The sequence below is a fragment of the Macaca nemestrina genome, chromosome 6 (assembly GCF_043159975.1).
Source record: "Macaca nemestrina isolate mMacNem1 chromosome 6, mMacNem.hap1, whole genome shotgun sequence".
NCBI lineage: Eukaryota > Metazoa > Chordata > Mammalia > Primates > Cercopithecidae > Macaca > Macaca nemestrina.
This window is the reverse complement of record NC_092130.1, coordinates 142169652-142278745: the sequence shown is the minus strand read 5'-3', so window position 1 is coordinate 142278745 and position 109094 is coordinate 142169652. Positions and strand designations below refer to the sequence as shown.

The 109094-nt window shown below is 40.5% G+C and overlaps 1 protein-coding gene and 1 pseudogene across 3 annotated transcripts; one reads left to right on the top strand and one right to left on the bottom strand.

Moving 5' to 3' along the window:
* The first annotated feature begins 12795 nt into the window (after positions 1–12795).
* LOC105473105 (oncostatin M receptor) lies at positions 12796–107555 on the top strand. Of its 3 annotated transcripts, none has more exons than XM_011726736.3 (19): positions 12796–12989; positions 32166–32265; positions 33490–33575; positions 42048–42220; positions 47446–47617; positions 49747–50031; positions 51576–51711; positions 52257–52408; positions 75262–75404; positions 75733–75886; positions 89283–89359; positions 90579–90801; positions 93367–93537; positions 94918–95022; positions 96196–96369; positions 96975–97142; positions 103712–103793; positions 104296–104368; positions 104705–107555. In XM_011726736.3, the coding sequence occupies exons 3-19, from the start codon at positions 33503–33505 to the stop codon at positions 105278–105280; spliced, it is 2937 nt and encodes a 978-aa protein (XP_011725038.2). In that variant the 5' UTR covers positions 12796–12989; positions 32166–32265; positions 33490–33502; the 3' UTR covers positions 105281–107555. The 3 variants fall into 3 exon arrangements, with proteins under 3 accessions (XP_011725038.2, XP_011725040.2, XP_011725039.2); XM_011726738.3 differs by having other exon boundaries at positions 12801–12989; positions 75736–75886; XM_011726737.3 differs by lacking the exon at positions 12796–12989 and adding an exon at positions 13107–13251.
* On the bottom strand, positions 67071–68075 carry LOC105473104 (acidic leucine-rich nuclear phosphoprotein 32 family member E pseudogene; annotated as a pseudogene).
* Positions 107556–109094: the final 1539 nt, after the last annotated feature.

Below are 109094 nucleotides of genomic sequence, written 5' to 3'. Positions count from 1 at the left end.
TTTTTTTTAATGTGATCAATTAAGAAAACTTAGCAATTTCTTTGAAGGTGTAAAAAATAAAGTAACTTATAACTCTACTATTTAGAGATAACACAAATAACATATTTTCTATACCTCTCAGTCTATAAGTACGTATATACATGTATGATTTTTTTTTCCCAAATTAGAATCCTGAGTCTACATTCTTTTCACTTACCATTGGCATTTTCCTGTCATTAAATACTCTTCACAATCTGATTTTTAAAGGCTAAATGATATTCCACTATAAAGATATATCATAATTTATTAACAAAGTTCCTCCTGTGCCCAGTGTGCTCGCTCATTCTGCCCACTGCTTTCTCTCCTTGGGCACATAGGATGCTCACATTTCCCTGCCTCACCTGCAGTTCTGCTGGGGCCATGTGACTGGGTTCCAGCTGATAGAGTGTGGGTGAAAATGACTGGCCCGGGGCTGAAAAATTCATGTCTCCCTCTGGCTCTCTTGTCTGATGCTGCAGTAACTTTGGAGGTGCTAGTTGACATGACTGTAATACTGAAGCAGCCTGGATTGCTGAGTTATCACTTGGCAGAGAAAAGACCATCTAATTGGCATCAGACTGTACGATCTGAGTGAGAAACAAGCCTCTGTGAGTTACTGCACTTACTGAAATAGGCCTTAAGTAAACCGACCTAAGGGAAGACCTGCAAGTGGCTTCCAACTTTCCATTATTGTAAGTAAATAGCAATATTTTGGTTATTTCCAATTATGTTGTTGTCATAAATGAGAAATATTTGGGTTATTTTTTCCTATTTTAAGTAAGTGGATAGTTACTATTTTCTTCTTTATATTTTTGTATAATTTTGTAGTTTTATACAGAAAGCTATTTTTTTTTTTTTTTTTTTAAGATGGAGTTTCACTCTTGTTGCCCCGGCTAGCGTGCAGTGGTGTGATGGTGTGATCTTGGCTCACTGCAACTTCCACCTCCTCTGTTCAAGTGATTCTCATGCCTCAGCCTCCCGAGTAGCTGGGATTACAGGCATGCACCACCACGCCCAGCTAATTTTTTTGTATTTTTAGTAGAGACAGGATTTCACTGTGTTGGTCAGGTTGGTCTCGAACTCCTGACCTCAGGTGATCCACCCACTTTGGCCTCCCAAAGTGCTGGGATTACAGGGGTGAGCCACCATGCCCAGCCCACAAAGCTATTCTTTAAACAAACAAATACTAAAAGAGTGTGGGCCGGTGCACGGGCTCATGCCTGTAATCCTAACACTTTGGGAGGCTGAGGCAGGAGGACTGCTCGGGCCCACAAGTTCAAGACCAGCCTGGGCAACATGGCAAAACCCTGTCTCTACAAAAAACACAAAAATTAGCTGGGCATGGTGGCACATGCCTGTAGTGCCAGCTACTCTGGGGGCCTGGGGCAGGGGGAATTGTTTGGGCTGGGGGTTTAAGGTTGCAGTGAGCCCAGATCGCACGACTCCACTTCAGCCTGGGCAACAATGTTAGGCTCTGTCTCAAAAAAAAAAAAAAAGGAGAGAGAGTGTGTGGAGAGAGACAAGTTGAATTGTCTGCTGAATGACCCTGAAGTTGCCATCTGGTGATGGGCTGACCTAGAACAAGGGTTACCTCTTCCCCATGGGAAGGTCTGTGCCCCAACCCGGTGCTGTATGGGTTGAGGCATCTCCAGCTCTACGAATCTAATTTCTAAAACTGTTGTCAGGTGCTAGGAGCCAGTATTCTCAGACAATTGCTGCACAGCTTACATCTAATCACAGGCTATTTGGCACCGAAGGTCTGCCTAGCTTACATAAAGCCCATTTGTTAATAATCTCCGCTCATACATACAACACTTTAATTTAGTCTCTCTTTCTCTGTTAATCATCATTTTATTAATTTTAATTTTTAAATAATATATTTATGTAAGTAAAAATTCAAAAGATAGAAAAAGGGAGAGTTAAGACACTCCTCTCTGTCCCTTAGCCACCTGGAGACTTTCCTAGAGGAAACTAATTTTTTTTTTTTTTTTCCTGAGATGGAGTTTCACTCTTGTTGCCCAGGCCGGAGTGCAATGCCGCAATCTCGGCTCACTGCAAACTCCGCCTCTCGGGTTCAAGTGATCCTCCTGCCTCAGCCTACCAAGTAACTGGGATTACAGGCACGTGTCACCACACCCAGCTAATTTTTGTATTTTTAGTAGAGATGGGGTTTCACCACATTGGCCAGGCTGGTCTCGAACTCCTGACCTCGTTATTCGCCCGCCTCGTCCTCCCAAAGAGCTGGGATTACGGGCGTGAGCCACCGTGCCCGGGCTGTTTTTTGTTTTTTAAAATATATCTTAAGACATATTTAATTCTTTTCTATCCTCTTTTTCTTTTTAAAAAAATGCATGCTTTATGAACTGTCAAACTTTTAATCATTGCCTATTTCAATGCAAAAATTATCATGTGACATTCAACATCTTTCTTTATATCTGGCTCCAAACCTTCCTTATGAAGAATGTTTTACTTCCTTCCAATAGACACCTCTCTTTCCATTCAGCAGGCCTGGGAATTGCCTCTTCAATAAAGCCTGTTTCCTTTGTTCAGATCTTTGTCCCAGCCTGGAATGTCTGCCTCACTACCTGACAGTCAGTCAGAAATCTCTGGGTCTTCTTTGGTTCCAGCAAGCAATTTAGTTTCCTCTTCTCTTTAAACTGGGAAGTACCACCTTCCTTTCAGCTCTGACAAGGCTATACTGTAGAAAATGGGTCTCCCCTCCCTCCAGTTTCCCTGCAACTCAGAAACCCATTCAGAGCTTAATCAGGCCAGCACTGTCCCTGGAGACATGCAGAGCTGGATAGTACTAATGAAATAGTTGGTAAAAGGATGCCTTCACCAACAAAGTATGCTAGCAAACAATCTTGCTGTTCCCATGAGAAAAATCAGCCCCCCTTGTCAGGAAGAAGATCCCCTTTCAGACACACCCTCTTGCTAAGTTCCTATAAATCTGTTGTTATCTCTATTATCTCTCCTAGGCTTGTACTTTTTCTTTTTCATTCTTAACCCCATCTCCTCTACAGTCAAAAGTCATCACTCCTCTGGACTCCTGAAAGGCTACTGCCTGTGCTTCTCAATCGGTGCTTATCACAAATAGCGTTTATTGTCATAGTTCACAACTGGACAGTAAAATTCTTGAGGACAGGGACCAAAGCACAAGTTGTTCTCTGGATTATCCAAAGAACCTAGTGCAATACCCTGTATATAAGCATTTCTAAATATTTATTGATTATAAATTGAATATAACATTCAAAAAATAACAAATGACGCTTCTTCTCCAGCAAGGCATTCTTTGATTTCAAAAATTATTTTTAAGAAATAAAAATACCAATGATAAAAAGTTGATCTGCACAGACAGCTCTGAAATGAAAAGCACAAGCTTCTCTTACCCCTCATCCTTCATCTTTAGAGCTTCTCCATAAGAATAACCTGCTACCAATTTCTTGTAATCCTATCCAGAACATTCTTATGTATCTACTCCATAAATATTAAGAAATTAAATAGATGAATTGGATATACTATATACATATTTCTGACTTCTGCTTTTTCACTGAGTTGTGCATGATGGATATATGTCCATAGGCACATACATGTATAATCTTCCTTCTTTTGAAGGGATGAATCATAGTTTTCAGTCTTCTATTGGCAGATTTTTAGGTTGTTACAAGTCGTTTGTTACTACAATGTTCTTCTAATGAGCATTTGTGTGTTTGTGTGTGTATGTATTATAATTTTGCAAGTATGGATGTTTGTAAGCATAAATATCCAGTCAAGTAGAATATTCTTTAATTTTTTTTTTCTTTTTAAAAACAGGGAAGATTTTCAGAAGAAATTTCCTATTGTCTTCTTTTTGTGGGGGATGAAGTCTCACTCTGTCGCCCAGGCTGGAGTGCACTGGCACCATCTCAGCTCACTGCAACCTCCAGCTCCCGGGTTCCAGCAATTCTCCTGCCTCAGCCCCCAGAGTAGCTGGGACTACAGGCATGCACCACCACGCCTGCTAATTATTGTATTTTTAGTCGAGATGGGGTTTCACCATGTTGACCAGGCTGGTCTTGAACTCCTGACCTCAGGTGATCTGCCCGCCTCGGCCTCCCAAAGTACTGGGATTACAGGGGTGAGCCACCGTGCCCGGCCTGTCTTCTTTTTCAAAACATTTACAATTTTATCTTTAGGCATCATGTTCCATGATCTTATGATAGGAAGATAAGTTCTTAAGATTATTTGCGGTTCGAGAGCTAAGAAAGTTGATATAATAACATTTCTTTCTTTCTTGGGTGTGCCATCTTTTTCTCTCTTAGCTTGATTGCTTCGTATTAAATTTAATAAACATGTTTCCCTAGTCTGTTCCCCACATACTTCCCGTGGGAGTATGAAAACTATCTGAGCATTATTCCAAAGTGACTAAACATCATAAGCCACAGTTTTATAATGGATAAAATAATTGTCATTGCATTATAATTGGACAAAAGGAGCTACATTTAAGTAGCTGATAAAACTGGGTATAAAAGTGAGTGTCTTTAGGAAGTTTTTGTTTCAGTGTACATGGAGTTAAGCACAAATAAGATAACAAAGATAAAGGTATAGCTTACTGTAACTCACTCAAATGAATTTTGTGTCTAGCATTTGAACAAAGTTCAGAGGAAATCCAAGAATACATTTAACTATTCTCCTTTTTTGATTAAAATTCTTTCCTTTGTATTATTGTGGTTTGAATATTTATTTAAGCCTTCATTCTAAACTGATATTCAGCCATAATAGATTAACCATACATGATTTCAGAAGGTTTTTACTCAATTTCCAGATTTAGGTCTATGGCAAATGTATTTCAATCTTTTGAAAAACTGCGTTGCATCCAAAAGAATGTTCTATTGGAGAGAAATCTAATTTAGCAGAGAAAACAGTTCATACTAGCTCCTCCCAATAACCTAGTCACTTAGCAGATATAGCTACAATTGCAGGGAGTGCTACTTCTAACCGCTGCTGAATAGCTCCATTGAATTGACTGCCCCTCCCCCACATATAACAATATAAAACACTAGAAAAAATATTGTTAAAAATTAAAAACAATTATCGACAGTGGAGAGTGACCAACACCAGGCAGATCATGGAGGAAAGTCAACACTTGGCAGAGGAAAGGCACGGAGCAACTTTCCCAAATTTTATGACCCTCAGCCCAAGACTAGTGCATGTCTGTGCAATATGAGGTAGCTAAAACTCTGTTAGAAAATATGCAATATTCCTGGTTTGAAGAACCAGGGGTCAGAGTTCACAGCAACAACATTCTTTGGAAAGTGTGTGTGGGGCGGGGGGACATAAAGGAGGGAGCAAGAGAGGAAGAAGCCCAAATTCTGTATTTAAAGTAAATACCAATTATTGGATAATCTCTGAACCATGCTTGTGCAAGGCAAACTCAAAACAGTCTGGTTAACATTAAAAAATGAATTCAGATTTGAGCTTCTACTTACTGTAAGCAATATCAGGTTTGCAGTTTGAGCTTAACCACACTGCTTGCCATTTTAAAAGATAATCAGTGTCATTGGAGGAATACAACAGAATCTTCATCACATAATATTTATAATGCACAGGTTGCACTCCAAAATTACTTGACAATCCAAAAATAGGTAAATTTAAAAACCAGGAAAATGTAATCCATTCTTAGAAAAAAAATCAGTGGAGATTGACTCCAAGATGATGTAAATATTGGAATAATCAAGCAATGTTTTAAAAGCAGCATTTATAATAACTATGCTCAATAAAGCAAAGGAAAATATGCTCATAATAATAAAAAGAATAGGGACAACCAGTGTAGAAATAGACAATATATTTTAAAAGAACAGATTGAAATTCTAGAACTGAAATATACCATATATATGACACAAAATTTACTAGATGGATTTAATAGCCCAATGGAAATAACACAAAAGGAATTTGTAAGCTTAAAGATAGTTCAATAGAAATTATTGAATCTGAAGAGCACAGAAAAAAAAGTTGAAAAACAATAGAGGCTCATGGGCATTTAGGACTATATTAAGGGGTCTAACATACTTGTAACTGGATTTTCAAAAAGATAAGAAAGATAATGGTGCAGAAAAGATATTATAAAGATACACAGGCTGAAAAATTCTCCAATTTGGTAAAAGACATAAATTTATAAATTCAAGAAGCTTAGCAAATGCCAGCCAGGGTAAATAATAATTTTAAAACTTTTAAGCACCTAATTGATAAACTATTGACAATCAAAGATAATGAGAAAATACTTAAACCAGAGAAAAAATGACACATATTAACAGGGGAAAGAAGAATCAAATAATGCCTAACTTCTCATCAGAAGCAATGAAAGGCAGTAAAATGTAGAACAGTATCTTTAAATAGTTGAAAGAAAACAGAATTCCATATCCAACAAAAATATTCCTTGAGGATGAAGTGAAATAAGGATATTGTCAAATAAAATAAGACTAATACTATGTTTCTCCAATAGACTTGCAATAAAAAATATACTAAAGTAAGTTTATTAGGCATACAGAAATACTACCAGAGAGGAGTTTAGATCTTTGGGAAGGATTTGAGAACATTAAAGGTAAATATATGTATAAATATAAAAGAGTAGTTTTCCTCTTAATTTCTTTAAAATACATATTACATTGTGGGTTTTATCTTGTCTGTAGATGTAATACACTTTACAATTATAGTGTAAAGGATGGGGTGTGTGGTTAAATGGACCTATTAAGTGAAAAGGTACAATACTATTTCAAGTACGCAGTGAAAATTAAGAATGTATACTGTAATCCATAGAGAAAAGGTTAAGACATCATGCAAAGAGGAATAACAAAAAAACAAAGGCAAATACAAATGGAATTTAAAATGTGTTCAAAGCCAGATATGGTGGCTCATGTAATATCAGCTACTTGGGAGGCTGAGGTGGAACAATCGCTTAAGGTCAGGAGTTTGAGACCCGCCTGGGCAACACAGTGAGATTCCAACTCTAAAAAAATTAAAATGGAAATATAAAAAGGTAAAAAGTATTTATATAGTCCAGAAAAAAAAAAAGAAGAAAAGGAGGAATAGAAAAACAAAACCAGAGAGAACAAAACAGAAAACCTATAGTAAAATGGTAGGCGAAACACAAGCATATCGATAACTGCCTTAACTATAAGTCTACTAAACACTCTCTATCAAATGAAAATGCAGAGATTATCAGCCAACTTTAAAAAAAAAAGTCTCAACTATGTGTTTTCTGTAAGTGATTCAGTTTAAATATAAATACAACTATAGACTTATTTAGGATCAACCTTAAGCCAATAGTTTTCAAAAATCCCGAAAGTTCCCATCTAATTCTCTCCAAAGTATTTCTCTCTCACTGTATTAATGTTCTAACCTTTAGCATTAACAACTGCACTCAAATTTAGTAAGTGCCATAACCATAGGCCAAGAGAATAAAAGTAGCTATCTAAACAAACACATATTCAATATTTTCCCTAAAGTCCCTGAGGGAAAAAAATTAAAAGATCCAGGAAGGTTCTCCTCATTGTCTGGTTTCTGATGACTTCTGGAAGAAGGTGTGAGCACAATTACAACATCCAGAAGAGGGTGGAATGTGCAAAATCAATCAATCAATTTTCAGATAATATGTAGTCTAATTAAGGAATTCCTGCAGAATTATTGTGGATGATATTATTCATCATTTAAATTAACTTAAGAGATTTTGAAAGAAAAACAATTCATCATTAAGTAATTATAGGGAATTCCTAAAATGACAAAATGAGAAAGTCCCACGTAGTCTTCTTACACTCAACATCTTGCTTTGCCATTGCAGAGTCACTTTTAAGGATATTCAGAAGTGTTAGATGTGTAACTGCACCAGACCAGTCTGGTTTAACTTTTTTTTTTTTTTCAAATTTTTATTTTAGGTTCAGGGGGTACATGTGCAGTTTGTTATGTGGGTACATTGTGTGTTGTGGGGGGTTTGGTGTACAGATTATTTCATCACCCAGGTAATAAGCATAGTACCTGATAGGCAGTTTTTCAATCCTTACCCTCCTCCTCCCTCCAGTAGGCTCTGGTGTCTATTGTTCCATCTTTGTGTCCATATGTATTCAATGTTTAGCTTCCACTAATAAGAATATGCAGTGTTTGGTTTTCTGCTCCTGTGTTAATTTGCTGGTTCAACTTTGTGGTTCAACATTTATGTAGCGAAGCTGTGAGTTGTTTTTTAGTTGCCATGGACCCCCAGGTTGAAGGTCATGTAACTTGCAGAGGCCCAGATGAACTAAGAATGCAACCATGGGCAGAACCTAAATGCTTGGACCACTAAATTAAGAAGTGGACAGCACATGGCAGGATCCAGGATTCAATGAGATTGCGCCCTTGTGTCACCTCATGGCAGGATCCAGTCAGATTATGCCTCCCAGCCTCACCTTACTGCAAGATCTAATCAGGTCACGGCCTCATTACCCTCTGACTATAGAACCTGAGACAAGCGCCGGGTGAGGACACAGATTTGAGCCAGACCCCTGTCTCCTTGCTCGGCAGCCTTGCAATAAATTTTTCTTGCTACAAAAACCGAGTGTTTCGGTGTTTGGCTTTCCACTGCACAGTGGGCAGAAGGACCCAGTTCCATTCAGTAACAGATGTCCTTTAATTAATCAAGCTTTATGGTAAATTTCAGATTAAATTTTTTTTGGAAGACCTGTTTAGCTTTCCACAAAATAATTATTTCCACAAAATAATTTTAGCTTCCAATAAGCTTTTTTTTTTTTTTTTTTTTAGAAATAAGGCCAATATCACCACCAATAATAATCACAGAGGCATGCATTAAGGCCTAAAAGTGAATCTTTAAGATGTCAATGTCAGCTGGGCACCGTGGCTCACATCTATAATCCCAGAAATTTGGGAGTCTGAGGCGGGTAAATCACTTGAGCCTAGGAGTTCGAGACCAACCTGGACAACATGGCAAAACCCTGTCTCTATAAAACATACAAAAATTAGCCAGGCATGGTGGTGCATGCCTGTAGTCCCAGCTGCTTGGGAGACTGAGGTGGGAGGATCACTTGAGCCCAGGAGGCGGAGGTTGCAGTGAGCCAAGTTTGCACCACTGCATTCCAGTCTGGGTGACAGAGACCCTGTCTCATTTTTAAAAAGTCAAATGTGATAATATGCTAACAAAATACGGAATTCTACAGAACTACAGAACTTGTCAATGAGGGTAATTGTAAACCATCGTCCACTGCTTAGGTGATGAAGCCACTTTCTTCACAAAATCCCCAATACCTTCAAATTCCATCAGTTGGTAACAAAATGCTGTCAAACTTGTAATTATAGCTATTTATAGTAGTGGAATAAATAGAATCACAATTATATTTCACAATTTACATAGCTGATTTCATAGATGTACGTATATATAGAGATATAGATAAATATAATGTTCCTGACAGTTATAGAACTATTTTTCCTCTGAGAAGTTAGATAGGGTAGCAATACATTCCACTAATCCCTCCTCCGTAATAGTTACACATATGAGACTTTCTGATGGAAGACGGATGAAAGAGGATGGATCGAGAATCATTCTCAGGGTTTTGACTTCACTGTCCAGAGGACACTAAATGAAGGCTGGCCCATTAACTTAGTAAAGATAAAAGGCTGAACCATTCACTTAGTATAATAAAATCAAGTGAGCACAACTGAATTTTGAATTTGGGCATACTAATTTCGAAGTACAAAGAAATTGGTCTGGAGTGCAGATGAAATCATTGCAATGGAAAGGAAGAGCTGAGAGCCATCAAGGCACAAGTGATCATTGAAATCCTGGATGTGAATGTGATCATTCAGGAGGCCCTGAGGCCCTGGGAAACACCAACATGTAGGGGGCAAGTGGAGGACAAGAAGCCCAAAAATATGAGGGAGGAGGAAGTCAGGTAAATGAAGGAAGAATGGAGAGAGTATTGCTTTTGAAATCAAAAGGAAGACAGAACGTCCAGAAAGAGTGTTTAGTGGGCCGGGTGCGGTGGCTCATGCCTGTAATCCCTTGGGAGGCCGAGGAGGGTGGGTCACAAGGTCAGGAGATCGAGACCATCCTGGCTAACATGGTGAAACCCCGTCTCTACTAAAAATACAAAAAAATTAGCCGGGCGTCGTGGTGGGCACCTGTAGTTCCAGCTACTCAGGAGGCTGAGGCAGGAGAATGGCATGAATCCGGGAGGCAGAGCTTGCAGTGAGCCGGGATCGCACCACTGTACTCCAGCCTGGGCAACAGAGCGAGACTCTGTCTCAAAATAAATAAATAAATAAATAAATAAAAACAGACAGACACACACATTAAAAAAATAAAAAGTGTTTAATGAAGCAGAGTAATATGTGCCTTGGCCACACACTCTTATCAAAACTAAGCGAGGATGGATATTTTAGCTCTTAGCTTAATAAGCTATTGGTATTTTTCATCCGTTTCCTATTAGCTGTTTTCAGGATAATTGTTTAAAACTAACTTATGGAACATAACCTATGTATCAGTTTCCTAAGACTGCCATAACACATTACCACAAACTTGGTGGTTTAAAACAACAGAAACATATTCTCTTAGTCTGGAGGCCAGAATTATGAAATTAAGATGTTGGCAGGGTTGGCTGCTTCTTAGGGGTTCAAAGGGAGCCTGTTCCATTCCTCTCTCCTAGCTTCTGGCGGTGTCCGGCAACCTTGCCATTCCTTGGCTTGAGTCAGCATAAGCAGGATCTCTGTCTCAGTGGTCACACAGTGTTCTTTCTGGGTGTCTGTGTCCAAATTCCCCTCTTTTTAGAAGCACAGCAGACACCGGATTAATCTCATATGACCTCAGGTTAACTTGATTAAATCTGCAAAAAACGTGATTTCCAAATAAAGTGATATTTGGAGGCTTTGGGTATATCTGACTTTATGGACCCAGTGCACTCACTGTTAAGGGTATGATCGCGAATTTATAGGTCCTACTGCAACTAGATTCTAAACTTAAGTATAAATTTAAGAAATTAGAATGGTGCAAAAACAGATAAATTATATGTGGGCACCAAATTTTTACACTTCAGTCTCCTTCAATTGCAATAGGAGCCCAAAATAAGACTCACTTTTTAGAAATTCATACTGGGCTGAATATTTTTATTTGACGTCTCATTTGGTAGAAGAGAGATCCCTTTCAACTGTTTCTATAAACCAGAATTTTTTTTCTCAGTAAAATATAAAATCATAAAGCCTTTCCAACTCTTGGGCTTGGCAGTTTCCATAACCATGCAGATGGCTAAACTAATGGACTCTTTAAAACTCTTCAAGTAATAAGAGGTGCGGCAAAGGACCATACATTTATTGAGACAAAACTACCTTTTATTATCATCAAATATTTACTATGCATCATGGTCTTTGTGGCACCATTAGGTATTAAGTGTATTAGGGCCTTTAGGCCTTTGTTTTAGGAAAAATAAAAAAACAAAAAGATTCCCAGCTTTCCTTGGGATGACATTGGGGAAGAGCCAGATATGTGAACAAACATAAAAGTAACATTTTAAAATAATCCTGACATTATTTTGAGTCATCCAGTCAATTCAATATAGGATTCTAAGATATGTTTATGGTCGATACTTGCTGATAACTCTTGGTTCCCTCCCCCACCCTCCTCCTACAACCTTCCTTTTGTGACACTTTCCAGGGTCCCCAAACTCAAACCAAACTGGGCTCAGCTGATCTGGAGCAAGTCCCCTTGCCTGCTGATCTGTCAGGCATCCAGACAGGTGAGGCTATGGGATCCCCCAGTCCGAGGCTGCCTCGGAAGGCTCCTGTTATCCTCTAAGAGAGGTCAAATGCACCTTTCAAAGGCCCAGACACGGTAAAGATTGAATGGCATTTTTGGCCAGGTGCGGTGGCTCAGGCCTGTAATCCCAGCACTTTGGGAGGCTGAGGCGGGCGGATCACGAGGTCAGGAGATGGAGACCATCCTGGCTAACACGGTGAAACCCCGTCTCGACTAAAAATGCAAAAATTAGCCGGTTGTGGTGGCGGGCGCCTGTAGTCTCAGCTACTAGGGAGGCTGAGGCAGGAGAGTGGCGTGAACCCGGGAGGCGGAGCTTGCAGTTAGCCGAGATTGCGCCACTGCACTTCAGCCTGGGCGACAGAGTGAGGCTCCCTCTCAAAAAAAAAAAAAAAAAAAAAAAAAAGTTTGGATGACATTTTTAAGGGGAAAAGTAAATCATGTGTAGCATGTCGTTGCAATGGGAAATAAAGGCTTCGGGACTGTTGCAGCCGAAGAAACTTTGTCGGACAGGGCCTTTCTAGATAGGACGCAAGTAGGGAAAATATGGGGACCCTATGATTCGGTTCAAACACGTTTTCATTGCTCTGGACGCGAAATGGAAACACGGTCAGAAGTTTGGTTAAAGGACTTCTCTTGCCTGAAGATTTTCAGCCGGGGATCTCACGGGTTTGGCCTCTGGGTTGGGATGACAAGTGTCCCTGTGGGATACACAGCCCCAGGCCTCATCGGTCACTCGGCTTCCCTCTGGTTCCGCCGGCTGGCCCGGGCGTCCTCGGCCCGGGCAGCAGCAGCGCTGCGCGCAGGGCGCGGAGCCTCGGCCGCGGAGTTTTGGGTTTCCATGTTTCCTTCCCAGGCCTCTCCCACTTCCTCTTCTTACCCGTGCCCGCCCGCCCGCGAAGTCCGGGTTGTGAGGCCGCGCCTCCCGCAGGATCGCGGCCGCCTACCCCCGGGACCGAAGGGAGGGAATTCCTGTGGGTCCCAGGAGTGCCAAGAGTGCGCAGCAAGACGGGAAATTGCAAAAGACCTCACCCCTCTGCCCTCCCCCGCGGTTTTCCCGTAACTCCCGCCCCTCGGCGCTTGCCCCGCAGCTGATTCATAGCCCCGGCCCGGGCCGCCTCTGCACGTCCGCCCCGGCGCCCGCACCCGCGCCCCACGCGCCGCCGAGGACTCGGCCCGGCTGGTGGAGCCCTTCGCCCGCGGCGTGAGTACCCCCGACACCCCGGCCCCACTCGGCTCGCGCCCTGCCGCAGCGCCGCCCTCGGTGGCTTTTCCGACGGGCGAGCCCGGTGCTGCGCGGGAAAGAATCCGACAACTTCGCAGCCCGTGCCGGCTGGACGCGACCGGGAGTGCAGCAGCCCGTTCCCCTCGGTGCCGCTTCTGCCCAGCGTTTGCTTTGGCTGGGCTTCCACCTGCGCGGGGACGGCGCTCGGAGGGTCCTCGCCCTTGGCCCGCCTACCTGATGGGTAAACACTAAACGATTCATTCCTTACAGGCCGCACACTGCCGAGTCGCCCATTTCCCAGCCTGTTTGAAATTCACCATCCCAGCGCCTCTTTCTCAAATGATGGGGGAATGTTTGTTGAGTGAAAATTACCACTTGAACCCCTCTTGCCTCTCTCCCAACACATCGTGTGGGGGAGTTCATTGCTTCCCCTCTCTCTCCTCTCGTAACCCTTAACTCCCACCCGACAGAGCCGTTTCTCTGGGAATCCGTGTCTCTCTTCAACCTGGTCCCTAGAGAAGCGGGAGGAGCTCACGCACAGGTGGAGAGAGGAACCCCCGGGCGACGCTGCAGTAGTGTCCGTCCGAGGCGCTTACTTTCTTCTCCAGCTACGTGAGTGGAAGTGGTCCTCTACATTCTGGAAACCTAGGCACAGAGGGGTTCAGGAACTTGTCCAAGGCCATATAGCTAGCTGTGAGGGCACTGAAATCCGAGCCCGGCTTTCGCAGGCCAGGGCTTTACCCCTGACACTGCGATTCCTTTCTCGATAGTTCTTCATCTGCCCGTCATCCACCCACCCATGCATGCCTGCATCCGTCCATCCATCCTGCCTGCCCTGCTGCGGGAGGCACAGTGCTAGGTGCTGCTGATGGAGTGGCTTGGTAACAGACCTGCCTTGAAAACACTTTGGGAACAAGATATTCAAGAGAAGTAAATGGAAGGGTCTATGTAGGCAGAGAAGATAGAATTGAATGTGGGATACTTAGTTTGAGCTAGAAGGAATTCTGATGGAGGAGAAAGAAATTTTTGGGTCTTATTCCCAAGATTGAAACTGACTTTGGAACACGGGTCAAACTACTTATCACCTCTTAGATTCCTTGTCTGCAAATAATAATGGTTCATACTTACTGTGGACCAGCCCCTATTCTAAGCACTTGACATATGCTAGCTCATTTAAGCTTCATGAGTGAGGCGGGTACTAGTTTTTTATTCTTATTTTATTGAGGAAACTGAGGCCCAAAGAGGTTTGTAACTTGGCTAGGGTCACACAGCTAGCAGGTGACAGTATCGGGATTTGGGTTTGGAGTCTGCTCATGATCCCTGTGCTGCAGCTGAAACTCTAAGACTGGGTAGTGTGTTTCATTATGATTCCTGCTTTGTCTCTCTCCTGGACTGCTATAAAATGCACTCAGAGCCCTCGATGTTCCCAAACTCTGCCGTGTCTGCGAATTATTTCTGGAGCTTTCAAAGCATCAAACTCCAACCACAGCCTCCTATTCAAAATCTTCAGGAAATCATCAGTTGCATGATTCCCACATAGCATTTGTTCAGTGCCTTCAGTGGCAGGAAGCTCACCACCTCACATTTTATTGTGGGAAGAGCTAGTTCTCTGCTGTAAATTGCCTCCATGTGACTTATATCTTGGTCTCAGTTCCCGTTTGTCCCAGCAGGTGTGGCTAAGCCTTTTGTATGAAAGGTTGCTTTGAGAGAAAAGGCTGGTTTTGGGTGTTTCTTCCGCAGGGACTCGAGCCACATTGGGGAGAACACATAAACACTGGATATTTCCCCCTCTACCCTTTTCTTTAACCTGAACAGACCAGGAACACATGCAGAGGTGTTCCTGGATCTCTCATATTTTTGTAACCCTTTTGTCCTGAGGACAAAACCGAATCAGAACTATTACGGTTTTGAAAGAGGAATCAGTGGTACTGTATTTGACAAGAAGAAGGAGTATGTTTTCCTTGTGGAAAAGGTCTGGGGCGTTCGTTGGCTGCAATAGAAGGGAATCTTAGTGAGTGTGGTCTCGCTCACTTATAGGAACGGTGAGCCTTGGCCCTCCTTTCCCTGGGAGAGGAAATCCTTAAAAATCCTTAACTTTCTTAAAAAATGTGCCACATGGGGGGAAAAAACCCAAACCAAAACAAATAGAATATCACGGCCTTGCTGGAGAAACCCCCTCCTCCAAGCAGGATTCTTTGTAGCTACATGAAGGGAGAATTTTTTTCCAACAGCTGTGTCGGTGGCTTCATAGCCTTCCTTCCCTCCTCATTTTAGTTCTTCTGGTCGCTCTGCATTTGTGCACTCCATGTTGTATTCTATTTTTATGTTTTAAAAATAATACAAATAATAACTCATTCTCAAACAATATAGAAGTGAAGTGAAATGTAGACGTGCCATCACCATCCTCCCTACTGCCACTCAGAAGAGGGAAGGTTAAGTTTGATAATACCATTCTAAGGTTTGTTTCTCTTTTCTATAGATTTACATAATACTACATATACATATGTTTTAAATATGCAAATGATCTTATTATACTTATTGTGCAGCTTACTTTTTCACTTTCCAAGTCTTAGACACCTTTCCCTTGTCTCTCTTTTGTTAATGGCTATGTGTTGTTCTTCTTTTGTGTGTGTGAGATGGTCTAACTCTGTCACACAGGCAGAAGTGCAGTGTCATGATCATGGTTCACTGCAACCTCGACCTTCTGGGCTCAAGTGATCCACCTCAGCCTCCTGAGAAGCTAGGACTACAGGCACATGCCACCACACCTGACTTTTTTTCTTTTTTCTTTTTTTTTTGTACTTTTTGTAAAGATTGGGTCTCTCCATGATGCCCAGACTGGTCTTGAACTTCTGGGCCCAAGCAGTCCATCTGCCTTGGCCTCCCAAAGTGCTGGGACTATAGGCGTGAGCCACTGTGCCTGGCCAGCTACATGTTATTCTAAAGTAGAAACAGAATGTAATTTATCCATCCTTTCCTGTATTGATGGACACTCAGCATTAGCAACATTGCTTCAGGGCAGATCACATATTCATCTTCCTGCTCAAGTGTGAATATTTCTGTGGAAGAGAATCCGAGGAGAGGTATTCTTGTTGTTTCAAAGGGTTTGCCCATTTTTCCACTTGATAGATACAAAGTGAAAGGTAAAGATGTAACTTAATTTTTTTGTAAAGTTTAAGACAGTTGATCCAATAGCATTTATTTAATAATTCGTCTTTTTTTCCAACTCATTTGAAATTCTGTTTTTATCATTAAATAAATTCCTGTTTGTAAAAGGGTCTGTGTCAGGACTCTATTCTGTTTCATTGATCTTTTTTTTTTTTTTTTTTTTTGGTCTTTTCCTATACCAGTATCACTCTAAGTTAACTACCGTAGCTTTATAGTGTTTTTAAAACTCTTGTAGCATATATTTGTACTTTGAAAAATAACTTTTTTACAAATCACATACATTTTCTATTTACAAATAGCCTGTCAAGTTTAATACAATCCTATTTTTCATTAAGATTTTATTGAGTGTATAATTGTTAGCAATTTTTAATGCTTTAATGTCAACTTTAGTATGAGCTCCAAGCTTTAAGGAAGCTGTGTCATGTGAACTTTGGTTAATGACTTATCTGATTTCAAATACTGGCTTCACATCAGATTAACTGGGTCGCTTTGGATAAGTTACTTTTAAACTTTCTTATCCTTAATTTCCTCCTTTGTGAATGGGAATAATAATATAATCCTTTTCTTAGCACTGTTGCGAGGATTCAATTAATAAATGCATGTAAGTCACTTAGCAAAGCACCTTGTAGAGAGTTAGTATCTAATACATGCTAGCTGGGATCTTTTTCATATTTATATCTTACTCATAGTTTTGCAGAGTGCCCTACTGGTAATAGGAACCAGTAAATAATTTCCTTTATTTATTGATAGTATCCTAAGAGACAAAAATATATCATATATTTTAAATATAGTAGTGTTTCTCAAACTTCACTGTGCATATGAATCACCTGAGGAGACTGTCTAAATGCAGATTCAAGAGGTCTAAGGTCTGGCCTGAGATTTTGCATTTCTAACAAGCTACCAGGTAGTCTTTATACTGCTGGTCTTTTGTCCACACTTTGGGTATACAGTCTTGCACTACTATTTAAAGTTATGCTGCTAGTGATAGTACTTCTTATTTGTAATGAATGTGATTGACAGGGTTTGTAAATTTATTCTTTTAAAATTACATGCTAAAGAACTAAATTACAGTTGTTTTCTTTTCTTCCTTCTTCCCTCCCTCCCTTCATTTTTGTTGAAAGAAAGAGGGTTGGTGAGATCGCTAAATAGAATACCTGGCTGTGTTCTTAGATCTGGAATCATTGAGGCAATTAACCATCTGAATTATTTTAAACTGTTGACTTAAGATGAAGACAGTCACATAAAATATATGCAGCCTGAATATGACATTTAATGTCAACTAAAGAAAAGCACAATTGTAAGTGGTTCTGCAAATAGAAAATGTAAGACATGAAGAACACTTGGGAAAATGTAAGACAAAATAATTCTCAGAAAACAGTGATTGAGGTTCCATTGTTCATGTGTATGCCAGCTTTTGAGAAGATGTGTATCGACAGAAGTTATGCTTTCTCGTGAGTAAATTTTTCATACACCATGTTATTTCTTGGTCACCTCTTTCTACTTTCAGCCTCCCTAATGGGGGATTTTGAGCAAGTTTACTTCATATATATACTTCAGGGTGTCCGTCTGTCAGCAGGGGATGGTAGTATGATTTTTCTACTCAGGACATTGGCTACTTTTTGCATTTGGAAATGGATCATTAAAGTATCTACACTCTCTCAGAACCTAAGAGGTTACATTTTCTGTACAGAAACACACGGCATCCTCCCAGGTTGATCTAGTATGTAAAAACTGTCAGCCTTTTTCAAGTCTGTTCAATACCATGGGTTGGATTGGAAACATAAACACTGTCAACTAGTTTATTCGTGTTGCGGTATATGGTTTCAAGTGTGGAAATAAGGAAATTGTCACTTGCACAAGACTGAGCTTAATACGTTTAAAACATGCACACACACACGTTTTAAGGAATGCTTAATGTTGCAGAATTGTATAACTTGAAATGAGTTGTCTATAATTTCTCTTATTCTGGCCACCTCCCTCCCTCCATCTCAGCTCTAAATTTATAACTTAGTAAGTAGGTGTGTCTTTTGGGGCCAGTGTGGATCCCTCAAGTAGAAGACAGCAAGACAGAAACACATGTGCAGGAGATTTACTGGGGGAAGGACTTGTAAGGGGAAGGGGAGTAATGGTAGGCACAGAGCCTTCAGACCCAGTGCAGATGTGATGCCTGTGGAGGGAGAGGGAGAGGAAGGAAGGTGGGAAGGAGTTGCTTCCAGCAGCAGCTATTGACTGGGAGCAGCCTGGGGTGTGTGAATGTTCAGCAGATCTGAAGGGGCAGTGTCTGAAGGCTGGCAGTCATCTGTGCTCTCTTGAAGGGAGCACTGAGGGGCACAGCTGCATACTGCCACACTTCTCTTTCAGAGATGTTATTAGGTGTATACTGTTTTGAAACTGACTTATTCACTGATGTGGTTTGGCTGTGTCCCCACCCAAATCTCATCTTGAATTGTAGCTCCCATAATTCCCTCATGTTGTGGGAGGAACCCAGTATGAAATAACTTAATCATGGGGCAGTTTCCCCCATACTGTTCTCATGGTAGTGAATAAGCCTCACAAGATCTGATGGTTTTTAAGGGGAAACCACTTTCACTTGGCTCTCATTCTTCTCTTGTCTGCCGCCATGTGAAATGTGCCTTTCCCCTTCCACCATGACTGTGAGGCCTCCCCAACCACGTGGAACTGTGAGTCCGTTAAACCTCTTTCTTTTGTAAATTGCCCAGTCTCTGGTATGTCTTTATCAGCAGTGTGAAAATGAACTAATACATTCACTCAGTATTTTAGAATATTTTTCCATGTCAGCATATGGATCTAGTTCATTCTTTTTAACAGTTGCAGATTGTTCCTTTGTAGAAATGCACCATAATTATTTTTCAGTTCCTTTTTAAAGGCTCTTGAATTTTCATTTTTTCCCTCATGTACACAGTGCTATAAGAGTCTTTAAATACATGTGCATACAATATATAAGGTGACTCTATCTGTCTTATCTATCATCTGTAGGGCAAAATTTCAGCAATACAATTATAGAATTATTTCTGGATCAACAGAAATACACATAGAATTTTAGTAGATGTGGTCAAATGGACCTCTGTAAAGTTGTATGCTTTGATCATTAGTGAGTCACAATGCTTACTTCTGTAAACTCTTACCAGTGTGAGGCATTAAGACTTTTTTAAACATTACCAATTGGATACTACATAGACATCCACAGACATATACACACACAATTGTCTTTAATTCTTAGTGATCTTGCCAAGTTTTTTGTGGGGGAGGGTGATATTGTATTTCCCTTTTTTCATGAATTATGTATTCATGTTTTTCTAGAGTTGTTTACCTGTTTTTACTTATTTCTAAGAACTCTTTGTATATGAGGGATAACTCTTTGTGATACACATTGAAACTATTGTTTTCATTTAAAGCACTAAAATGTTTCAGTGTTTATTAATCAGTATAGCTATCTTTATCTTTCTTCACCCTCCCCCTACAATCCTTATCTTTTTTGCTTATGGGTTTCATATCATGCCTAACAGATTATAAAACTGTTTACCTAGGATTTATTCAAGTAATTTTAACGGCTTTATTTCTTGCATAAAGAATTTATTTTGCTGAAGGAAATGAGGCAATAGCCATAATAATAAAATTAACATTAACTGGATTTGCTATATGTAGGTTCTCATAAGCCTGTTTAATCCTCATGCCAATGCTATAAGGTAAGTTATTTTATTTTTCTCTTCTGTAGAAAAGGAAATTGAAACCTAGAAGGGTTAAATGACTTGTCGTTGGCCATATCATTTTTAAGTACCGAAACAGGAATTTGACCCTAAGCATTTTATGTCAGAGTCCATGGTACTTAATTATTAATATTCCAGCTTCCTTTTCCCACAAGTCTCCAGGCTATTGTTCTAGTACCATTTTGGGGAATGATTTATGTTTTCTCAAAAGTGATTTAAAATATCACCTTTAGCATATGTACATATATTTTGGATTCAGAATACCCTTGGATTCATGTTTTTCATTTTTTTATTTGGCTTCATTTACCTCTTAGAGACACAGCTTTCATCCTAGCTGATGTCACAAATTCCAGAAATCTTGAACTGAACATTGCTTTTTAAAAAAATCAGTTTTTCATGAGCTAATTCAATTTTATAAATCAGGATTTGCCTTATAACTCTGGTGGAAACACTTAACCATTCTCCAGTGGACAGATTCAAGAGGTGGGGTGTGGGGGATGGATGTGAAAGGAGAAATGCTCAAAGCTTCCCGTGACTGTAGCGTCTGACTGTGGAGCTTTGAGGAGGAAGGGAGTTGGAGTGAACACTTGTAAGTAATCAACCCTATGCTGTAAGCTAGAGGCCTCTTCAAAGCGGCTCTCAAATATAACTGGCAGTACTCTAAAAAAAAAAAAAAAACAAAGATAACTGAGCTTGAGAATCATAGAGAACCTGCAAGAAGTAGCATTCAACTCTTTGTGCTGCTGCACAGGACTCTTTCATAAATGCATACACCCAGGCACAAGACTTCCAAGAACAGCTTCTTCCTTTAAAATGGCGTTTGCATAAGACATCATCAGGTCACCCAGCCAGTTTTGAAGAGTTTGGCAATACACCCCTGTTCTTCGGAAGTGAATAACTCGGAAGTGAATAACTCTTATCACGCTGCTTCTCATGGGCGTTATTTGTGGTGAGGAAACTTCGCAGGAATATTTGACAGAACAAGAAGTGTGGTGAGGAAGGGCAGACTAAAATCCATTTAAAAAGTTGTGTTTCATTAGGCGTGTGATATTTTTCTGAGGGATTTTCATAAGCATCTTTATTGAGAATGAGATTTTGCAAAAGACAAGATTTGAATAAGAAGTTTTACAAAATCAATGGGTAATTTTTCTTCCCTTCTTTTGCCCTGCAGAGAAGGAAAGTCAATGCAAGATTTATAAATTAGGCAATATTTGACAATAGTAAAAGTAGAAAGGCCTGAACAGGAATCTGTTTTCATTAAAACAAGATTTAAAGCAAAGAAGAGAGAACGTGAGAAAATTAGTACCTATTTTTATTCATTTACCAAATACTTACTGAATAGCAACTGTGTTCTGGGACTGATAGACAATGGGGAATAAGATCCAGGCCTGCCTGCAAGTGGCTCATAGTCTGGTTGGGAATGATGGAGACCTGAAAAGGAGAGAGAAATGAAGAACAGATTTGGGGAAAGGACCAAGTAGTGGGGATGAAGCAGGAAGTATTTTTTCCCTTTCTAAATTCTGCTGCTGCACACTTCCCTGACTTCCTTTTCTCACTGGAAGTTGGAAGGAGCAATGCTCCTCACTGACAGTTGTGGAGAAAGCCGACCGGGTGGCTGAGAGGGCCGACTGCCTTTCCTGTGCCAGAAGCAGAGCTGCAGAGGAGACACCACCAAGGTGGTGTCCCGGCCAGAGCAGCAGTGAGACTGTGCCGGGGCTGCAGGGCTGTGCAGATTGCTCACCCCCACCATACAGCCCTCATCCTTGAGGCGAACTAGGAAAGCCTGGCCCCATCTTGGATTTTCACTTGATCTGCAGGAGAGGCCACAGTAGAGGGTGTGGAGCAGCCCAGAGCTTCGTGCGCAGACCTCCTCTCTTTTCTGTCTGTACTTCCGGTTTGGTGATGGTCTAGTCCCATGGGTTTAAGTACTATGTGTAAGGACGGAGGATGCGCCTGAATGTATATGCCTAGCCAGGACCACTCCCAGACCTCCAAACTGTGTATCCAGCTAGCTGCCTGACATCTTTTCCTGGAGATGAAATAAGCATCTTGAACTTAACATGTGACAAATTGAACTCTTGATACAGACCACGAGGTCTGTTCCTCCCACACTCCTTTGCTTCTCCATAAACGGTAATTACATTCTTCAAGGGGCTCTGGTCAAAACTCCTGTAGCCATCCATGATGTGTCACCACCCCTGTCCTGTCAGCTCTATCTTTAAAATCACTCCCAAATTCCACCCACTGCTCACTGCTTCCATGACTGTCACCTGCTCTGAGACCCTCATCATTCTTGTCTGGACCATTGCACTAACCTCCCTAACCTCCACTGCCAGCACCACACACCCCACCCCCACCCCCCACCTGTTGTCTGTCACTTCACTGTCGTCTTTTCAGTCTCTCATCCTTGCTGGCTTCTGTTCAATGTAAGCCAGACCACGTTACTCCTCTGCTTAAAATCTACGGTGGCTCCCATCTGGCTCAGAGCAGAAGCCCAGGTTCTTCCCACGTTTGCCTGCTCTGTTCTGCCTGTCTGCATGCCCTCTGTTGTCTTCTTTGGCTCTCACCAGCTTGCTTGCTCACTCCTCTCTAGCCACACCTGGCTCCCCCTTGTTCCCTGAATCCTCCAAGCAGCCCCTCCACCTCAGGATCTTTGCAGCGTTTTCTCCCTCACTTGTGGGCTTTTTGTTGTGTTAGTCAGGGTCCCATCAGGAAACATTTGGCACACTTGGAACAGGATAACTTGAGGAGGATTTATTTACAAGGTATGGAGTTGGGGACTTCTTGGGTCTTGGAAGCAGTGTTTTTTCACACAGCGTCAGCCATGAGGAAGACTGTTCCTCTGGCATTTACTAAAGAAGCTCCACAGTGTCTCTGCAATGTTCTTCCTGGTGTTGACTCCTGTTCTGCACTTTTTGATAAACTTTATTGATTTTAGCAGAAAGTTTTTGGATAGTAGGTAGGACTCATCTTCCTTCTGTCTGTGGTCCTCAGGTGGCCTGGGGCCTGAAACACGGGGGGTGGCCTTGTCCAGTCCCACTACTGGAAATAATAATCACTTTGCTCCTGCATAGGCAGTGACTACTGTGTCCTGCTCGCCCCTGCCCAACATGTGTCAACTGATGACAGAAAAAACAGGGAATCTGAGCGATGAAGCTAAGCTTCTAGGAGTCATAGCCCGACATATGTGAGAAACAGTACAAAGGGCAGGAATTCCAGACAAGACTATCCTGTGATCTTTTATTTTTGGTTTTAGAGATAGGCTTGGACACCCAGGCTGGAATGTAGTGGTGTGATCATGGCTCACTGCACCCTTGAACTCCCAGATACAAGGGATGCACCTGACTCAGCCTCCCTTGAAACTGGGACTGTGGGCACATGCCACCATGCCCAGGTAATCTTAATTTTTATTTGTAGAGATGGATCTTGCTATGTTGCCCAGTCTGGTCTGGAACTCCTGGCCTGAAGCAATCCTCCAGCCTCAGCCTCCCAAAATGCTGGGATTACAGGCATAAGCCATCATGCCTGGCTCAGAAAAGACTATCTTGATGGTTCTCAAAGGCTCTTCTGTGGTACCCAAACCATAGAAATACATCTTTTGTAAATACTCATGTCTTTCCATTGTGTTGCTTGACAGCTTTTATTCTCTAATTTCTGCTTACCCTTAAATGGCAAGTGGCTTCTAATTTTTAGTCTTAAGTTTTTCTGCCCCATAACCTGAATTTTTTGTGACATGTAAAATACTCGATATTCTAGGAAAATGTCAAAATTTTAGAAACATTTTAAATAGTCCTTTTCAAAAACATTTGGCAACATGCACATCACTCTCTGAATCATCTGCCTTTAAATTTATGAGGGATATTTTAAATTGCAAAGTGAGTGTCAGACATTTTGGTGGATTTTGCTTTGACTTCCCCTTGGTTATGATTAGAAATTATTTCCTCTAGAATTAGTTTTCCTCCTGGCTTTAATATTCAGTTGTAATACAAACTCATTTGAAGTTTTATTTAAAATTGACATAATAATTATACATATTTATGGAGTACAGTTGTGATGTTTCAGTGTATGTATACATTGTATAATCAAAGTAATTAGCATATTGAAAGTTTAAACATTTATCATTTCTTTCTGATAACATTTAAAATTCTCTCTTCTAGCTATCTTATTTTTATTTTTATTCTTTTCTTGAGATGGAGTCTCGCTCTGTCACCCAGGCTGGAGTGCAATGGCGCCATCTTGGCTTACTGCAACTGCTGCCTCCTAGATTCAAGCAATTCTCCTGCTTCAGCCTCCTGAGTAGCTGGGACTATGGATGCGTGCCACCATGCCTGGCTAATTTTTGTGTTTTTAGTAGAGATGGGGTTTTACCATGTTGCCCAGGCTGGTCTCGAACTCCTGACCTCAGGTGATCCACCCACCTCAGCCTCCCAAAGTGCTGGGATTACAGGCATGAGCCACCATGCCCAGCATCTTCTAGTTATCTTTTTAAAAATTGTATATATAATAATTGTACATATTTAGGAGGTCTATGTGATATTTTGATACATACATAAAATGCATAGTAATTAAATCAGGGTCTTTAGGGTATCTATCACCTGAAACATTTATCATTTCTTTGTGTTGGGGAAATTTTTTCCTTTAGCAATTTTGAAATACACAATATGTTGTCGTTAGCTATAATCACTCTGTGGTGCTATGGAACACTAGCCCTTGTTCCTCCAGTCTAACTGCATGTTTGTGCCTGTTGACTGCCCCCTTCCTAACCCTTTTCAGCCTCAGGTAACCATCATTCTAACTTCTATTTCCATGAGATCCACCTTTTTTTTTTTTTTTTTTTTAAACTCCCACATAGGAGTGAGAACATGTGATATTTTGCTTTCTGTGCCTGGCTTATTTCACTTAACATAATGACCTTGAGTTCTTTCCATGTTGCTGCAAATGACAGGATTATATTCCTTTTTATGGCTGAATTTTATTCCACTGTGTATATATACCACATTTTCTTTATCACTCGTCCATTGAACGACACATGTTAATTCCATCTTTCCTATTGTGAATAGTGCTGCAATAAACATGGGGGTGCAGGTATCCCTTTGATATACTTATTTCTTTTTCTTTGAATAAATACCTAGTAGTGGGATTGCTAGATTGTATAGTAGTTCTATTTTTAGTTTTTTGAGAGACCTCCATACTGTTTTCTATAATGACTATTCTAATTTACATTCCCAGCAACAGTGTATGAGTTCCCTTTTCTCTGCATCATTGCCAGCATTTGTTATTTTTGCCTTTTTGATACTAGCCATTCTAACGAGTAAGATGACATCTCACTGTGGTTTTGATTTGCATTTCCTTGATGATTATTGATGTTGGGCATTTTTGCCATATACATGTAGGCCATTTGTATGCCTTCTTTTGATAAAAGTCTGTTTGGAACATTTGTCCACTTTTTAATGGGATTTTTGTTGTTATTGTTGAGCTGTTTGAGTTCCTTGCATATTCTGGATATTAGTTCCTAGTCAGATGAATAGTTTGCAAATATTTGCTCTCATTCTGCAGGTTTTCTCTTCACTCTGTTGATTGTTTCCTTTGCTAGGGAGAAACATTTTAGTTTGATATAGTTCTATTTATCTGTGTTTGTTTTTGTTTCCTGTGCTTTTGAAGTCTTAGTGATAAAACTGTTGCCTTGACCAATGTTCTGAAGTGTTTCTGCTATGTTTTTTTCTAGTATTTTTATAGTTTAGGTATTATGTTTAAGTGTATAATCCATTTGGAGTTTTTGTCTATGATGAGAAATAGGGATCTAGTTTCACTCTACTGCATTGCTATCCAGTTTTCCCAGCACCATTTATCGAAGAGTGTGTCCTTTCCCCAATGTATGTTCTTGTAACCTTGGTTGAAAATCATTTGGCTGTAAAAATGTGAATTTATTTCTGGGTTCTCTGTTCTCATAAATTGGTCTATGTGTCTGTTTTTATACCAATATCATGCTGTTTGGGTTACTGTAGTTTTGTAGTGTATTTTGAAGGCAGGTGTTGTGAGGTCTCAGTGTTGTTCTTTTTGCTCAGGATTGCTTTGTCTATTTGAGATCTTTTGTGGTTTCATATGAATTTTAGAATGGTTTTTCCTATGTCTATGAAAAATGTCATTGAGGTTTTGATAGGGATTGCATTGAATCTGTAGATTGCTTTGGGTGATATGGTCATTTTAACAATACTATTTCTTCCAATTTATGAGAATGGATTTGTTTGTGTTTTCTCCAGTTTCTTTGATTAGTGTTTTGTAGCTTTCCTTCAGCGTCTTTCACCTCCATGGTTAAATTTATTTTTAGGTTTTTTGGTGTATCTATTGTAAATGGAATTGCTTTCTTGATTTCTTTTTTGATCAGTTTGTTCTTAGTGTAGAGAAACACTGCTAGTTTTTCTATGTTGATTTTGTATTCTGCAACTTTACTGAATTCATTTATCAGTTCTAATAATTTTTTGTGGAGTCTTTAGGTTTTTTATATACAAGATCATGACGTCTGCGAATGGGGACATTTTTTCTTTCTCAATTCGGCTGCCTCTTATTTTTCTCTTGCCTGATTGCTTTAGCTAAGACTTCCAGTACTATGTTGAATAAGAGTTGTAAAATTGGGCATCCTTTTCTCATTCCAATTCTGAGAGAAAATATTTTGCTTTTCGCCATTCAGTATGATGTTAGCTGTGGGTTTGTCATATGTGGCCTTTATTATGTTGAGGGTCGTTTCTTCTATGCCTAGTTTGTTGAGAGTTTTTATCATGAAGGAATGTTGAATTTTATCAAATGCCTTTTCTGCATCTATTGAGATGATCATATGGTTTTTGTCCTTCATTTTTTTTTTTTTTTGATGTAATGTACCACATTTTTTGATTTGCATAGGTTGAACCATTCCTGCATCCCTGGGATAAATCCGACTTGATCATGGTGTATTATCTTTTTGATGTGTTGTTGGATACTATTTGCCTAGTATTTTATTGAGGATTTTTGCATCTATGTTCGTCAGGGATATTGGCCTATATTTTTCTTTTTTTGTGTGTCCTTGTCTGGCTTTGGTGTCAGGGTAATGTGAGCCTTGTAGAATTAGAGAGAATTCCCTCTTCTTTAATTTTTTTTAATACTTTGTGGAGAATTGGTGTTACTTCTTCTCAGTAAGTTTGGTAGAATTAAGCAGTACAGCCATCTGGTCCTGGACTTTCTTTATTGGGAGACTTTTATTACTGATCCTATCTCACTACTTCTCATTGGTCTGTTCAGATTTTCTATTTATTTCTGGTTCAATCTTGGTAGATTGTGTGTGTCCAGGAATTTGTCCATTTCCTCTATGTTTTCTAATTTTTTAGCATACGGTTGTTCATAATAGTCTCTGATGATTCTTTGTATTTTTGTGTTATCAGTTGTTATGTCTGCTTTCCCTTTTCTGATTTTGTTTATTTGGATCTTCTTTTTTTCTTGGCTAGTCTAGCTAGAGGTTTACCAATTTCGTTTACCTTTTAAAAAAAAACAGCTTTTGTTTCATTGATCTTTTATGTTATGTTTTTAGTCTCTATTTCATTTAGTTCTTCTCTTTATTTTGTTCTACTAATATTGGGTTTGCTTTTTTTTTTGCCTTTCAGGTTCCTTGAGATGCATCATTTGGTTATTTATTTGAATTTTTTCACTTTTTTGATATAGATATTTAATGCCGTAAACCCCTCATAACACTTTTTGCATTATCTTGTAGGTTTTGACATGATGTGTTTCCATTTTCATTTGTTTCAGGATTTTTTTTTTTTTTTTTTTTTTTTTTTTTTGAGATGGAGTCTCGCTCTTGTCCCCCAGGCTGGAGTGCAATGTTGCGATCTCGGCTCACTGCAACCTCCGCCTTCTGGGATCAAGTGATTCTCCTGCCTCAGCCTCCTGAGTAGCCTCCGGAGTAGTCGCCCACCACCACGCTTGGCTACTTTTTGTATTTTTAGTAGAGATGGGGTTTCACCATGTTGGCCAGGCTAGTCTCGAACTCCTGACTTTGGGTGATCTGCCCACCTCAGCCTCCCAGAGTACTGGGATTACAGGCGTGATCAGGAATTTTTTATGTCCTTAACTAATTCATTGACCCATTGGTCCTTCAGGAGCCATTTTTCCAAAGAAAATTTCCAAAGTTTATCCTGTTACTGAATTCTAGTTTTATTCTGTTGTGGTTTGAGGAAACACTTGATATGATTTTGGTTTTTAAAAAGTTGAGATGGCCAGACCTGGTGGCTCATGCCTGTAATCCCAGCAGTTTGGGAGGCCGAGGTGGGCAGATCATGGGGTGAAGAAATTGAAACCATCTTGAGAACATGGTGACACTCCGTCTCTACTAAAAATACAAAAATTAGCTTTACATGGTGGCATGTGACTGTAGTCCCAGCTACTTGGGAGGCTGAGGCAAGAGAATCGTGTGAATCCAGGAGGCAGAGGTTGCAGTGAGCTGAGATCGCGCCACTGCACTCCAGCCTGGTGGCAGAGCGAGACTGTCTCAAAAAAAAAAAAAAAAAAAAATTAGTTGAGACTTGTTTTGTGGTCTAAAATATGGTCTATTTTTGACAATATTCCATGTGCTGATGAGAAGAATGTGTATTTTGCAGCTGTTGGATAAAATGATCTGTAAATGTCTGTTAGGTCCATTAGGTCTAAAGTACAGTTTAAAATCAGTGTTTCTTTGTTAATTTTCTATCTAGATGATCTGTCCAATGCTGAGAGAGGGACATTGAAATCCCCAAATATGGCCGGGTGCGGTGGCTCACTCCTGTAATCCCAGCACTTTGGGAGGCCGAGGCGGGCGGATCACGAGGTCAGGAGATTGAGACCATCCTGGCTAACAAGGTGAAACCCCGCCTCTACTAAAAATACAAAAAATTAGCAGGGCGTGGTGGCAGGCGCCTGTGGTCCCAGCTACTCCAGAGGCTAAGGCAGGAGAATGGCGTGACCCCATTAACGCAGGGGAGGCGGGGCTTGCAGTGAACCGAGATCCCGCCACTGCACTCCAGTCTGGGCGACAGAGGGAGACTCCATCCCCCCTAAAAAAAAAAAAAAAAAAGAAATCCCCAGATATTATTGTATTAGAGTCTATCTTTCCCTTTAGATTTAGTAATGTTTGCTTTATTATAAATCTGGATACTCTGGTGTTGGGTTCACATATAGTTGGTATTTTTTATATCTTCTTGCTGAATTGAGCCCTTTATTATTATTATAACAACTTTCTTTTTGTCTTTCTCTGGTTCTTAACATCTATTTTATCTAAATATAGATACTCTCACTTGCTTTTGATTTCAATTTGCATAGAATATCTTTTCCTATCCCTTCACTTTCAGTCTATATGTGTCTGTACTGGTAAAGTTTGTTTGTTGTAAGCAGCCTGTAGTTGGGTCATTTTTTAAATCCTTTCAGCCTGCATCTTTCGAATGGGGAATGTAATCCATTTACATTACATTCGAGGTTATTACTGATTCGTGAAAACTTATTCCTGTATTTTGTTAACTGTTTTTTGGTTGTTTTTTATATCCTTTGTTCTTTTCTTTCTCTCTTATTGTTCATCATTGCAGTTTGGTGGTTTTCTGCAGTGGATATGTCTGAGTCATTGCTCTTTCTCATTTGCATGTCTGTTCTGCCAATTAGTTTTATATTTTCATGTGTTTTCATGATGGTAGATATCCTTTCACTTCCAGATATACGATTCCCTTAAGCATTTCTTGTAGGGCTAGTGTAGAGGTGATAAATTCCTTTAGTTTTTGCTTATCTTGGAAAGACTATTTCTCCTTCATTTTTGAAGGGTAGCTTTGCTGAATACAGTATTCTTGCCTGAAGTTTTTTTTTTCTTTCAGCATTTAGAATATATCAGCCTATTCTCTCCTGACCTTTAAGTTTTCTGCTAAGAAACCTATTGTTAGTTTGATGGAGGTTTCCTTATATATATGACTTGATGGTTTTCTCTTTCTTTTTAAAAAATTATCTCCCTGTCTTTGACTTTTGACTGACTTTTTTGGGGCTGAATATCTTTCGGGATCTCTGAGCTTTGTGTATCAGATGTCTATATCTCTTGCAAGACTTGGGAAGTTTTCAGTTATTATTTTGTTAAATCGATTTTCAATGCCATTGCCCATGTCTTTTCCTCATGGAACACCAGAAATTTGAGTATTTGGTCACCTTGTGATGTTCCATATCTCATGTAGGCATTCTTCCTTCATTTAAGTTCTCTCTGTCTGTCTGTATCTCTCTCTTTCTCTCTCTCTCTCTGTCTCTTTTATGACTGAGTTATTTCAAAAGACTTGTATACAAGTTCAGAAATTCTAGTCTGCTGATGAAGCTCTTGATTGTATTTTTTTATTTTAATTATTGAATTATTCAAGTACAGGGCTTCTGTTTGGTTCCTTTTAATGATATCTCTTTTCTTGATTTTCTCATTCAGATATTAATTGTCCTGATTTCTTTGAATTGTTTATGTTATATTGTATCTCTCTGAGTTTCCTTAATATCATTACTTTGAATTCTTTTTCAGACATTTCATAGATTTCTGTTTCATTGGAATCTGTTGCTGGAGAATTATTATGTTCCTTTGGAGGTATCACGTTTCCTTGCTTTTTCATGTTTCTTGCGTCCTTACATTACTATCTGAGCATCTGGTGAAAGAGTTGCTGTTTGTAATTTTATGGATTTGCTTTCATAGGGAAAAATTTTTTTCCTATAGCTGTATCAATAGTGTTGGTTGGGTAGAGAGAGTGCTTAGGTTTTGATTCTGGCTGGACACAGTAGTGTAGTCTCTGTATGACATATTTTGCTGTAATCAGCATTAGTAGTGTCTGTGAGTTCCTTGGTGGCTTAGTCTGCTGTTGTTAGTGGAAGCTGTGGTGAGACAGGCTGGTTGTTGAGCCCCACTGGTGGTGGTGGCACCGGGCCTAGTGTGTCAGTCCTTGGGCCCCCACATGCCCACCTGATGTACACAAGCACCAGTGGTAGTGGGGTTGGATGGGCCAGTCCTTGGGCCTCCATGTGGCTTTCTTGGGTGCCAGCAGTGGCAGTGGTAGGCCAGGCAGGCAGACAGATCTTCTGGCCCTTGGGCAGTATGTGTGGTGTTGGTAATGGTAGTTGTGGCAGGTCAGCCCTCAGGGCCCCAGTCAGCACATGAGTGCTGGTGGTGGCTGTGATGGGCTGTGGCAGGCCGGTTCCCAGACTCCAGGTAGTGTATGCAGGTGGGTTCTGGTGGCAGTGATGATGGCAGGCTCATGCTCAGGCTTCCAGGAGGCAGGTGCAGATGCTGGTGGTGTTAGACTGGGCATGTTAATCCCCAGGCTCCTGGATGATGTATGTGGGCACCGCAGGCTGGGTGGGGTGCGGGGGAGCTGTCATCAGGACTCCAGAAAGTGTGAGTGGCTGCCACAGGTGGTGGGCAAGGCAGATCAATTCCCAGGCCCCCGCTTCATGTGTGCAGGCACTAGTGAGGGTGGTGCTGGGCGTGGCAAACCTGTCCTCAGACCTCCGGATGTTGTGCATGAATGCTAGCTGTGGTAGATGGGGCAAGTTGATCCCCAGGGCCCCGGACAATGCACTCAGGCAGTGCTGGTGACAGTGGTTGGTGGGGTGGACTGGTCCCCAGACCCCCTAAAAGTACATGCAGGTGGGTGGCAGCCCTGATGCTGGAGGTGGGGGACGGGTTAGAGTTGCTGTCAGTGACAGTGATCCCAAGTAACAGACTCTCAGGCTTTTGGGAGCACATACTTTGGCTTCTTTTGTTCTGAGGGTAGCTTCCCCAGTGTGCTGTACCAGTTGTTCCCCAGGGTGTAGACTCAGTGAGGTAGAGTTCTGGGGACACAGCCACACTGCTGGGTTCAGTCAGCATTACAACACCACAGCCCTCTGAATGGATATTGGATGATGTCAGCAGGGCTGCAGGAATGTGGAGAGCAGGGTCTGTTGGCCCCAGCACAGGATCTAATGGGGGCTGGGCTCTCAACATGGTCCTGTGCTGTTGAGAGGAAGGGGGCGGGGACCCCACATGTACTCCCTCTCTGGAGCAATGCCATCACACAGACTCCAGACAGCTCCCTATGCTAGTCTCAGGGCTGGCAAGGGTGGAGGGACTATCTTGTGGCTAGGATTACAGGAGTGCACAGTACTGATATAAACCACTGGGGATCTCTCACTTAACTTTTCCTGGCGCGGGGGAGTTTCTTCTGGCTCTGAGCCAATCCTGTTTGGGTCATCTGCTTTACCTCTCTCTCCTCAGGGGTTCTCCGTCACTTCCCTGCTGAATTCCAGTGGTCTCTCTTCGATGCTCTATTCAACATGTGATTATCTACTCACTGTACTGGTCCTTTTAAGAGGAGGTAAGTGCCATGTGCCTCTAGCCAGCCATCTTGAAGCCCCTCCCTCAGTGTATTGTATTTGAAGTTTTAAGTAGAGATTTTGGAGAAGTATGAATGATATGTTTGCCAAAAATAGAAAGTAGTGGAAAGAGGTGCTTAAAAGAATATAAACAAAACGTGTTCTTTGCAGATTTTTTCCTCTGTTTGCAATTGGGCTTACCTATAGACCGGTCTGACCACCCTAGAATACTTTGTTGATGTGGTTTCACCCTCTTCTAGTTTTCACGGTTATTCCCACTTACCTGTAAAATATTATTTTTAAAATAGAGGACATAGGCAGTAAGAGTTGATTATCTGGTTTACTGAATTGCTGGCTTTTGATAAAATCCAGGTGGCTGGACAGAGGCAAAAATTGTTTTCAAATTAATTGTTTCATTGTTGACCTCTGCTGAGTCAGAGTTTGAAGGAGAAAAGTGAAATTCAGTGCTTCCCCTGACTAACACATTTGTTATTAAATTAAGAACGTATTAACCTTTTTGAGGTCATCCAGCCTTATTCTTGATGTCCACAGATTTTCCCGTGGTCAAAGTACCTGATGAATCACTGAAGCTCTTTGGGTCTTTACAATTCTTTTCTAAGGAAAGGAAAACCGGAAATTATTTGGAATAATGAAAAACTGACTGTCTCTTGGGAGAATATGCTAACCTAGGTTAAATTTTAATGAGGGAGATAGGGAAGAATGGAGATGCTCTCAGCTCCAAGTAATTAATTTAAATTTAGCTCTCTTGAGACTATTGTATTTGGAGATAGGGAAGAATGGAGATGCCCTCACCTCCAAGTAATTAATTTAAATTTAGCTGTCTTGAGACTATTGTAGTTGTTCTCTTTCTAATCAGAGTTTGTTGTCCATATTTAACTCTTGTTTCTCTGCTTGACCTTTCTTTACCAATCTCTGCTTGGTCTGAATGAATTGGTTGATCAGTTATCCATTGCCACCAAGCATCAGTGGCACACGGCAATAAGCATTTATTGCTCTTTATGGACCTAAGAAGGTCCCATGGGGCAGGGAAATACGCTCTTCCTGTTTTGGGGGGGACTCTAATGTAACATGACAAGAGACATGGATACAGGGAAGGGAGAAATATGGGAGCCTTTAATGCCTCATCTACCACAGTTGGCTCAAAGAAACTTACCAGGATTGAAAATTAAATAAAATTTTCCTTCTTTATAATTTATATTTTTCAGAAAACCAGAACTGATGGCTCTATTTGTAGTCTTTCAGACAACATTCTTCTTAACATTGCTGTCCTTGAGGACTTACCAGAGTGAAGGTAAGAAGTGGAAGGAACAGTAAAGACAAAAATCATGTCGGGAACAATTGAAGTCATTGGTGCTTTGAGAAAAAGTTAAACAGTTCTTTTTTCTTTGAGAATTACTTAAAATTGATGAGTATCTCCCATGAGAAGATTTGTCAATCTCTTTAAGCAGTGGTTGCTTTAGTCTTGGCCTCTCTCATCTTGATGGCTCTCTTAATAAGCCACCCCTTGACCCTGACTTCCTGGTCGATGCACTGGTCCTTAGGGCAGTTGTAAATAGACTTAATCCCTTACAAATTCATGATGGATATATTTTATCAGACCATCATCAAAGCAGTTCTTTCTGTACCTTGCTGAGAAAAGACACTGGATATACCACATCAGTGCTGACCACTAGGTTAGTACAAGTTTCTATGTCTCTCAACTGTGTTCACTGAGAAGCTGTTAGCTTAGTAAAATATGAGTAAAAGCAATGAAATACGAACCAATAGAAACTCTTTCAAGTCTCTGCAAGACAATATGCTAAATGCTGAAATGTTGTTTATAGATAAATAATATTTGTCACTTAGCTACTCCCCAAGGGAAGGTATTTTGAGATAAATTAACTTTATAAATAAAGTCAATAAGAATTTAATACCTCTAAAATATTTATTGATACCCTATTACTTTGAACTCGTTTAGAAGTAGATCTTAGACTTGAGAGAGTTTCTATTGGTTCATACTTTTTTGTACCTTTCATCTGTATTTTACAAAGCTTTACATTTTCCTCTTCCTGTATTTATTCTTTGCTGTGCTCTTCTTTTATTTTATTTATTTATTTTTTTTGTCTTTTTTTTTTTCTTCCTTTTGGTGGAGAACAGGGTCTCGCTATATTACCCAGGCAGGTCTCGAACTCCTGGGCTCAAGCTATCCTCCCGCCTCTGCCTCCCTGAGAGCTGGGATTACAGGCGTGAGCCACCGCACCCGGCTTTTTTTTTTTTTTTTTTTTGAAATGGTCTCGCTCCGTCGCCCAGGCTGGAGTGCAGTGGCCGGATCTCAGCTCACTGGAAGCTCCGCCTCCCGGGTTCGCTTCTACCTCAGCCTCCCAAGTAGCTGGGACTACAGGCGCCCGCCACCGCGCCCGGCTAGTTTTTTGTATTTTTTTAGTAGAGACGGGGTTTCACCGTGCTAGCCAGGATGGTCTCGATCTCCTGACCTGGTGATCCGCCCGTCTCGGCTTCCCAAAGTGCTGGGATTACAGGCTTGAGCCACTGCGCCCGGCCTGCTGGACTTCTCTTTTAAAGGAGAGTACAGGTGTTTGCTCCTAGTAATTACTCATGCAGTCCTGTCCATGGATTCATGAAAATGATCTTTGCAGGGAATATGCATAGAATTTCTCATCTTCCTTGAAACTCCATGAAAGATATTTGAAAAAGAAAAGGAAACATTGTTCTGATAATTGCTCAATTCTCTGTCTGGCATTCCTTTCATCTGGATTTATTTATATTAGGTCCAGGGTACATGGTCAAACCATATAATAAGAATAATTTTCAAACAGACCCACTGCCCCACCTCCAGGTGTAACCGAAATGCAGGTTCAGTTGCTTGCAGCTTGCAGAGTCCAGTTAAAATGAGCGAGGTCTGGTATAAAAAAAGAAAAACGACTTTTTATTCCAAAGCTAACTTAGGGTATTAAGTACATGCTTTCCTCCTTAAGGGGACTGCTTTGTTTTTGGAGTAGAGAGTGGGCACTTTTCAAGCAGGGGGCCTATGCAGTGGCAGAAGTGAGCAGATAGGGATCTGCATACTCACTTTAGTACCTTATCTATTGGTTAGTTGAGTTGGCATCCTTTTTTTTTTTATGTTTTTATTTTTTTGATTTTTATTATTATACTTTAAGTTCTAGGGTACATGTGCATAATGTGCAGGTTTGTTACATATGTATACTTGTGCCATGTTGGTGTGCTGCACCCATCAACCCATCAGCACCCATCAACTCGTCATTTACATCAGGTATAACTCCCAATGCAATCCCTCCCCCTCCCTCCCCATAATAGGCCCCGGTGTGTGATGTTCCCCTTCCCGAGTCCAAGTGATCTCGTTGTTCAGTTCCCACCTATGAGTGAGAACATGCGGTGTTTGGTTTTCTGTTCTTGCGATAGTTTGCTGAGAATGATGGTTTCCAGCTACATCCATGTCCCTACAAAGGACACAAACTCATCCTTTTTTATGGCTGCATAATATTTCATGGTGTATATGTGCCACATTTTCTTAATCCAGTCTGTCACTGATGGACATTTGGGTTGATTCCAAGTCTTTGCTATTGTAAATAGTGCCACAATGAACATACGTGTGCATGTGTCTTTATAGCAGCATGATTTATAATCCTTTGGGTATATACCCAGTAATGGGATGGCTGGGTCATATGGTACTTCTAGTTCTAGATCCTTGAGGAATCACCACACTGTTTTCCATAATGGTTGAACTAGTTTACAGTCCCACCAACAGTGTAAAAGTGTTCCTATTTCTCCACATCCTCTCCAGCACCTATTGTTTCCTGACTTTTTAATGATTGCCATTCTAACTGGTGTGAGATGGTATCTCATTGTGGTTTTGATTTGTATTTCTCTGATGGCCAGTGATGACGAGCATTTTTTCATGTGTCTGTTGGCTGTATGCATGTCTTCTTTTGAGAAATGTCTGTTCATATCCCTTGCCCACTTTTCGATGGGGTTGTTTGTTTTTTTCTTGTAAATTTGTTTGAGTTCTTTGTAGGTTCTGGATATTAGCCCTTTGTCAGATAAGTAGATTGCAAAAATTTTCTCCCATTCTGTAGGTTGCCTGTTCACTCTGATGGTAGTTTCTTTTGCTGTGCAGAAGCTCTTTAGTTTAATTAGATCCCATTTGTCAATTTTAGCTTTTGTTGCCATTGCTTTTGGTGTTTTAGACATGAAGTCTTTGCCCATGCCTATGTCCTAAATGGCATTACCTAGGTTTTCTTCTAGGGTTTTTATGGCATTAGGCCTAACATTTAAGTCTCTAATCCATCTTGAATTAATTTTCGTATAAGGAGTAAGGAAAGGATCCAGTTTCAGCTTTCTACTCATGGCTAGCCAATTTTCCCAGCACCATTTATTAAATAGGGAATCTTTTCCCCATTTCCTGTTTTTGTCAAGTTTGTCAAAGATCAGATGGCTGTAGTAGATGTGTGGTATTATTTCTGAGTTGGCATCCTTATGGGCAGAAATAGACTGTAAGGTGGCTGAAAATTCTCCAGGTGGGGGAGAGTTTCACAGTGGGCATACTTTGGTTTGTAAATCAACTGTTATCTCTCAAGGCAGTCTCCTGGTGGGTGAGAGTTCCTCTCTGGAGCTTCTAAGCATGTCATTATTAATAGATGAACTTGCCCTGTAGGGAGTGTCTGGTGAAGGGGAGATAAAAGGTTATAATTGCATTTCCAAAGGGCTAAGTAGGAAGTGGGGAACAGAGGGAAATGGGGAAAAGAGAAAATAATAAAACAATAATAACTCCTTCTCTTTTTTTCCTGAAAAATGGGTTACTCGGTTATACAGGGTCTCCAGGAAATCCCAGGCATCTAACTCTAAGCTTTCAGCCCAGCTCATTTCTCTAGTAAAGTTTCATTTTCTGATCCAGCACTATTTACTATGTGCCTTTTATGTACAAGCCACTCTGCTCTCAGAGTAAGCTCTGCTGCTCATGCTTTCAGCTTCTTTTATTTAGATCAGATAGGCATTTCCCTGTTTTTCTATCAACCAATCTTCACTTCTGCTTCCAGCTTTCTCTGACAAGCATGCTTTCTTTGGTAATTAATCCTGTCTTTGCTCTGACCTGTACTGTTCGGATTTCTAGTCTCAATTTCTGCTGAGGATTTATTCCAAATAACCTGGCTTTATTTCTCCAATCAACAAGGCAGAGCCAAGACTTTCTTCAGTTAACCCTCGGTACATGTTTCCATCAGCCAGAGATTATGACTGCAGCAATATATTCCTCTGTTGTGTATATGTACATACAGACAGAGATAGGGAGATAAACACATAGTGTGTTTTAAAATAAAAGTTAAATTATAGTATATATATACTCAGGATTTTTTTATTACTTAAAACAATTACTACAACATATGATGAGTTTTTTTCTTTGATATTAAATGTTCTTCTAGAAACAACATTATTTTTAATTGCTGCATGATAAACCTTCTTATGAATGGACAATGGTTTATTTCCTTGAGTAGTGTTATGGATGGTCAGAGAAACAGGGTGGGGAAAGTGGGAGGAGAGTATGTGGTTAAGTCCTGGTCTGATTCCCAAACCTGGCCTTCTTGGCCACACTCCAGCATTATAAAAAGAGAACTGGACAGAGACCCAGGAGCCCTAGCTTCTGGTCTGATTGTGCAGCTGTGGCAAAGTCACTTCCCTTTTTTTAACCTCAGTTTCCTTGTCTGAAAAATAATGGGATTGGATTTAATAATCTTTATGATTATTTGATCTCTCTAACTTAACCTTGGCATTTTCCACTATTTCCCAAGGAAGTCCTAGGTCGCTTTTAACCAGATTATTTTTGACTGACGTCACTCGAGCACCTGAGTCATTCAGCACTCACTGATAGCGTGTGTTAATATAAAGAGTTCTTCTTTTGTCTAGAGCTTCCAGAAGTAAAGTTTAGACTGATAGTTGACTCATTCATTCAGCAACCAATCACTGAATGTCTTTCCCATAACTGGTATGTTCTTAGTCTTGGTTTCTCTAAGCTGAGTAAGGCTGAGTCCCAACCTTGTTTCACTCACAGTCTACAGGGAGACAGACATAGAAACAAACTCTTACAGCATGTTGCAATCAGTGCTCCAAACAAGGACTTAGGAAATCTAAGGAGGGATTCTGAGGTATGATTACAGTGGAGTGAATCGGATAGCTTAACGAAGTATTTCTTTTAAAATATAACTTATTATTTGATTCTCAAACTAATATGTGTTTCTGAAGAACGTTTACAAAATACCAAAAAGTATAAAGAAGAAAATTAAAATCACTCAACCTCATCAACCAGAAATAATTGCTGTTATAATGACTGTTAACATTTTATTTGTACTTTCCTTTATTGGTTTAAAAAAAAAAACCATGTCCTTTAAAAATCGTAAAATGGAGTACATATTCTAATACATTTTTTAAAAGTGTATGGGAAAATCCAATGAAAATACATATGATTTAAATTTGGCAATAGAATAAAAGAGTAGGATTATGGGAACTAAATTTCTGTATTATGCAAGCATTTTTATCATGAGTAATTAGTGACATTGATTCATGATACTCATTTGGTGCGTAAATTAGCAATTAGTACATTCGCAATGTTACGCAACCATCACCCGATTCAGTTGCAAAACATTTTCATCACACGGAAAGGAAACCACTGCTTAAGCAGTTAGTCTTGATTCCCCTCTCTCTCAGCCCCTGGCAGCTACCAGTCTACTTTCTGTCTCTATGGTACTTACTATTCTGGCAATTTCATACAAATGGAATCACAGTATAAAACCTTTTGTATCTGGCTTCTTTCACTTGGCATGATGTTTGTGAGGTTAATCCAATTGTAGCATGTATCAGTATTCAATTTCTTATGGCTGAGTAATAGTCCTTCGTATGTATATGGCACAGTTTGTTCATCTGGTCATCCACTGATGAAAGTCTCAGTTGTTTCCACCTCTTGGCTGTTGTGAATAATGCTGCTACAAATTTGTGGACAATTATTTGTTTCAATTCCTGCTTTCAATTCTTTGGGATATCTACCTACAAATGGAATTGCTGGGTTATATGGTGATTCTATTTTAACTTGTTTGTCTTGGAGACAGGGTCTTACTCTGTCACTCAGGCTGGAGTTAACTTTTTGAAGAACTGTCAAAATGTTTTCAACAAGGCGGAGCCATTTTACATTCCTACAGGGGCTGTAATTTCTCCACATCCTCACCAACACTTATTATTTCCATTTTAAAAATTATTATAGCAATTTTCATGGATGTGACTTGATTATTTTGACTTGAATTTCCTTAGTGACTAATGATATTGAACATCTTTTCATGTGCTTTTTAGCCATTTGTATATCTTCCTTGGATAAATGTTCATTCAAGTCTTTTGACTTATTTTATTTTATTTTATTTTGTTGTGACAGGGTCTCACTCTGTTGCCCACGTGGAGTGTGGTGGCATGATCACGGTTCACTGCAACCTCTGTCTTCCCGGCTCAAGCCATCCTCTTATGTCAGATTCTTGAGTAGCTGAGACTACATGTGCCATGACACCCAGCTAATTTTTATATTTTTTTGGTAGAGACAGGGTTTTTCCATGTTGCCCAGACTCTTTTGCCTATTTTTAAAGTGTGTTCTTTGTCTTTTTGTTGCTGGTTTGTAAGAGTTCTTTATATAGTATGGATACTGGAACCTTATCAGATATATGATTTGCAAATATTTTCTCACATTCTATAGGTTGTCTTTTCACTTTTTTGATATTGTCATTTGGTGCACAAAATTGTTTATTTTATTGGCTATTTGTTGTTGTTGTTGTTGTTGCTCATACTCTGGATTCAGATCTAAGGACCCACTGCCAAAGTCATGGTCGTGGAATTCCCACTGAGATTATAGTTATCACCCTAACCCTTCCCAGCATCACATTTACAAAATATCACAAGGTAACTTTCTGGGAAGGTAACCATTGTGGCTCCCTTTCCTTTTATGGGCATTCTTGTTCATCTCGCTTTCATAGAATGAGTTGTCTGAGGTGTTCTTCCAAATTCTGTGGTTATGTCCCATTTGAATCTGAAGCTTTCTACTGTGTGGACCAATCACATGAAAAACATCATGTTTGTCTTGTATCCACCAGGGATGCTCGTCAGTTTATCTGGCTCCATACAGAGCCCCATCCTGTCACCTGTGTCCTGACCATGGCAGGACTTTGCTGTTGGCGCCATGCAAAATACTTCTCAGACATTCCATTCCATGCAAACTTCGATTGGGCCAATGCTCCTGTCTTAACAGTTGGAGGACAATAAAGGGGGACACAGGTGTTGGTATTAGAGAGATTCCTATTTAATTTCACATCGCTTTGTATATGTTATTTACCCTAATTGAGCTTGAGTTTCCTTATCTAAAAAATTGCTGTTTAACAGTTTTATAGCAGGCATTGCATGAGACAATGTAAGTAAAGGCCCTAGCACTGTGCCTGGTCAATAACATGTGCTCAATTTCGTTGTTATTTTTACTTCCCTATGAGAAAAATAGCATGTGCAGAATGGCAGTTTGGGGACATTTTTTCAGTATTGAAGATTGTTTCCATTTTTTGTTGTCAAAATGAGATAGTCTCTTACCATTTAAACTTAATGTTAGAGGGATTCAAATGAGGAGGGGAAATCCCCCTGAAACTAGAAAACTGAATGCTTAAAAGATGATATCTGTTATGCCATGGGTCATCAGATAACAGCTGATTTTATCGATGCAGGCTTTATCTGTTCAATACCTTTGTACCACTCCCAGTTTACTTCTGATACCCTCACAGTTGAAATAGTTGAATCAGCAATACACAATTATTTTCCAATCTATATGGTGTTTTTCTCCTCTTAAGTGGAAAGTCATGATTTGTTTTTCTCTAAGAATTAGCAGTGACTTAACTCACTCAGTCAGGACACATTCTGTCTCTAGTGGCAGATATATCTGCTTAAACCTCTGTGTGCAACCATTTGCAGTGGCGCCATTGGTGGTTTATGCAGTCAGCCTAAGAGATAGGCTGCTGCTTCCCAGGGCCACCAACTTCAGCAAACCTGTTTCATGTTTGAATTCCTATTCTTTTACAGACTGTGTCATACCACTAACTGGTCTAAAATTCCAATCTCTTGGACTATTTTGTGAGTTCATCATGTCTCTCCAACTAACTTCCTTCTTTGAGCTAGGAACCTTGTCACAATTGTTTCACATCAAATGTCTGGTATCTTGCTGGTCTCATCGAAAGAGTTCAGTTAATTCTTGCTGATCTTTATCTTTTAAGTTAAATACATTGAGACATAAATGACCATGTCTACAGATAAGACATGCTCCCACATTGTAGTCTTTTACCAAACTATAAAATATTGACTTTCAAAAAGGAAACTTTCATTTCTGATTTTCAGAAATACATTTCCATCAAAAAGTCCTCTTTCTTTTTTTCAGACTTGTTATAAATTTCCAAACCAGTTAGATTGTCCAATAAAGAATTCTTCTCTTTCGTTTACCTGTTTATCAGTGTATGAACTTGCTGTATACTATTGAGCAAGTTACTTCATTCATCTAGATCTTAATTTCTGTGTCTGCTAAGTGATTTCCAAATTCTCTTCCACATTTCCAAAGTGTCTGATTCCAGGATGCACATATGAGCAATATTTTCCAGAGCTAAATAATGATGATATTAAAGTTTAATTATTTCTGACTCTTCAATCATGCTCCTATTAAATATTATTTCATGCTTCATTTTGATCTTTTCAGTCTTGGCTGAACGTTTACCATTGACTCCTGTGTCACTTAAAGTTTCCACCAATTCTATACATCAGAGTTTGCATTTACAATGGACTGTCCACAACCTTCCTTATCATCAGGAATTGAAAATGGTATTTCAGATCCAGATCAGTAGGATTGAAACATCCAATGTCGTCTGGGTGGTAAGTAATTTTTTTTGGCTCAATATTTTAAAAAGTCATCTTTAAAAAAAAGACACCATGGCTTTCTTTCATAACATCTGAAAAATTCTCGTTTTGGAAACATTAGCAGCTCAAAACAGTTTGTCTAAACAATTACATTTCTGTGTTTTCAGTTAAGGATAGGTAGGTAGGATGGAATGCACTAAGAAAATAGGTTTTCTCAGTTTTGGTCTGTTTTCTAAGAAGACTGTTGAGTCTGCCCTCATGAATACTGGATTCCAGAGAGCCAGGAAGATTAACCATTTCATTCCTCCTACCTCTTTCTTCTCTGTCCCCCAGAGATTTTCCTAAATAAGATGTAATCATTTGGCAACATTTTTCTTTTGAATGTAGCGTCCTGACAGTTTCTTGGCCTGTACCCAGTTGAAATGCAAGGAAGAGTAAGTTCTAGCACTTAATGTTCCATCCAACAAGGAGCCATGTTGTTGAGTAATTTCCTGTGTCCTTTGTTGCCTCACATGTGGCTTTTTCCACAACAAATGAAATTAAGAAAATACTGAATTTCACACTCTTTTTGTCTTTGAATTCTTTGGGGTGGATTTTTCACTTAGTTCAAACAATTATTAGGTCAGTTTTGCCTGAGGTGTCCCCATCTAGGGCACTGGGACACATTAGTGGTTAATGATTTCCGTTTCTCATCTGGGAACTATAGTAATCTATATGCACATAATGTTCAGTCATTTTCATGGGATATTTAAGGACAGTGGAATGTTTTCACATTGAAAGGAACTGAGAATTTTCCTGCAGATAAGAGAAGCCTAAGACTGTACTTGGGCCCTCTGTCAGCTCAACCAGGCTCCACGCTTCACCCAGGCAGTGGAGGCTTTGGGTACACAGACACAGCATGGATAGTTCCTTTGGTAAAGCACACAAGTCACTAATTTTAACATTTTCAGTTTCTTTCCATATTCATTATTGAAATTTGAGATCTGAGCAAGTTTAATAAAATTTTGACTCTGTCCATTTAGGATTCATATCAAGTCTATACTTCTACCTCTCAAAGGACAGTTTCCCACAATGAGACTTGGTATGGTGATTTTCAACAACAGCGATGCTTGTGTGTAGCTGTTTACTCCCTTCTATCAACACATCTTTCCACTATCCCACCTTACATTAGTGAGTCTGATTTTTGTATTTTTAATGGGTACACTCGTTGGTAATTTGGGACGAGTAAAACATAGAAGCAAAGGTCATATTGAGACTAAGGATTATCCACAAAAAGAAAAATTGAGGTGGATGTGCTCGAGGAATTGTGGAAGACTAGCACTTAGCACCATTAGCAAAAATAACATTAACTGTAGACTACATGGATCCCATTCTTTATTTTTCCAAAAGGTAACTCATATCTATTGTTTTGTTAGAAAAAGTAATATTAGCCATAGACCAAGTGGATCTTTTTCTTTATTTTCCTAAAAAGCGATTGTTCATACCTGTTTTCATATTTGATTCCCGTAAGAGTCCTCTTTTCAAGGGAAAGCAGCTAGTATAGACTATTTCTGTAACCTTCTAGGGCTCAAGACCCTTCAGGGTAGAGTTTTGCCTTGTCTATCGTGTTGTCCTCACAATACTCAACCCAACCTGACTACAACAGTGGAGAAACCACAGCACAGAGAGGTTTGTTGTGTTGCTCCAGGTGACAGAGGCAGGGTGGCAATCATCCTTCACCCCTGTGCCCAGAAAGGGATGACAGTCACATGCAGCCCCAGGCCATCTGTGGGCACATGTCCTGTGGAATAGAGGATGCCTTGAGAAACGCTGTCTGAATCACTCATACCTGAAGTTGAGGAGAAATGTAAGATCCTCCTCCAGTTAAGGAGGAGGATGCTGCTTCTATTTAGACCAAAATCTCCCTTATACAGGGAAGCTCCCTGTAGTGCAAGTCTGAGAGGGTACCCTCATTCGTGCTGGGGGATGGGGTGAAGCTTCTGGACTCAATGTCTCAGACACCTCTGTTCCCAAAAAAGCCAAAGGAAGAGCGCCTTGACTTAGTTACTTGTAGCTGGACCAGAGGCACTGAGCTGTCTCCTGGATGGCACTGGCCATTTGGAACCCTGAACTGCATGGTCCTGCCCTCCTGGGTCATGGTCCTCCCCTTCCCTTTGCTTTATGATTTTGTCAATGGCATAGGAAGACAAAGTAGAGTAAGAGCTCAAGCTTGGAAGGAAGCCAGGTGTGGGAGTCAAACGTCTCAGTAACAAATCAGTGACCTCTGTTAGACTTTTGCGTAAATGTGTATGCCAATTTCTTGTGACTTGCTGATGTCTGCAAGGGTCAAATTAAACTTACCGCTTCAATGAATGAAATGACCCAAAGACAATTCATCATATTTAAAGGAAAAAAAAAATCACTGAATTGGGGAAAAGTTTTATCTCCTCCATTAACAGGACTGTAAAGACCACAAAGCAGAAGTTGAGGTTAAACAGGTTCCACACATAAATAGTGTCTGGGGGAAATACAACTCATTGCCTAGTAATGAAATGATTAAATCATTCAGTCCAGAGTTTTAGACTGTGCCCCCAGATCAGGCATTGTGCGCAGTGTGGGAATGTCAGCGCTGAGCCCGCTGGAAAGAATGAGGAGGTGAACACACAAATAGGCTATTCTACACATGGGCTGTGTGTGCAGATCACTGATGAGATGCTATGAGGTTGGGGTTAGGCCTCATCTTCTCCCACAATTTGGACAAAGGGCTGTTTGAGACAATATCCAAGAGGATTGAAGTTAATTTCGCAAGTAGAATAGAAAAGAGTGCTCTGAGCAGACCCAACAGGCATGAGCAGAGGCCCTGAGAGAAGGGGCTGGGGAATTTCCAGGCCTGTAAGCCGGCTGTGGTGCTGGATCCCTGAGCACATGGGGATGGGGGTGCAGGCCTTGATGCACAGGACCATGAGGTGCATGCTCAGGTTTTGTTTTTTTATCCCAAGGGCAATAAGAACAAAGGAAGTGGCAAGCTCTGATTTGAATAGCTGCACAGCAGAGTGTGGTGGGGAACTGGGGAAAGGGATGTGTGGCCACTAGGAAGCGAGCTGTGGGTCCAGCCAAAGCAGAGATGCAGGTAAGAGAAGCGACTGTGGGGTCCAGCCAAAGCAGAGATGCAGGTGAGAGAAGCAGCTGCGTTTGAGGGAGAGAAGGGAGGTAAAATTCAGTCTGTGACCTGTTGGCATTAGAGTGAGGTTGCCATTATTGATGTATTTCCTTCTGACAGGGGTCGGGGGAAGAGAGGAAATATTTGCTCTTTTTTTTGAGATGGAGTCTCACTCTGTTGCCTAGGCTGGAGTGCAGTGGCGCAATCCCAGCTCACTGCAATCTCCGCCTCCCAGGTTCAAGCGATTCTCCTGCCTCAGCATCCTGAGTTGCTGGGATTCTAGATGCGCACTACCACACCTGGCTAATTTTTGTATTTTTAGTAGAGATGGGGTTTCACCATGTTGGTCAGACCGGTCTCAAACTCCTGACCTCATGATCTGCCTGCCTTGGCCTCCCAAAGTCCTGGGATATTTGCTCTTGAACTTTAAAAGTATTTAAGCAAAATGTACTTGACATTGCTCATGTTAAATAGTGAGAGTTTCATGGATCAGGACCTCAGAACTTGTTAAAGGAACATATTTTGTGATCTAGGAATAAAGTAATGCAATAAATGGAAATCAAATATAAACATTTATAAAACCACAGTCTGCAGAGAGTGAAAAAGGAAGCCCACAATTAAATGCCCCCTGGGTGGGATGTTCTCAGCCCAGGGCTGGGTTTAATTCCGTCAGGGGCACTGGTTCAAGTTTGTGACCTGAACAGGGGGCAGACATAAATAGAAGAAGGCCTCCGAGTTGCTAACTCCAAGCAGTGTGTGACATGTGACTTGTCCCATCCCCTTCACTGAGGACTTATTATTCTCCCTTAGAAACATGGATGCAGACTCGAACTCAGGTTCCCCCAGGAAGTGTCAAGTGTGTGTCGCCTCCACCTTGCAGCTGTGGGGCAGGAAACAGGGGTCTTGGAGGAGGCACACTGAGGAGAAAGCATGCCTGGAGCTATGGGGCACATGAAGAAGACAGCGTGGTTCCTGCTCCCTCAGGACCATGCTGGAGTCACAGCTGATATACCAACAGCTAGCCACAGTATATAGGAGGACCTCAGAAGGGGTGGAGACAAGAGGAATGCAGAGGAAAGAGCAAGAAAGGCTTCATGAAGGAGAAGGGGCATAACCTGGGCTTGAAGAACGGGGCAGATCCCCATACAGCAGGGAGTGGAAGATACCAAACCAAAGACACTGCCTGAGCAAAGACAGGTCTGAAATCATAAGGCATATCCAGAATTGTAGAGGAAGCACTATGTTTGGAGAGATGATTCCTGCAAGGGACTGCTGGGTTGGAGCCAGATTATAGAAGGCTTTGCATGACAGGGCAAGGTGTAAAGGAACCATTGAAGCCTGTGGAATTAGAGAATGGAAACACCAGCATCGCAGAAAGATGAAGGCTAAAGGCTGTGTCAGAAGCCCAAATTACAGTTCAACTTAGACAAACTTCCTAGAGAACCGTGTAAAACATTTTGTGTCATTGACATCTTTAGGACCTAAGAGTCTGACAGATGGAGCCCAAGAGATGGAGTGTGGTCCATGTGGCCACCATATCTGAAAGGACAAGAGACAGAAAACCAAGGGAGACTCAGAGAGCCATCTGTCAACTTCCGAGAGAAAATGGAACTTCTGCTGTGCCATGAAAGACTGCTTTCTTGACTGAGATCTGACCATCCTAATCCAAACCTTACCAAAGACGAATATTTTTAAAAAACAATCAGTTTTTTTTAAAAAGGATGACTGTGTTAGTTCTCTACTTTTCAAGAACTTTCTTAGCAGATTCTCTGGGACCGGCATAGTGAACACCTTCTGTCTCTGATCTGTTCCCCCAAGACCTGAGTAGCCTCTGTCTTCTCTCCCAGTTGTTCCACATGAGTCCCCTGGAACTGGAAGACCATAGGGATTAGAAGCTGAGTTTTCAAAAGGCAGGAGGTCATAGCTGGCTCCCATGTGAGGCATCAGAGCATGGGGAATTGACTAGCAGAAATGGACTTCACTGGTACATATTGTAGACCTGCATTGGGGTCTTAGGTTTGTGCTTTGGGATAAGTCAAGTCAAGCTATTTTATAGGATAAGATGGCTATGTGTTTCCAATTTTTTCCTCTTTGCTTTTAGGGGAATTACAGCACCACTGTGAAGTGGAACCAGGTTCTGCATTGGAGCTGGGAATCGGAACTCCCTTTGGAATGTGCCACACACTTTGTAAGAATCAAGAGTGTGATAGACGATGCCAGTTTCCCTGAGCCAAATTTCTGGAGCAACTGGAGTTCCTGGGAGGAAGTCAGTGGTAAGAAGTGAGGTGGTTACAAGAGCGAAAAGGGTTAATATATTTTTTAATGAGGAGCAATAGTCAAATAGTGGAAATCTCCTTTGAGGAACCCTGGGTAGACGCTGACATTATTTTCCTTTGGCTCCTATGGGAACTAAAAAACACAGGTGTGAAACTTGGCACTGGAAGATATAGTCTGAAGTCTTACTTCTGAGCTTACTCATTGACGTAGTTGTGCAGATTGAGGCAATTTTGTATTTGTTTTCAAAACATGTAAAGTGTGTGTATTATAAATGTTAAGTGAACAAAGCAAGACATAAATTGTAAATATGTATTTATTTGAACAACACAAAATGTGTATGCATCTAGAGTAGAGTTTGGGAACCTTTTTCTGTGAAGGGACAGGTAAGAGATACTGTAGGCTTTTCAGAGCATACAGTCTCCGTTTTGACTATTCAACTCTGCTACTGCAGTGTGAAAGCAGCCGTAGACAGTGTGTAAACCAACGAGAGGGCTTTGTTGATAGAACTTTATTTTGCAAAAACAGGGCTGGGCATGGTGGCTCATGCCTGTAATCCCAGCACTTTGGGAGGCCAAGGCGGGCGGATCACTTGAGGTCAGAATTTCAAGACCAGCCTGGGAAACATGGTGAAATCCTGTCTCTACTAAAAATACAAAAATTAGCTGGGCATGGTGATGGGCACCTGTAGTCCCAGCTATTCTGGAGACGGAGGCAGGAGAATTGCTTGAACTCATGAGGCAGAGGTTGCAGTGAGCCTAGGTCACACCACTACACTCCAGCCTGGGCCACAGAGCCAGATTCTGTCTCTCACACACACACACCAAAAAACAACAGATGGTGGACTCAAATTGTAGTCCCCACCAATCTAGTCGGGACTTGAAGGGCGGAGAGGTGGAATATGGATAAATGAAAGTGGTGAAGATGAGATTATGGATAAATATATTTTAAATATTCTTTAATACTGATAATTTTGTTGTAATTAAAATTTAGAGTGGGTTTTGTCAGTTTCTTTTGCTCCCATTAAACTAATAATAATGACATAATAATAATTGAATTAAATCTATGACCTAGTCACTTTTTAAAATACTATATGTATTTAGTTCTCATATCAGTCCTATAAAAGGACTTCTTATCCTCGCTTCACAGAAAAGGAAACTGAGGCACTGAGAGGTTAAAGAAGCCATGTAAAGTCACCATGCCACTAAGTGTTGGAGCTGGAATTCCAACCCAGACAGTCTGACTCCAGAGGTCATGTGCTTAACCATTGTATCCTACTACGGAAAGGAGTACACATCCACAGGGAAAGATATTAAAAAGATAGTAAGAGGTTGGGTGCCATGGCTCACATCTGTAATCCTAGTACTTTGGGAGGCCGAGGCGGGCAGATTGCCTGAGCTCAGGAGTTCGAGACCAGCCTGCACAACATGACGAAGCCCCAGCTCTACTAAAAATACACAAAATCAACCGGGTGTGGTGGCACATGCCTGTAGTCCCAGCTACTCAGGAGGCTGAGGCACGAGAATCGCTTGAACGTTGGATTTTTAAAAAGCTTTAAAAAAACGAACTTTTAAAAGACCCCTTACACTTGAGGGACTGGCATTTCAGAGAAGGTAGGAAGAGATATGATCTCCAGTATAATGAAGAGATTATGAGGGATTTGGGAGCCGTATAGACCTTGCCATTCTGAATGTGGCTTCGCCACTTTCTAACTGAGCAAACTCTGGCTAAGTCCTACCTGACCCCTTGTTGTAAGGTACTAAGAACGACATGAGATACTGTACATAAACACTTAACATGGCCTCGGGCAGGGCTGGGACTTGCTAGAAAGCAGTTACAATAACCCAGCAATAGCAATCATGCAATCTTCAGGTGGTAATAGTAATGTGCTGTCTGTGGCGGTAAGAGCAACAGCAGTGGTATCAGTGTAACAATAGGAGCAATGGTGGAAAGGATCGTCTTGCATTCACCAAAGGGTAGAGGTTTGGCAGAGAAATTTAGGTTGCTATTTTCTCCAGAAGGAAGAAAAAGCTAAAGTTATCTGCTGAAGGCAAATGGATAACTTGTTTTAAGAGGCTTGAATTTTGAGTGCGATTCTAACTTGGCTATTTTTTTTTTTTTCTTGCAGTACAAGATTCTCTTGGACGGGGCACATTGTTCGTTTTCCCTAAAGATAAGCTGGTGGAAGAAGGCTCCAATGTTACCATTTGTTATGTTTCTAGGAACATTCAAAATAATGTATCCTGTTATTTGGAAGGGAAACAGATTCACGGAGAACAACTTGATCCACATGTAACTGCATTCAACTTGAATAGTGTGCCTTTCATTAGGAATAGAGGGACAAATATCTATTGTGAGGCGAGTCAAGGAAATGTCAGTAAAGGCATAGAAGGCATCGTTCTCTTTGTCTCAAGTAAGTATGCAAATTCTCTGTGGCCCTTTCTTCTCATTTCCTGGGGAATAGATTAAATCTCCTTTACTAGAAGACAAACACTTCCACCCACGATCTTAATTTTCTTTTGTTTCCCAAGTTTTCTAGGAGAGGCTCTGAAGTTGATGACCTTTAGTAATGTTTCCAGGATGTCCTGTTGTTTTCTTGTCCTTACTGAGAGTTGTATTCCTAGAGATCAATAGTATTAAATAGAGACAGTTCAGGTCATGACCTGGACCACTGGGAAAATACCTTTTTTTGCCCCACCCATGCTGGAATTACTTTGGGATCACAGAGGGAGGGTAGGGGCTGTAGATTGGACAACCACGGAGTCAGCCAGGGTTGTAGCCCAGGAGATCTGGGTTTTAATCTTCTTTCCCTGGCTGAGTGTGTCATGTTGGCCAAGTTTCCTAGCCTCTCTGAGCCAGTTTCCTCCTTTGTAAAATGGGGACAGTGATGGTGATTGTGAGGATTAATGAATGTGGGTAGCGCCTGGCCACAGTAATAGCTGTGTGCAGTAGGAGATCAGCAAATGGAGGCCATTACTGTTCTTAACTGTGCAGTAAATTGGTTCCATTGGATATATTAGTGGAGTGGGAACATTGTGATTTTTTTTTTTTTTTTTTTTTTTTTTTTGAGAAGGAGTGTCGCTCTGCTGCCCAGGCTGGAGTGCAGTGGCCAGATCTCAGCTCACTGCAAGCTCTGCCTCCCGGGTTTACGCCATTCTCCTGCCTCAGCCTCCCAAGTAGCATGTGCCACCTTGCCCGGCTAGTTTTTTGTACTTTTTAGTAGAGACGGGGTTTCACCGTGTTAGCCAGGATGGTCTCGATCTCCTGACCTCGTGATCCGCCCGCCTCGGCCTCCCAAAGTGCTGGGATTACAGGCTTGAGCCACCGCGCCTGGCCTTGATTTTTATATAGATCTGTGTGTGCACAACTAGTGACCTCCTGTATTTTGTTTTGAGCATCTCCTTCCCCGGCACAGTAGGGAACATCTCCCTCCCTGCCTCCCTTGCCAAAGGAAGTCTCCAGTCTCCTGGATGCCTGGTTCATCTATGTCCCCTTAGCATGGCCACAAGAGGCAGCAGTAACTCTGGGGATTCGGAGGTGCTTCGCCATTCCCCAAACACGCAGCTCCCGCCTGTTGAATTTAGCAGGTTCACAAATCTGACTGATTCTCTCGCATCCCCAAAGCATTCTGTGAGCCACGGCAACCAAAATGAAACACTGGCAGGCACTGGGGATACAACCCTTGTCAAATGGATACAGCATCAGCCACTTGCATGACATGGACCATCCATGCCCTTGACATCTCAGAAAATCACAAGGGCAGGAAGGGGAAGGGGCCAATTTGAGGTGACCCCTGAAAAGTGACTTTTGGAGGCTGTTGATAGGTAGCCTTCCTCTTCAGTCACCCCTTCATTGTTCAGAGTAACTCTGTGGCTTCAGACTCTAAACAGAGCTTTCCATTTGGCTTATCTTCCAATAAAAAGATTTAACTAGGTATGTTTTCCTTTGTATGGACAGAAGTACTTGAGGAGCCCAAGGACTTTTCTTGTGAATCCCAGGACTTCAAGACTTTGCACTGTACTTGGGATCCTGGGACGGACACTGCCTTGGGGTGGTCTAAACAACCTTCCCAAAGCTACACTTTATTTGAATCGTAAGTTGGCTCTGGTTCCATTATTGAAAAGTTCTTCCTTGTTTGAGGTGCTTGTGACAACATGGCAAAATCTACACTTAGATGTTGCAGGAAATTTGAACAGGTATTTCAGAACCACCTGCCAAGGTCAAGAGGAAACCTTTAAGTGGTGACAAGTGTCTAATACTTTCTACCTGAGGTTTTTTAAAAAGGACCATTTAGCATAGCATGGTAAGAAAGACAGTTAATGTGTACCTTGACGTGAAAATAGTCATATCTGATAATCTGGGTCTACCCAATTTCTGACTTTTTAGGAATATTCCAAGTAAATTAAGGGATGTTCTCGCCACCCATGGGAAGTCAGTGATTCATGTTAAGACATTTCAGCACATATATCAAATTTGTAGAAACAATATTTTCATTATTGGTATTTGTTGGTGATGGATCAATGCCGTTATGGGGAACATAGTTTGACAGTCACTGAGTATGCCCTGGGGGATAAGGGATACATTTGCTTTGATGGAAGTAAAAACCTTGTAATGTATTATTTTGTTTTGTTTTTTAAGATTTTCTGGGGAAAAGAAACTTTGTACGCACAAAAACTGGTGTAATTGGCAAATAACTCAAGACTCACAAGAAATGTATAACTTCACACTCATAGCTGAAAATTACTTAAGGAAGAGAAGTGTCAATATCCTTTTTAACCTGACTCATCGAGGTGAGACTAGAGTTGTCACAGCCCACCGTGGCTACTAACATGTCTTTGTTTGACAGACTGTGTCATCAAGTAAATGTGCTGTAGATCTTTGCCTCATTCACAGCCGATGTGAGAGTTAGAATTTATACCTGTTGTTGTTGCCACGTTTCTCCTCATGGATGCACGCATCCGCTATTATTTGTTTGTTTTAATAATGTCACGAGCACCAATGAGCTTACTACCCGACTTCAAAACTAGCACTCTAACAATAACTTCTATCATATCTCATCCTATCATGCCCTCACCCCCGCTCCTTCCACCAAGATAATTATCACTTTAAATTGTGTGCATGTGTATTCTCATTTCTTATGTAATGGTAAAAATGCCTTTATTTTGTTTGGTTTTAATGCATAGAAAGAATATCAAGCTGTGTGTAATAATTCAGTAATTATGTTTATATAATATTAAATTGCTAATATTTGCCCATATTGTTTAGTGTTGCTATAGTCCATTCACTTTTACTGCTGTGTAGTATTTCATTGTGTAAATATTAAATATTTTATATGTGCATCTCCTTTGATGGATTTGCAGGTTGTATCAAGGTTTTTGCTCTTGGGTACATGTTAATATGAACATTTTTACACATGTGTCCAGTACACATTTACAATTGATTTTCTTGCATATATGCTTAAGCATTGGATCAGATGTAGAATATGTTCAACTTATAGGATAAGGTCAAATTATTTTTCAAGGGAGTAGTACCAGTTATACTCCCACCCTATAGATTCACATATTCTTACCAAGTTGGTATTGGCACATTTTTTTTTATTTTTGCCAATTAAATGGCTATAAAATGGTATTTCATGATAGTCTTGAGATTGAATCTCATGAGTGTTTTGGCCACATCTGTTTTCTCTTTTATGAAAAGCTTACGCATGCAATTTACACATTTTTTGTTGGTAAGAGTATTCATATATTCCTGATACTGATTTGTTGTTCATTTCTATACTGCTAATATCTTATCCCAATTTGTAACTCACTTTCTTTTATATGTCTGTTGATGAACAAAAGTTTATCATTTTTAAAGCAGATAATTTTATAAAAATATTTTAAAGAGATCATTTCCTACCCCAAGATCAGAAGGGCAGTCACCTATAAGTTTTTAGTAAGAAGTTTAAAGGTTTTTAAGAAGACAAATTCCAAATCCATCTGGGATTGATTTTTTTTTATATTAAGTGAGATAGGGTTATGACACTGAATTTTTCTGTTTGGTAACCATTTTTCCATAACTGTTTATCAAATAACTCTTCCTTCGCTAATGATCTGACATGCTACCTCTTTCACTGTTAGGAAAGCATAAGAGAGTTCTGGATTCTTAATTCCACTGGTTGGTCTGTTTATTCCTGCACTAGTATTACACTAACTTACTTAAAGTTTCAGATGAGTCTTGACATCAGGTAGGATAAGTCTCTCACCCTGTTCTTTTTCAGAAATATCCTCACTATTCTTGGTGCCATACTCTTTTATGTAAAATTGATAACTAATTTACCAAATTCTATGAAAAGCCCTACTGGGCTTTTCATTGGAATTGCACTTAATCTATAAATACAATTTGGAGAGATCAATATCTCTATGTTACTAAATCTTCCTGTGCCTGGACACAGTATATTTTTATATTTCTTTAGGCCTCTGTTAAAATCATTTCATAAAGTTTTAAATGTTTCCCTTGTATACTTTTTTTCCTTGTATATTTTTTGTACTACTAATATGGCTCCAATGACTGGAGGAACATCCCAGTTCTTCATTTCGAGCCGGTTTGCATAAAACCACACAGACACATGTGGAGTGGTTTTACGGAGAGAAAAGTTTAATAGGCAAGAAAGAAGGAAGAAGGAAACAACTCCCCCATACAGAGACAGAGGGAGGAGGGATTTGAACAAAGAGAAAACCCCCTGTGCAGCAAAGTGGCTGTTTATGTGAGGAGGCTGGAGGAGTTGGTTTCTGATTTGCATAGGGCTGAGGGGATTGGCTTGACCAGGCATGTCATTCACCTACCCTGGGAAAAAAAATGGCCCTCCCACCCTACCCTTTTAATATGCAAATGCAGGGCACCTTGATGTTCTACGCACAGCACATAGATATTACCTGTTATATCATCTCCCTTTTAAATCTTGCTGCATCTTGTAAGTCCACAAGTAACTATATATGTTTAATGTTCACCATTAGAGCTTATGCAAATATTTCTCTGGTCATTTTGATAATCTGAAATTTATTCCCTAGTACTTTCTTCAGAAAGTGCTTATGGAAACAACAGTTCCCTGAATTTTTGAATGTCTATAAAAGTTTTACTCTGGTCTTTGTATTTAATGGTCAGTTTGAATAGATATAAAATTTTTAGCTTACATTTTCTTCCTTGAGTATCATAAATTTTATTGTTGCATTTTTTTTTTCTGGCATACAGCAAGGCTCATGAAAAGCCTAGTAGTAATGGTAATCTATTTTTTCCCCATTAGAAGTCACTTGGTTTTTTTGCCTAGATGCCCAAAAGATTTTTTTCTTTTTCTTTAAAACCTTTGTCTTGGTGTTGGCTATGCTAGGTTGATGTGTTCAGTAATATGGTACATTCTTTCAATATGTATTATCACATATTTTTTTAATTCAGGAAATTTTTTGAATTATCATTTTTGGTATTTGGCCACCTTCCTTTGGTTTTCTTTTTCAGGAATTCTTGCTAACTCTATATTGAACCTTTTTTTCCGATCTTTAATATTTGTTACTTTCTCTTGCATTACTTTTATCCCTTCATTTATTTTATTTAAAAATTTTTTTTCTCCTTTTACCTCCTATTTGCTTAAGAAATTATCTGTTGTGTTTTTTTTCCTGTGGTAACTACTTCCAGTTTAGTCTTCAATTTTGAATTTATTTTTTGTTTTATATCTATTTCTTTCCTGAGTTCTGTTACCTCATCCATGACATTTGCTAAATCTGATTTATATTGTTCGCTAATATCTTTTATCACTTTTACAATGTCTTTTAGTCTATTTTGAAGTAGTTGTCTTATCATCATATTCATTTCTGCTGTATCTGTGGTTGTGTCTTTTTCATTCACAATATTATCTATATGTACCTTTGCTCTTATTATTTGGTAATCTTGCTGGAAGTTTACTTTGATTTCTTTTTTAAAAGAAACCAATTTTGCTTTGAAAATTGTTCTTTTTATTGTGTTTTGTTGTTGTTGAATTTCCACCGTAATTTTTATTACCCATTTTCTTCTACTTTCTTGGATTTTTTTCTGTTGTTCCTTTTACTTTTCTAAGTTGAGTATTAGTTCACAAATAAAATATTTAAAGCTATATATTTCCATTGAAATACCAGTTTTATGGCATCCACAACAGTCCAGTAAGTTTTAACTTAACATTGCAGTGCTTTCATTATAATGAACTATATATGATACCATTTCTAATCCATGAATTAATTTGTTTCAAATTTTCTAATATGAAATTTTTATTTTTTTGTTATTAATTTTTAACAGAAATTCACTGTGGTCATAGGAAGTGTCTATGTGATACGTATTCATTGAAATTGTCGAGGTTTGTTTTATGGGCTTGTACCTTGCTGAAAGTGTGGTCTATGGACCAGAAGCATCAGTATCACCTAGGAGCTTTGTAGAAGTGCAGAATCTCAGGCCTCAGTCCTACTGAACCTGAATCTGTATTTTAACAAGATCATCAGGTGATTTCCTATCTGTATCAAAGTTCGAGAAGCATTGATCTAGTCTCTGATGAAGTAGGTTAAATTTGTTCATTGTTTTGTTCAGATCTTCTATATCTTTCTTGGTTTTGCTGACCGGCCTATCAGTAATTGAGAAGGGTATGTTAAAATTACTCACTATTTTGGTACAATTGTTTATTTCTCCCTGAAGTTCTATAAATTTTTACTTTACATATTTTGAGGGTATTTTATCAGATTCATCGTTTAGAGTCACTGTATCTTCTTTATGCTAATCCATAGATTTCTTGCATGTCTTTTTAAATGTTTCTTTTGTTAATTTTAAACTCATCATTTGTTTATTCTCATACCACTGCTACACTGCAGTCTGTAAATCACTTTGTCATGTTTCTCGTCATAGTCATGCTGCTCAGATGTCTCACTGTCATGGTTTCTGAGCTTGAATTCCCCCGTAAGTGTCTTCTGTGCTGTTAGCCGGTAAATATCAGAGAAAGGCTAAGCAGAGCATGGCCTAGGGATGAGCTGAGGATAGAGAGATATAGGCCCCCCCAAAACCATAATTAATCACTCTTCATTGTACCCAACAACCCTTCAGGTCAGGGTTTCACCTTCAGCCGTGCCCCTCACTTTCATCCCTCAAGAAGCAGCATTAAGAGGTTAGATTGGAATCTACCAGACCTGTGTGTCTGGAGGAGAGAGAGGAAGAAAAAGAGGATTTCCTCATTTTCCTCAGCTCCTTGCCTTGCAGGACTTCTGTTCTTTCCTGTTGTTACTCCTGGGAACCCCTGCTCCCGTGGTCTGAGTTTGAGTTTGATTACTTAAGCTTTTTTTTTTTTTTTTTTTTTTTTTTTTTTTTGAGATACAGACAGCATTGCTTCATGTGACCTCCATGTTCTGGCACAGGTTGGTTGCTACCTTCTGCAATCTTCTGTCCAAGATTGGCATTTGTATTGGCCAGATGCGACCTATATTTTGTATCATACCTGAAAGCTTTCCACTATAGCAGAATCATTACAGAATCTTGTATACGTTTGGTTACTTAGGAATCATTCTTGGTGGTACTTTTCACCCTTTTATCTTTCAGATTCACTCCATCTGCAACTACTATTTGATTTTTTATTTCTAAACATTTTAAAAACATACTCACTTCTTTCCGTCTCCACAATTACTCCCTTAGCCCAATTTACTTCCCTTCTGACTTGGGCCACAAATATAGCTTCCCACCAGATTTACAAGTATCTTCATATTCTCTATACCCCAGCATAGGTGATCATCTCAAAAGCAAATTTGATCATATTACCACTGCTTCAAAATTAGTAAAGCATTTTTAAAGATATAGACAATATCACTTGATATAACCCTCATGGTCAAGCACAGGTTGGCTGCCACCTTCTTCTTTGTCTGCCCCTTGTTTTTTCAGTGTGAGGCCAGGTGCCTTCTCTGTCTCCTACAGGTTTGTTGCAATCTCTTTTGATGCAGGATCTTTGTACATGTTGTTCACTTTTACTGGGATGCCCCCCTCTTCTCCTTTTACCTGCTTAATTACTATATATCTTTAGATTTCAGCTTAATCCTCACTTCACCCTCCAACAGAGCAGGCACTGGGGACCCAGCAATGAACAAAATTGAGTGACTGCCTCTAGTGAACTCATATGCTAGTGTGTGTTGAGAGGGCTGGATTGGGGGCAGGATTGAGGACTGCAGACATAACAACGTGTTAACATGTAAAGAAGTCAGTACAATAACTTCAAGTGCAGGTAAATCCTACAAAGAAGGTAAAATTCAAGTAATAGGGTAGAGAACGCCCAGGATGTTGCTGCCATTAGGATAGTTATGGAAAGCCTCTAAGAGAGCAGTCTTAAAGGATGAGAGGGAGGCCTCCAGCCCCGCCCAGCTCAGTGTTTCCCAGCATGCACTGCAGTGACATGTTTTCCTTGTGCTGGAAAGCAGCGTTTAGTGTCCACACTGTCCTAGTCAGATGAGAGTACTACCCCACCAGTAGGCTGTCTTGATGTCCTTTCTTCAGTTGCTGTGTGAGTTGGCTGTTCTTTAGTATCATTCAATGGCTCCCTTGGCTTGCAAAGGACAGGGTTCATGGAAAGCCCACCATATTCTATGAGAATGCATTCATTATTGTGTTGCTTGGGCTGTGAAGGATGTTACTTGCTCAGTTTAAAGTCTCATGGGATACTCAAAATGATGACAACTTTCTCATAAGGGCTGCTGTAGTAGTCTGAGCATTCACATGAGTGACACATATTTCACCTTTTTAGCTAGCTGTCATTACATAATGAAGAGAGAGGGAGATTCTCTGAAAGAGAATGTTCGGGAATAGACATTGCAATGGGAATACGTGTGCCATAGTAAACTGTGTATATTCAGGAATGTAAAGGAATACAAAGGTTTTTAAAGGAAAAAATGAGGAGGATTATATCATTGTTTTGAGATAGTTATTCTTAGCTACAAGGATCAATAACAAGGGCGGTATCAGTCCAAGTTTGGACAAGCAGTTGCTGGGCAGATGTCCTTGCAGACATTTTTTGTGTGTGTGAGATTGTGATGGCCTTTATGCAAGATTATGGTTTTTGCAGTCTTTTGTGAGAATTTTTTATTCAGATATTCATGCATGAGAACCCTCCTTCCCTTCATGGCCTTCCCTGGCTTCATTATTCAGGGTTTTAAAAAATCATGTGACTCCATTTTTATTCTGACAACTTTCACATTTCCCCCTTTGGATCAAGATCTCTCTCTGAAATCATTGCTGATCATCCTTTAACCAGGATGGACCTGTCCTGGGTTACTGATCTGGTCCCACATTGGAGGGAGTGATTGGCAACTAGGGGTCAGTGTCAAAACCCTTGTAGCCATATTTGAACAACAAAGGGAGGTCTGGAGGGAGTTACTCTCAGGATAAACCTTCCTGGAGTCCATTGTTAAGTTTAATTTTATCTGTTCTGTAGTCTTTTGGCCATCCTCTCAAAGTGCTGGGCCAGCATTGTTCTGTTAGGAATAGTACTTCAGCAGAAATTTGACAAGGAAGAAGTACAAAAGTTTAAAAGGAAAATGGAAAATAAAGTTAATAGTAATATGATAATCCCAGTTTGCATAATAGTTTTGAGCTTTGAGCCTCACCTTAAGGGCAGACAATTGAATAAATCAAATGACATGGGACTTAGGTGAGACCTGTTGTAATTATGTGACCTGTTTTTTTAAAAAATTGTATGTATACAGGCCTCAACTTCCCCAGAGGAATTTATCTGTATACAACATGTAGTATTAGCAGTAGCACAGATATTTCCTTATTTCATGACTTAAGGGAGCTCTGGAGTCAGGTTCTATCAAGTTATCAACAGAAACTACTGATTGTGAAATTTCGATTACACTATTATCCTGTAAAGAAAAAGATACGCATAAGAAAGGAAAAAGTAAGAGGGGCAAGAGTCTCATTATGATGGGGAATCTTGTCCCATCATCTTGGAAAAAGTTGTTCACTACATAAAGCCATCAACCTCGTGTCCTCGTTTGCAGCTTGAAGGTCACTGCGTGTGGAATCAGTAGGTTCCATGACCTTTCTGTGCAGCTCGTACATCAGGCATGAGACTTGTCCCTTGAAAGTTAAGTTGTCCAGCTTCAGTTTAAGGGCTTTAGGAACAGAGCAGGTTTTAGAGAGTTATAGCCAAATATTGGAGGAAATTAAGAGAATACAGGATCTAGTCCAACCTACAGGCAGATAGCAAGAATTCAAAATCAGTGCACTGGTTTATGGAAGGAGAGTTGGGTTCAAATGATATGTCTGACAAAATGGGACCTGTTCATGTGGCTATGTTATATTTGCCCTGATGGGTAATTTTATGAAGGCTGGGTACCAAATTTTGGGTAAAGCAATTTCTGCGGCAGATTTTTTTAAAAACATCCTCCCTTTTTGTGTTTCAACTGAATTTAGGGGTTAAACATTCAAATATTTGCATTTTAGCTAGGACTAGCTAAATTGTATCACAAGACCAAAATCTACAAGTGGCCTTCAATTTTAGCAATAATTTATCTTTTTGTTTGCCGGTCTCATTGGCTCAATTAGTCAACCTAAGTGGGGAAATGTTTTAGAGAAAGGTACTTACAGTCTCCGACTCCCTTGGCTTTTTCTGGCTTATGCATGAAAGACAAAGCAAAATTTTTATGCCAGGCAGAGATAACTTATATTATTGCTCTGAACTCAAGATTTTGACTTGTTTAATCTGAGAGCCTAACTTTTTATAAACATTTATCTAGTCCTTTTCTTTTTAGATTATCAGTCTTTTAATTAGGTATGATATCACCCTAAGCAACTGCTAGCAAGGCAAACCTAATTTTACATTTCCGAAAGGATGACTCTTAGGTGTACAAGGCTAGGTTATTGGTTGCCACAGACCTGTTGTAGTTTGAAAGCCCTCTTTTTGTTTTTCTTATCTTGGCTGAAATGCTTTGAGGAAAACTTCTACTTGGCTTTTGAAATTAGTAACAGTAGAATATCCTAATTCAAGTGAAAAAGTCAATAGATTCAGAGTAAGCAGAGAGGAAGAAGAGAAAAAAAAAACAGATAAAGAAGTTGGGAGCCTCTATATACCAGCATTTAAAAAAAATCTATAGTTGTAGTTTCTTAATTTGGTACTGAGAAAAACAAGTCTGGGGACATTGAATGATGCTTAAGATGACCATTGACTGAAAAGTGTTCATGAGGAAAAGTCACGTAGCCAACCAGAATACTTGGCATGCCTGAATACTGGGGAATCCCATTCTATTTGCTATTAATCTCTCCAGACCAAATAAATCCTATAAATCCTGTCAGGGAATGTCAGGAGTTTAGACCAGTATTTTAGAAGGTGAGTAGCCACCTTAGTGGATTTTAATTGGCCATTGCCTGGCCACCATTTACAATATTTTTGTTCTCAGAAGACATTGAAAATCAAGCAAGAGAAAAAGAGCCAACTTGTTTACAGATACACATAACCAAATCAAAATGAAACCAAGATCAGAGTACTTGCGAAAATTGTAACTCAGATGTGCAGAGCAAACAGAATATTAAATCAGGTGTACAGACCAAACAGCACTCTGATTTTGTAGAAATCAGGAAGGATGCAAGGTCCTCCCAGGAAGGATGCAAGGTCCTTTCTTAAGATGGCCTTGTTTCTAGTTGAAGAGGACTGACTAGAAGCAGCTAGTGTGCACTGCTCTCACAGAGAGGAAACAAAGTGGTCTGTAAATACTAGCTCTTCAAGTAGATTGTCTAAGACGTCACATCAGGATTCACAAAGGAGGCAGCAGGCCCCATGGAGAACAGAGATGAGCAAAGCCAGGCAGCTCCTACGGGGACTGGTGTGGAGCCAGGGGAGGCTCCTTAACGTGGGGAAAGGGTGAACAAGTGAGAGTTTTTGGGAAATCCACACTTACACCATGGACCTTTGTAATCCTGGGCACATGAGAACCCACATGCCCCTGCCCCAGGCCTCTGGACTAACAGAGAGCTGCCTGGAGTCTTTAGAGAGGTACTACTCAAGCGCACATGGAGCTCCACAGGCCTTGGATCCCTGAGCAGCCTGGTACAAGCTGCTGTAACCCCAATAGAGGCCATTGCCTGGGTGCTGAGGAGTGGCCAGACTGCCCCACTGCTCCTCACTGAGGCTCATTGGTTTGGGCTTCTAGTGCAGCAACTGCACCCCTGCCTGAACACTGTGGGTAGTGTGGCTCTGTGTTCCTCCAGGAAGCACCCAGACTGCAGATCACACGATCCACCACCCCTGCCTCCCTTCTCCAGGCGAGGCTCATGGCTTGGGCTCCAGCACAATAGCCACACCCCCACCTGAACACTGTGGACAGTCACGGCTCTGAGTTCCTCTGGGGCAAAACTCCCAGAGGTAGTAAACAAGGTGTGGCACCCTTGTGAGCCCCCAAAAGTGAAGTCCAGCATCGGTTGGGTGGGAGGAAGTAGGAGCATGTCACGCACCCCAGAGCCATGTGTCTTCATTGCTTCAGCTGAGAAATGCTGCCCTCCCCAGTGAAGGACCCACAGCCTAGCTTCCCTGCCACTACCTGAACATTTCAGCTGTGGCCCAGAGCCCTTCTGAAAACCCAGCCCCCACTGGCCTGGGATATTCCCTTTGGCTAGCGGCCTGGAACTGTGGAAATACCTACCTCACTCCAACCACTTTCCCTGGGGCCTGAGATTGGGCTGATTCAACTAGCCAATACCGCTGCAACCAACATCCACTCGCGTGGGCCCAAGAGTGGAGTCCCCCCATACAAGAAGCAGTAGTACTGCCACATCCGAGAACGGACAAGCCATAAAGCTATCTGTATTGGGTTGAGTAACGAGATTATGCTGTGAAATCACTCCCACAGAGTCACAAAACAGACATTTCCCATGGCTTTCAACCACATTGTGGACTGCAGATAGACTACAAGGTACACCTGAACTAGGAGTCACAAGTCCTGCAACAGGGGAGTGACAGGGAAACAGCTCAAGTTCCTGCCTATCTAGGATGGGGAGCTGGTGAAGCCATTTATCCCCCATCCCTGCAGAGACCTAAGTGCGTTTACAGGAGCTTATCCTAGTCACCCTTGCCAGGGCTAGTGCCTGTGCTCACCGTTGGGGTATTTGTGGGCAAGCCAGGGAGCTCCAGCTCTGCCCACATTTGTCACCCTACCTCTGTAGAACAGGAACCCCAGGGAACTGGGCACTCCACTGTCCTGGCCTTCACCTGCAAAAACAGAACACTTCACAGTAAACATAGACAGGATACTTACCCACCTGCTTGTGTAGCAGCTGACACTTACCCACAAGTGCCATCTGCTGGCCTGTAGTCCAAGCCACGCAGCCCACAATGAAACCTGCTGACAGAAGTACGTAGGGCTGTAGGGCTATAGGTGCAAAGCCAAAAGACCTTACCCTCTCCAGATGAGAAGGAAAAAGCATTCTGGCATCATGAAAATCGAAATGCTGAACAACATCAAAGGATCTCTCTGGCTCCTGAACCAAAATGGAAACTCAGAAATGACAGATAATGAATTTAAGGCATCAATTGTAAGGAAGCTCAAAGAGATCCAAGACAAAGTTGAAAATCAACATGAAGAAACGTCTAAATCAGTCCAGGAAATGAAGAAAGAGATAAACATCTTAAAAAGAAATCAATTAGAACTACTGGAACTGAAAAACTCACTTAAGGAATTTCAAAATACAATTTAAAGCTTTGTTAATAGACTGAACAAAGCAGAAGAAAGAATTTCAGAGCTTGAAGAATGTGTTTTCAAACTAACCTAGTCAGACAAAAATGAAGAAAAGATAATTTTAAAAAATGAACGAAGTCTTTAAGAAATATGGCATTATGTAAAGCCACTAAACATACAAATTATTGGCATTCTTGAGAGAGTAGGAGAAAAAGTAATCGATCTGGGAAACAAATTTGAGGGAATAATAGAATAAAATCTCTGTAATCTTGCTAGAGAGGTAGACACCCAGATACAAGAAATCCAGAGAACACCTGCTAGGTTCTACACAAAATGAACATCAATATGGCATATAGTCACCAGATTGTTTAAGGCCAGCACTAAAGAAAAAATCTTAAATACAGCTAGAGGAAAAGGTCAGATCATCTACAAAGAAACCCCCATCAGGCTAACAGTAGACTTCTCAGTAGAAACCTTCAAGCCAGAAGAGATTGGGGGTCTATTTTCAGCATTCTCGAAGAAAAGACATTCCAACCAACAATTTCATGTCCAAATTGAGCTTTATACGTGAAGGTAAAATAAAATAAGGTAAAGTAAAATCTTTTTTCAGATAGGCATTGCTAAGGGAATTTGTTACCATTAGATCAACCTTACAAGAAATCTTTAAGGAAGTTCTAAATGTGGAAACAAAAGAACAATACCTGTTACCACAAAATCACACTTAAGTATCTATCCCACAGACCCTATAAAGGAACCACAGAATAGAAACTACAAGTCAACCAGCTAACAGCTTCACAATAGGATCAAAACCTCCTATATATATATTAATCTGGAATGTAAACAGTCTTAACACCCCCACTTAAAAGGCACAGTGGCAAGTTGAATTAAAAAGAAAAAAACAAAAACAAAAACAAGACCCATCTGTCTGCTATGTTCAAGAGATCCATCTTACATGTAATGACATCCATAGGCTTAAAGTAAAGGGTTGGAGAAAGATCTGTCATAAAAATGGAAAACCATAAAGAGTAAGGGTCACTGTTGTTATATCAGGTAAAACAGACTTTAAACCAAAAACAGTTAAAAGAGACAAAAACAAAAACAAAAAAAACAGACACTACATAATGATAAAGGGCTCAATTCAGTAAGAAAACTGTTGACTCTAAATGTATATGTACCCAAATGGAAGCACCCAGATTCATAAAACAAGTACTTCCTATTTTATGACTTACAAAGAAACTTAGATAATAACCACACAACCACACAAAAATAGTGGGGGGATTTCAACACCACACTGACAGCGTTAGATCATCGAGGGATAAAACTAACAAATTCTGGACTTATATTCAACACTGTACTAATTGGGCTTAATAGACATCTACAGAACACCCATCAACCACAGAATATACATTCTTCTCATCTGCACACAGAACATACTCCAAGATTAGCCAGATGCTTGGCCATAAATCAAGTCTCAATAAATGCAAAAAAATCAAAACTTTTGGGTAAACAACAAAACGAAGGAAGAAATAAAAAAAATTTTTGGAAATAAACAAAAACAGAGACATAACATACCAAAATCTCTGTGATGCAGCAAAAGCACTAAAGAATAAAGAATAAAGAATATAATGCAGTAAAGAATAAAGTTTATAATGCTAAATGCCTGCATCAAGAAGTTAGAAAGATCTCAAATTAACGATCTCATATAACACCTAGAGAAACTAGAAAAACAAGAACAAACTGACCCCAAAGCTAGAGAAGAAAATGAATAACTAAAATTGAGCAGAACTGAATGAAACTGAGACCCCAAAACCCATACAAAGGCTCAGTGAAACCAAACACTGGTTTTTTGAAAGGATAAACAGGATTGATAGACCTAGCTAGATTGTAGTTTTGATTTGTGTTTCTCTGATGATCCGTGATGTTGAGCACTTTTTCATATGCCTGTTTGCAAATTGTATTTCTCCTTTTGAGAAATGTCTATTCAGATCTTTTGACTATTTTAAAATCAGATTATTAGTTTTTTTTTCCTATAGAGTTGTTTGAGCTTCTTATGTATTCTAGTTACTTAATCCCTTATCAGATGGAGAGTTTGGAAAAAATTTATTTCCATTCTGTGGTTTGTCTCTTCACTTGGTTGATTGTTTCCTTTGTTGTGCAGAAGCTTTTTAACTTGATGAGATTCTATTTGTCCATTTTTGCTTTGGTTGCCTGTGGTTGTTGGGTATTACTCAATGGATTTTACTTGCATAAATTATTCCAGTGTCTTAGAGAGTTTCCCCAATGTTTTCTTGTAGTAGTTTCATAGTTTAAGGTCTTAAATTTAGGTCTTTAACCCATTTTGATTTGATTTTTGTATGTGGTTAGAAATAGATGTCTAGTTTGATTTTTCTGCATATGGATATCCAGTTTTCCCAGCACTATTTGTTGAAGAGACTGTCCTCTCCCCAATGTATGTGTTTTGCCACCTTTGTAAAAAATGAGTTTACTATAGATGTATGGATTTATTTGGGGTTCTCTAGTCTGTTCTACTGGTCTATGTATCTGTTTTTATGCCATTACCATACTGTTTTGGTTACTATAGCTCTATAGTATAATTTGTAGTCAGCTAATGTGATTCCTGCAGTTTAGTTCTTTTTATTTAGGATAGCTTTGGCAATTCTAGGTCTTTATTGGTTCCATATAAATTTTCAGATTGTTTTTTCTATTTTTGTAAGGAATATCTTTGGTATTTTGATATGGATTGCAATAACTATGCAGATTGCTTTGAGTAGAATGGATATTTTAACAATATTGATTCTTCCAATCCATGAACATAGAATATGTTTCCTTTTTTGAGTCTTCTTCAATTTCTTTCATCAATATTTTGTAGTTTTCATTGTAGAGATACTTCACTGCTTTGGTTAAGTTAATTCCTAGGTATTTAGTTTTATTTGTAGCTATTGTAAATGGGATTACTTTCTTGATTTCTTTTTCAGATTTTTTGCTGTTGGCATATAGGAATGCTACTGATATTTGTATATTGATTCTGTATCCTGCAACTTTACTGAATTTGTTTATCAGTTCTAATAGTTTATTGATGAAGTCTTTAAGTTTTAACAAATATAAGATAATATCATCTGCAAACAAGGAAAATTTGACTTCTTCCTTTCCAATTTGGATGCCCTTCCCTTCTTTATCTTGTCTGATTGCTCTAGCAAGGACTTCTAGTACTATGTCAAATAACAGTGGGGAAAGTGGACATCTTTGTCCTGTTCCCAATCTTTGAGGATAGGATTTCAGTTTTTCCCCATTCAGTATGATACTAGCTATGGGTCTGTCATATATGACTTTTATTGTGTTGACATATATTCCTTCTATACCCAGTTATTTTAGTACTTTTATCATGAAAGGGATGTTGAATTTCATCAAATGCTTTTTTAGCATCAATTGAAATGATCTTTTTTTTAAGTGATCATGCTTTAATTATGGGCTAAAAATGACTAATACAGTAAGCTTGAATTTAGAAAATTAAGTCTAAATAAATTGCTAGGGAATTCCACAATGGGAGTCAATGAAAATTCTTCTCTACATACAATATGATCATTAACAGACTAGTTCTTATTTGGAATGATAAGGCAAAAATATAGTAAAACCACACTTTTCCTATAAAAAGTTACACATTATCTTCAGTAGGGATAGCTATTGTACATGAAGAAACAAAGATATGATCACTTTATTGCACACGCAGAAACATTAGAGAATCTGGTCTTAGAATGATCTAGTCATCTTCTTCCTTTCCATCATCCTCAGCATCTCATTTCCTCTTCTCCCCTCAAAGACCTTTTTCTTCCTCTTCTTCCCCTTCTTCAACATAGTCATCATCATCTTCTTCATCCTGAATTTCTTCTTTCATTAAGTATTAGAGGCCCACTTCCTCTTCTCCCTCTCCCAACTCTGAACCTGCTTCATCTTCATCTTCATCCTCATCCTCATCTTCATCCTTCTCTTCCTCTTCCTCCTCCTCTTCCTCATATCCTTCCAGTGGACCAGCTTCATTTTCCTCTTTCTCTTCATCATCTTCATCTCCATCCTCGTCATCCTCCTCTTCAGAGTCCGGTGCTTCATTATCCTCCTGATCAAATCCATCTAATATGTGATTTGCTGCAGCAGTTCAAAAATACTTTATAATCTTCCAGGTTTGTGATCTCACAGTTAAACAGGTCAAGACTTTTCAAGTTTTTAAGATTTTGCAGAGCTTCTACTGTACTGAGATCTTTTATTTTGTTTCCACTCAGATTGAGGTAGGTAAGATGTGGACATTTCTCTGCCAGGACTTCCAAGCCTCCAGAAATTATATTGTCACTAAGCTCCCATTTTCGAAGTTCATTTAAGCTGGGAAACTGGGCCAGTGAACTTAGTTCCACATTAGCCATACTCATTCTAGTTCTTTAAAAGTATCTTTCAGACCTTTAATTTCCCCATTGACACACAGGCAGTTATCAAGGACTAACTCTGTCACTTCCTCTGGGGCTCTGTTCCCTAACTCCAGGCTAATCTTCTTCATCTCCATGTCCTCCTCTTCCTCTTCAGCTACTACTCTCCTTCTTTTCCCTTTCCTGCCTTTCCCAATACCCCCAACCCAAAACTTTTAAGAGATTTAGAAATGAATGAAAAGGAATGCAAATATAAACGCCCACTACCACCAGATAGGTGTGGGGGAGAAAGAAGAGAGTAGCAAATGGAGTCCAAGAGTTGGGACTCTAACTCAGCTGCCCCCACCTCCTTGTCCACACACTAGTGCATGTACACACATGCACGCATGTGCGCACATACATACACACCCCCCCCCGCAGTTCCTTCCCCTTCAATGGCTGCTCAGAGACGGATCATATGGTTTTTGTCCTTCATTCTGTTGATATGATGTAACGCATTTATTGATTTGCATATGTTTGCATCCCTGGGATAAATTCTACTTGGTCATGATGAGTGATCTTTTTGGCATGTTGTTGAATTTGGTTTGGGAGTATTTTGTTGAGGATTTTTGTATCAATATTCATCAGTGATATTGGCCTATAGTTTTCATCTTTTTATCTGTCTCTGGTTTTGGTGTCATTGTAATACTGGCCTAGTAGAATGATTTTGGACATATTCCCTCCTCCTCTGTTTTTCAGAGTAGTTTGAGTAGAATTGGTATTAGTTCTTCTTTAAATGTTTGGTAGAGTTTAGCGGTAAAGCCACTGGGTCCCAGGCTTTTCTTTGCTGAGAGACTTTTTATTACAAGTTCAAATTTGTTACTTGTTATTGAATCTGTTCAGGTTTTGGATTTCTTCACGGTTCAATATTGTTAGATTTATGTGTCTAGGAATTTTTCTGTTTCTTCTAGATTTTCCAATTTATTGTCATATAGTTCCTCATAGTAGCCTCTAATGATCCTTTGAATTTCTGCAATATCAGTTGTGATATCTCCCTTCTTATCTCTGATTTTATTTATTTGGGTCTTCTCTCTTTTTTTTTTTTTTCTTGGTCTGGCTAATGGTTTGTCAATTTTGTTTATCTTTTCAAAGAACCCACTTTTGTTGGTCTTTTGTATTGTTTTCTTAATTTCAATTTCATTTATTTCATCTCTGATCTTTATTATTTATTCTACTAACTTTAGGTTTGGTTTGCTCTTGCTTTTCTAGTTCTGTATTAGGTTGTGTATTTGAAGTTTTTCTTCTGTTTTGATGTGGGCACTTATAGCTATAAAATTCTTTCTTGGTACTGTTTTTGCTGCATCCTATGGGTTTTGGTGCATTGTGTTTCTATTATCATTTGTTTCAAGAATGTTTTCAGTTTCCTTCTTAATTTCTTGATTTGGGAGCGTATTGTTTAATTTCTATGTAGTTTATAGTTTCCAAAATTCCTCTTGTTATTGATTTCTAGTTTTATTCCATTATGATCAGAGAAGATGCCTGCTATTATTTCAATTTTTAAAACTGTTTGAGACTTGTTTTATGACCTAACATATAATCTGTCCTTGAGAGTGATCAATGTGCTGAGGAGAAGAATGTGTATTCTCTCGCCGTTGTAAAATATTTCTGTAAATGTCTATTAGGCCCATTTGTTCTATAGTGAAGATTAAATCAGATATTTCTTTGTTGATTTTCTGTCTGGAAGATCAGTCTAATGCTGAAAATGGGGTGTTAAAGTCTGCAGCTGTTGTATTAGGGTCTATCATTCTCTGTAGCTCTGATATTTCTCTGTATATCTGGCTGCTCCAGTGTTGGTTGTGTATATATTTCTAATTGTCATATCCTCTTGCTGAATTGACCCCTTTATCATTACATGATGACCTACTTTGTGTCTCCTTATAGGTTTTGTCTTGAAATCTATTTTGTCTGGCATAAGTAAAGCTACTCCTGTTTCTTTTTGGTTTCCATTGCCATGGAATATCTTTTTCTATCCCTTTATCTTCAGTCTATACATGCCTTTAGAGGTTAAGTGTGTTTCTCATAGGCAACAGATCATTGGGTCTTTTGTTTTTAAATCCATTCAGCCACTCTCTGTCTTTTGATTGGAAAGTTTAGTCCATTTACATTCAATATTATTGATAAGTAAGGTCTTACTCTGGCCCTTTTTTATTTTGTTTTCTGGTTGTTTTCTGTTCTTCTCTTTCTTCTTTCTTTTCTTCATGTCTTTCTTTTAGTGCAGGTGATTTTCTCTGGTGGTATGATTTAATTTTCTGCTTTTTCCTTGTTGCATATTCATTATACATATATATTTTTTTAAATTTGAGGTTACCATGAGGCTTGCAAATACTACCTTATAACTCATTATTTTAAGCTGATAACATAATACTGCTTACATTAAACAAACAGGCAAAAAGAAAACTAATAAAAACTATACCCTTTAACTTTGTCTCTCTACTTTTTAACTTTTTCTTGTTTCTATTTATATAATTTTTTTTTTTTTTTTGGAGACGGAGTCTCACGCGCTCTGTCTCCCAGGCTGGAGTGCAGTGGTGTGATTTTGGCTCACTGCAACCTCTGCCTCCCAGGTTCAAGCAATTCTCTGCCTCAGCCTCCTGGATAGCTGGAATTGCAGGCACCTGCCACCATGCCTGGCTAATTTTTGTATTTCTAGTAGAGACGGGCTTTCACCATGTTGGCCAGGCTGGTGTTGAACTCCCAACCTCATGATCTACCCCCTTGGCCTCCCAAAGTGCTAGGATTATAGGCGTGAGCCACCGCGCCTGGCCTGAGGCCCAAGGACTCTTTAGTCAGCTTGTGGTGAATGCTGCCAGGTCTGGGATTCGCCTTTTAGGGCAGTGGGCTCCTCTGTGCACCAGGTCAGATCCAGAAATGCCAGCCAAGAGCCAAGGCCTGGAATCAGAGACCCCAAGAGCCCACTTGGTGTTCTACTCCCCTGTGTCCCAATTGGTACCTCAGGTGCAAGACAAAATCCCTTTTACTTTTCTCAGGCAGAGGGTGTCTCTCACTGTAGGCATGATAGTGGGTCTCACCTGAAGCCAGCAAGTCTCAGAGTTTCACCCAAGGCCCATGGTGTACTACCTGGGTATTGCTCCTGGTTATTCAGCGCCCAAGAGCTCTTTAGTCAGCAGGTTATGGGTCCTGCTTGGATGGGGTACTTCCCTTCAAGGCAACAGGTTCTCTTCTGGCCCAGGGTGTGTCTTCAGAAATGTCATCTGAGAGATAGGGCCTGGAGTGGGGGCCTCATGACTCTGACTGGTGCCTTGTCCTACTTTGGATGAGCTGGTATCCGAGATGCAAGACAAAGTCCTCTTGACTCCTCCCTCTCCTCTCCTCATGTGGAAAGAAAGGGTTTCTTTTGGAGCCACGAGCTGTGCTGCCTGGGGTTGGAGCAGGGGTGGCACAAACACTCCGTTAGCCTTCCCAGCTAGTGTCTCAGTAGGTCATCTTTCCCCGAAGTCTGCTTGCTCTAAGCCTGGCTCAACACTATGATTCACCTAAGAATTGCAGTTCTTGTTGCCTAGACTGACTTTCTAGTTTATTTAGGGCCTCAGAGCACTTTAGCCTACAGTGGTGAGCCTTGACAGAACCATTGGGTTCTGACTGCTGGGATGGGTGATTCCTGTCTGGCTAGGGCTCATATGAATGCTCCCTCTGTAGGCGGACATCAGCTGAGTTCAACCCAGTTTTGCTTGCTTTGCCAGTGACTGGGCAGCACTGAATTCCATGCAAAGTCTCTCAGTCACTGAGCTCTCCCTGTCCTAAGTGCACAGAGGTTCTGTCCATGACACAGGGCTGCTGCCAGGGAATAGGGGAGGGGTGGCATCGGTGATTTAAGAATATCTTTCTTCACCTTTTCAGTGCCTCTTCCAGTGATACGATGTTGAAGCCAGGTACTGTGAGTGCCTACTTGATTTTTCAGTCTTATGAAAGTGCTTTTTTCATATAATTGTTAAATCTGGTGATCCCGCAGGTGGGACAATCGCTGGAGCCTTTTCTTTAGCCATCTTAGTCTTGCTTCTGAGATACCAGTATGCCAATCTAAATAACAGAGAGGGAGACTCTAAAAGAAAATGATATTTATTCAGGAATAGGCATTGCAATGGGAATACATGTGCCATAGAAGACTATGTGTACACTCAGGAAGGTAAACAGAGACAAAGGTTTTTAAAGAAAAAATGAGAAGGATTACTTAATGTTTTCAGATAATTATTTTTGACTACAAGGATCAATAACAAGGGTGGTGTCAGTGTGAGGTTGGATAATCCTGTTGCTGGACAGATATCCTTGTAGAAGTATTTTTTTGTATAAGGTTGTGTTGACCTTTGTGCATGGTTGTGGCTTTTACAGGTTGTTTCAGGGTAGTTTTGTTTTCAGGTATTGGTGTAAGAGAGCCCTTCCTGTATGACCTTACCTGGCTTCATTTTTCAGGATTTTGTTTTTTAACACAAATGACCCCATTTTGATTCTGACAACTTTTATGTTGCAAGCTCTTGCCATAATTCTTGTCCCACACAGGGGATTCCTTAATCAGTCCAGTCACTCAGTTGTTTTTCTTCTGACAACGTGGCTAGGCTATTGGCAATGGCCCATGAGTCTGTGAAAATACAGCACGATATGGTGAGAAAGGTGGCTGGCATGGCCATTGCCACTGCATGTAATTTGGCCTATTGGATAGAATGTCCATGTCCAGTCTCTGTCAAAAGTTGGCTATCTATTGGCCAGATGGTGGTGGCAGCCCAATGAAACCCATCTGCTTTTAGTTTGGCAGAACTGTTAGTAAACCATGCCAGACCATTGGTAGGCATATTTTTTAATCCATAGGAGGAGCCAAAACATCCTCAACAGGTTACTTGGTCACTTTTCGTTAGCTAGCCCTTTGTTCATGGAACCTACTCGTCCTGTGGGGCCTGGGTGGACATGATGTTAAATGTGCCAGTTTCATTTAATAATTGAGCTCTGTTGAGCCTGTCTAATTTGATTGGTGGAGTTTGCATGAACCCAAGTAAGAATGGGCATTTCATGTTGTAGTGTCATGTGTGGTGCTCTGGCCATAAGATGCTCAGTGTCCAGAGACTAGTGCCTAGTAGCAAGCAAGGAGTTGCTGTTTAAAAGGGGTGTATCTGGGGGCTGCTTCAAGCAACTTTTGTATCCAAAATGTGAGAGGCTGGTACATCCTGGTGGTGGTTTTTTCTTTCCAGAGACTCCAATCAGCATGCATGGAGGTTTTGGACATCTGTAATTTTATTGAGCTAACAGGGATTAAGGGTTCTAAAAGCAGTGCCTGGACCACAACTTGCTGAAGGGCTTCCAAGGCCTGTTGTTGCAAAGGACTTCATTTAAAATTGGTGGGTTTGCCGGTCACCTTGACTAAGGAGAGCAAAAGGACACTCAGGTTGGGTATATGTGGTCTCCAGTACTCAAAGAGACCTACCAGCTGCTGGGTCTCATTTTTATTAGAGGATGCCACAAGGGGCAACACTTTTGTTTGCTATATCAGGGATTCTTCTTTGGTGTTCAGCTTAAGTGGCCTTGGCGTTTAGCCTGTGATAGTCCATGGTTAGTCTCCATGCCCTGGGGAGCCTTTTGTGACCAGCCAAACTGGGCTGTTATATTGTGAGAGGGTGGTTTATAACATATATAACATATAATCCAGTTGCTGGACAGATGTCCTTGTAGAAGTACTTTTTGTGTGTAAGGTTGTGTTGACTTTTGTGCATGGTTGTGGCTTTTGCGGGTTAACTCGATTAACAAGTACTGTCCTATTCTCCACTCAGTATGTATAATAGTAGTACTTTTGTTGAATAAGCCATTGGAACTTGGGGAGCTTAGGTGGCAGGCAGAAGTGGATATGCCCCACTGTGATGGCTCAAATTCTTAGCTGTGTTGGGGGAACATACCCCTTCAGATGGAGGTGACCTTCTGTGCCCCAAGCAGCCAAAATGCCAATGCCTGTGATGCACTGAGTGGTAGGAACCATAGTTACTGGCACCTGAAGTGGCCCAATGGGCCCTGGCCACAACCAGATAAGCATCTTGGGGGTCACTATGTTTGTCTGAAAACCTCCCAATGTTGCCAGTTTAATTTTTCACCTAAAAGAACAAGGAAATATTGTCATGTGGGCTCCAGGATCCAAGAACCCCAGAAAAGTCTAAATTTTCTTCTTTTTCTCTTTTCTCTTAACAAGAGTATTAGGCCAGTGGCCTTCGGTAGGCACCTAGAGACTTGGGCCGCAACCCCAACTCCACCATTTGGGTCCGCAGTGTCCCTTTATCCAACAAACACACCAACCAGGTTGCTTGAGAGCTTACTGCTTATGTCTATATGTGTCCTTTGGATCTTGAGTCTCCTTCTCTGTGAAAGCCTGCATTGTGCATGCTGGTTCCCTCTCAGATGTCTCAAGGACCATCAGAGGACCTCTTTTTAATTCCCTCTCAGATACCTTCAGATGCATCTAAATACCCAGGAAGGAGCAATCACTTATGTGCACTAAGCTCCCCTGTTTCCATGCTTCTTTCCTCTGCCACAATCCATGCGCCACCTCACCCACATTCTCGGGGGGTATGTGTGGCCTGTGTCTCTCTTATGACTGCTTCTTCCTCATAAAACATCTAGCTGGTCTGATGTCTCCGCCGTGGACCAGGTATGAGATAGGGTATTGCCCCTTCTACTTCACCAATGAGCCATTGTTCTGTCAAATTGAATCCTGCTTGCTGTGCCAGTTTTGTGAAGCAGGTGCTCTCTGTACACTGGTTGTCAACTGTCCGAATCCAGTTTGACAGAATACACTCATACACAACAAGTTACATGAAGTGGACTTATTACCATCAGATGGGCAGCAAGGGACAGCACAAGCCTGGGATGTATTGCTGCTGGTCCACGAGGTTGCAGAGAGCTGCCCAGGGCAAACAGAATCTTATGTCTGAGTTCTTCACTTGTTCTTCACCATAGCTGAGAGACCTCAGAAGCATCCATCCTGGATTTTATATCCTGACAACACATGACTTGCTGCACTAAAGTGTTAAAGGACATCCTGTTTCTAGGGAGGACTGGAACAGAGCCTGGGCTGTTCTGGCCAGTCTCCCTCTCATCTAAAGATGTTGCATTCCTAGCACATTCTATATATTTTGGATTATATCCTTGACATTGTTAATGTTGTTTTGGTTAGACTCTGAGTTCTGTTACAATTCTCCCCTGTGGGCCACCTTCTCCAAGTTTTGACTCCCCTTCCCAATTTGCCTACTTGTGTTTAATTTTAAGAGTCCTCAAGTAGTTTCTTTCTGTATTTTGTTCAATGTGTGTAGTAGAATCGCTGAGAGAGAAAGGCTGTAGTTGGTTCATTCTAGCTTCTCTGTAAGTTCTTGTTTGTCATGTTCTCAAAAGTGAACAAAAAAATACTTGTTGAACAAATGAATGAAGAAATAAACTATTACCAATGTCTTTTTGGATCTATGCTTGAATTTTTTTCTTTGTTTCTTTTTCTTTTTCTTTTTTTGACAGTTTATTTAATGAATCCTTTTAGTGTCAACTTTGAAAATGTAAATGCCACAAACGCCATCATGACCTGGAAGGTGCACTCCATGAGGAATAATTTCACATATTTGTGTCAGATTGAACTCCATGGTGAAGGAAAAATGATGCAAGTAAGAACCCTGCTTAATTTTCTACTTTCAAAAATTCCTTTTTGTCCTGAACAGAGACACTGATGAATAAAATCACTTTAAACTCTTATTTCTATGTAGGTTCAAATGGTGTGGGTCATCTGTTTGAAAAGGTCCATGAAATTAATCGTAGACTTTTATGGTTAGGAAATGGGCCTTGGAGATTTTTTTCCCCCCAAAAGAGGAACCGATCCTGACCTCCGGGTCAGGATTTGCTGTGTCCTGGTTCGCCTTTGTAATTGGGATATACTCACCGATGCTTCTGTCTTGTTCTTTTCTCCTTTTTCCTTTCATCTCTTTTTTGATCAAGCAGTACGATGTTTCTATCAACGTGAACGGTGAGTACTTCTTAAGTGAACTGGAACCTGCCACAGAATATATGGCCCGAGTACGCTGTGCTGATGCCAGCCACTTCTGGAAATGGACTGAATGGAGTGGTCAGAACTTCACCACACTTGAAGCTGGTATGTTCAGGCCCCTGGCATTTAACCCAAAGAAGCAGGTCTTAGGAGTTAGGCTGGTTTCCCTGAGAGATTTTGGTTGTACCAAAAACTAAGAAAAAAGTATTTAAACATAGGTGGAGCAGCATTTAAAAAATTAGATTAGATGCCTAATGAGAAGTGAGTGGGAAGCCATCCACCTCAGACAGTTGACAATAGTATTGTTTATACTGCCTATCTTCTCTCTTACCTTTCATTTTTCCAAAATGGTTTCTAAACCTTCACAGTAGATCTGGAGCTATATAAATTAATATACACCTTTAATTCAGGACTGGGAACAAATGGAAGTGTTAATGACAAGGAAAGCATTGGTCTCATCCTAAACAACTTCAGGCCACATTTGAAATTTAATGACATTTGGAACCTTAATGGTTATTTGTGAGTCATTTGTCCCGGTGATGGCACACCATGTGTCCTCTCCAGCATGCTCTGTGGCGGGGTTTCCTCAGTGTTGATTGCAAAATTTTTCTGCTAAATAACTATGTCTCAGAACTCAAATGGGCCTCAGGAGATTCAGTGGCCCAATCCTGCTTCCATCTCCCACCAACTCAATGTCATAAAAGATAACTGTTGCCCATTTTACAGATGAGGCGACTTGTACCCATAACTGAGGAGATTTGCCCCGATTGCAGAGTTACTGAACGGTACAGACATCATAATAATCATAGGAGTTGGCCGGGTGTGGTGGCTCACACTTGTAATCCCAGCACTTTGGGAGGCCGAGGAGGGCAGATCACGTACGTAGTCAGGAGTTCAAGACCAGCCTGACCAACATGGTGAAACCCCATCTGTACTAAAAATACAAAAATTAGTGAGACGTGGTGGCATGCGCCTCTAATCCCAGCTACTCAGGAGGCTGAGGCAGGAGATCGCTTGAACCTGGGAGGCAGAGGTTGCAGTGAGCCAAGATCGTGCCACTGCACTCCAGCCTGGGTGATAGAGCAAGACTCCATCTCAAAAAAAAAAAAAAAAAAAAAAAAAAATCATAGGAGTTAACATTTACTGTGAGCCATACACAGCTCGAAGGGCCCTCTGTGCTCCTCTCTTTTCATCCTGACGACATGCAGTAGGTGCTCTTATTATCCTCATTTTGTGCCGGAGGATATCAGTGCACAGAAAGATTAAGTAATTTAACCGGCCCAGCCAGGCACTGACTGAGCTGCGACTCATGTCCAGGCAGCCTGACACCAGAGCTCCACCCTTACCCAGAGCTCAGTTCCGTGTGTTCTCTCTCTTGGTGTTATTACAACCTCCGAATCTTGTTGATTCAAGTCCTGGCTATTTTACTGCCAAAGGAAGGATTATACATATGTATTTTATTATTATTCTTATTTGTGTATGGCAGCTGGCAGAACTTTTTCTGTTTCATTCTGGGAGGACCATTTTAAAGCAGTAACTCTAATTTGGGGGTGGTGGGCGCAGCTAATCAGAATCCACACATGAGGATGGTCATTAGTCAAGTTCTGCAGGCCTCCCCACTTCCCTGGTGGTGCCTGCCCGTCCTCAAGCCCATTGAGACTCCAGTAGTTTTTCCTAGGGGTACAGGGTCCTCAATAATCTTTGTTCTGGAAGGCCCTGTTCCTGAGATGAATGGTGCATTTTCCTCAGTGTGTTTTAGAAAAGAATTTTTATTATTTTGCTTTACGTTTTCTGTTTTTTTTTTTTAAATTTATTCCAACATAACTAAAATTATGTAAAAAGGGAAGATGGCACAAGAATAGAGTTTCTTTTGGATTACAGTAATAATCCAGCATCTTGAAAACACTTAACTTTGCTTTTGATGATGACAAGAAAATGATAGGAATCTACTGAAGGTGAACGTATAGGAATTTTTTATTATTTCTGATCGCGCTTTGCTTAATGCTGGAAAACTCCCATGTTTATATGTATTATAATCATGCGTAAGTATAATAGTGAGCAGACATTGAGTTAAATGATATGATGGTACAAACGATGTTGTTTATAAAATGTAGTGCTATTAACTGTATTGTAGCACTTTTTTGTTATAAATAGTAATTTACAAGCCAGCTGAAGATTTTGCATTGAGCTTAGATATTGTCCCTGAGTATTTCAATAAAGTTTTAAATTTAATATTGGCTTCTCCAATGGCTTATTTAGCTAATTCAAATCTGCTTTAATAAATTTAAATACATACGGTCACCTTTAACTTAAGCATAAAGTGTTGAGTCAGCAACTAAAATAAAAAACTTAAATGTCAGTTATTAGGCAAAAAAGACTAAATTTTTATAAGATGGAGAGATACATTTTTATGTTATGTTCCAAAACAGTTCTTCTTTCAAAGACATGTTCTGAATCAGATAAAAAATTACTTGTCCTCTCACAAACCAAAAACTAAAAAAAATAGAAAATTTATTTTTTAATATTAGAAACACCTTAGTTTTGTTAAATTTTGTTAATTTCATGACACTTGCTATTTAACACTTTCACACTTAGCAGCCCAATTTTTTTAAACCATTTTAGTATGCAGAAATCATATTTAAGAAATAGAAGTTGGAGGTTCTAGCCAGAGGAATCGGGCAAGAGATACACATCCCAAAAGGAAAAGAAGTCAAACTGTCTCTCTTTGCTGACGATATGATTCCATACCTAGAAAACCCTACATTAAGAATGGACACAGGGAGAACGCAGATGCTGGGCTGAAGGGTCAGGAAGCTGCACACCCTGCGCAGGGCTACAAAGCATCCATGCTCGTTCTTGACTCCCCAGGAACTCCTGAGGAAGGGGTTGAACAGGCAGCCTGCCCCTGCCGTGGACCTTTGGAATCCAGGCAGCAGGAAACTCCACAACCCTCATAGACAATTGGGCTGGCAGGAAGAGCTTCTTAGAGAGGTAGTAGGAATAGAGCTGCATTCTGGGCAGAGCCCAGAGGGTTTGGTGCAGAAATGTTTGCAGTCGAGCATGGCCAGGGATACAAATCCCCCAAGCCTTGCCGTGCTCCTCTAGGAGACTTTGGCCGTAGGGTGACCATGAGACCTAGACAGAGGAGAAGGGTCTTACCCATGAGATGGGACCAGTCCAATCTGAGTGGTCCCCTGTCTGCTGGCCTCTCCTGAGGCTCCAGCCTGGCCACGCTAGCTGGAGTTTCAGCCTCAGATGCCCAACCAGGGTGCTTCCTCGGGGACCATATCATAGCTGCTTTGCTGGCTGATGGCACTTGACCATTGGAGAGCTCCAGCAGAGCAACTCCTACTGTCATGCATCAGCCCACCTGCAGCCTCCCCTGACCACAGCCTCCCCAACTCCACCTTGCCAGCATGCACTTGTCCATGGCCACCCCACCACCACTTTGCCAGTGCACACGTGTGGGTGGACCTTGCCTCTTCTCCTCCAATGGCTCGTATGTGCACATATCCCACTGCTGCTGCTGGCATAAGTGCAACGTGTGGCCCTGCCTCCCCCTGGTGCTGCCATTTCTGTTGTGAAAGAGTGCATGGACACCAGCAACCCCACCGCCACTCCTGCTGACACTGCCGCCAGTGTGAATGTGTGCATGGCCCCATGCGCCCCCCCACACCATCACTGGCACAAATGCATACACAGACACCAGCAACTCTGCCCCCACCTCTGTGCTGCCACTGTGGCTGCTGCAAACCAGCACACAGACAACCACAGCCCTGCCTTCCCAGTGCCAGCACAACTGTCGGTGTGAATGCATGCATGGATGCTGGCAACTCTACCCACCCCTACACTACCACTGCTGCCTGTGCAGACTCATGCACAAAGACTGGTAGCCTCCTGCCCCTATGACTGCCAGCACCAGTGCGAGCACTGTCACTGGCACTTCTGCCCCTGCCTGCATCCCACCACCAGGGCAACTGCATGCAGGAACCCTGCAGCCCTACTCTCAGAGGTACCCTACCCCAGCTGATGCACGTACAACCCACTGCACTGCCCTGGCTGCTGGCACATGTGAATGAGCATGGATCCTGCTGCCATTACCCTGATGAAGTGCTTTGGCCTGCACCACTCATCGGAGTTTTGTGGCCAGCAGACTGAGAATACTTCAGTCCCTCCAGTGCAGCAGGTTCCTAGCCTTGAGGGGCAAGAGAACAAAGGGCCTGATACCAGTCCTGCAGAGTTAGAGCATGCAGACCAGGAGTGCTAAGCTGAGCCTTGACCCCTTAAAATCTTCCAGATGGGAACCCAGTCAACTGAACCCACCTTGTACCAAAATCAGATGTCCCCCAAGGACATCAAAGAACATAAAACATAAAACAAAACAAAAACTCATCCGAAGGACAGCAACTTCAAAGATTAAAGGAGCATCAGCCCACACAGATGAGAAAGAAACAATGCAAGAACTCTGGCAACTCAAAAAGCCAGAGTATCTTCTTACCTCCAAAGACCACACTAGCATCCTAGGAATGGTTCTTAACCTGTTCAAAATGACAGAATTAGAATTCAGAATATGCATAGAAACAAAGATCATCAACATCCAAGAGAAAGTCAAAACCCAATCCAAGGAATCTAAGGAATACAGCAAAATGATGCAAGAGATAAAAGACAAAATGGCCATTTAAAGAAATAATCAAACTGATCTGATAGAGCTGAATCATTCATTTTAAGAATTTCATAATACAAATGCAAGCTGAGGAAAGAGTCTCAGCTCAAAGACCAGTTCTTCAATAAAATTCAGTCAGACAAAAATAAAGAAAAAACAATAAAGAAAAATTATTATGTAAAAAGAACAAATCAACTACTCATTGGTGTTCTTGAAAGAGAGGGAGAGAAGGCAAGCAACTTGGAAAACATATTTGAGGATATTATTCACAAAAATTTCCCCAGCCTCACTGGGGAAGACAACATTCAAATTCAGGAAATGCAGAGAACCCCTGCGAGATACTATATGAAGTGACCATCCCAAAGACACCATATCTCCAAGACATAGTCATCAGATTCTTCAAGGTTGAAATGAAAGAAAAAATGTTAAAGCCAGCTAGGGAGACAGGGCAGGTCACCCACAAGGGGAACCCCATCAAGCTAACAGTGGACCTTTCATCAGAAATGCTATAAGCCACAAGAGACTGGGGGCCTATATTGAGCATTCTTAAAAGAAATTCCAACCAAGAATTTCATATCTAGCCAAACTAAGCTTCATAAGTGAATGAGAAATAAGATCCTTTTCAGACAAGCAAATGCTAAGGGAATTCACTGCCATCAGAGCTGCCTTAGAAGAGATCCTTAAGGAAGTGCTAAATATGAAAAAGGAAGTTCATTACCAACCACCACAAAAACAGACTTAAGTAATAGACCATTGAGAGTATAAAGCAACCACACAATCAAATCTCCATAATAACCAGCTAACAAGACAATGACAGGATCAAATTCACACATACCAGTATTAAACTTGAATGTACACAGGTTGCTTGCCCCAATTAAAAGGCACAGAGTGGCAAGTTGGAGAAAGAAGCAAGATCCAACTGTATGCTGTCTACAGGAGATGTATATCACATGCAGTGACAGCAGTAGGCTAAAAAGTAAAGGGATGCAGAAAAATGTACCAACCAAACAAAAAAGAAAAAAGCAAGGGTTGCTATTCCAGTTTCTATCCAAATATATCAATAATGATCAGAAAAGACAAAGAAGGGCATAACATAATGGTAAAGAGTTCAATTCAACAAGAGGACTTAACTATCCTAAATATATATGCACCTAACACAGGAGCACCCAGATTCATAAAGTAAGTTCTTAGAGACCTACAAAGAGACTTAGATAACCACATAATAATAGTGGGAGACTTCAACATTTTGCTGACAGTATTACATGGATTATCAAGGCAGAAAACTAACAAAGATATTAAGGACCTCAACTTGACACTTGACCAAATGGGCTTACAGAACTCTGCACCCCAAAACAAATATACATTATTCTCATCTGCACATGGCATATACTCTAAAACTGAACACACAATTAGACATAAAACAATCCTCAGCAAATTCAAAAAACCTGAAATAATACCAAACACACTCTCAGGCAACAGCAGAATAAAAACAGAAACGAGTACTAAGAAAATCACTCAAAACCACCCGATTACATGGAAATTAAACAACCTGCTCCTGAATGACTTTTGAGTAAACAATGAAATTAAGGCAGAAATTAAGAAATTCTTTGAAACTAATGAGAAGAAAGATAACAATATACCAGGATCTCTGAGACACAGCAAAGCCATGTTAAGAGTAAAGTTTCAGCCGGGTGCAGTGGCTCATGCCTGTAATCCCAGCGCTTTGGGAGGCCAAGGCGGGCAGATCACAAGGTCAGGAGTTTGAGACCAGCTTGGCCAGTATGGTGAAACCCCATCTCTACTGAAAACTACAAAAATTAGCCAGACGTGGTGGCACGTGCCTGTAGTCCCAGCTACTTGGGAGGCTGAGGCAGGAGAATTGCTGGAACCCAGGAGGTGGAGGTTGCAGTGAGCCAAGATTGCATCACTGCACTCCAGCCTGGGCAACAAAGATCTCAAATTAACAATCCAACATCACACCTTGAAGAACTAGAGAAACAAGAGCAAACCAAAACCAAATCTATCAGAAGACAAGAAATAACCAAAATTAGAGCTGAGCTGAACGAAATTGAGATGCAAAAAACTATACAAAAGATCAATGATCAAGGAGTTATTAAAAAGAATAGGTTTCATAGATCACAACCTAGACTAATAAAGAATAAAGAGAGAAGATCCAAATAAACACAATCAGAAATATCAAAGAGGATGTTACCACTTGACCCCATAGAAATACAAAAACTCTCAGAGATTACTATGAACACCTTTTTGGACACAAACTAGAAAACATACAGCCTGGAAACATACAGCCTCTCAAGATTGAACCAGGAAGAAATTGAATCCCTGGACAGACCAATAATGAGATCTGAAATTGAATCAGTAACAAAAAGCCTAGGAACCAGAAAAAGCCCAGGACCACATGCATTCATAGCCGAATTCTATCAGAGGTATAAAGAGCTGGTACCATTCCTACAGAAACTATTCCAAAAAAATCTGAGGAGGGGGGACTCCTCCCAAACTCATTCTATGAGGCCAGCATCATTCTGACACCAAAACCTGGTAGAGACACAACAAAAAGAGAAAACTTCAGGTCAATATCCTTGATGAACACAGATGCAAAAATCCTCAACAAAATACTAGCAATCCAGATCCAGCAGCACATCAAAAAGCTAATCCACCTCAATCAAGTAGGCTTTATCCCTGGGATTCAAGGTTGTGTCAGCATACACAAATCACTAAATGTGATTCGTCACATAAACCGAACTGAAAACAAAAGCCACACAATCATCTCAATATATGCAGAAAAAGCTTTTGATAAAATTCAGCATCCATTCATGTTAAAAGCTCCAACAAACCAGGTGTTGAAGGAACGTACCTCAAAATAAGAACCATCTATGACAAATCCACAGCCAACATCATACTAAATGGGCAGAAGCTGGAAGCATTCCCTTTGAGAACTGGAATAAGACAAGGATGCCCACTTTCACCACTCCTATTCTATATAATACTGGAAGTCCTAGCCAGAGCAATCAGGCAAGAGAAAGAAATAAAAGGCATCCAAATAGAAGAAGAGGAAGTCAGAAGTCAAAATATCTCTGTTTGCAGGTGATATGATTGTATATCTAGAAAACCCCCTAGTCTCTGCATAAAAGCTCCTAGATCTGATTGAAAAAAAAAAAAACTTCAGCAAAGTTTCAGGATACAAGATCAATGTATAAAAATCAGTAGTATTTCTATACACCAATAAGATTCAAGCTGAGACCCAAGTCAGGAACGCAATCCCACTTCCAATACTCACATACACAAAAACACCTAGTAATACATTTAACCAAGGAGGTGAAGGATCTTTACAAGGAGAACTAGAAAACACTGCTGAAAGAAATCATAGATGACACAAAGAAATAGAAAAATATTCCATGCTCACAGATTGGAAGAATCAATATCATTAAAATGACCAGACTCCCCAAAGAAATCTACTGATTCAATGCTATTTCTATGAAACTATCAATGTTATTTTTCACAGAAATAGAAAAAAACTATTCAAAAACTTGATATGGAAACAAAAAAGAGCCTGTATAGCCAAAGCATTTCTAAGCAAAAAGGACAAAGCAATAGGCAGCACATTACCCAACTTCAAACTATGCTACAAGATTACAGTAACCAAAACATCATGGTACCGGTACAAAAACAGTCACATAGACCAATCCAGCAGAATAGAGAACCCAGAAACAAAACTACACACCTACAGCCATCTGATCTACAAAGTCAACAAAAATAATCAATGAGGAAAGGACTCCTAATTCAATAGATGATGCTGGGATAGCTGGCTAGCTTTATATAGAAGAATGAAACTAGACCTCTGCCTTTCACTATGTACAAAAAATTAACTTGAGATGAATGCAGATTTAAATGTCAGACATCAAACTATAGGAATCCTAGAAGAAAACCTAGGAAACACCATTCTGGACATTGGCCTTGGGAAATAATTTATGACTAAGTCTTCAAAAGAAATTGCAACAAAAACAAAAATTGACATGTGGGACTTAATTAAACTAAAGAGCTACTGAACCACAAAAGAAGCTATCAAAAGAGTAAGCAATAACCTACAGAATGTGAGAAATTATTTGTAAACTATGCATCTAACAAACATCTAATTTCTTTCTTTCTTTTTTTTTTTGAGAGGGAGTCTCGCTCTGTCGCCCAGGCTGGAGTGCAGTGGCCGGATCTCAGCTCACTGCAAGCTCCGCCTCCTGGGTTTACGCCATTCTCCTGGCTCAGCCTCCCGAGTAACTGGGACTACAGGCGCCCGCCACTGCGCCCGGCTAGTTTTTTTTTTTTTTTTTTTTTTGTATTTTTTAGTAGAGATGGGGTTTCACCGTGTTAGCCAGGATGGTCTCGATCTCCTGACCTCGTGATCCGCCCGTCTCGGCCTCCCAAAGTGCTGGGATTACAGGCTTGAGCCACCGCGCCTGGCCCAAACATCTAATTTCTAGAATCTATAAGGAACTTAATTCAACAAGCAAAAAGCAAACAACCCCATTAAAAAGAGGGCATAAGGGCTGGGTGCGGTCCCCAGCACTTCAGGAGACTGAGGTGGGTGGATCACGAGGTCAGGAGATCGAGACCATCCTGGCTAACACGGAGAAACCCCGTCTCTACAAAAAATTAGCTGGCCGTGGTGGCGGGCGCCTGTAGTCCCAGCTACTTGGGAGGTTGAGGCAGGAAAATGGCGTGAACCTGGGAGGCGGTGCTTGCAGTGAGCGGAGATGGCGCCACTGCACTCCAGCCTGGGTGACAGAGCGAGACCCTATCTAAAAATGTAAAAAAAAGTGGAGAAAAGACATGAACGGAGAGTTCTGAAGACATACGAGCAGCCAAAAAAAAAAACAAAAAAGAAAAAATGCTCAACATCACCAATCATCAGAAAAAGGCAAATTAAAATCACAATGAGACAACATCTTACATCAATCAGAAAGGCTATTTTTAAAAATCTTTGCACGTTGTTACTGTTTTTATTCTTTAACAACCCCAGGTAGCTTCTGTAGCAGTCAGCACCACTGCCCTGCTAGACCTTCTCTAAGTATTAATAGCCAATGTTCTTACAAGAAAGTTTTTACACAAAAGGAGGTGATACACAAAAAAGGGGAAGCTTAAGCTACTGTATGCATTTGCTTGCAATGTGTCATCTCACAGAAGTCATCCCTGTAGCCCCATCAGGGCAGGAGCCTTCTTCACGTGTCTTCATAATATTTCTTAAGGGAGGCCACTTTCCACAGTGCTTCAGCTCTCAAATGCAAGTGGAGCCTGACATAATAAAACTCTGTTTTCATTTCAACCATGCTGCAGGGAATATAGTCCATGTGTATTAATAGGTTGTAACAGTTTTCTAGGGCTTTAATAACACAGTACCACAGAGAGAAGAACTTTAACAAGAGAAATGTAGTGTCTCATAATTATGGAGGTTAGAAATCTGACATCAAGTTGTTGGCTGAAGTTGTTTCTCAGAGGCCACTTTCTTTGGCTGATAGATGGTCATCTTCTATGTCTGTGCTCACAAGTATTCTCTTGAGCTTCTCTGTGCACCTATTGCCTTTTCTAATGAGGATACCCGTCAAAATGGCTATTATTAAAAAGTCAAAAAGCAACAGATGCTGGGGAAGCCGCAGGGAAAAGGGAACACTTATACACTGTTGGTGGGAATATAAATTAGTTCAACCTTCGTAAAAAGCAATTTGGAGATTTCTCAAAACAGGGCTACTGTTCCACCCAAAAATCCCATTACTGGGTATATATCCAAAAGAAAATAAATCATTCTACCAACACGTATATGTTCATCACAGCACTATTCACCATAGCAAAGACATGGCATCTACCTAGGTGCCCATCAATGGTGGATTGGATACAGAAAATATGGTACATATACACCATGGAATACTACACAGCCATAAAAAATAATGAAATAATGTTCCTCCCAGCAACATGGATGTAGCTGGAGGCCATTATCCTAAGTGAATTAATGCAGGAACAGAAAACGAAATACTGCATGTTCTCACTTTTAAGTGGGAACTAAATATTGGGTATTCATGAAAATAAAGATAGAAATAATAGACACTGGGGACTGGGAAGGAAGGGAGGGGGCAAGGGTTGAAAAAGTAACTGTTGGGTTCTATGCCCACAATTGGGTGATGGGATCATTCGTATTCCAAACCTCAGCATTGCACAATATATCCATGTAACAAACATGCACATGTACTCCCTGACTCTAAAATAAAACTTTAAATTATAAAAAGTTTCTAGGAAGTTTTTAAAAAGTATTTCAAAGGAAAATAAAATGTAATAGGGAGGGATATGATTCACTGAAGTTTGATTATTAACTACTGAATAATGAAGTATTGACTATGGTTTCACATGAATGAGTTATATGGAAATATGCTAAATTACTTTCAAGAACATAATAGCATGCACAAAGAAGTCTGAAAGTTAAAGTAGCACTCAGGTGACGGACTTTGAAGTTATGTTTTGATAACCAAACTGTAATTTAATGAAATCACAATTTCTCAAAACTTTGACAGCACTGGGCTATATACTGAAATGTAGTAAACCCTATCAATGATAGTAGACTGGTAAACATTTAGTAAATACTGATTTGCACCTTCCAAAAAGGATGTTTTTCTCTGATTAAAATCAAATTTGTGATTTGGCAAACTGAGAGTTGGAAGAAAAGTTGGAAGAGTTGGAAGAAAAATAATTCATATAAAGTTAAGGAACCTATTAATAAGTAATTTGGATTTTATATCATTACTCTAAAATGGAATCTGGACTATTAAACCATTAGATTTTAAACTAACAACTCTGTACCACATCTTATATTTAAATTGATTTTTGTTATCACAAGAGTTTTTTAGGTTTGTAGCCATTACTATTAACTCTCTTACTTAGATACTTGAATTTAATTCAATTATTTTTATTAGGGGCTATGCTAAAATATTCAAGCTATCTTTAAGAATTAAAGGGAAGTTTCAAAGTAAACATTAAAAATAAAAGTCATAGGAGACATGCTATAGTTGTATTTTCAAATTCAGAAAGCTGAAGCAGTACATTCACAAAATGTGATTGAGTAGAGAGATGAAGATGTTTTTTAAGTCTGGATTTAAAAATGATATATGCTGTTAGGGCTCAGTTGCAGAATGACATCAACACCTGTGAGTCCCTTTCTTGTTTGTCTCCATGGATGTGCTATTATTGGGTCATCTATATCTTCAGCAGTTAAAGCCTGATATTTCTTGTGGCTTGTGAATGTTTTAAATTCTCTTTTGACTACTTTTTGTTGTACTATTCTTGTGAATGTCATACCATGACAAAATTGTATCAGTAGAAAATTTGATTCTGTGTGGAATACAGAGTATTACATAAATCCAGCAAAACAATTTACAAACTAAAAGATGTACTCATCTTAATGGGACTTTCATAATATTTTTATCAATCAGTGATTAAAATGTGTTCCTTTTTTAAGATTTTAAAATAAATTGCACTGATGTCATTATTTTTCCATTGCTGAGTTTTTTTTTAAAGAGAATTTTGTTGAACTTGTCATGCAAGCTGAGTCTTCAATTGACCATCTGTTTTCTAAAGGTGAATAGTGGAATGACCAGACCCTAACTACCTTGAGTTCAAATCTTGGCTTCACTTTTACTTTCACCTGAGTGATTTAAGAAATTAACTTACCTTCTCTGGGTCTTAGTTTCCTTATCTGGAGAATGGGGTAAATAATCATACCTGCCCCATAGAAGTGTTATGAGGATTAAATGAGTTAATATATGCAAAACATTTGGAACTTGGCTGGCATCTGTAGCCCCTCTGTAAATATTAGCTATAATTATGTGTAAAAGAGATCCCCTAAATGGTTTTATACATAGGTACCCAGAGTTGCCTTGGATTTAAAGACCTTTCCTCATGATAAGTTGATTGAGCAAATGCGGATTTAGATGCAAAATCACTCAGTCAATCTGTTTACAAAGATTTCTGAGTGAGGGATGGAGACAAGAAAAGATTGGGACATTGAAGCAGATTGTTTTCTGAGTTCCTTTGAAGTTTGGTTTTTATTCAAACAGTTTGTAGAAGTTTCACAAAGTGCCAGGCCCTGAGGCAGATGCTGGAGTTTCAAAGCCCTTGGCCCCAGGGATCCTATGGTTTATTGACAGAGAGACAAGGAAGCACATTATTCTAAAACAGCATGGTGAGAGCCACGATAGAAGAAATGCTGGGTGCTGCAGGTGCCTCAAGTGTCCACAGCAAGCAGGTGACCCAGCCACAGGCAGGGTGCTGGGAGGAGGAGTGGAATGAGAATGAGGCCTTCCCAGTGGAGGGAGACCAGCATTCCAGTGAGCGGACCAGCCGTGGGTGTCATGAACGTGAGAAAGAACGCTTCCTGCCCCTAGCGGGCTCCCCATCAATGTGTCTCTGTCCATCACAAATGAGGCAAGTAAGTAGCAAAGGTCTGCTGCCTAGAAAGTCAGAAAAGGGGAAATTTACCTAACTCATCTGGAATTGGTCTAATGGATGAATTATTCCAAAATTCTTTGGTAGTTCTATGGCTTGATGTTTATAAAGGCTTTCAGAGGCAGCTGACCTTTTGATAAAGCCCTGTACTATGTGCACCTAGTGAGGAGTGAGCAGTGTGGCTGTGGACCAGTGGGTAGAAGTCACAGAGAGCAAAAAGGGGAGAGGCAAGCCTCAGGTTAGACAGGTAATTGTCATGTCCTTGACCAACCTAGAAAAAGGTTGAGCGTATTGCGTTACATACATATTATGACCCAAGGGCTTTTCTTTGGTTAATTTCAGCTCCGTCAGAGGCCCCTGATGTCTGGAGAAGTGTGAACTCAGAGCCAGGAAATCATACTGTGACCTTATTCTGGAAGGTAAGATGTGCAGATTCCAAAAGTGTGATTGTTTCTAAAAGCCACATTTGTGGAAACAAATGTGTCTTCCTCTGGAGAACTGTTGATTGGTCCAGTGTCCCAACTGGGAGGGATCTTCGCATTCATCCGATCGAATTTCTTACCTAGTAGAGGAATCCCACTCCACCCCTTTGACAGCTCATGCAACCGACAGCCAGTTCTGATTGGTAGAACCTTCTCCGCAACTTCAACTCAGGCCAGCCCTGACTCTTGCAGGGCCCAGGGCAAAGATGTAAGTAAACAACGACATAAGATAGTTAAAAGTTACACATATTTAAACATTCATACTATTTATGTTTTAAAATTATAAATCAAGCTTAAAAATTGTAATATAAAATAAATTTTATCCTTCTATCTTGCCTAATACACCTTCATGACAACCTGGAAGGCCAGGTTTGTATTCTGAACTCAGTGATGCGTCAATTTCACACCGAAACATGGTGATGCTGGGAGAGTTGACTCTGGTCTCAACCTACCCCACTTTTTTTTTTTCACCTTTAGTTTTGCACACTCTGCAAGAATCTCTGTGCACAGACATGTGGGCATGCCAGTCTGCATGTCTGGGTTCTGTCCACACCCCAAGCAGATAGCCACTCCCAGCCCACTCTCAGGTCTGGTGGTACACATGCCAGGGGAGAGGAGGCCTGAGGAACAGACCCTGAGAATGGGCTTGGGACTGTGTGAGCAAGAATTTCTCTGCAAACTGAGCCTTCCAGAGGAGGACTCTGGGTATGGAGAGCAGCTCATCCCTGTACAGCTGCATGGGGACAATACAGCTGGAGGTGGAATGAGGCCAGTACCCAGGCTCCTCCTGCAGGGTCCCAGGGTGGTGCTGTTTGTTCTCATTGCTTTTCTGCCCTTGACTACCCCTCACATTCTTTTTTCCACCAGGTTAAAGAGTCTATTCCTTGTGATTCTGATCTGAGCCCTCTTCTCAGGACACATAATGCTCTTGAGGCTTTTATCTCCAAATGGTCCCCTTCTCTACTCACCTTCAGTTAGATTTGAATGTCTGATTTCAGACTTGGTTGAGAGAGTTATTTTCTCTATTAAGCTGTTTGAATTTTCTGGTGGGTGTGCGTATATAAAGGAGTTGAGGGACAGAAAAGATGAAAAAGGAGTTGTACAAATTCCTTTCAATTAAAATCCATTTAAAAATGTTTATCAATATTTTTTTCAGCCATTATCAAAACTGCATGCCAATGGAAAGATCCTGTTCTATAATGTAGTTGTAGAAAACCTAGACAAACCGTCCAGGTCAGAGCTCCGTTCCATTCCGGCACCAGCCAACAGCACAAAACTAATCCTCGACAGGTGTTCCTACCAAATCTGCGTCACAGCTAACAACAGTGTGGGCACTTCTCCTGCTTCTATAATAGTCATCTCTGCGGACCCTGAAAACAGTGAGTTTGTTTTGCGTTTTGTTTTGTTTTTATTCTCTAGGAAAATGTTGATGACGTTATTAAGTGGTGATGGATACATTGAGAAAACAGTAACTTGGGAAGACAAAATGTCTAGTCACCAAATAGCCATTTACTTTTGGGCCAGGTGTGTCAACATGTTTCAGTGGGACAGTCCACTCAGTGTGGGGAGACTTCAGCCATGGGTCAGGATATTTCTGTCCAGGGGATTCTTCAACATACTTGGGAAATTCTCTGAAGTTTATTCAAGTAAATGCAACCCCAACCACAGTTACCACTGAAAATTGGAGTTACTATTTATGATCTTTGTGGCTTGTGAAATAGGAATTGCATTTACTATTTTGTAAAAAGTGTTGTCAGTCTTTGCACCAGGAAAGAGCCCATGAATATTTCCAGAGATCATCAGAACTGGCATCAGCTTTCACCAGGGGCTCTGCCAACTTTGTAGAATAAAAGATAATAACTGGCTAATCTCTTGCCTATGAAAGAGCAAACAAGGTGGAATGCCCTTGCCCTACATGCCAAATCAATAGTGATATTAATTTCCTTCTTAGAGAGCCATAAAAAGAGTCAACCCCACAGTTACACACTATGAGATGATACACACATGGGCACACATAATGCAGTCGGGCAGTGGCATGCTAGGATCATTCATGAACCTTGTAATAATATCACCCTTTGGCTCCTGCTATTAAAATTTCCAGACCCTGCTTATGATGTTATGGTAGGTTCTATGATATTTATTTATTCAAGTTCAGCTTAAATTTGGGTTAACTGAGTTGGATTAGAGGATGTTGTTGTTTTATTTTTATGTTTTCAAAAGAACTATCCAGTATGTATCACATGAGGAAAATAAATTATATTGTGCCATAGAAGAAAAACTCTAGGAGTTGGTTTAGGAGTTGTTTAGTGTAACCTCTGTTTTCTGAAGAACTATATTAGAGAAAGAAGTTATATTCTGACTTCATTAGGATCTGAACAGGAAAAGGGGGCATTTCATTCAGCCTTGGGTAGCTGGTACTGGCCTCTCCTGAGGAAGGCAGAGACCAGTTCAAAGCAACACTGCTGAGAGCAATTATATATTTTGGGGTCTCCTACCATACCCTTCATCCCCATGCCCTGCCTTCAGATGCCTAGACCTTCTGGTGTGAGGCTCCAGCTAGCTATCCTTAAGTGCTCCTTGTTTCTACATCACCAGCATGTATAAAGTCACTCATGTACTATGAGAAAATCAATAAGCTTAAGCTAATTCACACTAGGGTGCGAATGACTGACAAAAAGATTCCCCTACTCTTTGATCTGCCTCTATCTCTCAAAATGTATTTTCAGTTTAAAGAAGCAGCTTTCTAAGAGTTTCAACCCTGGGTTTGGAGTTAAATTTTACTAAGTATTAATAAGTCAAGTGAAAAATGTCAAGCCTTAATATGTGTGGGGCATTTGTCTGCTTGATGGAGGAAAGCAGGGAAGCCATGTGGATGGGATCTATAAAGCCCTCATGGGCTTTTACCTTATACCTAGAGCTACACATTCCTTTGGGTGCCCCCAGCTGGATGATATTTTGATGCCCTATAAAAGTGAATCAGTGGTTTTCGCACCACTATTCAGTTGTAATTAGGATTGCCAGATAAAATACAGGAGGCCCAGCTAAATGTGAATTACAGACAGACAATAAACCAGTTCTTAGTGTAAGTCTGTAGAAAGAGGAGAAATTCTCATGCCTCAAGGATAAGGTATATCCCTGTTGGAACTCAGTAGAACTGGTAGTCCCCTGAGGCCATGTTACCCTTTTTCCAATTGTCAGACATCAGGAAACCTACTTTAACATATAAAATCTATTGAGATGGCAGCGTTAGTCATAAACTGTGTGCATATCCTTATATAACCCAACTTTTTATATACCTGAATATTTTCTTCTTTTTTGTCTTCTACTCAATTCCTACCCGTAACACATCTCAGAAGCAGTATTTAGTTTAGGAGCAACTGATATTACTGTGGGAGAATTAACCTGCATTAGTTATTCATTCAACAGGTAATTTTTGAAGCAGATCCAGTACCCAATACCAGATTCTAGATCAAGGATCAACAAATTTTGTGGTAAAGGGGCAGATGGCAAACATTTTTGCAGGTCATATAGTCTCCATTACATATTTTATTATATGCCTTCTTTTTTGGTTTATTTGTATTTTTACAACTCTTAAAATGTCTTAGAACCATTCTTAGCTCAAGGGTCATATGAAAGCAACCCTCAGAGGCTGGAATCATCCTGGTGGTAGTTTGCTGGCCCCTGTCCTAGGTGCTGAAGTCTGGTTGGACTTCAGAAGGCCAACATGATGGGCATCTGAAGGGCAGGTGTGAATGTTTGCCGGGAAGTAAGAGGCAGGAACTCACCCATGAAAACATCCCCCACCCAAGCACCTGTAACTATTGAAGTGGAGGTCTGTTACCTACTAGATATCGTGCATGTATGTATCTACTTTCTACCTTACATACTTAAAACAATTTACAGTTAATTAAGTCTGGAGCATTGCTCTATTTGTTTATATACAGAAGAGGTTGAGGAAGAAAGAATTGCAGGCACAGAGGGTGGATTCTCTCTGTCTTGGAAACCCCAGCCTGGAGATGTTATAGGCTATGTTGTGGACTGGTGTGACCATCCCCAGGATGTGCTCCAGTGGAAGAATGTAGGTCCCAATACCACAAGCACAGTCATTAGCACAGGTAAGAAGAACCTTCCATATCATCGCATTGCTATATTCACCTTGAAGCAAGTTCAAGTGGGATTTCTGGACTACTTCACAGACTTTGACTGTGCTCAGCTAATAATTTTGAAACGACAAATCCAGCATGGGTGTTAGGAGTTCAGATGTTACAAGAATATGTTCTAAAACTCAACCTTTAAATCTCCTTTTGCAGAGAATATCTGCACATGAGATGGGAATTGATTTTCATGGTTTTCCTAAACTTGTTTCTCTAAATTAGTGCATAGTCTCGAATGGCAGAGGGATATTGTAACAGTTGTCCAGAGAGCTTTTACAAAAGCAGAGAATTGCATGGATTTGGAAGATGTTTAGGACATATAGTTGATGAGAATCGATCATCAACCTTCAGTTTCAATAGAACATGTAGAACTTGTTCTCTTACCTCCCACATTGGATTTGTAATGTGAAGATTTGCTAGTTTAGCAGACACAAGAGTGCCCATTTGTGTGGCTTGAGCTGGAGGGGTGGGTGGCGCCATCTGCTGGGCTCATGGAAAGGTGTGGGAAATGTCCCTGTTCAGAGGATGATCAAAGCTTCGCCAATTTCAGTGGTGTGGTGGGTTCTGGAAGGAGATTGCAGAGGTATAAGTGTAATGGGGAAATGAGGAAGTGGAAGCAAAGCTTTCAAGACTATTGGCTTTAATGGGAAGAAGGAAGACAAGTAACCAGAGGGGGATTTGGAGTCAAAGAAGGGCTTGAATGGTTTTCTGTGTCTGGTCTGATTCTGCACCCAGTTGTGTGCACATGGATACACAGGCATGTTTGAGAGCTCTTGCTTCAAAGAACACTGCAGAGGCTAATCCCTGCAGGCTTTGCTGGAGACAAGACAGTGGGGCCAGGTGTTTGCAGCATGGAGGACTCCAAGGCTTCATGGAAGGAGGGAATATGGTGGGGATAAAATGCAAAATTCCTGAAAGGCAATTATTAGGGGAACACAAATTTATTTTTCATTCTTTTGTAGGGGGGAGGGGGAAGGGTTGGAAGACAGACTGTCGCTCTGTTACCCAGGCTGGAGTGCAGTGGCTTGATATCAGCTCACTGCAACCTCTGCCTCTTGAGTTCAAGCGATTCTCCTGCCTCAGCCTCCCCAGTAGCTGGGATTACAGGTGCCCACCATTACATCTGGCTAATAATTTTTCTGTTTTTAGTAGAGATAGGGTTTCACCATGTTGGCCAGGCTGGTCTCCAACTCCTGGCCTCAAGTGATCTGCCTACCTCAGCCTCTCAAAGTGCTGGGATTACAGGTGTGAGCCACCGTGCCACGCCTTTTCATCATTTTTCTTTTCAGAATTAGGAAATGTCATTCTGTTATTAAAAATCTGTTGACTTTTCTTCCCTAGATGCTTTTAGGCCAGGAGTTCGATACGACTTCAGAATCTATGGGTTATCTACAAAAAGGATTGCTTGTTTATTAGAGAAAAAAACAGGATACTCTCAGGAACTGGGTAAGTTTAAAGCATTTCATGTGCCCCATGTGCACACTTGTTCAGAACAATTCATAGATTCCTAGCTTTGGGTTTAGGAAGGTGTCGGCATCATACCCGCTTTTTGATATCCCATTTACTCTGGCTACTGGGTTTTTTAAATTATTTTTTAATCATACAAACATAAAACATTTTCATTCTCATTGCTAAGTCTCTCTTTCTTCCTTTGTTTAGTCTCTTATACCCTATGTGAATAATCACTGTTTTAGCTCATCTTTGTCCAAATCCATAACAATGGTTTGTAAATGATGTCTTAAAGATAGGATGCTGGAATCAAAGGGTTTCAACTTTTAAAATATTTTTTTCATTTCTGTCATAATTTTTAAGACTTTACATACATGTTGTGAAATCACCCCCTAGAAATGTCACCACTGTCCCACCAGCAGTGGAGGGGATTTTTGATCCTCCCATGGGGTTGCTTATTCTCCTTCTTCAGGTGGGTGCTTAATTGTTCACACAAATCAGACCAGTTCTCAGGGGTTCTTCCTTTAGCAGGAGTGGATCCACAGTTTACAGTTGGCTCAGAGTGGGCAGGAGGTGTGTGACTTCGTGTGCACAGTCCAACTGTGCATAAGCGTGTGTGGGAAAACAGCCTCAGCAAAGCCTTCAAAGTAAACATTCTTGGATTGTTTTTCAGTGACACTTGGATAACTGGGCACTGCCACAACCTGGGAACTAGATCTAGTTCATCAAATCGCCCCACTTGCCTCTTTGAACATAATCCTTCCACTTTCACTTCCTCCCTTCTTCCTCACTTTAGTAGGTTCTGTGGTTGAGTCTTTTTTCAAACACCGTTTCGAATTTAAGAACAGAATTAAGTCTCTTTTTTTTTTTAGACTTTAGTTTCTTTCTTTTTTTGGGGGGGCTATGTGAGCTTGTGCAAGTTATTTAGTCTCTGCGTGTCCATTCTTCATCTGTGAAAGGCAAGACTTGAACAAGATTGCTCAACTCCTTCACAGCTCACATAAACTATGTCAAGGCACAAATCCTCTAGAGAAACAGATAAAACTCCTTAACTCGGCATAAGCTCTTACAACCTCTGGAGCTGGCTACGGTTCTTCTATTAGTTGACATGAATATTCTGAGACTGTTTCCAAATCATGACTTTTCTCTTATCCCAACTTCTTTTCCTAGCTCCTTCAGACAACCCTCACGTGCTGGTAGATATGTTGACATCCCACTCCTTCACTCTGAGTTGGAAAGATTACTCTACTGAATCTCAACCTGGTTTTATACAAGGGTACCATGTCTATCTGAAATCCAAGGCGAGGCAGTGCCACCCACGATTTCAAAAGGCAGTTCTTTCAGGTGACATCTATTTTTGATTTGTTTATTTATTCTTTCAAGATCTCATTATTTGAAATCATTGAAAATAATGGCTGCCATCTTAGACTGTGGCCAGGCTGAATTCCCTTCTTGCATGACTTTATACTGAAAGGTGTTCTTAAGCAAATTAGTAGGGTGAGCAAGATGGTGGGGGTGGGACAGCATTTTCACTTACTTAAAAAACAATGTGACCTGGTATTTTTAGAAGCATCTGAAGCACCACCAGCTCCTTAAGAAAACCTGCTCTTTATGAAACTTTCCTCTTTTTTTTCACTTCATTGAGCATTGTTCCAATTTATTTTTAAGCCCCTTGCAAACTCTTACTGTTTCGTGCAGATTTGTATGCTTTGGCTGGATCACTAGTACCCCTTGTTCAGTGGATTTTCTGCTTTTTGTGCCATCTCCTGAACATTTTACCTGGTGTGCCTATGGTGATGAAATTATGATTTGATTTTTGTTTGGTTTAAACATGTTGATGGTGCTGAGTTAACAAGAGTATTAGTGTCCAACTCTCTCACAAGATGTTTACCACACTTTTAATACAGTATTTTTTTCCTTAAAAAAAAAAAAACATTTAAAAATCACAGATGGTTCAGAATGTTGCAAATACAAAATTGACAACCCAGAAGAAAAGGCATTGATTGTGGACAACCTAAAGCCAGAATCCTTCTATGAGTTTTTCGTTACTCCATTCACTAGTGCTGGCGAGGGCCCCAATGCTACGTTCACGAAGGTCACGACTCCGGATGAACACTGTGAGTTTTCCCAAATCAAAGGTCTTCCCTTAGGAGTTTCTGGGAAACTAACAAATTACAGAAGTGTTGACTTAGGCTTTGTCTAGATCAGGAATTTTCAAACCTTTCTTCTCTCCATCACACCTCCCTCTTTCTCTCGATGAAACCCTTTGTGTCACAAAAAAAGAGTTGCACAGACTCTCACTATATAAAATAGATACAAATGGAGGTAATCTGTCTGATTAAGGCCTAAAATCTTCCCTCTGCCTCCCTCAGTGGCCCTTGAGACAATTCTCTGGAACTCAGTCTCACAATCCTGTATGTAGTTTGAAAATCACAGATAGCATATTTTAGTGTTGACATCAGAAGAGCCACAAGGCTTCTGTCTAGAGAAGAGGGGTGCTGGTTTTCTCAGCAGAATTGTTCTCTGCAGCTAGCTTTCCTCTGGATTGTTTCCCTCAGCAGCAAACAAATTGCTTCTTGACTCTGCTAGGGCCTCCGGGGCAATTAGAAATGGGTACAGTGGTGTGGGAATTGGGCAGGGGCATGGAATACTTGCTCAAAAACTCCCTGTTTGCATATTTGGATGGGAAATGGTGAGGTGGAGAGAGAGAGATCTTTTCAAAAATACATTTGGCTTGAAAGATGGAGAAGTAAGAGGGAAGGGAGAAAAACAGTAAGAACTGGTTGATGGAAAAATTTATTCTCATGGCAAACCCTGACAACCAATAAACAGGAATGTGGTGAGAGAAAATAGATGCTGATGGAAGAAAGAGGAGAAAAGAGTATCTTTAATGAGGGGATCATAGAAGGTCCTGGAAGGCACCCATGTAACGCAAATAGATTCAAAAGGCTTGCCTGAAGTTACCAACTTTCCTTAGTGCAGGGTGCCCTCACCGAAGCTGCAGCTGTAGAGATGGGCACGTCCTGTTAGACTGCTGACCCTGGAGTGCCCTGACGGGTGATTCAGATACACGTGGCTTCAGTGGTAGTGTATTAGTCCGTTCTCACACTACTATAAAGAACTGCCTGAGAGTGGGTAATTTATAAAGGAAAGAGGTTTAATTGACTCACAGTTCCACATGGCTGGGAAGGCCTCAGGAAATTTACAATCATGGCAGAAGGGAAAGCAAACACGTCCTTCTTAACATGGCGGAAGGAGAGAGAAGTGCCGAGCAAAGGAGAAAAGCCACTTATAAAACCATCACATCTTGTGAGAACTCACTCACTATCATGAGAACAGCATGGGGGTAACCGCCCCCATGATTCAATTACATCCCACTGGATCCGTCCTAGGACACATGGGGATTATAGGAGCTAAAATATAAGATGAGATTTTGGTGGGGACACTGCCAAATCATATCATTCCACTCCTGGCCCCTTCCAAATCTCATGCCCTCATATTTCAAAACGCAATTATGCCTTTCCAACAGTCCCCCAAGGTCTTAGCTCATTCCAGCATTAACCCAAAAGACCAAGTCGAAAGTCTAATCTGAGACAAGGCAAGTCTCTTTCACCTATGAGCCTGTAAAATTAAAAGCAAGTTAGTTGTTTCCTAGATACAATGGTAGTACATGCATTGGGTACATACACCCATTCTAAATGGGAGAAATTGCCCAAAACAAAGGAACTGCAGGTCCCATGCAAGTTCGAATTCCAATAGGGCAGTCATTAAACCTTAAAGTTCCAAAATGATCTCCTTTGACTCCATGTCTCACATTCAGGTCATGCTGATGCAAGAGATAGGCTCCTGTGGTCTTGGGCAGTTCCACCCCTGTGGCTTTGCAGGGTACAGACTCCTTCTGGCTGCTTTCATGGGCTGGCATTGAGTTTCTTGGCTTTTCTAGGCACATGGTGCAAGCTGTTGGTGGATCTACCATTCTGGGGTCTGGAGGATGGTGGCCGTCTTCTCACAGCTCCACTAGGCAGTGCCCCAGTGCAGACTCTCTGCGGGGGCTCCAGCCCCGTATTTGCCTTCCACACTGCCCTAGCAGAGGTTCTCCATGAGGGCTCTGCCCCTGCAGCAAACTTCTGCTTGGACATGCAGGCATTTCCTTATGTCCTCTGAAATCTAGGTGGAGGTTCCCAAACCTCAATTCTTGACTTCTGTGCACCCACAGACTTAACATCACATGGAAGCTGCCAAGGCTTGGTGCTTGCACCCTCTGAAGCAATGACCTCTTTTAGTCACAGCTAGAGCTGAATTAACTGGGATGTAGGGTACCATGTCCTGAGGCTGCACAGAGCAGGGGTCCCTGAGCCTAGCCCAGGAAACCATTTTTCCCTGCTAGGCTTTTGTGCCTGTGATGGGAGGGGTGGCCGTGAAGACCTCTGACATGGCCTAGAGACATTTTCTCCATTGCCTTAATGATTAACATTTGGCATCCTGTTCAGATACGCGTGGCTGTATATATGCATTATTTATGAATATTTCTGCAGCTGGCTTGAATTTCTCTTCAAAAAATGGGTTTTTCTTTAGTATTGCATTATCAGGCTGCAAATTTTCTAAACTTTTTTGCTCTGCTTCCTCTTGAATGTTTTGCTGCATAGAAATTTCTTCTGCCAGATACCCTAAATCATCTGTCTCAAGTTCAACGTTCCACAGAGCTCTAGGGCAGGGGCAAAATGCCACCAGTCTCTTTGCTAAAGCATAACAAGAATCACCTTTGCTCCAGTTCCTAACAAGTTCCTCATCTCCATCTGAGCCTGGACTTCCACCTCAACCTGGACTTCATTGTCCTTATCATTATCAGCATTTTGGTCATATCCATTCAACAAACCTCTAAGAAGTTCCAAACTTTCCATCATCTTCCTGTCTTCTGATCCCTCCAAGTCTCTAAGAAGTTCCAAACTTTCCCACATCGTCCTCTCTTCTTCTGAGCCCTCCAAACTGTTCCAGTCTCTGCCTGATACCCAGTTCCAAAGTTGCTTCCACATTTTCAGATACCTTATAAGGTATCTCAGTACCAATTTACTGCATCAGTCCATTCTCCACTGCCTTAAAGAACTGCCTGAGACTGGGTAATTTATAAAGGAAAGAGGTTTAAGTGGCTCATGGTTCTGCATGGCTGAGGAAGCCTCAGGAAACTTATAATTATGGCAGAAGGGGAAGCAAACACATCCTTCTTCACATGGCAGCAGGAGAGAGAAGTGCCGAGCAAAGGGGGAAAAGCCCCTTATAAAACCATCAGATCTTGTGAGAACTCACTCACTATCACAAGAACAGCAGCATGGGGCAGCCACCCCCATGATTCAATTACCTCCCACCAGGTCCCTCCCATGACACGTGGGGATTATGGGAGCTACAGTTCAAGATGAAATTTGGGTGGGGACACAGCCAAACAGTATCAGACAGGTTGTGGTGCTGACTGCATGTTGACTACTACACTGAAACATGTCCCTAGGTCTCCAAGCCAAAATCCAGAACCCCTTATCTGATTAAGATGTGTCAATGATTTACATTACTTGAGCACTCTTGGCATTTTGGAGTTAATTTTAAATTTATTTTCAGGTTAGTTTTATTCTACCTTTGTAATTTACTTGGTTGGTACACACACACACACACACACACACACACACACACACACACACACACTTATCTTTAAATATTTATTTTCTAAGTTTCATTCATCTCCCTTATGTTAAACTTCATTAGCCCTGGCTTGGCTTGTGACTACTGATTATATTATTATTTGAAATAAAATATTTGAAATAGAAAGTAGAAAATATTTCAAACTTTTTTCTACTTTCCTGAGATTTTACTTAAAAAAAAAAAATAGGTAGAATATTATGTGACTAGCATCCAATTAACTGTACCTCAGATCTTGTTAGATGGGAATAAAAAATACCTGTATCTGCTGCAATGAGGCTAGAATGATTAAACAGCAAAAACAAAAAATAGAAATGCAAAAAATTAATGTAATACTGAAATTGCAAAGTAGTGAATAAATGTTTATTCTGTTGGTATTTTTCAAAATAATCCTTTCTCTTTGTAAATTGGTTAACTTTTTCTCTGATCAGGAGACTAGGTTACTAAATAGAGATAATGAGGCACAGAGAGGGTAAGCAGTTTGTTTAAACATACAGGGTGTCCAAACCAACTGTAATTTGTGTTTTTATATTTGGACATTTGGCACTACATTTCCTTCTGAATTTAATAGGCACTACTGAATCATTTTTAAATCCTGAGTATGGAAGTAGATTATGTTCCGAAAGTTTCTGTTTAAAATTAGCCTGAAAATAGCTGAAATGTAAAAGATGAAAAATACCAAGTGTTGATGAGGATGTAGAAGAACTGGAACTTCCATACCTTGCTGATGGGAGTAAATTGGTACAAGCAGTTTTGGAAAGTTCCTTGGTAGTATCTCCTAAAATGAGTATATATATACCTTAGATGTGAGAACCTTCATTCCTAGGTATATATGCCCCCAAAATGCCTACATAAACCCTAAAGAAATACCTAAAGACGTGTACTAGTGCAGTGATTGTGAACAGAACATAAAATTCACTATGCAAGGGAAAAAAATACGCTGAAAGCTGGTTCATGCAAGAAGCTGCCTTTCCTTTTCCTTCTAAGCAGACAGGTACAGTAAAAGCTTAAATATCTCCACAGGTAGCTACTCTGTGTTTGCCTTATCTTATCGTAGCCTCTCCTGGGAGATGAATACATAATTAACTATTCTTCTGTCTCCTCCTTTTCTCTTGTGACATGTGGATAATCATACCCTCCCTCCTCCAGCCCACTTTTCCTCCAGCCCTTTCTCATTCCAGCCCACTTTTCCCCTTTAAATTGAAGCCCTCAGCATTATTGAAGCCCTCAACATTATCGTTGGAGGAAGACACAGACTACATAATGTTTCTGTGATTCTGTTTATTTCTTCCAGTCATGTCCTTCACCTTGGCAAAAGAAACTTCTAAATTGATGGAGACCTGTCTCAGATACTTTTTGGTTTACATCATCAAAAGTACTGTTCTTGAGAGCAAAGTTTACCATAGTAAGATTCATAAAGAGAGTTTCCTTCCCCTTTTTCTGGGGTCAGGGTTAATTTTAGGTCAGTTGTTTTGGCCCTCTCTTACCTTTCTGGGTCCTTTTCCCTGGAACCTTATGTTGCCTCCTAGCACAGGCTTATGCATCTACCCAGGGCCACCTTTCTTTACAAAACTCCAACATTATCTGCCACACCACTGTCCCCAAATCAAGCCCCATTTCTTCCAGGGCAGCTAGGTGTGGGGTGGAGCATGGGGAGGGCAGAGGGGGCAAATGGATTGAACAGAATCCTATGTTCAGTAACTTAACCCCCTAGATCCTCCCTGAGCAATTTACTTTTGTGAAAAGGGATGTTTACCAACCCAGCTGAATGATTATTTGGTGGAAATTGCAAGCAATGGGAACAGGAAGATGGTGTCAGTCTAATAAGAGAGAGACACTCTCTAAAAGAAAAGATGTTTATTTGGGACTGAGAATTTCCGTGGAAATACTTATGCCAAAATAAACTATAGTAAACTATGTGCATATTCAGGGAGGTAAAGGAAGACAAAAGTTTTTAAAGGGGAAAAAAAAAAAGGAGGAGGATTATATAATTGCTTTGAAATAATTATCCTTGACTACAAAGATGAATAACAAGGGTGATGCCAGTTCGAGGTTTAATGGGAAGATGTCCTCGTGTGTGTGTGTGTGAGGTTGTGATGGCCTTTGTGCAAGGCTGTGGTTTTCGTACTGGTTTTTGTTATCTGCATGACCTTCCCAGCTCTATTTGTCAGGGTTTCCTACCATTAGCGATTCCATTTTTATTCTAACAGATTTCACAATGGTCATTTGAAATAAATGAAGCACCAGTTGACATATTGGAGAAATAAACATAATCATTTTCCCAGATTAAGACATACTTAGGTAATCTGAGGCTAACTAGAAGGAGTGCACTAGGCAATTTTTGATGTGTAACAAACACCCTCAAAAGCTCCGTGGCGTACAAGAACAAATATTTCTTTTTATGCTCATGGGTTTACAGGTCAGCTGAGACTTGGCTGATCTAGGCCGTGGTAAGCTGGACTCTAAGCTTCAGTCATGTTCAGGTTTGTTTCACGCATCTTCATTCTAGGGCTAAGGCTAAAGTCGCAGCAGCTACCTGAGGCACACGCTTCTCATGGTGAGGAACACAAGAGCGCAAGCCAATGTGTACATGCACATGTAAAACACTTAGTTACATTACAATTACCAACAGCCCATTGGCCAAGCCAGTGCACATGGCTGAGCCCCAAGTCAAGGGGCAGGAAAGCGTTCTCACCTACTATGAAGTTTTGGCAGGAGTGGAAAAGCATAATTTTAATACAGCAAGTCACGATGCAATCTATCAGAAGAGGTAACAAATGTGAGTCACACACTGTTGATGGCAAATGGCTTCCTGTGTCGGTTGGCTAGTTGGTTGGTTGGCTTTTCCCCTGAAGTCAGGCAGAACTCATATTACAACTTGCATACATAATTTGAGAAATAATAAACATGTAAAATTACTCTCAGTCATGAACTTAATTTTATTCCTTTGAGGAAGGGAAAAGTACTTATTAAAAATGTCCCTTTGTTTTTCCTTGTTCAGCCTCCATGTTGATTCGTATCCTACTGCCCATGGTTTTCTGCGTCTTGCTCATCATGATCGTGTGCTACTTGAAAAGTCAGTGGTAAGTGCGTGAGGAAGGTTTTATCCAAGAAGAGGGTAAGAGAAAAATCTGGAAAGAGATTTAGTAAGATAGAAATGACATTGAATAATACGAAACAACATACAGAAAATGAAAAGGACAAAAGAGGCTGGGGTGAGAATATGTACTTTATTTCACTGTTTTGCTCTCCAGGTGACTATATGAGGAAACTAATCACCATTTAACATAGACCACAGAATTTTTTCAACAGCAGTAGCTAATATTTATATCTTACTTACTAGATGTTTGGCAGTGTTCTAAGTGCTTTATCAGTTAATTCATTTAATCTTCATGAGGACACTCTAAGTACCATAATTATCTCCATTTAGCCAATAAGAAATTAAAGCATGGAAGAACCAAGTAACTTGCTTAGTAAGTTACAATGCAAGGATTAGAAGCCAGGAATCTGACTCCAGAGTTCTTGCTCTTAACTAGTCCACTGTACCGTGAAATTCAGTCTCATTTTCCATTTTTTTTTTTCTAGGATCAAGGAGACGTGTTATCCTGACATCCCTGACCCTTACAAGAGCAGCATCCTGTCGTTAATAAAATTCAAGGTAAATGTTGGCAAATTGTATGTATATCATACACCTATTAAGGACTAACCCAGAGTGGGGGCTGTCAGAATCCTACTTTCCTAGAGCTCCTCAGGAAAATATAGCACAGTAAAAGCCGCCTTTATACCCATAGCCATGAAATAGGTGATTGGAGCTTTGATTTCTTCTGTCAGGGGACGTCTTTTGGTTTTTAACTTCACCTCCAGGTTACTTGTGACCAGGAAGGAACATAAACAACATTGAAGCTCTAAGTGTATTTCACACGCTTAATCTACTTTGATGCATGTATGCATGCACACAAATGTCTATATTTACATATTTTTGTTTCCTTTCTAGGAGAACCCTCACCTAACAATAATGAATGTCAGTGACTGTATCCCAGATGCTATTGAAGTTGTAAGCAAGCCAGAAGGGACAAAGATACAGCTCCTAGGCACTAGGAAGTCACTCACAGAAACTGAGTTAACTAAGCCTAACTACCTTTATCTCCTTCCAACAGAAAAGAATCACTCTGGCTCTGGCCCCTGCATCTGTTTTGAGAACTTTACCTACAACCAGGCAGCTTCTGACGCTGGCTCTTGTGGCCATGTTCCAGTACCCCCCAAAGCCCCACCAAGTATGCTAGGACTAATGACCTCACCTGAAAATGTACTAAAGGCGCTAGAAAAAAACTACATGAACTCCCTGGGAGAAGTCCCAGCTGGAGAAACAAGTTTGAATTATGTGTCCCAGTTGGCTTCACCCATGTCTGGAGACAAGGACAGTCTCCCAACAAACCCAGTGGAGCCACCACACTGTTCAGAGTATAAAATGCAAATGGCAGTCCCCCTGCGTCTTGCCCTGCCTCCCCCGACCGAGAATAGCAGCCTTTCCTCAATTACCCTTTTAGATCCAGGTGAACACTACCGCTAACCAGCATGCTGATTTCATACCTTATGCTACACAGACATTACGAAGAGCAGAGCTGGCACCCTCTCATCACCAGTGGCCTTGGTCCTTAATCCCAGTATGATTTGCAGGTCTGGTTTATGTAAGACCACTACAATCTGGCTAGGTTAAAGGCCAGAAGCTATGGAACTTAACGCTCCCCATTGGTGCAGGCTTGCCCTAGAAATGGCAGGATCATGGGAGCATGCTTACCTTGCTGCTGTTTGTTCCAGGCTCACCTTTAGAACAGGAGACTTGAGCTTGACACAAGGATATGCATTAACCACTCTACAGACTCCCACTCAGTACTGTACAGGGTGGCCGTGGTCCTAGAAGTTCATTTTTTACTGAGGAAATATTTCCATTAAAAGCAATTCTTAGATTGAAGGCTTTAATAAAGGCCACAGGAGACTTATTACTACAGCATAAATTGTCAATGTAAATTTACTGAGCGTATTGAATGAAAAAAACTCAGGTGTCTGAGGCCAGGACAGATTTTAGACTTACCTTGAACGGATAAGAATCTATAGTTCACGGACACAGTAAAATTAACTCTGTGGGTGGGGCGGGGGGTATAGATCTAATCTAATATGTAAAATGTGTGATCAATCAACAAGATTTCCACAATTCTTCTGTCAAGCTTACTACAGTGAAAGAATGGGATTGGCAAGTAACTTCTGACTTACTGTCAGTTGTACATCTGCTCCATAGACATCAGTATTCTACCGTAATTTTTGATGACTACCTCAGAACATAAAAAGGAAAGTATATCACGTAATTCCATTCAGTGTTTGGTTCCTTTCCTTTCAAGAACTGGCTATAAACAGCCTGTTTTCACTTGGCATGCTTTGGACTCTGCACTACGTTGTCTGGGCCAAAATAACTCTGTCACAGTTACATTCATATTATGCTAAAATGGTAAAATGAAACCCATTGTTGGACATAATTCAGATATAACTAAAAAGTTCTATGGAGTGGGAAATTCCATGTTGGCTTTGGAGCAACTTTGTCTCCTCTGAACCAATATATTCCAAACTAATATATGCAAAGCACCTGGTACACAACTGGTATTTTAGTACATGTTGGTTCTCTTGGTGCAATCTCAGCTCACTGCAGCTTCCGCCTCCCGGATTCAAACAGTTCTCCTGCCCAGCCTCCGGAGCACCTAGGACTCCGGGTGCACACTACCTAGTTTTCATATTTTTAGTAGAGACAGGGTTTTATCATGTTGGCCAGGCTGGTCTCGAACTCCTGACCTCAGGTGATCCACCTGCCTCAGCTTCCCCAAGTGCTAGGATTATAGGTGTGAGCCACCATGCCCAGCCTATTTGTCACATTATTGGTCACATTTGTTTTTTATTTTTTGAGATGGAATTTTGCTTTTGTTGCCCAGGCTGGAGTGCAATGATGCAACTTTGGCTCACTGCAACCTCCGCCTCCCAGGTTCAAGCAGTTCTCGTGCCTCAGCCTCCCGAGTAGTTCTGATTACAGGCATGCACCACCACACCCAGCTAATTTTGTATCTTTAGTAGAGATGGGGTTTCACCATGTTGGTCAGGCTGGTCTGGAACTCCTGACCTCAGGTGATCCGCCCACCTCAGCCTCCCAAAGTGCTGGGATTATAGGCGTGAGCCACTGCACCTAGCCGTCACATTTCCAAACAAGCACGAAAGGGGTTCCTTTTTGTCTTCCTGCCTGCCGTCAGCATGGTAGAAATGGCTCTGCCTATGCTTATGCCTCTGGTGCCCAATGCCTTGCACTGTGCCCTTCAACACTATGAAGAGAAACAAGTAGCCACACCTCAAAATAATGTGGCTGTCAACTGACCTAAATAAACCTACACAAACCAGTACTTGCCTTTTGCTGGAAACATTGATTATGTGCTCCTCATGTAGTAGAAAGTGGTATCCTGATTAGTCTAACAGTTGTGTTAGACTTTAGGGCCAGTATTGTCAGCATTTATTTATTTATGTACCTTTGTTATGATGGGATTACATTTTTCATTTGAAACTTGTTCACAAAAATGTCAATGACATTGGTGACTGATTTGTACATATTTTTCATATAGTTTTGTTTAAAAAATAATTCACACAAAACCTTGAAGTCATTTTTAATACTGAAATAAACCTTAATTAAAATATTTCATCATCACATTGTTTTACCTCCCTCAATGAAATGAAAATCTAGTAATTAGATACATCACCTCATGAACTTACTAAATAAAAATGTAAATTCCTGGGTATGACTACAAACCTCTTAATCAGAATCTTTGGGGCATGGACCTGGAATCTATTTTTCATCAGTTCCCAGGCATTCATCTACACACTAAACTTTGAGAATCACTGGCCTAAATCAAATGAAGTCTTTCTGAAATACAACAACATGCCAATAGGAAATGCTGGGCTATGTAACGTTTGTCTTCATAATATCACTATGACCTATAGTCTTGACTGTAAACATTTCTTCTCCAATGGTCATAACCAAATAAATTCATGTTCAAAACCTTAGTTTTCAATACTATATGCCATCTTAACATGGCTTTAGGAAGTGTTATTCAGAAACTTTGAAATACATATTCATGTGTCAGAAAAATGGAGAATTTCAAATATACACAAAAGTAGAAGTTTAATAAACCACTATGTATCACCACCAGTCCCAATGGCCACTACCCATGACTGTTTCAGCTCCATCCATACCTCTGTTCACTCTTTCTCCTCACGTTTTGACGCAAATCATGATATCATGATTATGATTTCATGTAAATATCTGAGTTTTCTAAGCTCTACTTTTTCTAATATAGTCATACTAATTGTTAAAAATTGCACCTAAAATCACAGTAGTAATTCCTTAAAAACAGGATATTTGAGTGGTGGACGGCACTGGCATTAATGGCCTTTAAATCCTGCATCAGCCTGTGCACGGTCCTCACCTGTGTGCGGGGGACCTCAACAATTCAGGATGGGAGTTGGGACCTCTTCACACAACAGTACGACTTCTGAAACGCTTCCTACATTCAAACACCTAACCCAAACTAATTAGGGTCAACCTTGTTACCTACTAGAGTGTGTACTGATTAAGAACATCAAGACTTAATATCTTATTAACACTTCTAAGAGTTCTGTTGAAAGATAAGCTTTCATCTCGAATTTACAAAGCATGTTAAAGCACTCTGCATAAAGTAGAAATTTTAAAACTCTGGAAGAGAGAAACAGTAGAAGAGAGTTTTCAGAACTTTCAGTTAAAATGTTTACAACACAATAGGTATATTCAATTTGAAAGCATAGTTGTTTTATTCCTCTAAGCATTAAGGGAAGTTTTAGTATATTTTAGTTTCTTAAAATCAATACCGAACTAGTACTGTATTTTTGAGTATTTTATATACTAAAGAGTTTTAAAAATGAAACAGTCTTTTCCAAGTTCCGCTGCATTAGGACTTTTTTAAAAGATCAGCGGCATGATGAATTTGTAAGTATGCTTTTTAGTTTATTTTGGGGCCAACTATATTTTCAATGACATATACAGTGGAAGACATTGGGAAAAATGTACAGAAATTTGCCAAACTGTCCAAAATGTTTCTTGAAGTGAGATATATATTTTACCATATTTTATTAACAGACCCTAACTTTGACACTCAACTTTATCCTCCAGAATTCGTAATTTCTGTGGTATTCTCTTTTGCCAGTAGGTAGCTGTAGGTAAGCTTATTCAATCAGGGCAGTTTATGTGTGAGACACCAAATACCTTCCACAGAGATGTCACCATTGTCATACCATCAGCACTCATATTGTACATTATTTCC

Excerpts from the sequence above, each read along its gene's own strand:
- LOC105473105 (XM_011726736.3), top strand. The coding sequence starts at position 33,503 with ATGGCTCTATTTGTAGTCTTTCAGACAACATTCTTCTTAACATTGCTG. Across the intron at positions 42,221-47,445 it reads CATCCAATGTCGTCTGGGTG|GGGAATTACAGCACCACTGT; the intron begins GTAAGTAATTTT and ends CTTTGCTTTTAG. Across the intron at positions 52,409-75,261 it reads TTTTAACCTGACTCATCGAG|TTTATTTAATGAATCCTTTT; the intron begins GTGAGACTAGAG and ends TTTTTTTGACAG.